This window comes from Euprymna scolopes, chromosome 37, assembly GCF_053919585.1.
Source record: "Euprymna scolopes isolate OS-2025 chromosome 37, ASM5391958v1, whole genome shotgun sequence".
NCBI lineage: Eukaryota > Metazoa > Mollusca > Cephalopoda > Sepiida > Sepiolidae > Euprymna > Euprymna scolopes.
The window spans coordinates 268,568-390,463 of record NC_136518.1 but is presented as its reverse complement, the minus strand read 5'-3'; the positions used below and the strand labels follow the sequence as shown (position 1 = coordinate 390,463).

The 121,896-nt window shown below is 34.5% G+C and overlaps 3 protein-coding genes across 7 annotated transcripts in view; 1 reads left to right on the top strand and 2 right to left on the bottom strand.

The window, feature by feature from the left end:
- Positions 1-8,745: 8,745 nt before the first annotated feature.
- On the bottom strand, positions 8,746-65,192 carry LOC145261022 (uncharacterized). Of its 3 annotated transcripts, none has more exons than XM_080119151.1 (4): positions 65,067-65,192; positions 62,679-62,992; positions 53,605-53,781; positions 8,746-9,040 (listed from the first exon to the last, which is right to left on the bottom strand). In XM_080119151.1, the coding sequence occupies exons 2-4, from the start codon at positions 62,731-62,733 to the stop codon at positions 8,790-8,792; spliced, it is 483 nt and encodes a 160-aa protein (XP_079975277.1). In that variant the 5' UTR covers positions 62,734-62,992; positions 65,067-65,192; the 3' UTR covers positions 8,746-8,789. The 3 variants fall into 3 exon arrangements, with proteins under 3 accessions (XP_079975277.1, XP_079975274.1, XP_079975275.1); XM_080119148.1 differs by lacking the exon at positions 8,746-9,040 and adding an exon at positions 21,643-22,290; XM_080119149.1 differs by lacking the exon at positions 8,746-9,040 and adding an exon at positions 44,997-47,672.
- Positions 65,193-75,652: 10,460 nt separating this feature from the next.
- On the top strand, positions 75,653-109,335 carry LOC145261019 (uncharacterized). Of its 2 annotated transcripts, none has more exons than XM_080119147.1 (3): positions 75,653-75,833; positions 86,503-86,679; positions 108,800-109,335. In XM_080119147.1, the coding sequence occupies exons 1-3, from the start codon at positions 75,779-75,781 to the stop codon at positions 109,054-109,056; spliced, it is 489 nt and encodes a 162-aa protein (XP_079975273.1). In that variant the 5' UTR covers positions 75,653-75,778; the 3' UTR covers positions 109,057-109,335. The 2 variants fall into 2 exon arrangements, with proteins under 2 accessions (XP_079975273.1, XP_079975272.1); XM_080119146.1 differs by lacking the exon at positions 108,800-109,335 and adding an exon at positions 99,480-99,861.
- A 6,398-nt stretch (positions 109,336-115,733) lies between these two features.
- LOC145261018 (uncharacterized) overlaps positions 115,734-121,896 on the bottom strand; it is a 174,720-nt gene continuing 168,557 nt past the window's right edge. For both annotated transcript variants that reach the window (XM_080119144.1, XM_080119145.1), the window contains 2 exons: positions 117,428-117,541; positions 115,734-116,372 (listed from right to left, as the gene is read on the bottom strand). In XM_080119144.1, the coding sequence (XP_079975270.1) occupies positions 116,243-116,372; positions 117,428-117,541 (244 nt within the window). In that variant the 3' untranslated portion in view covers positions 115,734-116,242. The remainder of the gene's footprint in view (positions 116,373-117,427; positions 117,542-121,896) is intronic.

The following is a 121,896-nucleotide window of genomic DNA, read 5'->3' as shown; positions in this document are numbered from 1 at the left end:
GGAGGGTATCCGTAGAAATGGTGAAGTCCGTTTTGCAATTAAAACATCCTTGGTTTATACTATGGAATTTCCTTCCAGTATCTGTGATTGCATCATGAAACTTCATGTTCCTCTCTCACATAACAGATTCATCATTATTCTTTTGGTCTATGCACCAACCCTTCAAGCGAATGAAGATGACATCTTGTGTTTCTATGAGTCTCTGCGCTCTGTTGCTGCATCTACACCAATTAATGAAAAACTTATTCTTGATGATTTCAATGCCCGTGTTGGGAAAGACTATGAGACCTGGAGTCCTCTTGGCCGCTATGGTATTGTAACCATGAATGCTAATGGCCTTAAGCTACTAGAGCTGTGTTCAGAATTTAATCTTGCTATCTGTAACACTTTTTTTCGCCATAAACTGAAGCACAAAGCTACTTGGATGCACCTACGTTCAAAGCATGGTCACCTAATTGACTTCATCATAACTCGAAAACACGACCTTCGAGATGAATATATTGTTGGTGTCATGTGCCATGCTATGACACCGATCAAAGTTGGTGAGAGGAAAGTTTAATTTACGAATCCGTAAGAAAGTTCATTATAGTGGTGTTAAGGTGCCTAGCCGTATTGATGTTGCCAAGTTAAAGTTGCCTGAAGTTCAAAAGAGTATGGCAGAAAAGCTCGATAATCTTGCATTTGATGGTACATTGGTGAATTTTAAGACTCATATTTATTCTGCTGGTGCTGAAGCTCTTGGTTTCAAGAGGGATAAGAACAAGAACTGGTTTGACGACAACAATCTTGAAATTAATCAGTTGCTGATGAATAAACAGACAATTTATGAATCTTTACTTCTTGAAGATCATTCTGATCATACAACTAATTTGCGACAATACAAAGATGTCAAAGCCACATTGCAACGTGAGCTAAGAAAAATGAAAAACCAATGGTGGATAAATATAACGGAGCAGATCCAAAAAGCGTTTGACACAAAAAATTCGAAGGAATTTTATGGACTCCTGCGCCAAGTATTTGGTCCTCCTACTTCTTCAATATCTCCCCTTATGTCGAATAATGGTTCTGTTGTCATTTAGGATCCAGAAAATATCTTGAAAAGATGGCAAGAGCACTTTATTGATGTGTTTCACAATCCCTCAGCAGTAGATGCTGATGCAATTGATAGCCTACCATAATGTGATATCATATTGAGAATGGATCGTTTGACTAATCTGGTTGAGGTTCAGTTGGCTATTGCACAAATCAGCAGTGGCAAGGTACCTGGTTTGGATGGTGTTTCAGTGGAACTTCTTAGGATTGGAGGTCTGAATATTGCTAATGCTATCCTTGGTTTTGTTGAGGAAATCTGGGAAGGTGCTCCTGTTTCACAGGATTGGATTGATGGTGTCTTGGTGACCCTGTTTAAAGGAAAGGGACAGAAAAATGTTTGTGACTACTACCGTGGGATTATGCTTTTGGAAGCTGCTGGGGAAGTTCTCGCACGACTTCTATTAAACAGGTTACTGGAGGATGTTTGTCCTAATGTTATTCCAGAGTCACAAAGTGGCTTTAGGTCTGACAGAGGAACTATAGATATGATTTTTTCAGCCCAGCAAGTCCAGGAGAAATGCATTGAACAACAGATACCACTTTATCAGGTGTTTATGGATCTAACCAAAGCATTTGACACCGTTAACAGGGATGCTCTCTGGTTAATCTTAGAGAAAGTAGGGTGTCCTCCAACCTTTGTTAGAATATTCAAGGAACTGCGCAGGGACATGAAAGCTTGAGTCTCGTTTAATGGAAAATTGTCTGATGAAATCCCAGTTGACAATGGTGTCAAACAAGGTGACATTCCTGTCCCTACTCTTTTCTCTATATATTTTGCTACTCTACTTGCTCATGCGTTTCGGGATTGCGATAGGGGTGTCATGTTAAAGTTTCGAACCACAGGTCACATTTTTAATCTTAGAAGATTTAATGTCAGAACCAAACTGCATCATGTCTTGGTCAAGGATTTACTGTATGAAGACGATGCGGGTTTTTTTGTCACACACTGAAACTGATATGCAGCATATAATGAATAGCTTTGCTGACTCCTGCACTGCCTTTGGTCTGAGGATCAGTCTGTCTAAAACAAAGATGATGTTCACTTCTGCACCGGGCCAGTCATATGTGGAGCCAAACATCATGGCCTGTGGTGCTAGACTGGGAGTAGTTGATTCATTTGTGTACCTTGGTAGTTCTTTGTCGAGGGATGGCTGTCGGAAATCCACAGGCGAATTCAGAATCTATCTGTAGCTTTTGGAAGGTTGGAGAAGAAAGTGTGGTCTGATCGTGGCATCACAGATAGGACTGAGATCTGTGTTTACAAGACATGTGTGCTAACCACACTGTTGTATTCATCGGAGACATGGACATTACATTAGCGGCACATAAAATGGCTTGAACGATTTTACCAAAAATGCTTGAGACGTATCTTAAACATCAAGTGGCAAGCACAAGTACCCGATACTGAAGTCCTTGTGAGAGCATGTTGCTCTAGTGTTAAGACTCTGGTGATCAGATCTCACATGCGTTGGGTGGGCTACTTGGCTCGAATGAAAAATTGTAGGCTGCCAAAACAAATTTTTTACGGGGAGCTGGAAAATGGCAAGAGCCCTCAACACAAGCCTAGGAAGAGGTTCAGGGACTCTACAAAGAATAATTTGAAAGTCTTACAAATCGACATCGCCACATGTGAAGAACTTACTCTGCAAAGGTCGAAGTGGCAAAAGCTTGTACGTGAAAGTTGTGATGCTCTAGAGAAAAGAAAGCAGGCCCACAGCAATCTGAAGCGAGAACTTCGCAAAGGTTTAATTGATAGTCTTAAACATGACACACAGAGCTGGAAATGCGACACTTGTGAACGAGTGCTTTTGTCAAAAGCTGGCTACGTCAACCACCTTAAATCGCACAAAACTCCTGTTCAGGTAAACTTTGCACCTATTAGTCCGAACCAAACGATCTGTTTAACATGCAGCAAAGTTTGCAAGTCTACTGCTGGTTTGAGAAGACATGTGATTGCTCATAGGAATTCCTTTAAACCTTCAGAGGAAGTCAACTCGATGGAAATTGCTCAATTTGTATGTCATATCTGCTTCAAGATGTGCAAATCTGCGTCAGGAGTGCAGAGTCATCTGAGATGGCATGGACGACAAGATTGGGAGAACTCAATGTGATGGCAAACATCTGGAAAGATGCAGCAATCATCATGTATATATTAGTGATGGAGTGATTCTAATATTTTTCCCGATTCCGATACAAATTGCAGATTTTGTTTAGAATTTCCAATTCCGGTAGAATTACCAATTTTGATTCCTTTTCTTTTAAAATATTTAAATACTAGCATGGGTGCCCGGCGTTGCCCGGGTGTTTGGAGGTGTGTGTTGAGCAAAAAAAAAAGTGGTAGTAGGAAGGCAGGCTCGAACCCGTACTGCGAAGGAGGAAAAGAATGCGAAAACATGTGACGTCCTTGCTGTTACGACCACCGCCAAACCGGAAGTAACGTAGGTTTAAATTAAGGCTAGACCATCAAAAAGAGGATGATTTTCGAAAATATCGGCGAAAAAAGCAACCCCTCCCTGTAGAAAAGTACCCAGTTGAGGGTGAAGAAATTAATGTTTTTAGCCAATTTTTCAGTATTTGTCGTCTGAAGGGCCGAGCTTCAAAACAATACTTGTGAAAATCCATCACCTCTGTCGAAACTTTTAGGCAGACAAGCAAACGTACATAGATTTATATATTTGTAGCTCAAATTTTCGACCCCAACCAATTAAAAAGCTTACCTTATTTCTGAATACCCTTTATGTAAAATTTTAAATGTTTAGACCAGATATTATCTTTAGTAATTTGGTAGAGACCGCAGAGGTCAATTTTTTTTAAACTTTGACCCCTATTATGACCCCTTAACATGTGTTGTTTTCAGCTCAAATCAAGTTGTTATTAAGTTAGATCCATGTCCAAGGAACCTATATCTAAAATTTCAAGTGTTTAGACCCCAAATTGTCGGAGGAGTTTGGTAGAGTTCTCAAAGGTCAAATCGTTGAACTTTGACCCCTTAACAGCCAAATTTCTAGCTGAAAACCGATTACAAAGATTTTCCCAAATCTCAGTACCCTGTATATCAAATTTCGAGTCTGCAGACTGAAAGTTGATGGAGTTATTGTGTAGGGAAATGTACACAGACAGACAGACACTTTCACTTTTATAAATATACTAGCTGTACCCTGCCACACATTGCTGTGGCTCAATTTGGTGTAATGGAAAATTCTAATAAAAAGAGAAAATGCATGTTTCTTATATTCTTAGTACAGCAATCCACTCCAAAAAGTAAAAAAAAATGGCGAAAATGAAAAAAAAAATGGTACTCTTGCAGAATTGGATCCGGATCCTCGGCAGTTACCATCAATCATGGCTTGGGCTGGACCAACATTCAGTGGATTAAGCCGAACGTTGCTAAAATGTTGAAACGCTAAATAGAGTTTTTTAGTTTTTTTTGTATTCAAAAATGTGAGTTTTTAATATTTGGGTGAGGTGGGGGTACTATACGCAGATTCGAAAAAGTTGTCCAAAAACGAATAAATGAATGCAAAGGTAAGGTAAATTACGTCTCTACCTAACTGGATAATTTTTTAGTGTTTTTATTTAATGTAATATGTTTAATCGGCTCGAAAAACTTAGTGTTTATCGATGTATTTGAAAAAGATGAATGGTCGCGGATTTGTTGAATACGTTAAGTTTGGAAAAATCAGTTAAAAACAAAAAAACTATACAAAACAGTGTCAGACACCCACTGATTATATGTTATCGTGACATAGGCTGATATATTCAGTGGGTTTCTGACAGTATTTTGTATAGTTTTTTAGTTTTAAATCATTTTCCGAAACTTAACATCATCAACAGTGTCCGCCATCATTTGTATTTTTCAAATACACTGATAAACACTGTTTTTCAAGCCGACTAAACGTTATAGTAAATAAAACGGGTTTGTATTACTAAACACAGAAACAAAAAAGTTGTCAAAAAATAAATATAACAAATAAATGTTATCAAAGGCAAAATAAGTTACTTTTCTACCGTACTGGATAAGATTTTAGTGTTTTTATTTAGTGTAAAATGTTTAATCAGTTCGAAAACATGTAGTGTTTATCGGTATATTTGAAAAATACAAATGGCGGCAGACTGTGTTGAACATATTAAGTTTGGGAAAATGAGTTAAAACTAAAAACCTATACAAAATACTGTCAGGAACTCACTCAATATATATTACCGTGACATAGGCAGACATGTATTCGGTGGTGTTTATCAGTATTTTGCATAGTTTTTTAGTTTTAACTCATTTTCCCAAACTTAACGTGTTTAACACAGAATCTGCCGCCATTTGTAATTTTCAAATATAGCAGTAAACGCTGTGTTTTTCAAGCCGAATAAGCATTTTACATTTAAAAACACTATAAAATTATCCATTTTGGTAATAAAGTAACATATCTTGCCTTTGATAATATTTGTTAAACATTTATTTTTTTACAACTTTTTCGAATCTATATGTACAGTAGCACAAACTCAATAAAAACACTAAAAATTATCTAATTAGGTAGAAAAGTAACTTATCTTGCCTTTGAAAATATTTACTTGTTATATATTTGTTTTTGTTGACAACTTTTTCAAGTCTTTTTGCAAGTACAAACCCGAAGGGGATATTTTTCTGTCTAATTTTATTTTTGGTACCACGCTTAAATTTAAATTTCACGATATCTTTTTTGGGGGGGGGGGGTATTTTTTTTACATTAGGTCCATCTACACAATTTTCAACTATGCTGAATAAGAAAATCACATTTAAAATTTGCAGAGGCAAGTAGTTTTCGAGATATAAAGATCTGTACTATGCACTATAATTCACTGGTGGCCATGAATAAACACTCCCAACCTCCCCATATTAAGAACGGCTTTTGGAATAAACAACACCCATGCCTAACCACGTGCTTTAACCTTTTACCTGTCTTTCGTCTGTTAAAAACGGGTTTTTCTCCCCATGTTAAGAGCAGCTTTCGGAATAAACACCCCCAACTTACCCATGTTAAAAATTGTGGAGGTGGACCTAATGTGAAAATTTACCTTTTGTTGTTTTAATAAATTGTTAGTCGTAAGCACAGAATAGTGACAAAACACCATCCCCTCCCCTTGGTAAGAATGGCTGAAAAAATAACGGTTTTCTTGGTAGAAACTTTTTCTGTATTTCACCTAACAATTTCTGGTGCTAATGCACTTACTGATCCACGCTATTTTTTAAATCGTATTTCCAAGTTTAATTAAAGTTTTATGATATGTTTTCTTATTCAATTGTAAGGAACAGGTACAAAACACCCTCCCCTCCCCATGTTAAGAATGGCTTTTTAAATAATAATATTATTTCAGTACGGATCACTCTCTGTATGAGTACCTAATATTTTTGTTTTATTTTTTATTTTTTCAGCCATTCTTACCATAGAGAGGGGATGGTGTTTTGTAACTATTCTGTGCTTTTAACTAACAATTTATTATTAAAAAAAGATATTGTGAAATTATAAAAAAATAAAAAGATATTGTGAAAGTTGAATTTAACTTGAAAAAAAAAGAAAAACAACATGAACGGTGTGTTCAACATTGTAGCCGGAGCTTATTTGGCAATAAGGTCACGTTAGTCGATTAATGGGTACTAATGCACTTACTGATCCGCGCTATTTTTTAAATCATATTTCCAAGTTTAATTAAAGTTTTATATGTTTTTTGGTATTTTTTGGATTAGTTCCCCCTCCACAATTTTCTTTTAAATGACGACTTTTCTAGGTTTTTGACTATGCTGAATATGGAAACTGCATTGAAATTTTGCAGAATAAGTAGTTATCCAGATATAAATAGTTGTTTCATGTATTGTATTTTTGGCGGCCATCTTTGTTATGCGCGTAGATTTGTTTATGATGCTCGCGCACGTGCGTAAAAAAATTGGCCGCCAGAGATTACAATGCGTTGTAAAACTTTTTATATCTCGATAATTACTTATTTCTGCAAAATTTCTGTATTCAGCATAGTCGAAAACCTATAAAAGTCGTCATTTAAAAGAAAATTGTGGAGGTGGACCTAATCTGAAAATTTACCGTTTTTTTATTCAATTGTAAGGTTACCGTACAGAAAGGTACGAAACACCCTCCCCTCCCCATGTTAAGAATGGCTTTTTAAATAATAACGTTATTATTTCAGCAGGGATCAATAAGTGCATGAGTACCCAATTTCTTTAATAAAGAAAAAGCATTCATATTTTCTTATATACGAGGGGCGTGCAATAAGTAATGCCCCTAACCCACTTCCAGTTGTCTGATCTAGCTGAAATTTTGCATGTTCAATGATTTATATCTTTACAGGTTATGTGGCAAATTACAGTTCTGAACTAATTGTGGTTTCTGTTTTACAGGTGTTTGAACTGAGTCAGGTGTGAAAAGGAGCCTGTTGAATGTCGAGCAATGATCCGGTTTTTGTATTTGAAAGGACGCACACCACAGGAGACTTCTGATGAAATGAAAGAAACTTATGGTGATAATGCCCCATCATATGACCTTGTAAATTGCTGGCATCGTGAATTTAAACATGGCCGGAAGTCTGTGGAAACAGCTCCCAGACATGGTCGCCTCCCTTCTACCATTGATGAGGCATCTGTCCATCAAGTTGAGGCTGCCATTTTGGAAGATCGGTGCATTACTATTCGCCAAATAGCCCAAGATGTCAAGATTAGTACAGGGTCTGTGGAAACTATCATTCATGACCATTTGCCTATACATAAGGTTTGTCAGATCGATTCCCAGGTTGCTCACACCATTCCAGAAGCGAGAACATGTCAAGTGCTCAAGGATGAATTTGGAGATGTGCCAAGAAAATGAAGCAAAGTTTTTCAAAAGACTGATTACACAATACGAAACCTGGGCCATCACTATGATCCAGAGACCAAAGCCCAGTCAATGCAGTGAAAGCACTTGGACTCACCACCGCCAAAGAAGGCAAGGGTGTAGCTCTCCGCTGACAAGGTCATGCTCACAGTCTTCTGGGACTAGGACGGAGTAGTGATGACAGATTTCCTGGCAAAGGTACCACAATTACAGGAGCTTATTATGCTTCATTTTTGAGGAAATTAAGGGAAGCTATCAAAATCAAGAGGCGGGGCAAGATCAGCAAAGGTACCCTCCTCCTGCAGGACAATGCCCCGGTCCGCAACTCGCATGTCGCCAGATCAGAAGCACAGGTGTGTGGTTAGGAAATCCAACCCCCATCCCCCCTACTCTCCTGACCTTGCACACTCTGACTTTCACGTCTTCTTTTTTTTTTGTGGGAAGGAGGTCGGATTATCGTAAATACCCATGTAATATGTGTATATGTTTTTTCAGAGATGTAAAAATACACCTGTGGGTAGGGGAGTCGAAGTTATTAGGTTTATTGATAGTTTAAAATTCATAAATAATTATTATTACATCGTTAGTACCGGTAAGAGAAAATTAAATCTTAAACAAACAAAAAACGAATCGATTTTGGCATCGAAAAATTGGTGCAATTTTTTCCTGATTCTGATAGCGATTCTGATACCCCCAAATGTTCTGATTTTTCCGATTCTGATTTCAATTAATCGTCCCGACACTAATATATATATATATATATATATATATATATATATATATATATAATCCAACTGTGATGAGCCTTTGTATTTTGGTGGATCAACTTTCCTTTCATTATGCAATGATTTATTTATCACAAAAAGTGGAAATCATCAACAAGACTAATAACATTGTGTGGCCAACATGGCTTAATGTCAAAGAAGAAGACGGGGCATTGCAAAAGGGCTCACTGCAGAAATGGGCACATGTAGCATTGTCTTTACTTGTGCACATTGTAACGTTTGTGCTGTTGTATAATAACGGACTGGGTATCGGTGCGTCCTTAACAAATGGGTTGCCACCATCACCACAGCCTCGGATGAGTACGACATATTTGCCTGCAAAAAAAGAAAAGGAAAAAAAGCAGACGAGTGTTATATAAAAGGCCGTACTTACAAGGAAAACAAACACAAAAATTCATATTTAAACAATATGTATTAATCATGAATAAGATCAGGAAGCAGTTTGATGAGAAAAGACGGCCGCAAAAACACAGAAATGACGCATTGATTTCCTGTTATGGCATCTTCCCATATCTGAAGGGATGCATATGTGAGAATTCAAAAACACAAACAGGAAACCGATAGAAGATATTCCTATCATGTTATGCATAATTAAGAGGCAGATTGAAATCAAGAAACGGTAAAGAGAGCCTGGACTTTGCAGGGTTGATTGGCTGGCATGTCCCCTCGTTTCTGCAGAGATGTTTAGTTTATGTGGCAAAGTCCAAACATAAATAGGAAACCGATAGAAAAAAAACTCCTTATCTCGCTATGGGCAATTAAGAGGCAGATTGAAATCAAAAAGCAATATCGTGAACAAGGAGAGTTTTGATCCTAATGATGAAATGACTAGTTGAATGAAGCTATCGAATAACCTAAAGAACATCTTCCACATCTAGAAAACGGTTCTTCTGGGTGACTCTGAATTTTTCGAGAATGAAGGTTGAAAGAATAGTCAGCAACCTTCACAGGTGGTAACCAGCAACAACAAGAAACCGCTTTTGTAGAAATCTTAGACAAAGGAACACATGCAGCAGTGATGAACCAAATTGTACTGACCAAGATTTGATGGACTGTAACTTTGATGCTCAATGATTTCAGCTTAACATTTATAAGAAATATGAACTGGAACAAATACATTGAAGACACTGCGAAGGTTGTTGCAAGGAAGCTGGGCTCCTTTATCGTGCTAGAAAATTACTCACACCTGAGAGTATCTCGTACCTTTACAAGGTCACCATTCGCCCACGCATGGAGTATTGCCATCACATCTTGGCTAGTGCATCTACCACTAGTCTTTCTCTCTTGGATAGAATCCAAAAAAGTCTTCACTCTAATAGGTCCTATTTTGTCAACTAGGCTCCAACCCCTGCTCCATCGTCACAATGTTGCATTTCTGTATCTGTTTTACAAGTATTTTAATGGAATGTGCTCTGATGAACTCGTTGCACTTGTGTCCCCTTGACGTACATATCCCTGACACACTCGCTCCTCAACAAAATCATACTCCTTCACTGTTGAGGTGCCTAAATTCCAGAAAGCTTCCTACTCTAATAGTTTCTTTCCACGAACAGCTAGACTTTGGAATTCCCTTCCTGCTACCTGCTTCCCTAATTGTACTGATATGCAGAAGTTCAAATATAAAGTAAACCAACATCTTGTTAATCTTTCTTAGGCATGATCCTAAATTAGTAGCCCCTTACATCCAAGTGGAGATATGCCTTGTTTGAGGTGAAGGTATGTAAAAAAAAAATTTAAAAAAAAAAAAAAGATATGCTGATGATTTTGTAGGGGGTCTATGGGTCCCCAAGGAAAGGTATTTGGCTGTAACATAGACAGGGTTGGAAGTGATAGGTTAGATGTGACCTTGATGCGAATGCTCGATTCAGTAGTTGCATGAAAAGATATGATGACGATTGAAATCAACTATTTTTTTTACTACAGGGTGGAACAATAAAATTGTCGCCATAGGAAAGACGACATGATTCCATTTCCGTTTGATGAAAACCAGTTTTCTTTTTTGTTGCAGACCATCTACTAGCTGGCCAGTTGTGTACAATTCTAAGAGCGATAGGAGCCGTCTATCATGTCTGAAAGTGACAAAATTTTCAATGAGCAAAATTAGAAATGTGCCACTGTACACTCTCTACCGATCAAAGTTATGAAAACAGGATTAGCACCCTCAAAATGCAAATTTGGACGGTTCAATACTTGAGCGCATGTCTAGGGTGACGAGTTTTCGGCCATTTTTATGGTCTTTGGTGTGGTTTTAAGTGAGGAACACATCATGCCACCTTACATCTTCAATTCCAGCTTGAAAGTCAACACCAAGTGTACCTGGATGTGCTGAATAGTGTAGTGATTCCCTGGTGCAATCAGGTGGCTGCTGGCAGACCTCGGGTGTAGCAGCAGGATCGGCGCAGGCCCACAAGTCCAAAGAAATCCAGCCTTGGATTTAGAAGGAGTGCTGAGACTTTGCACCCTTCTCTCACTGCACCCCTCCTCCTCTGACCTGAACCTGCTGAACCTTTTTTAGTCATATGTCAAGAATATCACCAACATGACTTCCCATAACACCAATGCCAGCCTTATTACCACCATCCGCCGAGTATTTGCCGAACTTTCACCAGTGCTTGTAGAAAAGGCATGGTCCTAGTTCCAGACCCGTATTAAAGTGGTGATTTTGGATAAAGGCAGCTACATTGGTAGATGTCAGCTCTACTACATAATTAAGTTACTTGAATTGATTTTTTAAATAAAAGTTTTAAAATAAAAATGTAGTGTTGTTTTCTTTAGGGCAACAATTTTACTGTCCCACTCTGTAATTCGTTACTACTTATTAATGCCAAAAGCCACTTGAGGATAAGAGTTAATGAGATTGATAGTTTATCAATTGAATAATGAATGCGTTAAAAATAATGAATTAACTTTTGTATGAGGACAGATTATAATATGTATATTTTTACATTCGATTTGAAGACAACCATGTTGCAGTCGGCAGGGAAATGACTCTGGGGTAATGTGTTCCACTACTGGGAAGGTCTTTGAAAGAAACTATGTTTATGGAAATTCCGTTTGATGTTTGGCATACAGGGACAGAAAGACAGTTCTTTACAGTTGTCTCAGTGTTGTGACGTCACCCTTGATGCCCAACGATGGATCCCATCTTGGCATAATAAGATTAGGAATTATAAATGAATATAGAATGTAAGGATGTGTAGATCTTGATCTGTGATGTGGATTCGTTAGGATAGATGCTTTTTCGGTGTTAACGTGATAAGTTTTCTTTATATTTAAAACGAACTGGTTTCGCTGGCTCACTTTCACTTCGTTATGTTATCTAATTGAAAGGGAGGGTCAAGAACTAATTTGATGCCCATCTTGGTCAAATAATCTGTAACAAGGATGAAGTATCTTTGGGACAAAATCTGCTGCATCTTCAGTTCCTTGCGGATATTTGTGTGTACAGATCCCACACCGACATCAAACTGTGCATTTATTGTCTCTATACACAGACGACGGTTCTTAATCATGAAATTCTTTATTTGGCCAATCAACTTTAGTGTTCTCACTTCCTTTCATCTCTCATCATCCCTCACAGACTCCCTGCCTTTCTTGAATCTCTTATGCCACTCAAAAACTGATGTTCGATTCATGTAAGATTGTCCAAAAGCAGTCTGAAGCATTCCATATATTTCTGTGGCATTTTTTTTCCAAGTTTAAAATGGAGTTTTATTGCAAATCATTCTTCTAAAGTGTCCTCACGTCCAGATTGCATTCTTGAAATTTACCAACTGTAACAATCAGGCTTTAGTAGGGTACATTCCAATTCGAGCAGTAGCTGTTCATTTAAACCTGAAATCATGAAATTAGTCAGGCATCTCATAAGATGTGTAGCAATAACATACCGAATTTTCAAGAATCTATGACAATTTTAAATGCCTATACAAAGAAGTCTAGAAACTTATTGAAGACACCTCGTAAATAAATGGATATTAAAATTTAGGTAATTTTTATAGAAATTTATTTATCTTTAAAATAAGTACACGATTTTTGTATGAATCCGGCTTCGTCCGCTTTTTTTCTTGCTAAATTTCTTATATGTTCTCGTTTTAGAAAAATGAATTTTACATTTGTTTGAAGTTGTAGGAAAATTATACTAAATTAGAAAACCTAAATGAATAATTTTGAATTTCAGTATCAGGTATTACATTTAGTAAACTTTTCTCTTTCTGACGCTTTCCTAATTATTAATACATTAAAATTTTTTTTTACTTATTTGCTACTTTTATTTCATTATTTTTTTTTTCATTCATTTTTATTAGATTCTTTCTTCATCGTATTTCATTCTGTTCTATTCTATATGCTCTCAGGTTTTAAGCAAGCTTCAATAGAGAGAGAACCACCACCACAACCTTTTCTCAATTCCTTCCAGCTTGCAGTCTATGGACAAGGAAACCTATACTAAGTATATACTTATTAATTATTTTATATAAATACAAGGTGGCTACCTCATCCACATTTCCTCTAGTTATTATATCATCATATTCCTATAAACTTGGGTTCTTTGTGTATTGATATTAATATTAAAAACCCTTTTTCTATTTATTCAAAAAGAAAATACAACTTTGTTACATATGGGTTGTGGAATTGCATTCATCTGCAAAAGATCTAGCTAATCAGCATATTCTTTTAAACATTCATTTTAATGAATTCCCTATTAGTTTTTTTCAGTTTTCTTATGGGATAATTTTCTTTAGTTAACTATTACGTGTAATTATATCCATGCAGATATTCTACATGATTTATACTTGTGTAATATTTGCGTACCTCTTTCTATATATATTTATGCATGCGTGTCTATATTTGCTTAAAAATTTTTACCTACCAAACTTCTCTGTCAGTTTTTGGTCTACTGACATGAATCTTAATATATAGGGTATTCAAACACATGCAAAACTTTATATTTGGGTTTTAGCCGGGGAAAATCGGTGCAAAATTGTGAAAATTAAAAAATGGAATTTGGCAGGTGAAGGTCGAACGATTTCATTACAAATATGCATGTGTAACATAATAGCTATTGGTTCATATTATAATTTTTAGCCATGTTGCAAACATGTCTTCATAGTTCAGGCATTAATGTCAAAGGAAAAAGTAAATCGTAAGCTAAACGTTTTGGTTTCGATTCTTCGTGGTGATGTATGAGTCATTTTTTTAAAAACATTTTAAATCATTACTATATATTGGGTTCAATATAATAAAATAATAAATACAAAATCTTCATTAATAAAAATGTCACATTTAAACGTTTTTTTTTATGACCGGACAATGCCGGGTGGCCTGCTAGTTCTATTATAGAAATGTGTTTAGTACTATACTTCGAGCCATAAATGGTGAAATGGTATCCTTCAATATTTTTTATTTTACCCCACAGTACACTCAAAATCTTTTTCAAGCAATTTTGAACTTGAAATTCCTCTACAATTTTTTAATTAATTTCAAATCTTCAGGATAATTCACGAAAATGTGAAGAGGATACTGAATGTGTGTATACCCAACCCTGACATAGAACCCAGGTGTGAGGTTACCCCTCTCAGTGAAATACACTCCTAGATCTTGTCGGATCATCCATATAGGAGGAAGCAAACGCTGATGTAAAACCTGTACGTAGATTTCCGAAGCTTTGGCATGAAATCACTGGGGCAGAAGCCTCTTTAGACCTAGACATTCAACTTTCAAAGAACTGGACACTCAAACAAACTATCCAGTTTGCCAACCTAAAATTACTTAACGAGTAGGTAGGTGCTGCCTATTGCCTTGCTCTTACTACCTTTTTCTATTAGTAAGGGCAGAAGTACCATCATAGGCATACCCCATGCATGGATTTGTTTCCTGTCAAGGAAAATGAACGTTATTCAACCATCTCTCTTTCTCTCTAACTGACCAAATTAAGGACGCTTGCTTACCACTAATTTTCACACAAATAGACTGGATTGCTCTTGTTTGACAGGTTGAGAGTACAGGTTAGACAGCTTGTTTGGCTGTTGTTTCCAACTGGTAGTGCAGGAGCCCTTACTCTTAGGTAGCCCTAAGAGCAGCTGCTCGATCAATAGTTGTATAATATTGGGATAAGTGTTGTGCCATTTCACACATGGAAACAGACTCTGTACTTATCTCTGCTAGGCTTTCCAGAGGCAACAATCCTATAGATAAAAACTCGACTAATAGTCTACTCGTGTGAGCATACTGACATCAAACAAGCACCTAATTTGCTCACGCAATTCTACATCATAATTGAATTAATTGCATGAAATAAGGAAATAACACCCCCCCCCCACAAAAAAAAATTAGATTAAACCAGGTATCCCTTGGACACAACAAATTCACTAATTCCCTTAAAGCTTCCATTCAAAAATATCTGAGGGCTTAGAACTAATCTAGATGTAGAATCATTTCTTTTACTCAACTCCCCGGATATCCTAGTACTAAATGAAACTAACCTACACTCCTCAATCATCTATAATTGCTTTGATGTAACTAGATACCTCCTATTCTTTTGTAAGGACTCTGACAGACATACAACGAATTTGGAGTCTACGTTTGTAACACCATCTCCTTGACTAAGCATAATCTAGAATCAAATGACCAAACATTCATGTGGTTTAGACTAACCTTGTAACACAGTGTTAATTACTTATATTTCCTCTGCTGTTCTCTTTTAATCTAAGACTGTATCCTACTTGATCGTGTTTGTGATAGTATAGTTGCAGAACTTTCTTTTGATACTACTGTCCAAATACATGTGTTTGGTAATTTTAATCTCCATTAGTTTAAATGAATCGGTTTCTCAAGCTATAGAGACATAGCTGGACAGCACATATAGTTTTTCTATGCCACGTTGCCTTTCACAAACTGTCATATTTCCGACCCACCTCCTAGATCGAGAGGACCAGCAAGCCTCACTTTTTAATCTATTCCTCACTACACTGCTCCAGGATTGTGATTGTGTGACGGATACCCATAGCCCACTCAAGAATGCTGATCAACTTGTAACATTAGTAAATATCACCCTTAACTCCTGAACCCAAACTTAAGTGCCATTGTTTAAAACGGCTATATACTTCAAAAAGGCTGATTGGGAATACATGGAACTCACATCAGAGATGCCTCATAGAGTAAAATATTTTCTCTTTCTCTACTGAACAGTGTGCAAATGAGACAACTGAATGGGTGAAAGCAGTCATTGTAGTATATTTTCCCATATGGAGAGTTTATGGAAAACTTCACTCTTCCGAATGGTTCACCCCAACATGTGCGTCTGCCATTGTGCAAAAGCAGAGATCGTTTCAACAATTGAGCCTCCTTAAATCAGCAAATAAGTAAAAAATTATAAAATCTGGAAATCATTGTAAAAGTGAAATAGCCGCAGCCAAGAAAAGGTATATCCAAATGACCAAAGAATGCAGAATTTAAGAAGTCATAATTTCTGGAACATTTATAATAGTGGGGTAAAAGATTGGCAATTAATAATTCCATCACTCGCCAACAACATGATGTCGTGGTTCACCTCTAACTTCACTTTAGACCACACAAAAAATAGCTTCCCATATTTTCCATTGCAGACAAAAACTATACATAATCATCTGATTGTCAACCCTTCCCATTTCCATGAGATCATAAAACTAAGAAAGGTGACCTGTTTTTTCTGTGGTTCGCCTCTAACTCCACTTGAGATCACATCAACTACTCTCTTGCATTTTCCATTGCAGACAAAAACAATACATGATTATTTGATCGTCAACTCTTCCCATTTCCATGATATCATAAAAAACCCTAAACACTTCCAAGATGTGTTGGCCTGATTTTATTCCTGCTATACTAATAAAGAATGCTCTGCTGAGTTAGCTCCAGTTCTCTCTAAACTCTACAACAAATGCCTAGCCAAGTCTTGTTTCCCTAATAGCTGAAAAATTGTGATACCAATATCCAAGAATTCTGGTGAAAGAACTGACTTATTCAATTATCGCTTCATCAATCTTTTCGCTCTCTTTGCTAAAATCTTTGAATTGTTAATCAATCTAGCGCTAGTCAACCACTTTGTAAATGCTAAACTTCTTTCTAACCGTCAGTATGGATAAAGGAAACCCATTTTATTGTTTAACAACAATCTATGAACGCATATACCATGCACTGGACAAAGCAAAGGAAATTGGGCGGTATCCCTCGATATTCCCAAGATTTTTGATAAGGTTTAGCATGAACGTCTACCATGAAAATTAAATCGTATAGTACACGGTGGAACGATAAAATTGTCACAATTTTCAACGAGCAAAATCGTAGATGCGCCGCTGTATAACTCATGTTCTCTACCCATCCAAGTTATGACAACTGGACCATTGCCAGCACCCTCAAAATGCAAATCCGGATGGTTTAAAGCTTGAGGGCACAGCTCAACAAAGTTTGCAGCCATGGTTATGGCCTTTGGTGTGATTTCAAGTGAGAGCCACATCATGCCACCTCACATCTTTAAAGTCAGCTTGAAAGTAAACACCAAAGTGTACTTGGATGTGTTGAAGAGTGTGGTGATTCCTTGATGCAATCAGGTAATTGCTGGCAGACTCTGAGTGTGGCAGCAGAACTCTGTGCTGGCCCACAAGTCCAAAAAACCCGCCTTGGCTTCAGAAGGAGTGCTATGACTGTGTACACTTCTTTAACTGCCCCCTCCTCCCCTGACCTGAACCTGTTGGACTGCTTCGTTTGGTCATACACCAAGAAAATCACCAACATGACTTCACACAACACCAAAGCTAATCTGATATCCGCCATCACCAAGCGTTCACCAAGCATTCGCAGAGCTCCCACCGGCACTTGTAGAAAAAGCATGTTCCCAGTTCCAGACCCTATCGAAGCGGTGATTGAGATAAAGGTGGCTATATCAAAAAGATGTCAGTTCTACTGCGTAATCAAGTTACCTGAATAGTTTTTTCAATAAAAGTTTCAAAATTAAGCTGTAGTGTTGCTTTCTTTAGGACAACAACTTTATTGTTCCACCCTGTATTACTAAACAAATACTAAATATAATCAGATTATTCTTGGACAAGAAAAAAAACATCCATGTTTTCTTCGCTGGCCATGCATCCAAACAACATAACCTTTATTATTCCTGATATTCATAAACAACATCCTTGATGAAATTGTATGGATATATTTGCTGATGACACCATGCTCTATTCCAATCATGTGGATAAAACAAAGGCACGTGCACCCAAGGCAATGTTTGAAACGTTAGCAAATAGCATCCAGTCTGTAGTGGAATGTGGATATAGACTGGGTAACAGTTAATGCTACTAAGACAAAGCTCCTTTCCTTTAGCAATTACAAATAACTCTTTCAACCACCAATTGCTATGGATAATAGCACGCTAGCGCAGAGTTCATTATTCAGACTCCTTGACCTAAAATTCACAGGAAACGTAAATTGGAACAAATACATAAAAGACATTGCCAAAGCTGCTGTAAATAAGGTATGCTCCTTCTACCCTATTAGAGACCTACTCACACACTATCCTATATCTTTGCAAAGCCACAATTCATTCATGCATGGAGTATTGCTGCCACATTTGGGCTGGTGCATCAACTACCAGTTTCTCTCAATTAGATAAGGTCTAAAAAAAAGTCTGCAATATAATAGGTCCTGCATTGTCAGCCAAGCTCTAACCCCTGACACATTGCTGAATTGTGGCACCCCTATGCTTTTTCTACAAGTACTTAAACAGAATGTGCTCCAACAAACTCATAGCACTGATACTTCCTCGGCATAAATACCTTGATTAACCTAACATGAAGCAAAATCCCATGCCTTCATTGATTTTTTACGTATAAATATTTTGGAATGGATTTTTTTATATAGTTTTGAGGACAGATTTATTTTATATATATAAATTTTTAGAGATGGATTTAAAAATTTTGGGGAATGGAATTTTTTTATGTAAATTTTTTGAGCGAGAGGGAAGGCAATGAAGTTTTCAATGAAGAGAATTAGAAGCCAAATTTATAGGGGCGTCATAAATAGGTAGCAGTGAAGCAAGATGTTTATTCACATTATATTTAAATTTCTGCATGTTAGTACAGCCAGGGAACAGGAAGAGGATTCCAAAGGCAAGCAGTTGAGGGGAGAAACTATTAGAGGAAAAGCTTTTCTGCCTTGGAACAAATACATAAAAGATATCGCCAAGTCTGCTGCAAAGAAGGTGAACTCCCTTTACATGGCTAAAATAATTCTCACATCTATCAGTATGCAATATCTCTAGAAAGTCCCCATTCACTTATGTAGAGAGTACATATTTATTCTTTCCACATATGGCCCAGTGTACCTAGCACTTGTTTCTCCCTCTTGCATGAGCCAAAATGAGAGCCTCTAATCTAATAAGTTCAACAATGTCTATCAAACTCCAGGCCCTGTCCCATCAGTGCAAAATTGTATCGTTGTGCTTATTTTACAATTATTTCAATGGAATTTGCTATGATGAACTTACTGCACTTGTACACCCCACCCAATGTAAATATCCCCAATCAACCAACAAAATTCCACCCTTTTATTTCACCAAGATGTTGGAAGATTTTCTATTCTCATAGCTTCTTTTCTCAAACTGCTTGCCTTTGAAATTTTCTTTCTGCTCCTTATCTCCCAACTGTACCAACATGTGAAAACATTATTTTGGATGTTTCCAAATAAATCTAGCCTCTAATAAGATTAGCCCCTTATGTATAAGATGCAATGTGTCTGTGAATAAGTTTTTTAAAAGAATAAAATAAAAAGTACCAATCATAAATTCAGAGTATTTTATTTACTTCTTCTCTACGAGGTTAGACATAAAGTCAGTTGTGGTTTGAAAAAGTCAGCACACTAGCATTAGTGTACTCTGGCTTACAAAAAAATGTTTGACCAGTCTTATCGACATTACCCAAATGGGATGTCTCAGGCGATGAGCAATAAACTAATCTTTTCTCATAGAGAAGATAAAGCTTGGGAAGGTAGGCCTCCTAGAACTAAACAGAACCATATCTCAGCCTGACAGCAACAAAACCACTGTTGGACTGATCATCAAGTACTTGTCCATGACTGGTACAAACACCTACGTTAGCTGTGCCAGGGGGAAAGTATTATAAAAATGGAATAGGATAGATCACCATTACACCATAATAATTAAATAACTGTAATTTATAAACTAATAATCTGATTCAGTTCAATTTTTGATCCGTGCTATTTGAAGGTTAGTACTTTATAAAAAAAATCCATAATTATTAGTGGCACTATGTCAGGCTCAGGACTTATTGAGTGATGTGTCATTTTCGAAATTACCAATTATCATTTTAATTGTTTATTAATGCATCTCTATTCATCAAGGCCAAAAATCACTCGAGGGTGGAAATTAGTGAGATGGATAATGAAGAATATTATAAAGGGGTTAAAAATGATGCATGAAATTAACAACAAGTCATTACTGATGAGAAAATGGTTTATGACAAGTAGAGGGTAGAACGATAAAGTTGTTGCTTTAAAGAAAATACTACAGTTTTATTTTAAATTTTTTATTGAAAAAATAAATACAGGTAACTTGATTATGTAGTAGAGCTGACATATATTCAATGTAGCCGCTTTCAGCCTCAATCATCGCCTTGATACTGATCCAGAACTGGGAACATGCGTTTTATATTATAAATCAGTAGAAAACAAAATTTATAACATATTTAATATTTTTTAGTGATCATGTTTTGAAAAATTCAATACAAACTATTTGTCCTTAATATCTTTCAGAAATTTCAATTTATTATTATATCCATAGCAAAGTAGATGTACAATTATACGAATCCTTTCGTCCACATAATAGTTCTTTATCAATACGATAAAGACAATATTTAATTGAATTGTTCAATAATCATAAACACACGACAAAACACACTCGAAATTTGTTTCAACTATGACAAACAAAATAAGCGGAGACAACAATGATCAAAAAATTTCAAGTTTAAGTTTAAGGATGGATTCAATTCTTTATGAGGTAAAACGCGTTTCAAAAATGTTTTCTGTTAGAATTTCCGGTACTTATGTAATATAAGGATCGTGTTATCGTCGAAATTGGCCAGATGATTTACGGAAAATGTCCGAAGGTTCCCGACAAAAGTTTTGTGATTTTTTTTTCGCTGGTACATATTTTTAATGAAAAATATATTATTTTTGTTAGTTCGAAGTTAATTCAATGAAAAAAAAATGAAAAATTAAAACAATTTAAATGAAAAATAATTGAAAAATGGAAACAATATCATTGAATAATTATTTGAAACTTTTAGAAAATTCAAATTCAAATTAAGAAAAAAAAACATTCATTGGAAAGTAAGTTTCATGAATAAATATTTATTTTTGAATAACAAACAACTGATAGCAAATAAAATGGTTTTTTATTCTTTCATTTGATTTTTTTTTCTTTTCTATTGTTTTTTTTTTTATTGTTCTGTTAAAATCAAGATTGATATTTAGATTTTTAAATAATAAACCATTGATGGCAAACAAATGTTTTCTTTATGATTTTTCGTATTAGGGTTAAGGCGTTGGCATTTTGGCACCTACTGGCATTTTCTGTAAATTATGCAGACGATTCCAACGATAGCATGATCCATATACTGCATAAGAACTGAAATACTCCAATAAAACAAAGTTTACATAATTAAAATTAAAAAATCAATCGCGACTATGGGCATATATTTTTTTCAGAATGACAAAATATGCCATAAATATAAAATAAAGGAAAATACAACATTAACAAGACTTTCAGAGTTAACTTCTCTTGGTTATATATATATATATATATATATATATATATATATATATATATATATATATATATATATATATATATATATATATATATATCCGTCCCGTTACAGGTATGTTAGTGAGTAAACTACTGCCAAGAGGAATCCATTTCAGATATGTAAGGGGATTGAGAAAACAAATTTATTCCAATCATGAAACGTTTTCGTTCTTTTTTTCTAAACCGATTTATACGTTTTTGATTTTTGTTGTTGTTGTTGTTGTTGTTGTTTATCTTTTCAGTTTGAAACCTTTTTTGTTTTTTCTTTCTTTTTTTATTCCACCGATTCAGACATTAATTTGTATGAATATGAACGTTAGGGCGAACACTGGCGAAGGTTAATGTTTTATTTTTAGTCATCTTTTTCATACTTATGTACATTAGTAATTAAAGAAAAAACTTATTATTTTTTTGTTAATTTAATTCATTGCCTGTTATCATTTTATTATGGGTAAAAGATATACATCTAGCCAGACGAGAAACAAAATGGCGGACGCAGATCTTTTCAAACTTCCGGTGTCCGCTGAGCTCGGTAGATAGTTACACATGTCGCTAGCATTGCACAGAGACGCACACACCATCGTGTTGTCGACATATGAACAAATCGTAACGTTGGTCCTGCCGTTGAGATGCCTCATCTTGGAAAAGCCGGGAGTTGTTGTCTTGAAGGAAAACTCCCCGTCTCCGCATTCACGAATAATAGCCTTGACTTGCCCTACAGTGAAGACAAAAGACAGTCTGGCGTGAATACATAGCAATACTCGTAGAATACTCGCCCTAGGATGGATATAAGAAATAAATATAGCATTAACTTTTAATTTTAATGTTTTTCTTTTTTTAGAGGGTATAGTACGGTCTTCGGTAGCAGGTCCTGAATGGTAAAGTTTACAAAAAAAACATAATGTGCCTACGTTACTCATCCCGTTATCTAAAAGACATATTCAGCAATTTATAATGTTAAGTGTAATACTTTAGGATTTTACCAAGCATAGACATATTATTGACGCTTATGCACGCGTAACAATCATTTTAAAAATTTTATTATTTCATATAAATAACATTTGATGTAGAGCAATTCTTTTCGCTATTAAATTTTTGTAAATAACTTATTTTAAAAGGTTTTGGAGTGGGTGCAAGTTTGGGTGGGTGCGCCCTTTAAATGGTAAAGTTTATAAAAAAAAATAATATGTCCATATTACTCACCGAATTACTGAGAACATATTATATGTATTGGAACATATTCATAATGAACGGTTCATAAAAAAAATCAAATAAGAAATTAAACTAATATATATAGTCATCCACATATAGTGCTGTTTCGTTGTATCACAAGTTACCAGTGCGGCTAGACTACCACCTTTCCCTAGCCGAGGATTGAACCTAGAACCATCGCGTTGATAATCGGCAGTTCTACCCATCGACCTATGGGAGCGGGGGTTGGGAAAGGCCTCAACAGATGTCTATTTAAAACAAACATTCGTCCACCATTTTTTATAGTGCTCAAGCCGCTTGTCTTTTTATTTACAAACAGCGAACCTCGCATTTACAGCCAATTAAGTAGCAGGTAAGATTATTTATGACAGTGCTCTACCCAAAGAGCGGGGCTTAAAATATATGTAGTCATCTATATACAGTACTGTTTCGTTGTATCACAACTCATCAGTGCGGCTAGGCTGACACCTTTATTTAGCCGAGGATTGAACCTAGAACCATTGCGTTGATAGTCGGCAGTTCAACAAATGTCTATTTCAAACAAACATTCGTCAACCATTTTTATAGTGCTCCAGCCGATTGTCTTTTTATTTAATATATATATATATATATATATATATATATATATATATATATATATATATATATATATATATATATATATATATATATATATATATATATAGCAAAAATGGTAATTAGTAAAAACCTGAAGAGAGTGCTCAATACTATTGCAGAGCAAATATGCGTTTTATTTTTTTATTACCGTTTTATCTGTTTAGTTACACATGTTTCGGTTGCCAGACCATATCTACGATCCAGCAGCTTAGTCAGACCTTATAGAAATGGCTATTATTATTTGGAAGAACGATTTTAGAGGAAATACGAGAAAAAGAAAAAAAAGGGGGTCGAGAGAAAATAAAGGGGAAGGGGCGGAAATCGACAATAGTTAAGTTTTGAAGTTTAAAATACATTAGATTGTAGTGTGTGGGGGAGGGTTTAGCAAATTCAGTTGGGCGTGGGTGGAGATATAGTGATATAGGGAGGGGGAGGGGGAGAGAGGGAGCTAAAAGGAAGGGGTAAGGAGAAGAGGGGGGAGGAATTTCAATTTTGGGTTTTAAGATTTGTCTGTTTGTAGTTGTTTCGCTAGACATTGGTGTATATGAAATAGATGAGAGAGAGAGAGATGGATAGATAGAGAGAGAGGAAGGATTTGTGTACACTAGAGTGGATGAAACGTGGAATATTCAGTGTAGCTTAATCGCCATATATATTTTATAACTTACTAACTAGCTCTACCTACGTATTGAGCACTTTTGCAGTAAATACTTAAAGTTTACGCATAAATTTATACTTTCATATATTAATTTTATGTGAGTAAACGAAGTAGTTATATATATATATATATATATATATATATATATATAACTACTTCATTTACTCACATAAACCTAATATACGAAAGTATAGATTTATGCGTAAACTTTAAGTATTTGCTTCAAAAGTGCTCAATACGTAGGTAGAGCTAGTTAGTAATTTATAAAATATATATGGCGATTAAGCTACACTGAATATTCTGCGTTTCATCCACTATAGGATTCGTCAGGCTTATGCACGAATTCTGTGGTTGCTTTTTGTTTTTATATATGTTGAGGATTTCTAGTTAGCCAATCAGCTTTCTAGTATCCACCGCACCCCTTCCTATCAGCCAATGGGCATGCATTTTATCAAACAAAGGATCTGTTTTAGAACTAGGTTAGTGGTTTAAGGTAGACGTTTTCCTTCCTTTTATATATATATATATATATATATATATATATATATATATATATGAATATACCTATGTGTACACACACATGCACATATATATATATACATATATATATATACATATATGTGTGATCGTTTATGTATATTCATGTTTATTTAATTTATTTATTTGTTTGTTTTCTATTGTTATTGTTAGTTTTAAAGCTATTTTGTATCGCTATCCTAGAGTAAGTTTTATTTTGTGAACACAGTTGTTTGCTATTTCTCGTCTACAGTTTAGTAGATTTTGAGGTTCTTTAAAGTACAGGATAGCAAATTTTTCATGAAGGCATAATTTACATGGGTCGTCTAAATGTCTGTCTCATTATTTTCCATTCGACTATCGGCGAATGTTCGCTTTCTTTGAGTTCCCAGTATTTATTCGCTAGTGTTGTTTTTATACAGTGTTTTTTTTATTTTTGAATGTACTTTTGTGGTCATAGTATCGAGTTTTGAAATCTAAGGAAGTCATGCCTATGTAATATTTCTTGTTATTCGGGTTTTCTTTCGCAAATATTGCTGCTTGATAAACTACGCTTTTTGTTAGGCATTTATTTTGGACTGGGCAAAGTGTGCGGTGTCTACAATTGCATTTATCTTGTTCGTTATTAGTATTTTTATTTATGGTATGGTTGTTCTTGTCCGGGGTTGGTTTGTTATTATTATTATTATTATTATTATTATTATTATTATTATTATTATTATTATTATTATTATTATTATTGTTATTATTATTATTATTTAATAATATTTATTTTATATTTTTATTTATTTAATAATAATAATTATTATTATTATTATTATTATTATTATTATTATTATTATTATTATTATTATTATTATTTCTGCTAGTGTTGGTTTTATTTCTGTCATGGTGTCTACTTTTTTTATTGTTTATTTTGTTGTTGTTTACATTGTTTTCATTTAGTATTTTGTTATTATGTGCTTTAATTATCATCTCTAAATTTTCGCAACAACTGTAAGATAACTTCAAGGTATTTTTATTGAAGATTTTGTGTAAGGGGTTGGTTGCTGGAAAGTGTTTTTCAATAAGATCTAGAAATTTCTTGCCAAGTTTTGTTTTTAACATTTGATTGTATGGGGCCGTATACCAAATTATAGTTCTTTTTCTTCTATTTTTAATTTTATTATAGTTGTTGGTGTTTTGTTGCTTATATTTGATATCGATATTTTTGTATCCACTATTTTTTAGGGCTGTTTCGTAGATATTGGTTGACCTGTTAAATGCATTTTCATCGCTTGAGTTATCACCGAGTCTGCTTACGATCGAGTTAGGAATGTGTTTTATAATTGATGGTGGGTGGTTGGACTTAGGGTTTACGTAAATTGGAGTAGCATTATCTTTTAAGTATGGTTCATATGTGTTTTTATCTAAGTTTAATGTGACGTCCAGGAAGTTTGTTATTTTTATGTTAGCTGATACGTCCGCTTTTAGGCATAATTTTTTCATTTCTTTGTGTATGATTTTCTTAAAGTGTTCTCCCTTGACTTTGTTGGAGTTTTTTATTATAGCTAGTCCGTCATCTCTATATAGGCCGATATCCGTAGTATCGAATATGCTTGTGAGGGTATATAGAATGAATAATCTCACAAGATCTGATGCCTCTGCAGAGTCTCTGGCACCCATCGCCAAATCGAACGAATTTTTCATTTTAGTTTTTATCCATTGGTTATTGTTATTTATTAGGACTGATTTTCTACATTTTTAATGATGTTGATTTCTTCTGAGGATATATCAGTGTATGCCTCGGCAAATTCTAGGGCAATGTTAAAAAGTTCTTCGGATATCGAGGGATAAAAGTCTATGATGTCAAACTGTATGAACGTACATTTATCTTTGTTTTCTATATTTTTAAACCAGGTGATTGCTTCGGTAGTATTTGCCCACTGGTTTAGTTCTAGGTCCTGTTTGATTTGTTTGTTTACTCTAGAAAGTATAGTTTTGCTAATTCTACCTATTTCTGGTTTAGTTGGGTTTATCAGGCGGCTGCTGGGATTATTATTAAAGTCCCATTTGTGGTCTTTAAGCAGAATGTATGACTCTCTAGGTTTCAATTTGCCAACTTTATCGCTAATTTTTAGTTTATCGGTAATTTGTTTACTTTCAGTATTTATTATATCTATGTAGTCGCATTCGTTTGTGTCTAGTTTTTTGTAGTTTTTTGTAATGTTTTCTGTGATTAGTTTGTTATATTCTTGCTTATCTATTTTATAAAAGTTTCTGGTTTTATCTGCTTTTACAAAGATTTTATTAGAGTTGTTTATGTTTCTAACGATTTTGTGTAGTTTCCGTTGGAAATTGTTAGGTTGATTGTGGAATTCTAGGCTTTTAATTACGTTTAAAAGGTCATTTTCAAAGTTTATCAAAAGGTCTACTGTTTTCGCATTTTAAGGGTTTTAAAACCATAGGATTCTTTTTTGTTTACGTTTTCATTTTTAAGGAAGCAATTTGCTCGCCATCGCATTCGATGTTTTTTGGATTAATTTAATAATATAGTTATGCTTGCTAGGAGCTAAGTATAAAGTATTAATCGCCATATATATTTTATAAATTACTAACTAGCTCTACCTACGTATTGAGCACTTTTGAAGTAAATACTTAAAGTTTACGCATAAATCTATACTTTCGTATATTAGAGTTATGTGAGTAAATGAAGTAGTTAAACTTAGCTCCTAAAACAGTCGAGCACTCTCAAAGGAATTTATTTCACCACATTAAAAATAGATATGGAAAGAGTTAATTTCGAAACATCGCTAAAAAACATCCCCACACCCAGCTTTCCAAATTTTACTGTTGGAATGGTGTTTTTGACTGGTATTCAGTAGCTTTTTTTCTTCAAACCTTTGGTGTTTTTGGAGTGCCAAACAAGTCAGTTTTGGTCTTATTTAACCAAAGCACGTTATGCCAAAACCCTAGAGGCATTTACAAAATCAAGCCTAGTACGAACATGCTTTGGCTTAAGAAGGGGAGTTTTCCTTGCTGATCTAGAGAAGATATCTTTAAGGTGAAGGGTTCTACTGATTGTGCCCTTGTTAACTTTAATTTCACTGTTTTCTAAGTCCTTCTGCAGCTCTCCAAGAGTAATTCTAGGCGAATTCATAACCTTCCTTGTTAATAACCTTTCAGCACGTTTGGTTATTTTTCGAGGACGACCTGATCTGGCCAACGGAAGGGTTGATTTGTGAAACTTCCAGTGCCGAATTATTGTTCACACAGAATTTAATGGCACTATCAACTATTTGGATATTGTTCTGTATTCCAATCCACTTTGATGAAGACTTACAATTCGTTTTTGAGCTCTTGACCAATCTGTTTATTTTTTCCCATGATGTGGTTGCTTACAATACGGGTATTAGATAAAGAATGACGCAATACTTTTACTAATTGTTTACTTCGATGTCTATTTATTGTGGGGCTCAATTGGGTCCAAAAGAACGACACGGCAAAACACGTAGTAGGTGGTTTACAAGTGTATTAAGGAAAAGTACAAGGATATAGAGAAAGATAAAGAGAATAGTAGTAGTTGCAGGTATCAGTAAGATCTTGCTCCCCAAGGTACAATATCCGTGGAGATCTCGCTCCACCGTACCAGTCTTAGGGGCTAATTATATAGGATCTGGACGAGTCCATTATCGGTTGAGATCCAGTCTTACAACACTATTACATATTCCTGAACATTCTAGAAGATTCTAAGCATTTTACCATGATAAACCGTCATAAAATTATCGAGAAATCTAATGAATTGTGTTGCAAACTTTTGCTGTGCTAATTATTGAGTTTTCTCTTCGCATTGTGTTAAATTGTTATCTTTTTATTTTTTCCTACTGTTCCTATCTTAGCTTCAATACATTTTCTATGTTTATAAAAGTTTCATTACCATTTAGACGCTAGAAATACAAAAACTGACAGTTTCAAATGTGTATTGTAAACTTTTGCGGGGAACTGTGAATATATATATATATATATATATATATATATATATATATATATATATATATATATATATATATATATATATATATTCTTAAGTTGAACATACTAGTAAGTGAAATAGCAAACTGCCCTAGCATATAAATGCAATGCTGGTTGTGAAAAGAAATGGAGCTTCCGGCATTTTACAATGTTTATCGGTGCATTTTCACCTACCTACTTAGGTCAGCCAAATGGCGTGGTGGTTAAAAGCGCCTTTCTTTAGCTGAGGATTGAACCTAGAACCATCGCGTTGATAGTCGGCAGTTCAACAAATATCTATTTCAAACAAACATTCGTCGCTACTTTTATAGTACTCACACCGCTTGTCTTTTTATTTACAATATATATATATATATATATATATATATATATATATATATATATATATATATACTAGCAAAAGTACCCGTCGTTGACTGGGTTCAAAAACAGCCTACAGAAAATGGACTCTGATTTATGAAAGTATGATAGGTTATGAAAAGAAAGGGTTGTAAAGAGATAGCTTCGAATTTGGGGTATCAAAACCAAAACAAAATATGATGAAAGTAAAAATATAATAGATAAACCCCATAATTTATTATACCATACCTGTTCACACTGAAACACTTATCACAATACTCTGTGGATCTATATTAAAAAACCTTTTTAAACTTTGTGACATATTTCCATTCTATGGAGATCAGGCGTGAACGAACACCCCATAATTTTATCATACAATATTTCTTCAAACTGAAACATAATTATCAAAGGATACTTACGCAGATAGATATGAAAAGTCTTTATTAAAGTTTGTGCCTATTTCCATTCTATGGAAGCCAGGCGCGAACTCAGACCCCACAATTTTATTATACCATCCCTATTTAAGTTAAAACATACTTATCAAAGTATTATTATGTACATCTATATCCAAAAACACTTGTAAACGTTTATTTTTTATTTTTAAATTTTTTATTTCCATACTTTGTGGACCAGGCACGTACGCCTACCCCATAATTTTAATGAATCATCATTATGCCAGATCGAACATACCCATTCCTGTGTCTCGATACATCTTCTATCATTATATGTGATCAGTTTTCTATAATATTCAACCATATAGGAGCCTATTCTTGACCAGACACACACACAGACGTTCATCTTTTTATTATAGATATATAAATGCAATTCTGTTTGTGTAAAGGAATAGCGCTTCCGGCATTTTATAATGTTTATCCCTGCATTTTCATCTACCTACTTAGGGCAGCCAAATGGCATAGGGATTAAAAGCACCAACTGTCTTTGGGTGGTACAGTTTCGATCCCAACTTGAGGCAGTTGCTTGTCTAGTCACACTGAAGAGTTATGATACAGCAAAACAGTTCTTACATGACGGTGAATGAGGGTTCAGTAAATAATTTCAACAATTCCTAATTTCTGTGACACTGCATTTCGCTTTCAATCCAACAAGTGTCATGCACATCTTGCAGATGCATATACTTTGCTGATTCAAAATGTCATCTTAAGTGGACAGGCTAAGCAAACATGGTTTCATGCTTTGAACTCATAATGATACATACAGTCATTGGTGAAGTTTTCTGATACCTTGCTTTCAAATTTGCACGAAGGGCAAAGGTGATCTTCAGAAAACAGATTTTCCTCCATTTGCTGCGATCTCTTGCAGTATTCTTCCAGGAGCTCAAAACAATGTCACAAAGCTTCAGATGGCTTTTTAGCATGTCCTTGTAACGCAAAAGAGGTCGCCTTATTTGGCGAAAAGAATTTGTCATTTTTTTTTTTTGTTTTTTACAAAGAAATCACCACTTATCAAGGCTCTGAGGCCACACGAGGATAGGGTTAAATAGTGTACATTAGTCAAAGGGACAATATCATAGTAATCGTTAAAAGTGTAAATTTGGTAAATTGGATTATTTAAGGTAAATGACTTATAAAGAACTTGTTTACGTTGGACTTGAAGACGGCCATATTTTAGTCACCTGGAAAGCAGTCAAACCGAAGAGAGCTCCACAGGTGTGCAGTTCTAAGAAAGAAGCTCTGTTTTTGGAATCCACGTTTAGGTCTAGGCACAGCTATTTTGAAATTCTTAAGTCATCCATTCTTACAAGATGAGTAGACTTACACATGTGTATCTTAATCAAAAATAATTTGATACCAATGACCTCACACCTCTCCAATAACTCACTATTTCAACCACTTCCTGCCATTTAACATTGCAAATATAACTTATACATCTCATATGAAAAGCATTGAGCTAATTGATGTGCTTGCAACACAGTTTTTGCGTTTTGGCACTATACAGAAAAGTAGATAGAACCGATTAGTAGATCGTTATTTCTACTTTCAGAGACATATCCTGGCTGTTCCAGAGTCTGTGTCGCAACATACCAAATGCTTCACTAGTTTTATCGATTCTGTTTTCAATATTTTCAAATTTTACATCATCAGACACAAAAGTATGAAGGGATATACTGTTTTCAAAGCCCTACCATCAACATACACCACTGGTTGTAAAAAGGGTGAAAGGTTTGGTTTCAGCTCGTGAATTAGTTCAGTCTTCGTTATGCAAAGGTCTTACATGCATCAGAGAAGCTGTTGAGGATGTTTTGCATGTCATCAAAACTGTTGAGGATGTTTTGCACAGTCATCAGCAAAAAGATCAAGAACAGTCCGCAAAAAAGTCTGTTTTGGTCTTAAACCGTTACTGGCTAAATACCGCCCCCCCCCCCGCCGCTTGATCGATACTCAACATTTACACCTCATGAGGTAGCTTTTAAGGGTGTTTCAAGTATCCCTGATAAGAAAAGAGCAAACAGGATCGAAGTAAGGACACATCCTTGCTTCATGCACAAACCGATTTGCTGTATCACAACTCTTCATTTGACACTTCGAATGGTTCACTTCGTTCGCAGTCAAACCACACTTATGCCACCATTCTTCGGTGTAATAAGGCAGCCACATCCAATATCTTGTCTGGAACATCGAGTTTTCTCAAAACAGTTAACAGAACATTCCTGGGGGTGGTATCGAATGCCTGAGTGAGATCAACAAAGATAACAAACACGTCGTTATTCTGTTCCCTTGTTTTTATTTGTAGTTGCTATAAGCTGAAGATCATATCCACAATGCCTCTTCCAGACTAGAAATCACATTGAGGTTTTGGGAGCACATAAATTGAATCCTTGAGTCTGTTTAAGAGTTAGAATCTTACCAGGAACCGATAAGAGATTCCTTTATGGTTATCAACGTCTTCATAGATGTTCAAATTTTGTTCTTTTCACTCATCGTTTTCAATCTTGAATGTTATCTAACCGTAGACAGCAAATCACTTCACTTTTGTTGGAGAATAATTCTACTTCTCTCTGCCTACCGACACTGACGAGAACAGACGCGGTCCCAGCCAATCCGGCAAAGAAGAGGACAGTGGGCACAGGTGACTTTTAGTCAGCCTCTCAGTATATATAAATGGTATCTCTGCTTCCAATTCATATTTTCTTTATCTCTTGTACACACCCATTTGATTCTGTCTCTTTATTCGCGTGATTCTTAATCAACAAGCGAGGAACAGGAACCAACATCGGAAGCATTGACGAAACCTGGCTTACCACGAAGATGCAAGTGTGTATGATGTTATACAGCTGCGACGGTAATGACTATATATATATATATATATATATATATATATATATATATATATATATATATATATATATACTAGCAGATGTTCTCGGGATTACTCAGGATTAAACGTCACATTAAATTCTTTTTTAAAAAATTAAGTAAAAAAACAGAGAGAAACTGCAACATGTACATACGAGCATTATGTTTTTTTCTAAACAGTTCACTTCTGTAAGTAAAAAGAAAAAACACTTGAGCTGAGATCGAAACCAAAACCTAAAGACAGTGAGTCATGTACGATCACCATTAGGCCAACTTGACAAGATCTTTAAACAGTGTATTCAAACTTACTTATTATTAACATAAGTAGTCTGGCACGTGACTATTAACGTATGCGCATTGGCGAAAGAGTTGACAAGCAAAAAACTCTGATGACTCCCCCCCCCACGTACCAATTTGTCAATTTTTACCCCTAACCAACCCTTTTTTTCCGGATGAAAACCGATTAAAAAGTTTTCCACATGTCTGAACATACTATATACCAAATTTCAAGTCTGTAGATCAAATATTCATTGAGTATGTAGGCTGAAAAGTGTCTTCACACACACAAACACATTCTCACTTTTATCATTCAAACCCTACCGTGTTTGAATATATATGCTTAAGTGGTTGTTTTAGTCATTTAGAACTGCTTTAAAGCTTTACCACTCACTTATTTTTCGATCAAATTTCAAACAATTATTACAGTTTATAAATCACCTTCTCATAGCTATATTGTGAAAAAAACAATTTTTTTCAATTTTCGTCCAGTAAAACAAAAATTATGATGGATTTACTAGTGTCAAAATTGTAAAAAAAAACACGTAAGGAGGTGAGAGACGTTTTTAATGACTGGTTTCCATAGCAACCACGTCGCTTCAGCGACTACTGTTGCTACCAATTCACGAGAAGTAACAAGTGAAACAGACAGAATGAAAGAATGAAAGGGAGATAATTGGGATGATTTTATTGAAAGCAAACGAGTGCTGCATAGTGTTATTACATATGTGTATGTTATGTTTGTGGGACAAAAAAATAAAACTGAAATTAAACAAAGATAAAGTGAATTTATTGGAAGCTTGGAAAAATCATGGATTACAATAGAAAAATGCGAGCATGAAAAGTAATATGATTAAGCTTAAACATGGAAAAGTAAAGAACTAGTTGTTAAAACTAGAAAAGAAAAGAACAACATATTCTAGTAAAAATGTTAATAAATTTATAACTTAAAATATTACAACATTAAGAATTTTATTTTTTAATTATATTTATAACATTATAATCAATTCTTAATGCTGTAATATTTTCCATGTTTAAGCTTAACCTTATTACTTTTCATGTCCACGTTTTTCTATTGTAATAGATATATACATATATAAATTTGGAACCGGTGTTTATCTAAAAAAAAAAAAAGAAGTTCCCTATTATATTTTAGGCAGGATCATTTCAACTATTTTTTTATAATAAGAAAATGAAATTGTTTTATACTTAGAATTAATTTTTAATTTAATGTTCCAAATATTTTAGCAAATAATCAAATCAAATTTTTCTTATAATTAGAATCCAGCAAAGATGGATGCAGCGAGCACAGGTGACTTTTAGTCAGCTTTTCAATATATATAAATGGTATCACTCCGTCCGCATCTTCTTAATCTCTGGTATAAAGCCATTTGATACTGTCTCTTTATTCACGTGGTTCTCAATCAACAAGCAAAGAACAGGACCCAACAGTGACGTGCAGAGAACATTTTTAGGGCAAATGCTCACCATATAAAATTGATCATACAAATAATAAAAATCACTCATCTCAAAAGAATTCCAAATTAATAAAAAAAAAATACCATTCGGTACGAACCCAACAATGGAAGAACAAATAAAAATGTGGATTTATAAAGACCAAAAAATCCAACCTTGACTGCCCCTTCGGGGCCCGTGGTGCAGTGAATAGAGATGCAGAATATCTACGGTTCCGGGTGAGCATTGTCTGAAAATAGTGGTTTCAATCCCACTCAAAGCCGGACAGAGGATTAGTTAGCCAAACCGTAGTGAGACGACAACAACTATGGAAGGCAGTAATCGCCTTGGATGCAGTTGGAAGATTCAACATTCTTATCCCGTTGCGGTTAACCACCTGACGAAGGCCAGAGGAATAATTGGCCGAAATGTCGTGAAACAATAACTAGAAGATGAGGATAATAGTCCACAAATAATGAAATAAAATAAATTATACAAATTACTCATCTCAATAAGAATTCCAAATTAATTCAATAATATTTTTAGGGCAGTTGCTCAAGTGAAAAAAAACGGCAAAAATATAGTAATGGTGGGGCACAGACCTATAATAGATTCCTCTGGAATGGGCACTTTTAAAACAGGAATAAAAGGGGTAGATGTATGGGCACTCGTAGAACCTCTCCACCCCTTGCTCTGCACGTGCTTGGGAACTAACAATACGAGCGTTGATGAAACTTGGCTTACAGCAAAGGTTAATAGATGTATGATGTTATGCAGCTGTAAGGGTATAGAACATCTCATAATATTCTTTATTATTCATTTTTATTATTTTCAGTAACTTTCGGCCTTGATAATGTTAACATTTCATAGGTTGTACATTTAATACAGAAATCCTATTGGCAATTTTCTATGAGCAGTTTTCATTTAAGCAAACACTGTTAAAAATAACAGAAATTCCCTGCTTAATTATACCCTATTTTGTTTTTTTTTTAATTTTCTCATGATCTTTTATGTATGAAACAAAACTAAAATTAATATAAGTTCCATACGTATCACGAACGTTTTCGATTCTTCATCAGGTGAAAAGCAAATAAACAAAAAATCTGGAGAAAAAGTAGCTGTAGACGCTGAGATAATGTTTTTGCACTGTTCAAAGAAAAACGTTAACAAATTAACGTCAGGGTTATGAGTACCGTTATAGAAGCGTTAATTTAATTTGAATAAAATAAAATACGCATCAGATGCGCTTGAAAGCCAAATTACAATGCAATATTACGAAAATAAACAACATTTTTACTTGCTTTCTTCTTTTTTTTTTAATCAATTTTCACCAACAAGGCACAATGCTACTTTGAAGTAGGGGGTTACTATCGGGGACATAATTTGCAGGGGCATTATGAAGGGAGATGAGTAGCAAGATGTTTGTTCACATTACATTTGAACTTCTGCATATCAGTACAGTTGAGAAAGCAAAATCCCGGAAGGGAGTTCTAAAGACCCGCAGTTCTGGGAAAGAAACTATTGGAGTAAAAGGCTTTCTTACACCTAGGGATCTCTACTGTAAAGGGGTGAGACTTGGTTGCTTGTCGGGTTTGTCGGGGGTAGTCACGTCGAGGAGGTACAAGTGCTTGTAGTTCGTCAGAGCATTCACCATTAAAGTATTTGTAGAGCAGGCAGAGGGATGCTACATTTCGTCGATGGGACAGAGGCTGAAGCCTAGATGACAGTTCAGGACCTATCAGGTTGGCGACTCTCTTTTGAACCCTTTTGAGTGAGAGACAAGCAGCAGATGCAGCAGATGCATCAGCCCAAATGTGAAAACAGTACTCCATACTTGGGCGAATGGTGGCCTTATAGAGGTACAGGATATTTTCAGGCATAAGTAATTTTCTAGCACGGTAGAGGGAGCTCACCTTCTTTGCAGCAGCCTTGGCAATGCTCTCAATGTGTCTATTCCAGTTCATGTTCCCTGTAAATGTTAGGCTGAGGAGTTTAAAAGAAGTACTTTCAGGTAATGTGTTCTTGGCCATTGCTATTGGTGGTAGAAAAGGTTTCTTGTAGTTATTGAAGGAAACAAGCTTAGTCTTGGCAGCATTGAATGTGACCATCCATTTTTGTCCCCATTCCACTCCAGATTGGAGGTCATCCTCTAGTGTTTCTGCCATGTCCTTAGATATGTGTTCATTTGTTTTCCCCTCATGCCTGTTATAGAGAGTGGTGTCATCGGCAAATATACTCATCTCCAAAACAATTTTATCAGGGAGGTCATTTATGAATATCAGGAATAATAAAGGTTCAAGGATAGACCCCTGAGGCACTCCTGCATTTATATCATATTGTTTAGATGTATGACCGTCGAGGACAACTTTGATTTTTCTTTTACTTAAGAAGGATTTAATTACATTATGTATTCTTCCAGTGATATCATATGATCTAATTTTCCTTAGAAGACCATTGTGCCATACCCTGTCAAAAGCCTGGAGAAAGAAACAGAATTCACAACCCTGACGTTAATCTCACGTAGCCAACGCACCGTTCCGACATTTCAAAATGCAACTGCTGAGAGACAACGTGCGTATCTTTACTAACTGACTTTTCTTTCTCCAACTTTACAACATAGCAAGAAAGAAGAAGGAAAAAAAGAAAGAAAAAGATGTACAAAATACTGAGGATGGAGTTTTACTCTGAAATATATTTAAATTATAAATTTCAAACAAGTAAAATATTTGTTTATTTTCGTAATATTGGGTTATAATTTGGCTTTTAAGTGCACCTGGTGCGTATTTTATCGTATTCCAATTAAATTCATGCTTCTATTCACAAACTTGAAGTTAAGCTCGTGTAACCAACGCACCATTCCGACATTTCAAAATATAAATGCTTAGAGACAGCGCGTGGATCTTTACTAACTTTTTTTCTCCAACTTTACAACATGCCAAGGAAGAAGAAGAAAAGAAAGAAAATAAAAGATATACAAAATATTGAGAATGGAGTTTGACTCCGAAACATATTTAAATTATAGGTATGCTACAACACAGTAGCGAAAGAAAAGCAGAGACTTAAAACGCGTGACCGTGACTGGCATGGAGCACACATATTGACACAGGAGGAAAAAAAACATGAACGATGTAGGTTAGTGGAAAATATAAGTAATAAAAAAATAAATTGAGTGTTTAGGACTGTCAAAGATAGATAATCAAAAAATAAGATCCAATGCGTTGTTTGGAAAAGTACCATGAATAAATGCCTTTTATTTCAACTAAAAAAGCTGAGTGGAATTTCCATTTTTTTGTTCCTTGGTGACTGCCTCCGCTTGCAACGTGTTGAACTCATTAATATATTACGGAAAATTAGTCGGAACCAATAGAAAAGCTGTACAACGGTACAAAAATGACTGATGTCAATGTGATGTTAAGAACAGATATCACATTTTGAGTTATTTTTTTTATTCAGTGGAAATGTATAAAACAAAATATTAGGCACAAGGCCACTAAAAATTGGGGAGGAGGTGTCTATGGGCATCCTCGTCACTGTGCCTTTGGATGGTCTATGCTAATCCTAGCTAGAGTTTCCATTCACCATAATGCCGCAAACATGCGGGGTCACGCAATCAAACCGTATTTTTAAAATAAAATATAAAATATATAAATATATATGTGTATATATATATATATATATATATATATATATATATATATATATGTGTAAAAACAAAATTTTATTAAAAAATGTCGTTTATTTATTATTTACCCTTTAATTTCAGTCAAAAGGCCGTGAAATGATAAATATGTTTTCATGACGACGGATTTTTAAATGATTGAAAATAAAACTGATTTAATCGAAACTCTATTGTATGATTTTTCAAGGGAGGTAAGTATTGTATTATCGGTTCTGTTGTCATAAGACCGTCCTCTCTGGAATTACCTCCCTTTTTTTTAAATGGGTGGGGCTAATCTGTTTAGATATTACATCCTACTTTTGGAGAGAGATAGTGTAGTGTCTGTTCTGTTGCCAAGAGCTCATCTTCCCAGAGATTACCTTCTTCTTTTAGGAAGGGGGTAGTATAATATCATTTCTGTTGTCACAATGTGATACTCACCGGCATTATCTTCTTCCATGGCAGGATCCTCTCAAGTATTATTTCCTCTTTTTGGATGGAGAGTATCTATTTTATATTATTTTATTTTTAGAAATCTTTGAGACGGAGGCTTCAGAATTTGAGTATTCAGGGTTTTTTTTTTTTTTTTGCAGACTATTATCCTCATCTTCATGGTTGTTCTTCCACCACATTTCGGTCAATTCATACTATAGCCTTCTTCAGGTGATTAACTCTGATAGGTTAGGAATGCTGAGTCTTGTAACTGTATCCCCAGTAATTACTGCCTTCCATAGTTGTTGTTGTCTCATCACGTTTTGGCCAACTAATCCTCTGCTTTGAGCTTTTTTTTTACATGGTAGTCAGCCACTCGGGGATAAGGGTTATTGCATGTACAGTAATCAATGGGATAATATCGTAGTAATTGTTAGTAATGGAGATTTGATAAAGTGTCTTACTAAAGGGGCGGTTTATCAGGAATTTGTTTATGTTGTACTTGAAGACATCCAAGTTGTAGTTAGGTAGGAAACATGCAAACGGAAGAGAGTTCCACAGGCATACACTTCTAAGAAAGGAGCTTTGTTCATGGAATCTACGTTTTGAGTTAGGCACAGATAAAGAGTGGGGAAAATTACTGACAGTGGTTTCAGCTAGACTGGTGTTTATCGTGAAAGATTGGCGAGGGGGGATTAGAGATTGGAGCTCAGACGAGCACTTCCCATAGAAATAACGATAAAACAATGACAGGTTTTCAACGTCCTTTTCGTGGGAGAGAGGTTGCAGGGAAGAGAAAAGGACATCCCCCGCTAGGCTACGAAGTCTATTTTGTAGGTAGGATAGAATGTTTTTAGCAGCTCCTGCCCAGATATGGCAGCAGTACTCCTTCCTTGGATGTACTTGGCTTTTATATAGATAGAGAATTGCATCAGCAGTGAAATGTCTTCTGGAGTGGTAGAAGGATCCTGCTATTTTTCCAGCAACCTTGGCAACTGACTTGATGTACGTGTTCCATTTCAGGTCAGGAGTAAAGGTCAAGCCCAGAAGCTTATCAAAACATGGAGCCTCCCCAAGACAAGAGCTAGCCATTTCAATTGATGCCAGATGGGGATCAGAGCGTTGATTATGTAAACGTAGAAGCTTGGTTTTAAATGCATTAAAGGTAACCAGCCACCTCTTCCCCCACTGTACCATGCACTTAAGATCAGAGGAGAGAGAATCAGAGAGAACTTTGTCATTTACAGCCTTTGATGTATTGCCATAGATGGTCGTGTCCTCAGCATAGATGTCAATGAATGATTTAAGTATGTGGCTTGGGAGATCATTGATGTAGATCAGGAAGAGAATTGAGCCCAGGATGGACCCCTGAGGGATTCCAGCATTAATACCGCGGGCCTCTGATTTCATCAACCACTACTCTTATGAGCCTATCAGAGAGAAATGATTTAATGATTGAGAAAACATTTCCAGATATACCGTAGCTGAAAATCTTGTGAAGTAGGCCTTTATGCCATACCTTATCAAAGGCCTTTGATATGTCAAGAGCAATTGCCCTAGAAAGGAAGCCTTTGTTGAGTGATTGACTAATCCATTTAGATATAACCCTTAGCACATCTGCTGTAGATCTTGCAGAACGGAAACCATATTGCATGTCACTCAGGAGATTATTTCTGCTGAGGTGGTTGACTACTTCTTTATTTTATATGGATTCCAGCAACTTTCTCATGACACACAGGAGACTTATTGGTCTGTACTTAGAGGGAGATGACTTATCACCTGAGTTCTTAAATACAGGACATACTGATGAGTTTTTCCAGGGTGTTGGGAAGCACTTCTCCTTAAGGCAACGCTTAAACAGTTTTGTAAGTATGGGGACAAGTTCTGGTTTAAGCTTTTTCAACACTATAATTGGAATGCCAGTTGCTTTACTGGAATCAAGGTTCTTGATTAGCTTGGCGACCTCAGGCACAGATATTTGTATGTTGCATAGCGTGTTGTCTGTTATAGGAGGAAATATGGGAAGTTGATGGCCTTGGTCGCATAGGGTAGAATTAGCTTCAAAGTTCTTGGCAAATAGTTTGGCCTTGTCTGATGCTGACAAGATGACCTCAGGTCCATTGATAATGGTTACGATAGAACGCATGCTTCTGTTCAGGATCCTGTTTGCTATTTACCAAAACTGGTGGGAACCAAGCCACTGCTCAGCTACTTTGGACATAACGGACTGAGCATATAGCTTACTTGCATTTTTTATTACTCTTTTACAGTGGTTGCTGGCAATCTTGAAAGCAGCTTTAGTCTCAGTGCATCCATTACGTTGGTAGCTATGGAAAAAGTGATTTCTGTGCGCGATGGCAGCAGCACATTCAGGAGAGAACCATGGCTGGCTGTTAGGTTTTTGTTGGAATTTTTTGGATGGTATGAATCGGTCTATGCCTACAATTAAACATTCGGTCAGGTCTGATACTATAGAGGACACATCTTTTTTAAGCATGGGATGCAAAGGTAGATCAGATATAAATGTACGGAAGCTATCTCAGTCAGCCATGGAGTATCGATATACAGGTACGGTGGAGAGGTATGTCTGAAGACTTATTACAATATTACATATAATTTTTATCTTAACTGATACAACGGAGTGGTTGGAAGATCCCAGAGGAGATAGAACAGAACATGATCATAGATCAGGGGAAGTTGTGAGAAAAAGGTCTAGAAGGTTTGCATATTGACTGGTAGTATCGGGCACACGGGTGGGTTCGTGAACAATCTGAGTGAGGTCATAGGAAATGGCAAAATCATGACAGAACCTCCTCTCATCATCTGCCTTGTTCGAGTGGGTTAGCCATTCCACGTTGTGGACATTGAAGTCACCACAAATGTGAATGTTAGCCGAAGGATGAGCAGATAGGATGTGATCAATTTTCTCAGATATATTCTTAAAGATAGTAACTCTGCTGTTGTGGGGGCAATAGAGGCTAGGATTGAAACCGCTATCTTTGGACAATGCTCACCTGGAACCGTAGAGACTGAATGCCTCTGTCCACTGTGTCACAGTTCCTGAAGCTTTCAAAATGAATACTCAGTATCTATTAGTGATAGGATGATCCAAAATTTCTGATTCTGATACAATTACCAATTCTGATTCCGATTCTTTCTGATACAATTACCAATTCTGATTCCGATTCTTTATAAATCTCTAAATATTTAAATGTAAAATTGTTATTTTTTCTTGATTGCTGTAAAAACGCATACTAAATGGGCAGATATTTTCCTAAACGTAAAATTACACTTGCGGAAGGGGTGATCTATAATTTTCAGCTTTACTGGTAGTTTAAAATCAATAAATATTTATTATTTTATCATTATTACCAGCGGTGAAAGATTTGACTTTAAACAAAATCAAATAAAAAGAAAATTAAAAGAATTGTTTTGCCATCAAAAAATAGACATAAATTTTTCTGATTCCGATACCCACAGAAGTTCCGATTTTTCTGATTCCCGATTTCGATTCTGATTAATCGTCCCAGCACTGGTATCTATTCTGTTATCATGATACCATACTACCAGGCATAACCTCATCTTTTGAGGGTCGGTGTAGCATATGTTCATTCATTATTATGCCATCCTTCTAGGAATTACAACTTTCTTTTCTCCTCTAATGTTTACCATCGTCTTTGGGAGAAGTGTAGTATATTTCCATTTGTCATGATACATTCCTCTCCTTTTTGGGATGCAAGGGAGTACAGCATATGTTCGGTCCGAGTGATACCATTCTCTCATGATTTTCTTTCTCCTTTTGGAGTAGGTACTTACTATTTTTCTGTTGTTATATCATTTTCCCGGACATTAACTCCTCTTTGGGGGGTAGGCGGTAATATTAGTTATTTATGATAATATCCTCTCAGACATTGGGTCCTTCTTTGGGGGTCACTGTAGTATATTTTGACCCACGATAATACAATCTGTTCAAGCAAAAAGAATATGCGGCTAGGGTGGGTGGGGGTCATATATTTACTAGTTTATAATAAAAAAGAAAATGGAAATTTTTATATTTACATTTTAAACCTGAAAGAGACAAGTTACGGGCAAAATAAAATTATTGTCTTACATATATTGAGGGGTTTTTTTTTTCTACTCACATTCACTCCTAACAAGACATGTCGCCAATTGGACGTAAGGGACTATTATTTAGGACCATGCCTAAGAAAAGTTAACAAGATGGTTTACATTACATTTAAACTTCTGCATATCAGTATAGCCAGGGAAGCAGGTAGCAGGAAGGGAATTCCAAAGTCTAGCTGTTCGAGGGAAGAAGCTATTAGAGTAGAAAGCTTTCTGGCATTTAGGGACCTCAACAGTGAAGGGGTGTGATTTTGTTGCGAAGCAGGTTTGTTGGAGATATGCACATCGATGGGGCACAAGTGCAACGAGTTCATCAGAGCACATTCCACCAAAATATTTGTAAAACAGGCACAGAGAAGCAACATTGCGTTGATGGAACAGGGATTGGAGTTTATTTGACAAAGTTGGACCTATTAGATTGAAGATTCGTTTTTGGACCCTATCCAAGAGAAAGAGCCTAGTGGTATATGTACTAGCCCAGATGTGGCAACAATGCATAGGGGAATGGTGGCCTTGGATACTCTTAGGTGTGAGTAGTCTTCTAGTTCAATAGTGGGAACCCATCTTTCTTGCAGCAGCCTTCACAATGTCCTCAATGTATTTGTTCCGGTTTATATTGCCCATGTGTGTGTTTTTTGTACTCTTTAAAATTTTCTCTCTCTTCTTCTCTCTTTTTGTCAACTTTTAATTTATATATTTAGATATTCTATTAATTTCACTTTTATGAATCTTTTTAATTGTCTCTAATCACTACATACGGTACAATCATGTTGATACATTGGTTCTCGCCAGATCATCAAGGTTACGCAACAATGACGCAGGCCAACTGGGAAGGCTAGGCACTGTATGTACTGCGCCAAGTTGTAGAAATTCCAGGTTGGTATCTGGAGGCATGTTTAACTTACGGGGGGGGGAGGGATACATCCCCAAATCAAGACGAAAAGCAATGGGAAACTACTATCTTTACTTGTCTTCACGAGATTACCATGGTTCTACAATTTGGACAGCTGGAGTCACCGATGCTATTAAAACAGCAGGACCGCTACATGTATGCATGCTATTAACTTCAGGCTATTTTACCACCTGATATTGAAGTAAATTAAACATAAGAGATCTCGTAACTCTGTTGGTATAAAAAGATGGCGTCCAATTGAGTAAAAGAATCTAAAGCTTATTTGAAACTGATATTCATGATATTTCTAACTATGCGAGTGTTGTTGTTGTTGTTGTTGTTTTTTGTTTTTTTTGTTTTTTTTTATTCTGATGATTTTGGACACGATTTTTGAACTTCTGAAGGTTAAGGATAAACAAAATGTCCAACTGTAAAAACCCAATTTAAAGTCAATTAAAAGTTTCATATATAATTAAACTATAATAAAATAAAACATATCATAAAGTAAAAATAATGCATAAAATATATAAATAACTTTGGTAAACAACAAATTTGATGTGTGCGTTTTTTTTAATTGATTTAGGATGAATCTTATGCAAGAAATCACATTGGTTTTGCTCAATCAAAGATTTGATCTATAACTTTTATGTTTTTGTTCACATGTATGCATGTGTGAAGCCTTTTCGAATAAGTTGGTGGAGGTAAAATGTCATATCAAATAATTGTTTTCATTGGAAATGATTATTTTAATGACAAGATTATGCTGAAAAGAGATCAGTTTGAAATCATAAAACCTCGAAATCTTCCACAAATTGATGCTTGGAATCACACGAAGAAGGATTGGCGCCTACAGGAGGAATTGGTGTCTTGTAAAGGAAGAAATGTCATCAACGACCCTCTGATGGACAGGCAGAATATTCTTCCCATTGCTGCACATCAAGTTCGGCTTAAGCAGTTCACCAAGGGTGATGACTGCTTAGTGCTTCACTTACTTGTGCTAGGCTTTTCCAGGATTGACCATGGAGAAGTTGAAAGTTGGCATCTTTGACGGTTCTTAGATCCGGCAGCTGATCAGAGATCCTAAGTTCAACAACTCAATGAATGAAGTGGAATCGAAAGTGTAGAAGTCACTTGTTCTGGTAGTGAAGAACTTTCTTAGCAACAATAAGGCCAGAAACCATGCAAAACTTGTCAACAACATGCTGCTTGCTTTCATAAACCTGAGCTGCAGCATGCTACTAGATACACTGCCCATTTTCACATGTGCATCAGTTTCCTGAGAACTTGGGTTCAATGAGTGATGAGCAGGGTGAGAGATTTCATCAGGACCTGAAAGAAATGGAGACCAGGTATCAGGGTCACTGTACACAGTCATAATGGATGACTACTGTTGGAATCTGAAGAGAGGTCTCTCTGACACTAAGCATTTCAGGAGTTCAAAGAAACGGGAATTCAAAGAAATGGAAGTTCAAGCCTGTGAGTTTGAACAATGTGTACTTACCTTTATCAATGCCCACAATTCAGTTGACAGTAGTCAATGTTTCTATCAGGTTATTAATATATATATTGTTAACAAAATAGTTTTTGTTTCTTAAAAACATATTTAGGATATGTGTTGACAAAAATCAGCTGATAATGTCACAAAAATGTAATTGATTTTGTTACAAGATCTGAGTTTATTTTTCGAATCAACTGGGCACAAAAAAACTGATTTGATGGAGAGAAACGGATACCATTTTCTGATTCAGTAGTGCAAAAAATAAAATCAGTTGTAGAAATCTAGACAACATTCAAAAGGCAAAATATTGTTGCCCAGTGTAATTAAAGCGACGATAAGTTGTGTCATGGATTCGTTCAAACTCTAAATAACAAAACCTTTTTTTTCTTGGACAAAGACAAACAACACGGGTAAAGAGAACATTTTATTAATATAAATATGTTAGTAAAAATTGAATTTGGTGCAAAAGATTAAATCCGATATCAGGAGCGTTTTTGTTCTTGTTTTTAAGGTGGTGTTTAGTTAACACTGCTGAGGAGCTATGAGATAAAATATCATTTTGTTTTTAAATCCACGAAACCGTTTTTCATGGTAAACAACTGATGCTTCCTACGATAATATTAAGACTAGCGTAAATTCTAATAAAGTGATTGCAAGTGAAGACTGTCTGAATGGATAGTACATAACATTTATGTTTTTCCTCGGGATAAATGTAATCAAGGTAAGTTGTTTACTTTGTGTTTTTTGTTTTTGTTTTTGTTCTTGTTTTTTGCTGCATTATAATATTTATTTTCTGGAAGTGAACTTTGGATTTCTTAAGAACACATGGTTGAAATATCCAGAATTACCTTCGTCTATAAGTGAAACTGTCCGGCAGGGGGTAATGATTTTTGGATTTAGAAAAATGAACAGTAAAATGAATGAAATCTTGGTTACAGCAATTCAGCTTAATATTGTCGATCTTTATATGCTCCATTATTAAATTTTTAGCAATAATTGAGCTTTTACCTGGAAAGGGTTGATATATAAAAAAAATTAAAAGGCATATGCACAAATATTTTCACACACACACACACACACACACACACACACACACACACACACACACACACACACACACACACACACTCACACACACACACACACACACACACACACATATATAATTTCATTTATCCGCAAAAAATGTTACAAGGATATGTAATATTTTATATTACCTTGTCCCTCTATGCTGACATGATTTTCAGTCCCTGCTGTTTTAGGGGTCACGTGAGGTAGCTTATAAAAACAGTCGCATAAATGTGCGCTGTCTCTTTATTCACCCATTTTTTTTTTTTTAATTCCAGCAGCAGGACACTGCTGAAGGTCGGTGACACAAACTTAAGACAGCAGTCAGAGAAAACCAGTCCACTTTCTACCGTCACCAACTTGTGACAAGTCCTAGACGACAGTTACAAGTTAGCTATCATTTATCTCCAACTCCAGTTTGGATTGCAACTAAGTTCAACATGAAAAGAGCCAGAGTTGAAGGACGCACACATACAACCCGTTACTAGAACTTTCCTCCTCAGATAACTTCTCACAAAGCACGTTTTTTGCGAATCTTCTTTTTTGTACAATTAACTTTTTCTTGTATCATATCCATTTGTAACTCAGTAAAATTGCTTATAAAATTATACACACTCGCCATATTCCTTTTCGCAAACCAACCATTGCCATATTTCTGTTTCAGAGCTTATCCTCGAGTTGTTACCGCATTCTCACATGTGAGAATTGAACTGTTTTACAGGGTAAAATGAATCCCAATAACAAAAAAAAACGCATCCTCACTTTTTCCTGCATTTATCTACTGAACGACCAAGTGGGGCTTTCCAAGAAAAATTTCGGCAGTCAATGAATTCTTTTACTTTATTAACTCCTTCGTTTGATATTTTTAATTTTTGGTAACCATACACCCAACGGTGTGGGTCACTTAAATAAATATATATCGTTATTGTTTATAAAAGCGTTTTGTTTTCCTTTCGTTTGACGATCCTTTTTGTTACAAAATATTATAAGAGTTAGTCTTATAAGTCCATGCATAGAGTAACTTCTATGCGGGTGTTGTATGAATTAAACGAGGAAACAGCAAAATGATATCAAGGTCTAACATAAAAGCATAGCTGGGCCTAACATAGACCCCATGCAAAAAGCTTTCAAAGGAAAATTTAAAAAAAAACAGTATTTATTTTGTCAGCATTCTTAATTATACATAAGGGTACTGATTAACATATTCAATGAATTTAGCAAGTGAATAAACAGTGAATTAATATACCAGGTCTAATATAAACAACAGTATGGTTGAACCTAGTATAGACTACATGAGTAAGCCTTCGAAGCAGAATTTAAAAATTGCTAAATCAACGTATATCTTGCCAGCATTTAAAATTAATTCACAACATAAGGATAGTAGTCCACGTGCTGATTGTACTTAGAAAGTGGCTAAATAGCGATTAATATATAAGGTCTAATGTAACATAGATCCATGCAAAAAAGCTTTCAAAGCAACATTTTAAAAAGTTAGTATTCATTTTGCCAGCATTTTGAATTAATTCGCAGCAACATTAGGAGAACGGCCAACGCATTGACTATATCTAACAATTAGCAGCAAAGTAATATTAAAGTCTAACATAAAGCATAGCCGAAACTTACATAGACCCCACTTACAAGCTCCCAAAGCAGCGTTTAAGAAATGTTAAAACAATTTTTATCCTGCCAACGTTTTGAATTAATTCCCCGCAGCATAAATATAATAGTCAGTATACTGACTGAATCTAGCCAGCAACTAAACATTGACGTAGTATATAATGTTTAATGTTAAAAGCATAATCGGCCCTAATATAGACCTTGTGGAAGATCCTCTGACAAAATCTTGCGGCCCATTACACATGTCTTCTTGACAGAGTGAAACGCATACTGTGAGTTGGTAGAAGGAGCAAATCGTCACATTCGACAAAGGGTTGAGAAATTTCATCTTATTGAACGGCACGTTTTCCTTGGAGAACGAGAAAGATGAGCCGTCGTTGCAGTCTCGCATGATGGTACGGATAGCACCTGATTCGGTAGAGAGGAAAAATGCGACGTTAAAACAGAATAAAAAGTTAACTGATGGATCAATGTGGATGTGGTTGCGCAAAGGAAACTTCAAAAGAAAAATAGGGTGACTTATTATAGTGACCAATAGCAACAAGGATAAAGTCAATAAATAAATAAATAAATAAGTCCCCCCACACGCACACAAAAAGCGATGACACCAGCATTTGTTGATTCCACACAAAATAGTCATAAAGAGTAAAGGGAAATTAAAAAAATCAAGAAAAGAGAGCACTAACCAGACCTACACTAGAAGGGTTCGGGGAGTTAATGGGACTTGGGAGTGGGGGCCTATTGTCACACAGATCCCAGAGAAGACTAATGATTGTTGCCGATGAGCAATCAATGGTATATAGCTGTTGTGATAACGCAAAGTCATTTGCAATGGTTATCGAAAGAGGTGAAAAGTACTGGACATCTGAGAAGGCCCGCTGTTACTCAGACTCCAAGGAAAACCCCACGCTATTATCGGAGAGCAAACACAGATAGTGATCTGTGTACGAACTCCTAGTGAGTTTATAATAACAAGAACAAAAACAATAAGAACAAGAAAATAAAAATGATAAAATGATAATAAATAATAACAAATAATCCTCCTTTAAAATCTCAAGGAACTATTATAAATTAGTAAATAGAGAAAGTACCTGGCTTTTGGGCTAAGATCACAGTGTATTATCTGTTCTGATGCTACACTTACGTTAATTAATGGAGAGGAAACCCTCTATATTAAGGCAATTTTTATTTTTGCCTACTTCCAGAGTGCCCTTTCTTGGGGAGCTAGTTTTCTCCCACATTAAAAACGACCTTGTGTCACATTTTGCTTTCGTGGGGAAATTAATACTAATAGAGAATTTACTGATATGAAGACAAATGTGTGTTTTTAACAATAAATTGTCATAAAAATGACCACCCGGTGAGTGGTTTTCTTCCATTATTTTTTCCTGTTAAAAAGCTTCGTTTTGATTTTGACTTTAGTTCATTTAGAGTCGTCTTTTGTAGGTTGTTTATGTATTTCTGCGTCAGAAAAAGTCGGTTTAGACTGGCTCAAAAGTTGTACCAGTACCGTATTTTCATCACTAAATGCACAGATTATTATTTTTTTTTTTTTTTTCATTTTCACCCAAAACAAGGCATAGTGCCACTTTGATGTACGGGGCTACTACCTGGGACATAATTAGCAGGGATATTATGTAGGGAGTTGAGCAGCAAGATGTCTGTTTACATTTTGTTTGAACTTCTGCATGTCAGTACAGTTGGAAAAGCAGAATCTCGCAAGGAAATTCCAAAGTCTAGGGAAGAAACTATTAGAGTAGAAGGCTTTCTGGAATCTAGGGATTTCTACTGTGTAGGGGTGAGATTTTGCTGCTTGATGAGTTTGTTGGTGATATTTACGTCGAGGGAGCACAAGGGCTTGAAGTCAGTTGGAGCACCATCCATTAAAATATTTGTAAAACAAGTAGAAGGATGCAACATATACGCCATAAGATACTAATTTTTCGCAATATTACTTTTGTATGTTTCGAATTTTTTAGGGAAAGATTGATAATTTATATTGCTTGAATTATACGGCAAGACGCGCCTGAAAAAAAAACGTAGGTTACATTGGTCGAAACGTTGTTTAACATCTAAGATAAGAACAGTAGTTCAAATGATTTAAATGATATCGATTACGTGTTTATTTAAAACAATATCTAAACACGCAAATATGAAAATAAAAAGGAAGACAATTTTATTTTTACTTAATTTTCTAATTTATTTTGGAGCTCCGTCGAGACATGTTAACGTCAAAACGTAGGTTGATCCGTGTAGGCTCCACATAATGTTTATATAATTCTATTTATAAAAGTTCTACTCGTGTATTAAACGTTTATGCAAAAAATATTGTTTTTAGTTCACGTTATCAATATACTTGAACTTAACTAATGAATTAATTATAATACACACACACACAATATATATATATATATATATATATATATAGTTTTGACAAGCTTCTGGGCTTGACCATTACTCCTGATCTTAAATGGAACACGTATATCAAATCTGTTGCCAAGGCCGCTGGAAAAATGGTGGGATCTTTCTATCGATCCAGTAGATATCTCACTGCTGATGCTATTCTCTATCTATATAAGAGCCAGGTACGTCCAAGGATGGAATACTGTTGCCACATCTGGGCAGGAGCTGCTAGAAAGGACTTGTCCTGCCTTGATAGAGTTCAAAATAGACTTCGTAGCCTCGTAGGAGATGTCCTTTTCTCCTCCTTACAACCTCTATCTCACAGAAGAGATGTTGCGAGTTTGTCTCTGATGTATCGTTATTTTCATGGAAAGTGTTCAACTGAGCTTCAATCTATGGTCCCCCCTCGCCAAACTTTCACAAGAAACACTCGTCTAGCTGTAAACACTATCAATAATTTCCCCCACTCTTTATCTGTGCCTAAACCTAAACATAGATTCCATGAACAAAGCTTCTTTCTTAGAACTGCACGCCTGTGGAATTGTCTTCCGTTTTCCTGCTTTCCGGCTGACTACAATATGGTTGTGTTCAAGTCTAAGGTAAATAAGTTCTTGATGAGCCGTTCCATATAAGTTATTAAATTTACCAAATTTTCATTACTAATGATTACTATATTGACCAACTTCTACTGTACACTCTTTAACCCTTATCCTTGAGTGGCCTCTGGGCCTTGATAATGTGGTGATGCCTTTGTAAAAAAAAAAAAAAAAAAAAAATATATATATATATATATATATATATATATATATATATATATATATATGATTTCGAGCTACATTCAACATTCAAATGAATGCTTAGACGATACTTACGATTTTCAAAAGGCGAACCATTGGAAGATACATCTGCCTTGCTTAAAAAATGCTAGGTTTATTTATGGTGTCTTTTATAATAAAAAAAAACACCCAATATTTTTTGCTGATGAGGAGACTTTGTTTCAAAAAAACTATATGTTAAAATTATTGTCCATGACTTAATGTCTATTGCAATAAAAAAACATCGTTTCCGAAACGATCGTGCAATTTATTGGCTTTGTGGTGTTCCTTCTTATGAAACAGATTTTTAATTTTTAATTTTAATTTGAATTATAAATTATCAATCACCTTACCAAATATATATTAACTATTAATTATTTTATTAATTAATAATTATTTTATTAAATTTAATTTAAATAAAATAAAAAAGTAAAAAAAAAAAAAAAACGTCCTAAAAATTTGGGCGAAGAAAAATGTAAACAAATGGCAAATAACTCCTTTCTTAACGCTCAGGGAGCGAAATAAAAAAGAAAAGAAATTAATCGCTAAAAAAAATAAATAAAAAAATAAAAAATTCAACAATCTTTTATATATATATATATATATATATATATATATATATATATATACATATATATATATATATACATATATATATATATATATATATATATATATATATATATATATATATATATATATAAATGAAGACTGTAAATTAAAATTTACAAGTAAATTTATTGTTCGCCCGAATACTCCAAAACAATTTTTTTTTAAATCCTTATTCCGCAGAGTTTCAAAGAATGTCATTCTTCTCTTCAGAGGAAAGAAAGATATTAGCAAATTATTATTATAGTTGAGCTAAAATTTGCTGGTCATGCCAGTTTATGAAACAGCAGTTTATGATGGTTAGTCATAAACTGCAAAAAAAAGTGTTCATGTCAGTTAAAACGTAAAAATAGGGGGGAAAAAACAGGTATAGAAGGTCCAGAGTGCATGATGGCTTACGATGGTAAATCCAAAAAAGCAAAGAAATTTTTTTTTATAAAAACAAATAGCTAGAAATTCAAAATCAGCGTAATGTGTGAGTTGTAGAGTGAAATCAATCCGATTAGAAAATTAATTACAGAACGAGAAACAATCAATAGTGTCTCGATCTGCAACTACTTTTCCAATCGAATTGTTTTTCACTCTACCAATAGACGTGTAGACGTCATCTATTTTTAATAATTTCAGTCGCAATCTTTATTTGCAAATCATTTCAGCGTGGAAAGATTAATTTAGTGAATTATCAACAGTTAATATTTTTTACTCTTTTTTGCCCCCCAAATAAGGCAGATTAGCATGTGGAAATAAGGAGGGGGCTACTATTTGGGATGGTGCTTAGCAAGTTAGCAGGGAACTGTGGGGAGTTGAGCAACAAGATGTCTATTCACATTATATTTAAACTTCTGCATGTTAGTACAGTCAGAGAAGCAGGAAACGGGGAAGGGATTCCAAAGTTTAACAGTTCAAAGGAAGAAACTATTAGAGTAGAAGATTTTCTAGCATTTAGGGACTTCTACAATGAAGGGGTAGGATTTTGCTGTTAGCGGAAACATGTACATCGAGAGATACAAGTGCAATGAGCATATCAGAGTACATTTCGTTTAAGTACTTGTAAAACTAGGGATGCAATATTGTGGTGATTGGATATGATTGGGGCTTGGTTGAGAATTTGATAATGCAAGATCTATTAGATTGGAGACTATTTTTGGGGCCCTTCTAAGAGGCAAACACTAGTGATGAATGCATCAGCCCACGTGGCAATAATACTCCATGCATGCGTGAATGGTGGCTTTATAGAGATACAGGATACTCTCACGTGTGAGTAATTTTCTAGCATGGTAGAAGAAACCCATTTTCTGTTATTAATAATGTAATTAAAAAATAGTTTATTTCAATGCTCCTGTTTATTTGCTTCCTAACGAGGGCAACATCTATTTTGTCTTTGTTTTGTTTTCTTGTTGGCTTTCTTTCTTTTTCCTTTTTTTTTTTTTTTTTTTTTTTTTTTTGTTAAACTGTGTATACGCTATATTGGAAGACCCTATACGTATGCAGCATTTTGAGATATTATTCGATTCCTACAGGGTTTCCACTTCATCAGCAGAATCAGTTGGTTACATCAATGTCACAGCTAAAGTTTCCATCTTTCTTTCTTACCTGGTAGCTGCAATTATGCACAACATAAAAAGAAAAACTCCAACGACATTGTTGTTCAAATGATTCGTATCCCTTTCTGTTTTGTTTATTCATTCTCTCACAACAGTGTACATACAATCGCCCATTCCGTAGGGAGAGTAAACAGAACTGGAGTTTCAAAAAATTAGCTTATTTGACAAGAAGAAAGATTTTACTCTCTGCTTCCCTACATGTCATTTCGAACATCCGCCTATGATTCAACTTCCTGTACACGTATCTTTCATTCTATTTTTACGTCTAATTGGAAGTATCCATTTTCAATCTGTCTCTAATATTGCTACATGTATATGTGTGAAATATTAGTATGTGGGATAGCGGATATGCATGGGATCAACCTAGTAAAAAATCAGAACACAGGCATGTCAATAAAACAGAACAGTTATTTCAGTCGATTCATACAATCTTAACAAATGATTATGGTCGTACGAATTGGCTGAAATATTTTTTTATTGGTTCTGCTTTAGTGATATGTTGGCATCCTTATTTTTACTTCACTTTTACCATGGTTATCAACATATATGTGTGTGTGTATGTGTGCCTATGGTTCTTTGCTAACCATTGCCTCAATACAAATTATGAGAGGTGACGGTGGCTAAATGGTTAACAATACAAACTGAAAATCTGGACATATAAACTTCAAATCTAGTTCATTCTATAAACACTTTCATTTAAAGATATCAGAGAAGCCAATGTCAAAATTAGAATCATCTGATTTATACGAAATGAATGAATACTAATTATATTTATGCGTGCATGCGTGTATGTTTCTATGAGTTCAAGCTTCTTTACTAACCATTGCCTTAATACAAATATATTCGTGTGTGTGTGTGTGTGTGTGTGTGTGTGTGTGTGTGTGTGTGTGTGTGTGTGTGCTTACTTACCATTGGCGCGATGTGTTTCTATGGAGCAGTAAGAATGTGTCAGGTTGGCGTAAGCTGAGCAGTTGACGGCGAATTTCGAGTGAACACCTTTTTTCAGTTCTGCAACATCTGATTCACATTCCGAGAATGCTTTCGTGCTGGCACAGTTGTAACACATTAGCCCGACCACGCCAGTTGCTGTACAAAAAAATAATGAAGAAAATACAAACGTACATTCTATGAAAGAATAAAATATAGCTTTAAAGGGGCAAAGGTAGAGGAGACGACGAAAATTAAACTAAAATAAATTATTTCACTAAAGTTAATTTGAGTGAGTGAAATAGGATTAAATCGACGAAGCACGGAAGAAAATTAAGATTATGGAAAAATAAGATTACAGTGATATAAATTTGTGTGCACGTGTGTGTGTGTGTGTGTGTGTGTGTGTGTGTGTGTGTGTGTTGAATTCAAAATAATCCATAGTTTCAAATCTGTAATTAAAAACAAAGTTGCCAATTTAAGGTTCGCCGCCTCTAAAAGAAAAAAAAAACACCCTGCATTTTCTAAAATTAGAATTGAAGGCCAAACTAATTTTTAAAAGTCCAAATTCGCGAAAATTTACCTTTAAAAGACTAATCTGGCAACCCTGGACAAGCATATGAGAATAACGTTATAATAATATATTATCATTGTTGTAATGTCATAGTTAGGGATTCAGTGTGCAAGTAGGATTTGGCGCAGGGAAGGGGGTTATTTAATTAAGGGTGATGTTTTCTGATGTTTCTGTCGAGTTCTAAGAGTTCAAGCCAGGAAATCCGAGTGAATCAGTATGACAAAAGGTATCTTGCATAATTAGAAGCGAACCACAAAAATTTAAGTAACTGAGCTTTGATGTATATCCCAAAAAGAAGTAAAATAGTTACAAAATGAGACTAAGCTCTAATTAGTAGAAAAACCACGGAAAAGAAAGGATCAGGACCCATCGGACGAGAAGTCATCGAGTTGGTAAAGAGATAAAATTGGACCTCTGTTGTCACGGCATAAGGATGGCTGGATTAAAACAGCTCATCATCATAGGAGTTCTATTCTACACCCAAAGGAATATGCCAGGAAAATCGAATGGAGATTCTGGTCTAAAAATAATTAGGGAGTTAGTTGGAAAAGGGCTGACTAAAAAGTATTTTATGATGGTGTCTGATATTTCTTAATCAAGTGGGTTGAAAGGGTTTAAACATTTGTTCAGGTATAGATAAAACATAAAGAAAAAAAATGTAATGGCATTCAAAAATTCGTACATGTTTTGAAAAATGAGAAGGAAAGGTCTGTTATATACGGGAGGGGGCAGATCCCAGTAATTATATAAACAAAGTATAGAAGTTTGAAAATAATATTTATTAAAGGAAAAGGCTAGAATTGAACCCAGTAATAAAAAGTTAAAAGTGAACACATATTGCTATTTAGATACGATTTTAGGAATGTGGAGCAATTGTCCATTGTGTTGAGAAATAACTAAATATATTAATTATGTTAGAGTTAGGTGAATGAACAATTCAATTTAGGAACTTTCTTTGTGTTGTAAAAGCGTGTAGAGACATGAGTAATATATAGAATCTACGTGAAGACTCTCACATGGCTGAAGCACGTTTTGACGTCACAAAGAAAGGTAATTTACAATATATTTAGAGAGTCAATTCAGTCAGAGTCAAGGTCGAGAATTAGTTCAGAGTGGAGAGACAGCAGTGGAGTTAGCTGAAACCCTTTTGGAAGCGACCAGAAAGGGAAACAAGAAAATGTAACTCTGAAAGGCAATTGAATTCCTGATCATCAATCACCCAGCTAGGAGAATGAATCTCATCATGTATTTTGTAAACCTTTGTCTTCGTTGTTATCTTTAAACCTGAAAGGTAATGTGTTTTTGTGATAATCTTTGAAAACGAACTTTGTATGAAACACTCCTCCAAAATGCTAACTGTCTGTCCCCACCATCATAAGTAATGTATTTCCCTCTGTGTTAAAAGAACTGTCTATTACACACATCTCCTCACATTTACATCCCTTCTACTATTAATAAGATAAAGTCCCCCAAGAATCGTCACCACAATCGTCGTCGTCGTGTACTCAGTATTATAAATGTCGCTATCAGTCCTCGTTCTGTGTACTTCGTTCTGTGTGTCCCGATGTGCACACCCCACTACACAACATATGTAGCACAATATTACTTTCTGAGTATTTATTAATACTTAATAATTTATCTCATTTGGATCAGTTCTATATTTAAAATACAATAGACACTCTTTTCAAAGAAATATTAATAAACTCATATTTGCTCCATGTTATTGGGGGTTTTTTCTGTCCGAACACTATTTTTGTGCTATCTATAAAAAAATATCAGCCTTTTCAAAACATATTTGTTGATTAAATGTATTTCTCATTCCGTGGAATTTCCACCGGCCCTGCTAGTTTTAAATAATAGCTGATGATAATAAAGAAAGAAAAAAAATAATCACTTATACAAATATAATTTTATGAGCAAAGCAGGGATAAATCTTAATAACTAATAAGAAAAAATGAATTAAAAAATTCTTATTTATTATGTTTTTGTGACTAAAATATAAATTAATTTATGTTCACACTGATGCTTTATTTAAAGATTTAAAAAAGAAAGATCGGATTAGGTTATTTTTTTAAGTAAAACTTATCACGTATATCTTTTATTATTTACTAGCAGAACTCGTGTCCCGGCGTTTCCTGATGGATATATAACACAAAGGCAGAACAGTTATAGTGTCATCCCGAAAACAAAATAACCTTTTATCATTTAGTGCATTATCGTATGTGAGTCACGTAAATTACTGATTATGGATAAACATCTAAAAATATTTACACAGATAGATGGCGACGGTTGGCTCAAGAAAATTGCGGACACTTATGGCAGTAGCCAAAATGAAAGCATCTATCTTTCACTATCTTACATTGTCTCGCAGTAGCAGTTAGTGGAATCTACTGGCTGTCATTGTTTCCGCGGGTGATTACTGGCGATTAGTGTTGTTTTAGGGCAATTGCTTGCCTTTAGAACAGTCATTGTCGGTGTATGGCGGTCAGTATCGACCACTCTCATTCAGTGGTAGGCACTGTCATCCAGTCGTGGTTATAATTGTTATCTGCGAGAACTGATGGATAGTGATGGTTACTGTCAGTTGGTGATACTAGTGGGCACGTTTAGTTATTGCTGTATTGGGGCCGTTAATTTTGGGCACTGGCTGTCTTAACAACTGTTTATTCAGTTGTGAAATAGTTGTGAATGACGGCCATGACCTAGGTAGTGCTACAATGATGTAGTTGTTATATTGCAACATGTGTTTTGTAAGTATGTAGAATAGACCGTGCTATATTTTACATATTATGTTAAAGTAAAGTAATACTGTATAAGATAGGTATTGTTTACTTAATTGTTAGGTGCGTTCCATGTTAAGACTTGGTCAATAAATAATAATAGTATTTCAGCAGGGTCCGTATTCTGTATAAGTAGTAATGTGTAAAATGGCAAGAACCTGAGAGCTGTCCGGCATGTTTATGCATGCACAATTTGTAAAATTATGTTCTCTAAAGAAATATTATTTATATTTGTCTTTTGGAAATTATTCTTAATACCCCCAACGACAATCTGCGTAAGCTATGGCGTCTGTCCAAAACCTTGTATATAGTATATTATACATGTACGTATCTGGAAATTCGAAATGAATATTGACGCATTTAAACTGTCGAATCGAAAGTTATACTTGCGAAAAGCACTTTATTCAATCGAAAGCGTATCCCTTAAACATCCTGTAAGAAATTGTTTATAAGCGTTATTTAGGAAAAGAAGTAGCAGCAGCAGAAGAAGAAGAATGAAAGAAAGAAACAAAGAAAGAACTGGCATTAAAACATGGAAAGCCATAGTTATACCAGCGAAAAAAAAACAAAAAAAATAGCGTTTTTGTTTATGTACGGACTGCGAATAATGAGTGAATCTACATAAAGCGAATTGAAATTTAATATTAAAATTCTGTCAATAAATAGTAACGTTTGTATTTCAGCACGTTAGTATTTCTGCACGATCCGTACTCTGCATAAGTACCCATGCGTAAAATGGTAAGAGCCTGAAGGCGATCTGGCATGTCTATTTATGCACAATTTGTAAGAGTATATGTTATCTAAACAAAACTATTTGTTTTTTTATATTTCGATTATGTTCTGTGAATGACAGTAGAAACCTACACAAACTATGGTGCTAATCCGAAAACCTTGCATATAGTACGTTATCCATGTACGTATCTGAAGGGTGAAAATGAATATTGACATCTTTAAACTGTCGAATGTAAAAATATACTTGCAAAAAACTCTTTATTCAATCAAAAGCGTGTCGCTTAAAAATCCCGTAAGAAGAAGAAGAAGAAGAAGAAGAAGAAGAAGAAGAAGAAGAAGAAGAAGAAGAAGAAGAAGAAGAAGAAGAAGAAGAAGAAGAAGAAGAAATAAAGAAAAAAGAAGGAAATGGCGGATAAAAGAAATAGAAAGTCCCAGAGCTGCAGGTCATATAGAAAACAACGTCTTTGTTTATTTACTATCAGTGAAGAGTAGGGGAAGAATATAACGTTGTAGACGAAAAAGACGACCAAGGAAACTGCGAAGAAAACTATTAAGACGATGAATAAAACAAAGAAGGTGACGAATAAAACGAAAAAGAATAAGATTTTGATAATCAGTGTCGCATTGCTGTTCGATCGATGCCATCTTGTTTATTGTTTAAACGTTTGAAAAAACACCGTAAACCGATATTCCCTTATTCAGAGAAACGCAAGCGTACATTCAATGTGATTAGACGGGCTTGGCCGGACTTTACCTAGGGAGATTTCATTATTTTACGAAATGAAAACGAAAAAGCTAATGTAAAATGTATCTATCTCAGAAACAAACACTTACGGTTATCTAGTAAAACTTGCGACGAAACCAGAGAATTTCCCGGTTACGATTTAGAGAGTGGAAGGAGCAAAAAGTTAGGGAGAAAAATTGTGCTACCATTTGATGTAGTTTGAATTGCGACGCTCCTAGGAATAAGATTTTATTATAACGGATGAATGCGACTGCAAATATGTGCAAAACCTACGATGACGTAAAATAATGGCTAGTAGTTTGATCATAATGATTTTATATATGGCGCCCGCTTTTGCTAAGTTATGTTTTTGTTTCTGTATGAGAATAATTTATCCTGTTTTATTATATGTAGAATGTAGAAGAAGAAAGAAGAAGAAGAAGAGAAGATTACTTTTTTATCTAAAACTCGAGTATTTGTTCTTTAAGTTAAAAAGAGCAGCTCTATGGATATGTTTCGTGGATCTCAAAGGGAGAGAGGTAAAACCAGATTCGCTGATCACTGCTGGGGAGGCTAAGGATAAAATCGTTGTCGATGTTCTTTTGTGTATGTCAAACAAAGATGTTGTTCACTGGTGAGGGATCGCACAAAACCAATGTCAAGCGATCAACAGCGAACTTATAATGCACAAGATGATGTGATTGAGGATAGAGAGAGATAGCGTGAGAGAGTGGGCGATAGCGTGAGAGAGTTAGGAAGATTAGTGACATTACTACGATTAGTTGATGAAGAAGTATGATTTAACTTGCTTATTGTTTTATTTTGAGGGTAATTTTTGGTGCTTGTGCAATATAATGGAATTTTAAACAAATGCATTTCGAGTAAAAACATTATTAGGTACTTACGTGTCATGTCGAAATTAGTATAAATTCCAAAAATTACGAAAAATGCTCCAGTAGAAAAATAATAAAAAGTCAAAAATAGAATTTATTGAATTATCAAATAATATCTTGTTTTAATATGGAAGCATTGTGCGACAAATTCAGTATGCCAAATCGACTTATTTCCCTTGTTTTTTTTTTTTTAATCCGCTATTGAAAAAAAAAAAAAAGAAAATGTACAATAACTAATGTCTATAGTTTGGAGGGAAAATAGATCTAGCACATCGACTGAATCATATTTTGTGTAAGTTTTAGAATTTATACTAATTTCGACATGACATGTGAGTACCTAATAGTGCTTGTATCGTAAATGCATGTGTTCGAAATTTCATTATACTGCTCAAGTACCTAAAATTTACCTCGATTAGTTGTTTAGATTTTCACAATAAGATTTATCTCGAGTATGTTAAGAGTAGAAAACACTTGTTATTGATAAAAAGAAAAGGTGATTGTCATAAATTTCCAACAGAAAAGGGACGAGAAAAAAAGAAATAATAAACAAATAACTTACCAAAAAACAATAAAAGTTACTTTTCTACCTATTTTTGTACATTTAAAACAAGCATTATAAATCTTTTTTTTTTTTTTCATTTATATTTATTTTTCTCTTTAAATACGATGTTCTTAGACAATAACAAACATCGATTTTAAAAATAAATAAAAAAAATAAAAATTTAAAAAGCGGGAGGATTAATCAGAATCGGAAAAATCGAAAAATTTGAGGGTATCGGAATCTGTGTCGAAATCGGAAAAAATTGATGCCTATTTTCCGATGCCAAAACGATTCTATTAATTCTCTTTTTTATTTGGTTTTGTTTAAAGTAAAATCTTCCATTGCTGGTAATAATGATAAAATAATAAATATTTTTTAGTTTTAAAACCACTAGTGAAGCTAAAATCGATAGATCATCCCCCACAACTGTATTTTGACGTTTAAGAAAATATCTGTATGTGTTTTTACGAAAATCGGTGAAAATAACAATCGTATAGTTAAATAATTAGAGATTTATAAAGAATCGGAATCGGAAGCACGGAATCAGTGACACTATCGGAATCGGGAAAAATATTAGAATCGTCCCATCACTAATACATACCCATGACGAAACGAAAAAGTCATATTTCAAAAATTACGCAAATTGATCCCGTAGTTTTATTTTTATCAAGAAAATTAGCATGTCAGCCCGGCTTTGCTCGGGCCCTATGTACTGTTCATAACTTTATGTGCATATATATATATATATATATATATATATATATATATATATATATATATATATATACATATTAAAAAAGTTTGACTCATATCTAGGTAACCTACATCTCAAATTTCAAATGTTTAGCCCCAAAAATTGGCGGAGGAGTTTGGTAAAGTCTGCAAAGGTCAACTCTTTCAACTTTGGCCTCTTGGCAGCCAAATTTTCACCCCAAACTGATTAAATAGCTTGTTGAATACCCTTTATGTAAAATTTAAAATGTTTAGACCCAAAATTGTTTGATTAGTTTGCTAGAGACCGCAAAGGTAAAATCTTTTGAACTTAGACCCCTTGGAAGCCAAATTTTCGGCTAAAAACTGATCAAAAAGCTTGCCCTACGTCTGAATACACTTTTATGTAAAATTTAAAATGTTTAGGCCAAAAATTGGCTGAGTAATTTGGTAGAAACCGCAGAGGAAAAATTTTATAAACTTTGACCCCAATTTTGACCCCTTAACATTTATTGTTTTAGGCTCAAAACAAATTAAAAAGTTGGATCCATGTCCAAGTAACCTACATCTCAAATTTAGTGTTTAAGTAACCTATATTTCAAATTTAGTGTTTAAGTGTTTAGATCCAAAATTGGCGGAGGAGTTTGGTAGAGTTCTCAAAGGTCAAATCGTTGAACTTTGACCTCTTGACAACCAAATTTCTGGTCGAAAACCGATTAAAAAGATTTTCCCAAATCTGAATACCCCTTACGTCAAATCTCGAGTCTGTAGACTAAAAATTGACAGAGTAGTTTGGTAGGGAAATGTACACACACAGACACATACACAGACATACACACACAGATAGACAATTTCACTTTTATAAATATATAGATAATTTTAAACGATTAATGATAATTCGTAGGCATTACAAGGCTGATCTCACAAGTTTGAATTATTGTTAAATTGTCTCCTTTTGTTTCTTCAAGATGGCGACGCAAGACCGTTTCTACTTGCTTCCTCATAAACTTTGATTTTTTTATTTAAAAATGAAACTACTTGATCAATGGTGTTATTTGGGTTATTCGGACTACTTTTTTATTTTCACAACGTTTCGATACATGTAAGTGTACTTTATTCAACTAGGGAATCTTTTGTCTAATTCGGAAATTTGCACGGAATTTCGAACGGAACCCTTTATTTAATCTACGGAGGTAGCATGTCCTTGTTCCGTCAGTCATGACTGGATAGAAATTCTAAGTAATTGGCAATTATATTTTGAGTGTCGCTCGCACTAGGGACTGAACCTTCAACCCCCAGAAGAGTGTAACCTACAACTGAATTTACCAAGTACTATATTCACTACGCCCTTTTAAAATTCAGAAACATACTTGATCAATTTACGTGCTTTTTGGAATATGAAAATTTCGTTCTGTCACGGGTACGTATATCATACAAATATATATTTTTTTTAATATAGGGGGAATTCTGGACAAGAACCAATGTACATGTTCCAAGTGCCATAAAATATACTTTTCTGTCTAATTGGAAGAAAAAAACGATGAAAAGAAAAAATATCAGACTTCGGTTGTTTCCGGACATTTCAAGCAGCCATTTTTAATTTTGTATGCAATCAGACATTAGAGAAAAACTTAATGTAAATGCAAACACTTTAAAATACTTTTAAAAACCAAGAAGTAGACACCTAAGCAGAAAAGTAACTTTTATTGACATTGGTAAAAGTTATTGGTACTTATACAGAATACGGACCGTGTTAAAATAATAACGGCATTATTTAGAAATGATTTTTAACCTGGGGAGATGGAGGCGTTTTGTAACTATTCTGTACTTTCACCTAACAATTTAATAAACAAAAGATGCCGTAAAAATTGAATTTGACTTGAAAACTGTCTCTTAATAAAAAGAACAAAAAAAAAAAAAAAAAAAGCACGATCCGTATTCTGTATAAGTCCACAGTTAGTTATAGCCTATTTGTTTGCTTTACACACCTTTTCCTTCCTTTTGAAATTCTTGACAATCGACAAAATAAATTACTTACTACTCTCCCGGGCAATGTTGGGTATCCTTACTTGTAAACACATAAAAACAAATAATTACTTACCAAATAAGTAAATACAAAACCAAAACAATATGGCGGGCGGTGTCGTTTTTATCATGGCGAAGCTTTCAGTTTGAACGATAGAAAGACCAGAAACTTGTCATCTGGATGACGTCACTGTTCGTTATTCCCTGGTTACCAAACGCCGACGGCAAAATTTTGTGTATTCAAAGTTCATGTTCTGAAATGACATTTCACTCGTACTCCGGCTTATCTCACCTCTGTTCGGTTTCGTTATCAACCAGCCAGGTTAATGCACTTCCTGCTTATCTACGATTGCTTTTGAGTTCTCCAGTTTTTATAAAATGATTGGTGTTCTAGAAAAAGAAAGAACAGGGAACAAAAGAAAAGGTAGAACCTAAGATAAATTGAACATTTTGGGCTGTAAATAACTCATTGATAAAAACAATGTGTTATCGTGTTATTTGAATTGTCCGGACTACTGTTCTCATCTTAAGTATTATTCTCACAAGATTTCGGCTAATATAACCTCCGATCTTCTTCAGGTGTGCTTTGTCAAACTTGGGTTTAAATAAAGGGATTATTCAGAATTTTGGCAAAGATTTCGGAGTTCTATGAGATACTCCCGAAGAAGATTACATCGGCCGAAACTTTGTGAGAATAACATTCAATATAAGAAATCAATACTCTGAATATCCCAAATATAAATTATCAATCCTCATCTAAAATACTCAGCAACAATGTAGATCGTGTTTTATGATAGGGTTGTGGTTACTGAATTGTGAAGCGATTCAAATGAACACTAAACAGCAAATGGCTCTAATTTTTTCTTCTCTAATCCGTTTGGATTCGCTTTTCTCTTTACTTTCCAAAACAAGTAAGTTTTCACTGGAACCTGTCAACTCAAAATATTTTCAGCCTATGAAAATCGTTTTAAAACCCCAAAGTAACAAGTCTATATGAAAGTAATAATTTTAGATATAAAAATGTTTTGATATAAAATTTTGTTTTTCTCGATTTTTCATTTACAACAGTCTGTTCATTTTTAGTTAGCACTTGCTAACTAGTAACCTTTTTATTTTACAGTGTATAATTTATTTCTATTTTATTATGCAAGCAGGCTTGTATATATATCCTTCATTTTCTTTCTTTGCTATAAAGCATAACTTTTATACGTAATTTATATTAAATGTTGACGTTGTTCTTAGCAATACCCAAAGACAGTATCATCGTCCAAAATGGTCCTACCAAGGCCAGGGCCCATGTCATAGGGTGTTATCTATTGTGTAGCGTTAATATGTGTTTTGGGGTTAAGTATAGTTTGTTACTTGGGTATGACTGCTATGGTATAGCTCCTGGGTGAGCTAAAGGACACATTAGTGTCAAAAGATTCTCGGCGCTTACATAGTATTAGGCACAGATGAAAACCGCAGTTCCAAATGAATTAACGAGAAAACTCTTTGATATACTTATGTATCATGCAAAAATTAGTATTCTAACAAAAGGATTAAGAAAAAGTTGCAGGTAATATCTTCTATCTACTATTAAAAAGTTACTTTGTGTGTGTGCATGTGTCTGTGTAAAAGAGAGAGAGGGTTCCCTATGGACTCGAAAACGGCTAGATCGATTTTATGAAATTTCACACAAAGGCAATTTATGTGCCTGGCAGTGGTCTTAGATAGGTTTTGCATCGGAATGTCTTCGATAAGGATCGATAATTGAAATAATCCGACAAAAGAAGGAACGGGCGATTTTAATCAATTTGAAAAGTTTTATTATTGCACAAGCAGAAAGGCCCAACATATAAAATCAATAGTAGTTTTTTATATGACAGGGACGTGTTCGAAATAAATGTTTCTGTTTAAAGCATAATTGAACCATGATACTTGACTTTTTCATTTAAAACTTTAATTGAAGCCCTTATATATAAAATAATTTTATAAAATCAACAGTAAGTTCTCTACAGTGCAATGTATGCTACAATGTATTGTGAACTAAGTCGCGATGGGTCCCCAACTAGAGCAGGCAATCAATCGATTTGATTGAAAAATGGGCAACTCCACTGATTCCGATGATAATAACATATGGGAGTGTGAAATATTCATTGATCATCATTCAATCCCAGGAAATGTCGGGTCTACCTGTTAGTTTTAATTTAAAAAAAAAAAAAAATCATGTTTCATATTTTGCCGATCCCATATTGATAAGAGCGGAAATCCAGTAAAGCAGGGAGAGGTAAGTCAGTATGCCATTTATGCAAGTAACAATGAATGGCGGATCAGCAAAATGCAATAAAACATCTTGTTTGGGAGGAATATAAGTAAAAAAAAAAAAAAAAAAGACAATAAAAAGTAACTTCATATGAAACAACATGTCACGCGTTTATTTACCGACTTGATTCTGTTATTGCTCGATTCTTCATGTACTTACAGGAGGCGCCACGTAAAGGTTGCCGACATCTATAAAAGAAAGTGATGCTATCGAATCAGCATGATTCGAACTTAGCACACTCGGAGTGCCAGTGCCCAACGTTATCTCCTTCACCTCTGCCACCTTGAAAACAATGAAAAGCAAAAATTATTATACATAAAAGGAAAAGTAAGAAAACAAATGATGTGAATAAATGATGTGCAACGCAATAGCAAAGCAAATGGCTCGAATTGGTTATCCTCTTTCATTTCCTAGTTTGTTTCGACTTTCTAAATGTAACGTAGTCACTGGCTCCGTCATTAAATGACCAAGCCAGTAAATGTACGCATATTGACGACTCACGTGCTGAGTTAATGTCGCATCAGTATTTAAGCCGTGGCGTGAGAATGAAATGCATATATAGGTATTAAGATCGAAAGAAAAAGACAAAGGAGAAGAAAAGGGAAGAGACGCGTGACCGAGTTGTTTTTTTTTTTTTTTTTTTTCAACATTTTCCCTGGGTGAAAGCGAAATGACTAGCTACAACATGTGAATTTGGGTTGACTACTACAGAGAAAAAAAGACCCATGACGATTGGGAAGGTACACTTGACAAGCACGTGAGTCTCCTCCTACTACCCCTTCGAAGCGAGCCGGCGACCTGTGGGCCCTAGAAGGAATTACAGCAAAAACAAAGGACTGCTATCTGACAGGAAAGAGAAAGGAAGAGAGAGAGAGAGAGAGAGAGAGAGAGAGAGAGAGAGAGTATATTGTGTCGTGTTGTAAGTACGTGTGGACGATTTCTGTAGAAACGAATGAAATAAATAAATTTTCTTTCACCTAAAAAGCCCATGTCAAAGTTTTATTTTCTCTGCGAGTCACTAAATACAACGTTTGGTACATTTTAAAAGTAAATCTAGTAAGGTTTAACAGGAACGTGTAACCCTTCATCGTGAAGAAACTGGTTAGGACTCCTATTTATCTGGAAATCTCGGCTCGTGTCGTCTAGTCTTCCCTAAGGGTTGTTACATTGAATCCTGTATGCTGAAAGCGAACATCGAAGCCGCAGGCAGGAAGAAGAACAAACTCGTGTAACTAGTCTACAGAGTTAATTTTCACAAACTTATGTGCAAATATCATTCAGTTCTTAGTAAGTTTTTTCAAAGTCTCAAATCTCTTCACAGACAGCGACAGACGGGTAGGGGAGGGGAAGGGCGACGTTTTGGGGTCCTTTCGTATACGACCGACTGGTGAAGTCTCTATGTCTTTAGCTTTTAACTGTTTGTTTTGTAGGAGTTTCTAACTTTGCGTCGGCCTACTACAAAGGTCGTTCCAAAAGTAAAGCCTCCTATTTATTTAATCAATAAGTTGAAGAGCTACTAAGATGGGAGTGTTTCCATTATAACGAGCGATCTTCTGTGCTTCAGAATTTATTTTTCTATATAGTCACCACCATTCTCAACGCACTTTTGCCAGGAATTCAATAGCATATCTCTTCTGACACATGTCTATGACGAGAATTGCTTGTTTAGAGTCTCACATCGTCAATCTCTGCAACAGAGAGATGAAACTTTTAGGTCATGAATGCATAATTATAACAATGCAATTTGCAATCCCGTCTGATCCATTCGGGCGGAATAAAAAATAGGAGGCATTACTTCTGGAACATTCCTTGATTTTTATATACAGTTGCTACTTTCGGGAATTGATAAATAGCAAACCATTACTTGTCTATTTTGTGGTTCATCTCTTTCTCTGGGTTGACTTTTGTTTGCTGTATTGGTCATTTATACCTACTTGAATTTCATCTGTGATGTTTTGCCATCTGAAATAGACTGACCAACATTTGTAAGATTATTAATAAATCAATTATTTAAAACAGAGTTTCCCAAACTTAAGGACACCATGGAGCCCCTGAGTAGGGTAAAGGTTTTTCACGGAGCACTAACAAGAAAATTTCCAAAATAAATATGAAAAAGATTAATTTCAATGTGAATGTTACCAATGTTTGTCTATCACTGTGCATCACTCATTTCATTACATAAAAAGTAAGCGTAAGAAATTAAGCACTAATCATCTTTCTGTTTCTCCTAAGTTCATTCTCTTTAATAAAACCTTGAAAATTTCAGCGAACGTCTCCCTTATGTTTTTCTTACATGAGAAGTTTTATTCGTCTGAGTTTGACAGATGACGACTCATGAAACGCAGCGAAGAGAAACAGTGTCATACAAGGCAATAATGACCAGCATGTAATCACCCGCATGTACGTATAAAAGATTTTATTTATTTATCTATTTATTTATTTATTTTTATCGCTCATATGCAAAAACATTACATTTCGTTTAAGACGTCAAGCTGACGTCTTAAACTTTGACTAAGGAAAATGCGAGAAAAAACGTTGAACAGAAGTGGCTCACATACAAAGTGCTTGTAGTTGTGAAATTTTTTAAAGGCGACAGTAGATAAGTGGTTAACGACACAGATTGGCAACTTTGGGTGTGCCAAGTTCGAATCCAGTTCGCTCCAGAGAAACACATTCAATAAGGATATTGACAACATTCACGTGGTTCGTTCTGTATGTACCCAATGACTTTCTAAACAGAATTCTTACTATAAAGATATCATCGAAACCAATGCCAACAATAGAACCATCTGATTCATACGAAATGAATGAATAAATTAGTAAAAATTAAAAACGCACACAAAAATATCAAAAGTTCGAATTTTATTAACAATTTTCCAAAACACAATAATGTCAACTTACAAAAATTCGAATCTCAAATTGTATTAGAATTAGCAGGCTGCCCGACATTTCCTGGTCATAAAATATGCTTAAATATGATATTTTGATTAATGCAGAAAAAAATGACTCGTATGCCACCACCGAAAATCGAAACCAAAGCATTTAACTTACGATTTACTTTTTCCTTTGACGTTAATGCCTGAACTATGAAGACATGTTTGCTGTAAGGCTAAGAATTAAAACATGAACCAATAGCTATTATGTTACGCATGCATATTCGTAATGCTGTCGTTCGACCTTCGCCTGGCAAATTCCATTTCTTTAATTTTCACACTTTTGCACCGATTTCCCCCGGCTAAAATCCAAATATAAAGTTTTGCATGGGTTCGAATACCTATATTTCAAGTTTTCTGTCTGTAGACCAAAAACTGACAGAGGAATTTGATAGGCAAATCTTTTTAAACAAATATATATACGCATACATAAATATATATAGAAAGAGGTTTGTGTTTATCATAAGCTTTTTACGTAAAGTATAAATACTTCATCAAGTATCAAGTATAAATAATGCAGAATATCTGCATGAATATAATTACACATAATAGTTAACTAAGGATGATCATCCAATAAGAAAACAAAAAAAACTAATAGGGAATTAATAAAAATGAATGTTTAAAAGAATATGCAAATTAGCTTGATCTTTTGCTAGTGAATGAGATTCCACAACCCATATATAGCAAAGTTCAATTTTCTTTTAAAATAAATAGAAAAAAGGGTTTTTAATATGAATATCAACACCAAAAAATAATAACTTTATAGGAGTATAGATAGATTCTCCAAAACATGCATCTTGACAATCTAGTAACTTGACACAAGCGACAACCTTTTTCTCTTTTTATCTCGCTAAAAGCTCGGTGTGGTCCCAACTCAACATGTCAACTTATTTCCTCTGAGTCGACAGGAAAGTTCCTCCACTTTTTCATTCAACAAAAATTTTCCCATTTCAAACAAATGCTTATTAGGATAAGTGAACTCTCGTCATCGCATAAAAATAACAAGATTCTATCTTGTAAGCAGAATTCTCTGGGTTCAATCCCTGACAGACAACACAAGGCGCAATCCTCACTTTTTCCTCGTAGAACCGCGTGTTTACGGCTACTGTTTTCTGATTAGATAATCTATTAATCACTCCATGTGGAAAGATAAATTTGTGCAAAGAAAATAGATCGTAAACATATAACGGCTATACGTGAACATGTTGTATGGAATCAACTGGATTCGAACTTAGCACACCCAGGTCGTCAGCTCATATCGTTATCCATCACCACTACTTGCTGTTAAGATAATGTTTTAATTTCTATTTATAAAATGATTGCATGTACAATTTCATTTTTTTAATTTAACGAAAATTGCCAAGAAGTTTTAAACTAGTTAAAATAACGTATTGTTCGACAACTGAAATGCTTCTAAATTCCTTTCAAATTTCGAGTGGACCATGAAGTGATCACTTCAATTTATAAGAGATTAAAATGACTGGCTTGTTTACAAAGAAATTGAAATGCATTCTGGTTGGTTTAATTTCGTAATTAAATTATATTTTTTAATAGGATTTTATAAAATTTTATTTTATGATATTGCATTTTTATTTTCAATAAATATTCGATTAATAGTAAATAAAAATTAGTAAGCTGCAAAATGTTAGGTAGAAGCGTGAAACACACACACAAACACAGGAAATTTGGTCATATATTTTTTTAATACGAAAAACTAGAAGACTATCCGTCCCAGGATGAATAAAATCAATTCCTCAAATAGAATGATCTGGTGCCAGTTTTATATCTCCTGACAAAATCAAGATACAATGATACTAAACCTTATATTTAGAATTTTTATAATGTGTATCAAAATATGTATAATTTAAGCTTTAAGCTCAAGGGGTCTTAAGAAAATTTTGAAATGCAGGGAACTTGATTAGTTAGTGTCTAATGACTGAGGATCCGATTCAATACAAACTTTGAATTTTCAAATGAGAGTTTGTACTCATATTATGCTCGCTAAAAAATAATTTTTTTTAATACAAAAAAAATAAATTTGGTGAATATTTATTAATTTATGTGTAATACATATTGTTAAAATTTCACAAAACCCGGAGGTATCTGAATTTTCACAAAGCGTTTCCATTTCATCTTTGCGGTTTTTTTTGGGGGGGGGTTGTATAAAGCTAAAGTAAACTGAATATAGTCCACATTACCCCCACTTACGCCTAGCACTTGCATTCCAAAATTAATAATCATCGGTTTATTAATTTAGGAGTGAATTATATAAATATTATATAGCTTTTGGAAAAAGACTTTGTGTTATTAAAACTTATATTCGAAATATAAGTGTGTGTGTGTGTGTGTGTGTGTGTGTGTGTGTGTGTGTGTGTGTGTGTGTGTGTGTGTGTGTGAGAGAGAGAGAGAGAGAGGGGGGGAGTATGTTTATATAAATTAAATTTGTATAGAACACCTTGATTCACGCAGGAATCGCATTTCAATTACAAAAGGCAAGCTCAATATTTAACATTTAATAGAACATAGATATATTTATTCTAAGATTTATTATATCATTTTAGAATAATTTATACCCAGGTCTAATCGATGTAATCCTCTATCTATATAAGAGCCAGTTACGCCCTAAAATGGAGCACTGCTGCCACATCTGGGCAGAGACTGCTCGGCGCGCCCTATCCAGCCATAATAGAGTTAAAAACCAGCTTCGAATCCTAGTTGGTAATGCTCGTATCTCTTCCCATCAATCTCTTTTCCACAGAAGAGACGTTGCAAAGCTGCCCCTGCTCTATCTTTATTGTCATAACGAATGTTCGACTGAACTCGAATCTAGGGTTGCTTTTTTCTAAACTTTCACAAAAAAACACTCTACTAACTACAACCACTATATACGATTTCTTCCACTCTCTATCTGTACCTAAGTCTAAACGTAGATTCCATGACCAAAGCTTCTTTCCCGGAACTGACCGCCGGTGGAACAGTGTTCCTTTGGCCTGCTTCCGGGTTGACTACAACATGGCAGCCTTCAAATCCAATGTAAACAAGTTCTTGTTTAGCTGTCTACATAAATAATCAAATTCTGCTCAATTTACACCATTAACGATTACTAAACTACCACCTTACATTCATTAACCCTTATCCTCGAGTGGTCTTCAGACCTTGATAAGTGGTGACTCCTAAGTGAACAAATAAAATGTTATCGGATCATGATAATTTTTAAAAATCTGTGTAGCAAACAAAAATCCAGGTGTCACCATATATTAAAAATATATTATTTTAGATTTGGATAAGTTAATATATTTGATATCCGAGCAACGCGGGTAAATCAACGAGTTAAAAAGATAAAATGACTTACGTTTAGTTAGGATGATATAACATGTTTAGATGGGACGATAGAACATGTTTAGTCGGGATGACATCCGAGGCGAATCGCGACGAAGGATCGAAGTTGGAACACTGATTTTTCCCCCGAATATTAGTAACAAACTGCGATGTATCAATAGAATGCTGGGTCCTGCAAATTAAACTTTGCTTACAGATGCAAACATTTCAATTAAGACCAACGCAAGCAAAGCGGCCATGAATCATAAAAATAAAAATTTAAAAAAGACAAAAAGAATATCCCATCAACTCCACCAAAGAAGCCTGGATCACTTAGGAACTCAAAGATTCTAAACAGGTGCGTTGTGTTGTTTCCTTTTAAGAATTAAGTGTGGGGGATATTTGCACCGATATTAAACAAGTTTTCCTTTTATTTGACTTTAAATTGATAGTTTGTTTTTACTTGTATGTTTTACAGCATATACAATATTAACCTTTATGATGTTTGCTAAAATGTATCTAGTATATAAAATTAAGTCAGTTGATATTAATAGCCTTGAATCTGACAAATCGATATTTGATTCTATCTAGCCAGTGAAGTATAGGAATTATCAAGCTTTGTTATGCACAACCAACCAATGATATGAAATTCAAATCACTTTCATCGATTGCATATTCTCTCCAGAAATTATCAATCTTTTAATTATGTATGAATGAGCCACCGTTTATCAAGGCTCATGGGCCCCTCGAAGATCAGAGTTAACGAGTTTCTTAAAAGCATAGTGAAACGACAAGGTGAGAATTGGTAACAATGATTGAAACTGGTCTGAATTAGATTACTTAAGAGGGCAGCTCAACAAAAATTTGTTTACATTGGACTTGAAAACGACCATCTTATAGCCAGTTGAGAAGCACTTTTTTTTCTCGTGGAAGTTCCATTTAGTTTTAGGTATACAGAAGAAAGCAAAATTATTTACAGTTGTTGTAGTTAGACGAGTTCTTGATGTAAATGTTTTATGAATGAGACATAGATTGGAGCTCAGTCGAGCACATATCATGAAAATAACGACAGAACAGAGAGAGACTAGTAATCTTCCTTCTGTGATAGAGAGGCTATATGAAAGAGAAAAGGTCATCTATATTTCGTAGTTATTTTGTACTCTGTTAAAAGAGAGGCTGCTCTGAATAGCACGTCTCCAGATGTGGTAACAGTATTCCATCTCAGGACATATTTGACTCTTATACAGGTGTAATATTGCGTCAGTAGTGAGATATCATTCTGAAGCAGTATTATGGGCAAAGCATATTTCCAGTGACGTTAGCAACAGATTTGATGGAAATCTTCCATTTTAGGTATAGAGTGAAGGTCAGTCCTAGAAGCTTATCAAAGTAGTGGGCTTCTTTAAGGAGAGGGGCATTCGTTTCAATTAGAGTAAATTAATGATCCGGGTGCTATATTTTTACAACAAAAAATATGCAATTCCAATGGGTTTCATAGATAACATATTGTATCCAGACAATAATTCTTTCTGGAGCAAATAGACTTTAAAAGCACCAGTGTCAGCTAACATAAGACTATTTCGATTTCGGAAAAATTGCAAAAGAATTCACACATTTTTATTATTTTCGATCTACTTAATGACAAGCGATATGGATTTTGTCCTTCAAGATCAACAGTTGGCGTGCTGACTGTAATATTGCCTAGGATCAGTAAATCTTTCGATAATGGTTTTGTTTCTAGACTGATAGCACTTGATATATCAAATACCTTTGATAAAGTTTGGTATAAAAGATTGTTTTACAAACTTGATAATTTTAAAATATCTGGAAACGTCCTCTCAAACATCAAATCATTTTTTCCTGATAGATCTATAAAAGTAGTTTTTGATGGGCAGAAATCAAAAGCGGATAGTATCAATGTCGACATGCCTCGAGGATTCATTATGCTCTTAATCCTCTTCCTGATATGAATGATTTCCCTAATTATATTCTGAGATCTTTCTTTGACATCTGCACAGACGACTCAACTGTCTATAGCAGCTCTACCAAGAACACTTGTGATCAAAATCTTTCCTATTCTTTCTTTTCCTACCTGGAACACGTAGTATAATGGGGGAAATGGTGATTTGTTATTTTTAATACCTCTAAAACCAAACTTCCCTCTTTTCGCCAATAACGATTAGATCCTCATTTTGCCCTGATCAAAATGAATGTCCCTATTCTTGAGGAAGGCCCTGCTTTGATCAGTCCCGAGGATTGACCTTCACTTTAGACCTGAAATGGAACACTTATATCAAACCTATTACTAACATCGCTGGAAAAAAGGCTAGATCATTCTATCATTCCAGAAATACCTCATTCCTAATGCAGCCCTCTACATGTTAGGGTCAGATACGTTTTAAGAAAGAATATATATATATATATATATATATATATCTATATATCTATAAAAACAGAGATGTGTGTGCCACAGACGATTTCTGATTGGTTAATCCAATAATCACATCTCCTAAAAAACTATGGTTCGTAGGCTCTTAATCTTACCATAAAATATTATGGCTTTATTTATTGTCCATCTTGGAAGGGTTTAATTTTTTTCTAACTTGTTTATTTACAAATTAAAAAAATACGAATCTTACACAATCTTACAATCCAACCTACGACATCCACAGCCGCCATTCTGCTAGCCGCAGACACGTACACAACACGAAAACAATGTTTTGAAAATCTAGCAAAAATTAATTTTCCTGAAATTTTTCAATATTTAAAAATAAATTATGCCGGCTGATAAAATTTTTAAACTTTTTTTAAAGCTAGAAAGATAAAATTTAAAAATACTTATTTTTATGTAAAACGCGCGTTCCCTCGTGGTCTTTTCATTTCGGGTTTGTATTACTGTACACATAGATTCGAAAAAGGTGTCAAAAAACAAATATATAACAAATAAATGTTATCAAAGGCAAGATAAGTTACTTTTCTACCAAACTTCGTGTTTTTATTCAATGTAACACATTTATTCAGCTCGAAAAACGGGTGTGTATTACTGTACACATAGATTCGAAGAAGTTGATAAGATACGAAACAAAACACGCGCACACACGCACACACACTCACGTCCACTACCGTCCTTGGCTACGTCACGTTGTTATGGCAACAGGATAAATACACAGTAAATTTGATTTTCTTCATTTCTACGCAAATATTACGCAATCTATATCTATCTATCTATCTATATCTATCTATCTATCTTCTATCTATCTATCTATATCTATATCTTCTATCTATATCTATATCTATCTATCTATCTATCTATCTATATCTATCTTCTATATCTATCTATCTATCTTCTATATCTATCTATCTATCTATCTATCTATATCTATCTATCTATCTTCTATCTATCTATATCTATATCTTCTATCTATATCTATATCTATCTATCTATCTATATCTATCTTCTATATCTATCTATCTATCTATCTATCTTGTATATCTATCTATCTATCTATCTATCTATCTATATCTATCTATCTATCTTCTATCTATCTTCTATATATCTATAAAAAACAGCATTAACCTCAAAACACCTGGGCAACGCCGGGCACCGATTGCTAGTATATATATATATATATATATATATATATATATATATATATATAGAGAGAGAGAGAGAGAGAGAGAGAGAGAGAGAGAGATTTACACCCCCTCCGCACCGAACAGTAGTTGCATTTTTTTGTATTTTTCTGGGGAGGAGTGCAAAGTTAAGGAAGGTATTGCCAAAAACACACAAACGAATGACATTAAAGCAACGTTGTCAGTTTCACTCCATTAAGTTGTCTTTCTACGCTCGACACGTCTTTACTTAGCATCTGAAGAGATAGAGACGACCAGGGGATCCTGATGGCGACTCTTCCTGAATATTCACCAGAGCCTTTTTAGTCAGATAGCCGACACTTCGACGTTGTTACTTCCTCTAACATGACGAAGAAGGGTTGGACTTTAGAAGGGTGATTCTGTTGTTGACATTGATTTCCAGATTTTTTTTTCTTGTTCATCTTGGAGAGGGACACGTGAAGGTTGCCAACATCGATAAGTGAAAGTGATGCTACGGAACCGACTGAATTTGAACATGCCACGCGCAGGTTGTTAATTCGTGTTGTTATCTACCCAACAAATTTTGATAAGGTCATCAATATCGGAATTTTATCAGTAATTCTTTCAGCCAATCAAAATTACCGATTTTAACAGCAATGGCGGGTCACCGCGCAAACATTCCCCGCCTATCCCATGGTACAAATATTGACGGGGGTGAAGGTCGATTCCTGGTGATACATCTCCGCAAGTACATGAGTAGCAATATTTTATCACATTTTATTTGCTACGAGGGAGAATTAAAAAAAATAATAATAATAATTTTTCTAAGTCTCGTTCTGTTATCGTGACATGCGGTCACAGTTCAATTTCGCGAGATTTTCCCATCGCATTTGGTGAACTTAATCCAAACACGTACGACACTAATAGTCGCCTTCCTTTTCAATAAAACTGGTTGATAAGCGTCGGGAAAAAGGAGTGATTGATGTCGCCTACTGTAAACAAACTTTGAACCCTTCGACCGACGACATGACGCCGACGCAACCGGCATATTTGATGAGAGTCGTGTTGTTTTTACTCTTAGGTAAGAATAATATTTGGATTTTTACACACAAAAAATACGGTAATTTTACAGAATTACTGTTGTGTCCAATGCATAGCTTTTTTTTTTTTCGATAACCCTAAATCTGAGTGGCAAGTTACCCTCGAAGGAAACATTTCTATTCAAGTTGTTGCTCCAAAAATAGCTTCCAAATTTATCGACTAGTTTTTTTCAAACAACGATAGAGTAAATTAATCCTCTGCATTAATTTGTTTGTTTTTCGGGTACTCCTTGGGTGTTGAGTTCCATGGCGACCAGCAGAAAAATTTAATCGTCGCTCCCTTAGTCCACTCTCCCTGACGCATGCGAACGTAACATTTTTTATTTACTGACGTTGCCGTAGTAACTAAACAATTATTTGTCACTTTTACAAACATTTATTTATTTTGAAAAAAAGTTTTACTCTTTATGAATATTAAAAGAAAAAAAGTTACTAAACATTTATTAATAATTTCTCACTTTTACAAACATTTGTTTTTAAATTTCTTTTTAAATGACGACTTTTATTGACTTTTTTTTTAATAGTATTTGCGGATGGATATGCTGACAACAAATATCAGTTAAATTTTGCAAATATTCCCCGCCCAAATGGTGTTTATTCCGAAATCCGTTGTTAACATGGGGAGGTTGAGGGTGTTTATTCTGAACGCCGTTCTTAACATTTGTGGAGGTGGACCATGTAAAAATAAATAAACCATTTACTAATAATTTCTCACTTTTACAAATATTTTTAATTTACATGCGCGGATGAACAACATTGTTGAATGGTACGAAAACAAAACGTTTTTGTAATAAACTTCAGGTTTGTTTTACTATACACATAGATTCGAAAAAGATGTTAAACAAAAATATAGCAAATTACATGTTATGAAAGGCAAGATAAGTTACTTTTCTACCAAATTGGATAAGTTTTTTTTGTTTTTCTTTAATGTAAAACGTTTATTCAGTTCGAAAAACGAGTAATGTTGAACGCTGAAAAAGATGACCGCGATGTCTTTGAAGACTCGATAATCAATTCAAAATAAGAAATAAAACAAAATGGTGATAGAAAGCCACCCAATAAATGTCAGGATAATATTTCTTTCCTACTTTTATAAACAATTTATTTATTTACTTACGTTGGTTTATTTAATCAATGTTATTTTCGCACCATTCAAAATTTTTTAATTATAAAATAAAAATAGGTTAAAAAGAAAAGTAACTAAACAATTTTTTGATAATATTTTTATTACAATATTTATTAACAAACAAAATTGAAAAAAATAAAATGATGTAAAAATATTTCACACGATATGCCACTCTGTTACATTAGGTCCACCTCCACAAATGTTAAGAACGGCGTTCAGAATAAACACCCTCAACCTCCCCATGTTAACAACGGATTTCGGAATAAACACCATTTGGGGGAGGGGAAATATTTGCAAAATTTAACTGATATTTGTTGTCAGCATATCCATCCGCAAATACTATTAAAAAAAGTTGATAAAAGTCGTCATTTAAAAAGAAATTTAAAAACAAATGTTTGTAAAAGTGAGAAATTATTAATAAATGTTTAGTAACTTTTTTTCTTTTAATATTCATAAAGAGTAAAACTCTGTTTTCAAAATAAATAAATAAATGTTTGTAAAAGTGATAAATAATCGTTTAGTTACTACGGCAACGTCAGTAAATAAAAAATGTTACGTTCGCATGCGTCAGGGAGGGGGGCTAAGGGAGTGACGATTAAATTTTTCTGCTGGTCGCCATGGAACTCAACGCTCAAGGAGTACCGTTTTTCGATTTATTTTATTTCAAATATCATCTTCAGGCATTCGCCGTCGTATAAAAGACAATTCCTCCAATGTCTTGTACTGGATATGCCTATTATGATGTTTAATTTGTAATATATTTCAATTTAATTTGTAATAAACACGGTTTGATTTTATTTCTTACAAAACCAAATGTACCCTACCGCTAACCCTATGCCCGGATGGCAGCAAATTAATATTTATTTGCAAAATAATCTGCAAAAGCCATTGACGTTGTTACTCCCCCCAACGCTAAAAAATTAGACAAAACTAGTCTTTAAAATTTGGCAGCCATTGTTTTAATTAACCGCTTCTTCAATATTATCAAAAATCCTCCCTTAACGTTACCACTAACCCTAAGTCCGAATAGTAAGCAACTTTACGTACACACACACACACACAAAAAAAAAAAACTTCGGTGCTTATACACTTATGTTACCGTGCTATTTTTTTTTTTTTTTTTTTTTACACCTCCACAATTTTCTTTAAAATTACCGTGCTAATGCACTTACTGATCTGCGCTATTTTTTAAATCGTATTTCCAAGTTTAATTAAAGTTTAACTTTTTTTTTATTCAATTGTAAGGTACAGAATAGGTACAAAACACTCTCCCCTCCCATGTTAAGAATGGCTTTTTAAATGTTATTATTTCAGCACGGATCAATAAGTGCATGAGTACCAAAATTACTATTACTATAAGTTTTCGACTATGCTGAATACGAAAATCGCATTGGAATTTTGCAGGGACAAGTGGTTATCGAGATATAAAAAAAACTGTATTTTGTAATATTGTATTCTTTGGCGGCCATGTTTTTGCGCGCGCACCATAAACAAATCTACTTCTCTACGACTGACAGCGGAAACAAAACATGGCCGCCAAAGAATACAATGCATAATACAGTTTTTTTTTTTATATCTCGATAACTATTTGTCTCTGCAAAATTGCAATGCGATTTTCATATTCAGCGTAGTCGAAAACCTCCAAAAGTCGTTATTTTAAAGAAAATTGTGGAGGTGGACCGAATGTAAAATTAGTTTATTACTAATTGTCTGAGGCACTCTTGCTGGAGAATGCAGACAGAGTTGCTCGTGCATTCTTTGTTGTGAGTATGAATGCATTTCCTCTTCTGCACTGGCTTTGCAATATTCATTTTTCAACCTGCTGTTACATCTTTATGCTGTGGTTGGATACGAATGAAATGGTTTAGATAGTCTGTTATATGGCATATCAACCCTTTCGGGTAATTATTTGCTGTCAAAGCACAATTTTTGTAAACAATGCATCAAACACGAGGTGCTTGTTTTTACCCAATATACTGACACAGAAAGTCCCAGACTCTGGAATCATTTCTCAGCCAAACAATAATGTATATTCTATCCCCCACCGTCAGATTTCAGTCGACTTTTTTTTTAAGTTAATTATCTTTGCCATATCTTTGCACTTGTTACGAAAGATAAATCAGTTCAAGAGTGAGTTTGTTGTTGTCAAGCTGATGTGTAGTTCCTCTTAGTCTTAGAAAGCTGCTTTCAGGACTGCCAGCAACCACTGTAAAAGAGTAATAAAAAATGCAAGAGAGCTATATGCTCAGTCCGTTAAATCCAAAGTAGCTGAGCAGCGGCTTGGTTCCCACCAGTTTTGGCAAATAGCAAACAGGATCCTGAACAGAAGCGTGCGTTCTATCCCAACTATCATCAATGGACCTGAAGTCATCTCGCCAGCATCAGACAAGGCCAAACTATTTGCCATGAACTTTGCAGCTGATTCTACCCTATGCGACCAAGTCCATGAACTTCCTGTATTTCCTCCTATAACAGACAACACGCTATGCAGCATACAAGTATCTGTGCGTGAGGTCGCCAAGCTAATCAAGAACCTTGATTCCAGTAAAGCAACTGGCATTCCAATTATAGTATTGAAAAAGCTTCAACCAGAACTTGCCCTCATACTTACAAAACTGTTGCCTTAAGGGGAAGTGCTTCCCAACACCCTGAAAAACCTCATCAGTATGCTCTATATTTAAGAATTCAGGTGATAAGTCATCTCCCTCTCAATAAGGTATGGCATAAGGGCGTACTTCACAAGATTTCCAGCTAGGGTATAACTGGAAATGTTTTCTCAATCATTAAATCATTTCTCCCTGATAGGCTCATAAAAGTAGTGGTTGATGGGCAGAAGTCGGAGACCCACGGTATTAATGCTGGAGTCCTTCAGGGGTCAATCCTGGGCCCAACTCTCCTCTAAATGATCTCTCACATACTTAAATCATTCGTTGACATCTATGCTGATGACACGACCATCTATGGCAATACATCTAAGGCCGTAAATGACAAAGTTCTCTCTGATTCTCTCTCCTCTGATTTTGAGCGCGTGGTACAGTGGTGGCTGGTTACGTTTAATGCATCTAAAACCAAGCTCCTATCTTTACATCATCAATTGAAATGGATCGCTCTCATCTAGGGGAAGCTCCATGTTTTGATAAGCTTCTGGGCTTGACCTTTACTCCTGACCTGAAATGGAACACGTACATCAAGTCAGTTGCCAAGGTCGCTGGAAAAATGGTAGGATCCTTCTACCGCTCCAGAAGATATCTCACTGCTGATGCAATTCTCTATCTGTATAAAAGCCAAGTACGTCCAAGGATGGAGTACTGCTGCCACATCTGGGCAGGAGCTGCTAAAAACAGCCTATCCTGCCTTGACAGAATACAAAATAGGCTGAGTGAGGGATGCCCTCTTGTCTTCCCACAGGAGAGACGTTGCGAGTCTGTTTTTGTTTTATCATAACTTCCATGGCAAGTGCTCGTCTAAGCTCTAATCTCTGGTCCCCCCTTGCCAATCCTTCATGATAAACATCCGTCTAGTTGTCAAAAATTTTCCCCACTCTTTATCTGTGCCAAAACCAAAACGTAGATTCCATGAACAAAGCTTCTTTCTTAGAAGTGCACGCCTGTGGAACTTTGTTCCGTTTGCTTGTTTCCCACCGTACTACAACCTGGATGTCTTCAAGTGCAACATAAACAAATTTCTGATGAACCGCCTCATTAAGTAAGACACTTTATCAAATCTCCAATACTAACGATTACTACGGTACTATCCATTTGATTACTGTACACACAATAACCCTTATCCCTGACTGGCTTCCAGGCGTTGATAAGTGGTGACTACCTTGTAAAAAAAAGTCTGTTCTCTCAGGCTTTAATTACTCCCTGAAAAGGATTTAGTTTACTAGCAATCACTTGAGATGTAGATAGAGAATTGCATCAGCAGTGAGATATCTTCTGGAGCGGTAGAAGGATCCTACCATTTTTCCAGGGAACACAGACAGGGTTGTGTAAACAGGATTTTTTTTTTTTAACCGAGTGATCATCACTTATCAAAATCATTAACTCAAAATAAGGGTTAAAGCGATTGTCGATTGAACCGGAAACTATGCATGAGATGGTAAAGAAGACTAAGAGGAATTGGATTAACCAAGGGGATGGAAAAATGTGTTAATTCACATTTGTCTTTAAGACAGCTAAGTTTTTGTTGATTGGGAAACAGACTTATGGTATCCTATTGCAGTGGTGGGATTAGGAAAGACACTTTGTTCATGGAAATTATGTTTGATTTTTTTAGCAAAGACAGACAGAAAAGAAAGTTCTCTGCTGTGGTGAGGAAAGACTAGTTCTTAACATAAATGTTTTACAGACAACATAGTGTATCCGGTGTTAGCGATCTAGGTCCGAATGTGCTTGTCATTTATAAGTTGGGAAACCCATGCTTAGAAATGCTGGTCAGTTATTTTTAATCATGTAAGAAAAAATTTATCTATGCTCCTACATGAGCCCAACAATATTTTTCGGACACTTTAGTATTCGACTTTACGAGTTCCATAGAGTGGCGAAATTCCTTCAATAGAATAGCATAAACATATAAAGACAATACATGTAATAAAAATGGAAGAAAATCGATTAGGTAAGGAAAAGTATTAAATTTTCATTTTTTATAAAAGTAGTGGATTTTCACTCCTCAACTACGTGCTTACAATCTCAAAAGTTTTTGGCACTAGTAACCACCTTGAAGTACTTTTTTCAAAGTGTCCAAAAAATATTGTCGGTCCCCCTGTATAATTTTTTTTTTTTTTTTGTGTGTATTGATATTAATTTTAAAAACTCTTTTTTTTTTCTATTTATTTAAAAAGAAAATAAAACTTATGTTTTGTTTTCGTGGAATTGCATTCATTTGCAAAAAGATTTAGTTAATTTGCATAGTCTTTTAAACATTCATTTTAATTAATTCCCTATTAGTTTTTCAGTTTTCTTATGGGATGATCATCTTTAGTTAACTATTACATGTAATTATATTCATGCAGATATTCTACATGATTTATACTTGCATAATATTTGCATAAAACGATTATAGTAAACACAAACCTCTTTCTATATATATTTATGTATGCATATATATGTGTTTAAAAAATTTTGCCTATCAAACTCCTCTGTCAGTTTTTGGTCTACAGACATGAAACTTAATATATAGGGTATTCAAACTCATTTAGCCAGGAAAATCAGAACAAAAGTGAAAATTAAAGAAATGGAATCTGCCAGGTGAAGGTCAACCAACCGCATTACGAATATGCATGCGTAACGTAATAGCTATTGGTTTGTTTTAATTTTTAGCCTTGCAGAAAACCTGTCTTCATAGGCCAGGTATTAACGTCAAAGGAAAAAGTGAATCCCAGGATTAATGTTTTGGTTTCAATCCTCGGTGGTGGTAATACGAGTTTTTTTTTTTTTTTTTTTTTTAAACTTTTTAAATCACTACTATATATTGGCTCCACTATAATAATAAATACGAAATCTACATTAATCAAAATATCATATTTAAGCATATTTTATGCCCTGGCAATGCCGGGCGACCTGCTAATAAAAGATAGTTTTGGCGTTATGAGCGAGAATGTCTGCGCTTTTTTACTTAGGATTTCTGCAACTGCTATCTAGTTGGCTGGACCATGACCAAAAGGGCAAGAAAGTCATTCTTAATAGGGTGGAAAGAGGGGCTTACATATTATCTAAGCGGAAGATGATCATCAACCAGAAGGGACTATATCTTGTTTGTCACTGTCGTCCTGTCTTTGGGGCAGAAACCGGAAGTCAGAAAGAACAAACAATCTTGATTGATGCAATTCAAAAATCTGTTACAAAGTAGAATGAATACTAGTCTTCACATGATGGCAATGAGTCTACTACATGTATAATACACACACACACACACACACACACACAAAGTAGAAGTTACTTTTATTGTTACATACCCAAGAGATTTGTCTACTCTTTGACCCTCATTTAACCCTTTATTTAATAATGTACGACAGCAAACTACAGGAAGGGATCTCTTCATACTTTATCAGAAGCTTAGTCGTTATGGTATTTTGGATGCCTTACATGCTCGGCATTTCAGGTGGTTTGTCCATGTACAGTGCACCACTTCTGGCATCAACTCCATAACATGCACGGATACCTCAGGCAAGAGTGTGTGTGGAAGACCAAAGAAAGGTTGATTTGAGTGCATATGAAGTGATTTAACTGGTATTAACTCTATTGATTGGACTGCATAGAGAGTAGGTGTGAGACCTTGCCTGTTGTTGACCACCCACGAGTTCAGGACACTCATAGCACCTTAAATACCAAAACCAGATGATGATGATATCAACTGGCTACCATTCTGGTGTCTGTAACAAAATGGGTTGGTTATGTGTGTGTGTGTGTGTGTGTGTGTGTTTATATATATATATATGAGAGAGAGGTAGAAGTCATAGAAGACTACCACAATACAAAAATAGAAATACATCAGTGTTGAAAAGGACTAAAACAAAAGGATTTTTTCATACATTCTAAAAAAAACAAAAAAAACTATAAAATGATAAATAACATTCATTGCTATATATATATATATATATATATATATATATATATATATATATATATATATATATATATATATATATGTTTTGACAAAAGAAAAACCGAATAAATTTATGAAATGATCAACGTTTTGTCCCTATTGCAGAGGACATCTTCAGGATATTAAAAGGAAAAATGCAAAAAAAAAAAAAAAAAAAAAAGAAAACGATCATAACCATACAAAAATGAAAAGGAAACAGTGTTAGAATCCTACCCATATCGGGAAGGAAACTATGTATGTGTATGGCTATATGGTTATATATAACATTACTCAACAATTATTTTTTTATTTTTTTATTTTGCTATATTGTCTGAAAAAAATAATTGATTCTGGGTAACTTCAAGATGCTGAATTCAAAAGTAGATTTTGCCTAATCTAGTCCAGGTTTCTTGCTCATTTTTTTTTTTTTTTTTTTTTTCGTGTATTGGCTTATTGTAGAATTCTTGATTTATTTAATAGGACTATATGACATGTAACAGCGCATATAAGCAAGTCAGCAGCAGCTGTAGGATAGCTGGTTAGCGAAAATATTAGCAACGGAAGGCATTAAAGCATATATAAATATTCAAACATTAAACTGAAAATGCTTGAATAACTCTGACGTGTTATGTTTTTTGATAAATTTATGTTGGTGGAAAACAAAATATAAATTGACGATTTAGTAAAAATATTCTGTTTGGCATATTTTGAAGAGATGCATGGAGATCAGGAGAAATCATGGACACTTCACATAGAATGTCTATTGCAAAGAGGGATTAAGACAGTGGACGAAGGGTTTATGAAAAGGTTTAATATTTGGTAAATCAATGGTTTGGAAGGACCAGTAAAAACTTGGTGATGTCCGTTTCTTTTGTTGTACCAATTTGAAATCTATAGACACAATAGTTAAGAAATAAAATTTAAAAAATGGGATTTTTATGTATCAGCTATAATAAATTATGAGTAATTTTTACTGTTGGAAGGTATAAGCTTATACCACTGTAAATAACAAATAGTAGCTTTTTTTTCCAAGAACTGCAAAATTGCGGAACTCTCTTCCTCCTCACTGTTTTCCTTCTACCTACAACCTTGGTCTTTTCAAGATTAAAGTCAATAGGCATCTCCTGTTTTTGCACTAATCATTTTTTTTTGTTTTTGTTAACTCTTTACATCAAATGACTTCATGCATTCTCTGGAGTGATTTCCATAAAAAAAAAAAATTATACGTGTTTGTTTGTTTTTTTTTCATGGCTTTTCTTATCACATTTCATGATTGTCCATCGATTGTCTCGTTTGTTTAACTAAGATGAATAAAGCGCTTTCCCTGCAGAAAAGACGCAAGGAGACGTTTGCTGAGTTTCATAAATGGTTTTATTTGGAGTGAATGAATTTAGGAGAGAGACTAATGTTATCTTAGCTAGTTATTTATTTCTTAAGCTTTACTTGTTAATTAAATGAAATGAGTGACGTGTACGGATATACATCAGTTTTCTACATCATTGGTGGTTGCTCATTTGCATGACTTCCACAGACAGACTCATTTAACATGATGTCATTCTTCATCAACTTGGTTTTGTCTGCAGCTTTTGATCTCTATCCCCCTGCCTCAACTTTACATCATCCATCTTTCATTTAACCCTGAAAACGAACATATTTTAAGATTAGGGTTGTGACAATAGAATATTCTTTTCATTCTTTTGATTCTCGGATATATGTCCGACACAGTTAGACATACTTAATCAACAGAGAACCACATCCGTCTATATAAAATCATATAAGATATTAATGGATATATACTCAAGGGGCAAAACAATGGAAAGAATGTTGTTGTCACAGCCCTAGTTATCATGCATTCGGTGACCCTTGTCAAAATTTGCACTACTTGGTCGCTAATGACATAAGGGCCCTTAATATGTAGCACTACTAGATACAAAGAAATGGCTTGATTCTACATCTTTAATTTGAGAAAATAAAAAATTTATACATTTCAAATTTCATGAAAAAATAATAAGTTAAATAATTCCATTTCCGGTACAACAAAAACTTGAGAAAAAAATTGAATTATATTACTGGATTCATCATATTGAAATTATCCCAAATCACTTATCAGTATTATGATGATGATGGTGGTGGTGGTGTGTTTACTTTACCGGATGTTAAAAAATAAACAATGCAGTAATTAAGTTTTTGTTTTTAGAATATAATTGTTACTAATTTCTTGAAGATTGATAATTCGTATAATTTGGATTATTGGGACGACTGTTCTCATCTTGAATGTTATGTTCACAACATTTCAGATGTATATTCTTACTGATAACTATACACCACTACATATTATTACTAATATATATACATATGTATTATCTAACAGTTTCCATATTGTATTAAATTCTATACTCCGTCTAAAAGAAACTAAAATAGGTTTAAGGCTTTTAAAGTTAATACTAGAATTGTCCACCAGGATCCATAGCTTAGTGGATAAGCTATTTGGTAAAATTCAGTTGTAAGTAACTCTTCTGGAGGTAAAAGATTCAATCCTTAGTGCGGACAGCACTCAAAATACAATTGCAAATTACTTCTACTCAATCATGGCTGACAGAATGAAAGCATGCTACCCCTATGGATAAATAAACAGTTCCATTCAAAAATCTTTTAAGATTCCCAAATTTGACAGAAATATTCCAGAGGCTGACAAGATATATCTGAAAACGGTGGGGGGGGGGGTTACATCGACTAAAACGTGAAAATAACACTCAAGATGAGAAATCATCGAAATAATAGAATATAATTGTTATTAAGACATAATTATTTATAATACTAATAAGAATATTAATAAAGAAAAATTAGAACGATACTCAAGTAATTTATATTATAATTGCAAGTTGTTTAATACAAAATTAATATCGGAATTAATGCACTTTTTCCTCTTTTTTCCTCAGTTGCACCAGTGACGAGTTTGATGTGCTACAGTTGTCAGAGCAGTCGACCATTTTCTGATTGTGAGTCGAATGTAAGAGAATTCCGGAAAGGTGCCAATTCCAAATTTGCTGTCAACTGTTCCGGATACAGCAATATGCAACATGACTTTTGCGCCATTGAGACTTACATGCAAAATGGTGAGTACTAGTCACACTGTGGGGAAAAATTGTAGTGTGTATGAAAATGATTTGCCTAAGAAACTCTTATGTCTGTGTTTTGTAAAGTTCAGTTACTTAACAATAGAAAAAGCAAAACGGCAATGCACAGCTGATTTTATACTCAATAGTTATGCAAATTAGGTAAATTCTCACCATTCATATGCAAGTTAGATCTTAGGCTGCATAAAAGCAAACAATTTAAAGAATGAGACAGTTAGGTTGAAAAAGGTTAATTGTGCAAATGTGCTACATTGAAGTGCAACTGATTATTTGCTTGAGGCAACACTAAGAATGCAAAAGGGGACAAATAAGAAAACTGCAGTTGTTTATGGCTGAAGAAAAAAATTATCTTGCAATTTTAGCATTTAGAATCCTGCAAATGTCAAGCCTGAAGTTGGCAACATCTTATGTCTGCTTTTCATTTTGTCTGGTACAAAAAGTTGATATCGGTCATGGCGTATGCTATCAAATTACTTATGCATTCAAGCAATGTCTTCCTCTGTTTACTTTGCTTCCTAGTGCCTGGGGTGTTATGGAATTGATCAAGAAGAGATCAGACTACAGCTATGAACCAGAAGGTTAAAGAATACCCTCCCCCTGCTGAGAACAAGAGTGAAACAATCAAATGCTATGATCAGATCGTACTACAAAATTGACTCCAACATCTGCGAATGTAGAGAGGAGAGTTGTACAATACAGCATTGCCTTGTATGCACTCTACTGCACAACCGGTGCAGCTTGAAAGATCTTGCAGAATACAACAATGATAGGACTGCATAAAAAAACTGAAACTCTTGTGTGAGCACATGTTTCAAAGATACGCAAAGAAGAATTGTTAATGTCGGTATTGTCCAGATTTATTTTCATTCATCATATTTCTTATTTTCATTTAACTTATTGTATTATGTTCATCACATTTAAGGTGCATGAAGAACTAATCTTTAATGTATTTCTTTTCTGTTGCATAATTTGTGCAGTGTATTTATTATCCTGCACACTTGTTAGATATTTATGTTATCAGAATTGACAATATGGGACGGGGGTGAACCAAATCGGATGCAGAAAACAATATGAGGAGAAGGACCATATGATGCAACACTGCCTTGTCTGCCCTTTACTGCACAACTGGTGCAATTTGAAAGATCTTTCAGCATGCAATAAATAATGCAATGGATTGCATAAACAAGTGTGAAACTCTCCTATGATCATATTGCTTCAAATGTTAAGGAGGGTTATCGGGAGATCAACGAACAATAAGTCAATCCCAGTGTTACGAAGCTGTATCCAGGCAAACAAAAAGAACACAATGGGAAATCCTGGGGTTTAGAATGACCTATATCCATGAGGTCAATCGGTCATGGGTCAGACGAAAATCACCAAAAGTGCAATAAACAAGCTGGTGAGAAAAAGTTCAACAGGGTGAAGGGATACAAATGAAAAGAGCAGAGAGAAAGGAAAACGAAGAGAGATATGAATAAATACAGCTTGACACAAAGTTCTGCGATCCACCCTCGCCTAACCTTCCACCGCCGATGACGATAGTTAACTCTGTTACTTTAAAAGTGTAAATAAGCAATTCTGTATTATAAACGGTGTCTCATATTCTTTTTAAACAAAATAGCTGTCCATTTTATACAGCCTAGACGATCACAAGCCAGACATATATGTAATACAAAGACCTGCAAAGAAGAATAATGGAATTGATGCAAGAGGCTGCACAGTCTGCATGCCCAAACTACATTAGATGCTGAGAATGTGAGGCATGCAGAATCCTATCAGTACCAAGTTTTTGATGAAACGTGGTGGAAGGATCTTTTCCTCCTGTTTGTTGCCACACATCCTTGTGCTGAAGCCGTTACAGATCAGAAGCATTTGGGGCTACGTCTTGCTGTCATTGATGCTTGCATTATTTGAGTTAGTTTAAGTATATAAGATGCTACAAATGTCCTAGAGTTTGATCTCATGTCTGCTCTTCATGCAATTTGATACAAAGGGTTGATATAAGTTTTGTTGCATGCAGGCAAATCATTTCTTATTCACTCAAACCAGGTTTTCCTTTGTCTTCTATGCTTACTAGTGCCTGAAATATCCAGATTTGATGCAAGAGGTGGTACACTATACATGGCCAAACCACTTAAGATTCAGAGAACATAAGGCATTCATAATCCCACAAATACCAAGCTTGTTAAGAAGCACAGTTGAATGGGTTCTTTCTGCCCATTTGCTGCCATACATCCACCTGATTATTGCACAATTATTGGTTTGAAGCTGCTGCAAATCAGAAGCATTTGAAGCTCATATCTCACTGTCATGGGCGTTTGCATAATTTTAGTCAATATGTAAAATTTTTCCCATTTGACAAAAAGCACATGAAAAAGTTTAGAGGTCATATCAGCGAAAACCTTATGCAAATAACATTCGATATTAGTCCAAATAATACAAATTATCAATCGTCATCTCGAAGACTTCCAAACATAATAATTATATATATAAAATATGAAAAGTATCTGTCTGATTTTCACATTCTATACATTTGTAGAAAAGCGTTTTGTCTAAAGGTAAATTAATGAAAAATTCTTAATTTATATTTTCCATAAACTTTATTTCACAACTTACTCGACCAACAAATGAAAGAGGTTACGAAAATAGTTGACGTTGAATGTTATGGAAGAGTACCAGGCATTTGTGAATTGAATTGTCATGCTGCACATCTGTTCAGATTAACATCTTAAGTCAAACTACTTTTAGAAGTTTAGAAAAACTGAATGTAGTTCAACAAAAGTATTTTTTTTTTCATTCATATTGACTGCAAACAAGGCACTTTGCCATTGAGACATAAAAAGCTACAATGAATTAGCGTGCTCCTGTAGGCATTGTCTAAGTATGGAGTTGAATAACTAGATGATTGCTTACATTACATTTAAATATCTGCATGTTAGGACAATCGGGAAACAGTAAATGTAGAGAGAAGGTTCAAAGTTTAGCAGTTTTAGGCTAAAAACTGTTAGGTTTTCCAATATCTGGACATGTCTACGGTGAAAAGGTCAAATTTATCTGCCTGTCAAGTTAGTCAGGGGTAGGGAGGGTTTACTTTAAGAGAGTACTACTAGGGGCGGGCCCTAATGCCCCTGAACCACTTCCAATAGCAGTAGAGCAACGAAGCTTGGCACAGTTATTAGTCTTTCTCTACATAGGAACCACCCAGAGTTATGCATTTCTCCCATCGTTTGATGCAGTTCTGGAGACAGTTTTTTTAGAACACCCCAGGTTGGTCCTCCAACCATGATGTGACTTCAGAAATAAAGGCTGCATCATCTAGGAAACGCTTTCCTTTCAAAAACAACTTCAGGGCTGGGAAGAGGTGAAAGTCAGAGGGTGCAAGGTCAGGAGAATAGGGAGGATGAGAGAGGATTTCATAACCACACGCCCGTGCTTCTGATCTGGTGGCATGCGAGTTGTGGACCGGAGCGTTGTCCTGCAGGAGGGGAGGGTACCTTTGCTGATCTTGCCCCGCCTCTTGATTTTGATAGCTTTCCTTAATTTCCTCAAAAGTGAAGCATAATAGGTTCCTGTAATTGTTGTATCCTTTGCCAGGAAATCTGTCATCACTACTCCGTCCTAGTCCCAGAAGACTGTGAGCATGCCCTTGCCAGCGGAGGGCTACACCCTTGCCATGTTTGGAGGTGGTGAGTCTAAGTGCTTCCACTGCATTGACTGAGCTTTGGTCTCTGGATCATAGTGATGGACCCAGGCTTCATCCTGTGTAATCAGTCTTTTGAAAAACTTTGACTCATCTTCTTGGCACATCTCCAAATTCATCCTCGAGCCCTTGACGTGTTCTCGCTTCTAGAATGGTGTGAGCAACATGGGAATCCATCTGGCAGACACCTTATGCATATGCAAATAGTCATGAATGATAGTTTCCACAGACCTGTACTAATCTTGACATCTTGGGCTATTTGGCGCATAGTAATGCGCCGATCTTCCAAAATGGCAGCCTCAACTTGATGGACAGATGCCTCATCAATAGCAGAAGGGGGGCAACCAGATCTGGGAGCTGTTTGCACAGACTTCCGGCCATGTTTGATTTCACGATGCCAGCGTTTTACAAGATCATATGATAGGACATTATCACCATAACTTTCTTTCATTTCATCAAAAGTTTCCTGTGGTGTGCGTCCTTTCAAATACAAAAACCGGATCACTGCTCGACATTCAACAGGCTCCATTTCACACCTGACTCAATTCAAACACCTATAAAACAGAAACCACAATTAGTTCAGAGCTGTAATTTGCCACATAACCCGTAGAGATATAAATCATTGCACATGCAAAATTTTAGCTAGATCAGCTAACTGGAAGTGGGTCAGAGACATTACTTATTGCACGCCCCTCGTAATGTTACAAGTTGTCAGAGCCCATCACATTAAAGTACTTGCAAAACAAGTACAGAAATGCTACATTGCGGTGATGGAATAGAGGTTGGAGTTTGGTTGACTGTATAGGACTTATATTGGAGACTCTTTTGCAGCTGTCTCATAGAGACTGGATGTTTATGCACCAACCCATATGTGGCAACAATACTACATGCATTGATGAATGATTGCTTTATAGAGATATAAAATATGATGAAGCATGTCTGAGTAGATATAGATAAAATATGATGAAGCATATCTGAGTAGATTTATGCAACCTACTTTCTTTGTAGAAGCTTTGGAAATATCTATGTATTTATTTCAATTCATGTTACCTGTGAATGTTAGATCAAGGAATTTTTATGATGAACTATCAACTAGACTATTATTATTCATAGCAATCAGAGGCTGGATAAGTTCTTTGTAAATGTTTAAGGAAAGGAGCTTTGTCTTAGTAGCATTAAATGTTATCCTCAATTTACGTTGAAATAGATGGCTCTCATCTAGGGGAAGCTCCATGTTTTGATAAGCTTCTGGGCTTGACCTTTACTCCTGATGGAACACGTACATCAAGTCAGTTGCCAAGGTTGCTGGAAAAATGGTAGGATCCTTCTACCGTTCCAGAACATATCTCACTGCTGATGCAATTCTCTATCTATATAAAAGCCAAGTACATCCAAGGATGGAGTACTGCTGCCATATTTTGGCAGGAGCTGCTAAAAACAGCCTATTCTGCCTTGACAGAGTACAAAATAGACTTGGCGGCTTAGTGGAGATGCCCTTTTCTCTTCCCTGCAATCTCTCTCCCTCAGAAGAGACGTTGCGAGCCTGTCTTTGTTTTATCGTTATTTCCATGGCAAGTGCTCGTCTAAGCTTCAATCTCTGGTCCCCCCTCACCAATCTTTCACGATAAACACCCGTTTAGCTGAAACCATTGCCAAAAATTTTCCCCACTCTTTATCTGTGCCAAAACCAAAATGTAGATTCCATGAACAAAGCTTCTTTCTTAGAAGTGCACACCTATGGAACTCTGTTCCGTTTGCCTGTTTCCCACCTGACTATAACCTGGATGTCTTCAAGGCCAACATAAACAAATTCCTGATGAACCACTCCCTTAAGTAAGACACTTTATCAAATCTCCAATACTCACGATAACTACGATACTATCTCCTTTATTACTTTACATGCAATAATCTTTATCCCTGAGTGGTTTCCAGGCCTTTATAAGTGTTTTTTTTTTTTTTACAAAGGTAGTCTTTGTAAAAAAAATAAATAAATAAATAAAGTCTCCATTTTACTACAGACTGGAAGTTATTTTCTATAGTTACACCTATTGCTTTGGATATGTATGCATGTCTTTTCCCTTACGTGTTTGAAATAGTGTGATGTCCACAGCAAATATACTCATCTCTGACACAATTTAATCAGGGAGTTCATTTAGAAATATCAGGAGTAATAAAGGTCCAATGATTGACTCCTGAGGAACATTCACATTAATGTCATATTGTTTGGATGTATGACCATCGAGAACAACCTGGATTTTTCTCTTCTCCAAAAAGGATCTGATTCGTCTAGTATACTTTAATTTTCATGGAAAGACCGTCATACCCGGCCTTTTCAAAGGCTTTGGTTATATCGAGATCTATTGCCCTAGCTTCCCCTGCCTTGTCTATCTCATGAAATGAGTTTTTATTAGACATTCGATTAATCACTCTTCATAGAAACATCATTTAACATAGAAGTTTCTCTCTTTCCACCATCAATGCTCTGACCCCCATCTACGCCAATCGAAATGAATGGTTCTCGTCTTAGGAAAACGTTATGTTTTGACAAGCTTTTGGGTTCGACCTTCACCCCTGAAATGGAGCACATACATCAAATCCATTGCCCATGAAAATGTCGCCAGAAAAATAGTTGGATCATTTTACCACTCCAGTAAATATCTCAGGATAAGAGTCGAGTACATCTTAGAATGGAACACTGTTGCCACATTAAGGCAGGAGCTGCTGGTAGCCACCTATCCTGCCTTGACAGAGTTCAAAACCGGCTTCAAAACCTGTGGGTGATGTCCTTTTCTTATCCCTGCAATCTTTTTCCCACAGAAGAGACGTTACCAGCCTGTCTCTACTCTATCATTATTATCATGACTGCTTCAATCTATGCCCTCCCTCTTGTCAAGCATTCACAGAAAACACTCGTCTGTCTACAACCACTATTAACAATTTCCCCTACTTTCTATTTGTACTTAAATTTAAATGTGAATTCCACGAACAAAGCTTCTTTCGTGGAACTTTGCTTCCCCTTTTTTGGCAACATGTAACTTTATTCATCGACTTAGTCTCTGTGGGTGATGGCATTGATCCCAATGCTTTTCTTACAAACATGATGCTTTCTTTTGTAGAATTTGTCGTCTCAGTTTCTGATATCACTTCTTCATTGAAAATAAATCTCTTGGAACATCATTTTGAGGTTTTCAAGCTGCCAGTAATCACTGAAAGTCAAATCTTGAGAATAGGGTGTTTGCAAAAGCAATTTGAAGTGCAGTTTTTGTCATTTTTCATCATTGCAATCCACTTAAGACATAGTACATTGTTTTGGTGGAAGGTTAGATTTTTCATTGTTGGGGGAGGGGTATTTCTTCCTTAAAACGCACCAATAATGCTATATAATTTTTCCTATTGATGGTTTTTCTTTTCTTAAGGTACCTATTTACTATGCCTCCCCACGGGACAGAGTTAGACACCAGGGTCGTTTTTTAACGTGGAGAAAAGGTACAAAAATAAAAATTGTCTCAGTCGTGAAGGATCTCTCCTCCACCGAAAGAGAACAAGAAAACGAAGTGCAGCATCTGAAGAACAAATACTACACTTTGATCTTGAATCTAAAAAATTATCTTGCACAATCCAAAATATATAGATTGAAACCTTGCTCGCTGATGTTTGCATCTTTGGTCACTTTGGACGGCTTTCACCTGCTGCCATTCACTCAACTGACTGCTGATTTGAATATGAAGTGTTGTATCCCTGTTTAATTCATTGTCATATATTGATGCAAAAAAATCTTTTTGGTTACACTGAAACAGTTACAAACAATGCTCTGAATTGTTGAAGCATTATTATTTTTGATCAACTGTGAGCTAATATAACACGCACTTTGAACACAGTTTATCATTGGCCCAAAATAATGACTACACTGCCTTCTGATATCTTTTTTGCTATCCAATATAACCTTAGTTTATAATTGGCCCAAAAAATGTATAGAAATTTTTGTTTTCTGGGCCAACTGCCAAATTTCAGTAACCTGAGTGTTCAACAACATTTATGTCTGTATGACTACATTTAAAGTGAGCACACCGCCTCTTAATTATTAATTCTTATGAAATAGAGTCCGAATATCACTTATCAAACTATTGTTTGCTGGAGCAGTACTTCTTCCCATCAGGTAGCAATACTTTATCAACACCACTAGCCTGTATCTACCACTAGTCTCTCCCTTTTGGATAGGGTTCGAAAAAGTCTTCAATCCAATAGATCCCACTTTGTTAACTAAGTTCCATCCCCTGTCTCATCGCTGCAATGTTGCATCTCTGTGCCTGTTTTACAAGTATTTTAATGGAATCTGCTCTGATGAACTCATTGCACTTGTGCCCCATCGATGTACATATCCCCGACAAACCTGCTTGGCAACAAAATCACACCCCTTCACTGTTGAGATCCCCAAATGCCAGAAAGCTTTCTGCTCTAATAGTTTCTCCCTTCAAACATCTAGACTTTGGAATTCCACACTCTCTTTCCTCACATTTGCAGACATATCTCTTGTATTGATCTCTTGTATTGATCTCTTGTATTGATCTCTTGTATTGATCTCTTGTATTGATCTCTTGTATTGATCTCTTGTATTGATCTCTTGTATTGACCTCTTATATTGATCTCTTGTATTGACCTCTTGTATTGACCTCTTATATTGATCTCTTGTATTGATCTCTTGTATTGACCTCTTGTATTGATCTCTTGTATTGATCTCTTGTATTGATCTCTTGTATTGACCTCTTATATTGATCTCTTATATTGACCTATTATATTGATCTCTTGTATTGACCTCTTGTATTGACCTCTTGTATTGATCTCTTGTATTGACCTCTTGTATTGATCTCTTGTATTGATCTCTTATATTGATCTCACACAACCTTTTCTTACACTTTAGTTTCTTTTACTCGCACACCTATCTCCTATATTGATTTATATATTTTTTATGCTGACAAAGAAAATTAATAAAACAAGAAATATGGCACAAGGCTAATCAAAAAAATTGGGGGGGGGGTTCATCCTCATCACTGTACCTTTGAGTTAGTTGTTATTCACCATAATATCACAAACACACCAGGGGTCGTCTTAAGACTGACAAATCAAACCGTGTTCATATATATATATATATATATATATATATATATATATATATATATATATATATATATGGAATAAATGACAAAATGTATATTCCAAACTTTATGATGTTGACCATTTTATAATTTATTCCTTTAAATCAATCGATGTATACAACTCTTGACAGTATCTGTTTCATAGCACAAAATCAATCACTTAATCATTATATCAATTAGTGAATCTACTATGCCCTTAACTCATCAGAAGAAATAGTAACAATCAATCCGTCAAAAGGAATTGAAATGTGATTTGACATGATTAAAATCCGAAAATTGGAAGATAAACAAGGCCTATACATATTTAAGTGCAACTATTATTGCTAATTTTCAAAATTATAAAAAAAATCTGAATTTTGTGTGTATGTCTTTTTTTCTTTTTTTTTTTTTTTCTTTTTTTTAACTCTCATTCACCTCCAACATATACATATATATATATAGAGAGAATGTTATAGATAAGGTCTATTAAGAGTAAGGAGTATTGCAGTTATGAAAAGCTCAATAGGTGTTGTTACCTAGAGCTATACATATAGAAGAGGTGAGGGATTAATAATTGTGAAATAAAGTTTACACAGGGGGAAACATAACAAAATCCAAGTTTTTCATTTACGATCGTTTCAGAAATGATATTCTTTTATTTATTCGTTATTTACAAATAAAGCATCGAGAAATAATTAAAATATTTCTGGATATCGTCTCTTCATCAGCATAAAAGGTTGGGGGGGCAGCAAAATTTTTTAACAAGCTTAATGAAGTTAATTTTGTTGTTGAATCTGCTCGGTCCAGAATGAGAGGACTCTCGTACAGATTTCCATTATAATTTCTGGCTTTAAACCAGCAAGAACCATGGATTTGTATTGGTCCGAAGGTTGAAGGTCAATCCAGATGATATCAAGTGTTCCAGAGAAACTACTTTCACAAGCAGGACATGTATAGGACTTGAATTCCCTTGAACTATCTTCACAAAAGATATGAGACCGTGATGTCACCCAAGCATATTTACTTAAGCTTTTTCTGTATTTCTTAAAACTACATATCAAATCGCCAGAAAAGGGAAATTGCTTTGAGATCAAGAAAATGGGAACGATTGTACAGGAAAAACTGGGATTTTGTTGTTTTCTCCTGTGTAAACTTGATAATTTCACAATTATTAATTCCTCACCTTTTATATTAATATATATATATATAATTTTGTCATCCACATACAGTAGTTTCGTTGTACTACAACCGTCATTGACAGTCGGCAGCTCTCACCATCGAACCACAAATCAGTGCCGTAAATATTTCTCCTTGAGTGTGTATTAAATCCACACCCGCCTATCGCAACAGGGCTCTAACCATCAGCTTGTTTACAAATTAATAGTGGGCTTCGGCTTCACTAGGTGTATCAGAATTTTTGTAGGAATTTTTGACACCCCTAACACGAAACTGCAAATAAAATATAAAAATCTCGTAATTTCTCTGTTAAAAGTGGATTATTTATTTTCTTTATGGATTATACTTCCAAAATAAACTATTAAAGTTGTTTTAAAAGTAATAGAAATATATATATTTTTTTTAAAACAGTAATGAATTTTACTAACTCAATATTTTTCAATTTTTAAACTTTAAAAATCTATCAAAATTTTTCTATTGATTCTATTTTTACGATATTTTCAGGGTCAATGTGAAATTTTATGTTCTTTTCAATAAACCGAATATAATATTTTAGACAAACGTTTTTTTTTTTTAATTCACGCCCCCCACCATTTTCAAGGTTTTATTAAAAAGTAAATAATTAATTTACTCACCGAAAAGTAAATAATTAATTTACTCACAAATTGAAGAGAAAAGGTCAATAAATAATATATTCAAATTTAAAACAAGTAGTGTTTTTTAGAATTTTACCTGTAAAGTTTGAAGTTTAAAACCTTTTTTTTTAAACCACGTTATTTGTTTTTTCTTTTTTAATGGAACCTTGGTCCTTGCTCCTTTAATTGAAAAAAAAATTAGGGCTTGAATTACATTTTTCGAGGAGTTATAAGCTTGGAAAGACAGGGGGTCGAATAATTCATGCCTCCCATTTTGAAATGTCTATTAAAAAGTAAATAATTGATTTATGTACCAAAGTCTTGTATATCACAAATTGAAGAGAAAAGGTCAATAAATAATATATTCAAATTTAAAACAAAACAAAAAAAAGAACGTTTTTTTAGAAATTTACCTGTAAAGTCCGAAGTTTAAAACCTTTTTTAAAAAAAACACGTTGTTTTTTTTGTTTTTTTAATGAAACCTTGATCCTTGCTCCTTTAATTGAAAAAAAATTAGGGCTTGAATTACATTTTTCGAGAAGTTATAAGCTTGGAAAGATGGGGTGGAATTATTCACTATTTTCACGAAATTTCTGATACGCCTAGGGCTTCATTTAATAGCTTTCATACGTGTTGGGTGAAAATATATTTACAAAGTGCCCAACCCAAAGAGGGGGGCTTTGACTGCCATCCACATACAGTACTGTTTTTTTGTGTGTGTGTGTGTGTGTGTGTGTGTGTGTGTGTGTGTGTGTGTGTGTGTAAAAATAGAATTTGATCGAAATGAATTTTTAAAACGTAAAATTTCATATCACCTCTATTGATCTTTTTTCACTCTTTTCTTGTACTTGAAGACATATCTTATATTGCTTTCACACAACCTTTTCTCACGCTGTATTTTTATTTATTTATTTTTTTTTTTTTTTGCACTCTTCACACTTTCTTTCCTGAAACTGACTTTTCTTACATTTGCAGACATATTTCACACAGCCGTTTCTCAAACTCTCTTTTCTCACAGATGTATTTTTATATTGATTTTAGCCTGTCTCCACACGTCAAAACTGCATTATAAAACTATTTAATATATCCAACATTAATACATTACATATGATATAAAATCGCCTGTTTTACCTTCTTCATCATAGGTCTGCTTATAACCATTATTCAGAGCAGGGGTAACTTTCTCTTCATCAGCCTTATACGCCCATATATGATTTGATGAGTATTAACAAAACCTATACATCCATATACACTTCTGGGAGTAATATAAATTCTCTCAACACAATCAATATATCTATAAAAGTGTGTGTGTGTGTGTGTGTGTGTGTGTGTGTATGTGTGAGGACACTTAACTTATATGCTCAACGAATATTTGATCTACAAACTTGAAATTTGATGTATAGGATATTCAGTGATGTGAAAAACTTTAATCGGTTTTTATCTGGAAAAAAGGGCTGCTAAGGAGTCAAAATTGAAAAATTGGTACTTGGGATCATGCGATTTTTATCTTTTTGTCAACTGTTTCATGACTGCGCATGCGCGAGTTTTTTCACGTTATGTTAAGAGTAAGTAGGTTTTAAAACATTTTTTAAAAAGTGTCAAGCTGGATTATCATACTTGACACTGTCTTTAGGTTTTGGTTTCGATTCTCAGCTCGAGTATTTCTTTTTTTTACTTACAAGAAGTGAAAAAATGTTTAGAAAAAAAAACAATGCTCACATGCACATGTCTTAGTTTCTTTCCATTTTTTATTTTTTTATTTTTAAGGAATTTAACGTTACGTTTAATACCGGGCAACGCCGGGTACATTTTCTAGTATCAAATAAAACAGTGAAAGTTTCTTGTAAAGAAACATATCAAATAAGGCGGAGAGAGTTGGCTGTTAGTTTGAGTAGCTTCGGAGGAGAACTTTTGTTATTATCTCTGTCAACATTCATGTTCTTTCTGAATCAGTTGTTGTGAACTGCCTTTTCTTGCACATCATTTTCTCACACCTGCAGACATATCATCTTTATTGATCTACTGCCCTTACTCTGCAAAACTGACACTCCCTAAACAAGCCATAAAACTAGCTAACATATCCAACATTAATATATTACATGCCATATAAATCGCCTGTTTTTTTCTTCTTCGCAGGCGAGGTTATAGCCATGATTCGAGACTGTAACGATGGCAAATTTTCATTTACCGAGGACAACTACCCCTACATCAAAATGAAACACGTCAATGGGCTTTCTAACATATCTGTGTGTACCTATGTGCAGGGTCAGGTGACCTGTGCCTCCCTCTGTAACACAGATATGTGTAATGGACCGTCCACTGCGACCTGGTTGCATGGCTCAACGCACTGGATACTTTTGTTTCTATGGTGTCTTATCAGTTGGTTGCTTCTCATCTAAGTGATATTCAGGATGTTGCACGATTTTCTACATTTTACTGTTGGAATGTGGAACTTTGAACAGCATGAAAAAATATATATACAAACGAATTGCATACGCTTTTTCCCAATAAAGCTTCGCCACATGCTTCGAAACAGAATTTTCACTCAAAGAGTGGTTGTTCAATTGTATCAACATGTGTATGGAGTAGCAGGTTATGCTGAAGTGTAATGAACCTTGATTTTTTTTAACATAATTCATTCTGAAACGCTGTTATAAACCCAATTTTCCTATTAAAAATAAGTTAAGAAGGATTTAGTTCGCAAGCACCAGATGAATATTTTTATGTTTCTGAATTTTTGAGATGAGGATTTGGATTATTTGGATTATTCAGTGTTGAGTGTTATTCGCACAAGGTTTCTGCCAATGTAACCTCGGACTTTCTTGATTTATCTTGCCAAACTTGAAAATCTGTGCAAAATCATGCAAATACCCATGGCCTATCGGATAAAGTACTCTCGGTGCAAGTGATACTAGGAATATAACTTCAGACTTCTACCCAGTCATGGCTGATGGAATGAAAGCATGTTACTTTCATGAATTAATAAAGGGGTTCATTCCAAAGTTGATGCAGATTCCCAAGTTTAACAGAAAACTTAATTCAACAAGGAACATTTGAAGAAGGTCAGCCGAAACGTTGTGAAAATAAAAAAAAGTAGTTTGAATAATCCAAATAATACAGAATGTTTTAATTTTTAAGTATACAGTTACTTCAAAAAATTCTTTTTTTTTTTTTTTTTTTTTTTTTTAATCCAAGAATGGTAACTGTGCACAACTGTTAACATTTTTATCAATCAGTATGTCAGTCTGATTCAGAATTCAAAATTTTTATAGAAACCCCAGGCATTTCTGGTTTGAATTTTTAGTTTAAAATATGAATTCTTATAACTCCATGACGTTTATAAACTAAAAACAATTATCAAGGCTGCATTATTTTTCCTTTTTTTTTTCAGGGAGGTTTCACTATCCTTCCACACAGTGCCTTATATTTCCAAATTTTCATTCATCTGGTACTGACCTAGCTCGACATTGCTTAACTTGATGATCTAATAAGAATTGGTGTGTCAAAGTGATTATCAGAGCCTTTATTTTTCACCAAATAATATAAATGAAAAATTCACATATACTGAAAAGAACACACACACACACACACACACACACACAAGCTATGAAAGTGTTCCCAACCTGGGGTCATATGTATAATAATAAAATTAATATTCTTTTCATGTTTCTTTTCAATCTGTAAATTTAACAATAAAAATGCTACTTCTAATTTATTTTCTAATTAACAATTGTCATGGCTTATAACACCCTTCCAAAGAGTTCAATGTTTAAATTCTTTAGTCTGATATTCTTAGGCAAAATGAAATTACATAAGTACATAGATGTTGTGGTGCTGTTGTAAAGAAAGTAAGCTCCCTTGACCAGGTTAGAAAACACCTTTCACCTTCCTATATCTCTACAAAGCCACTATTAGTCCATATATGGAGTACTGCTGCCATATTTGGGTTGGTGCAAAAAGCATTAGCCTTTCTTACTTGGACTTGATACAAAAAAGGATTTCTAGCCTAATAAGTCCCCTTTTGTCTGTCAAGCTCCAGCCTCTGTCATATCACCACAGTTACATGCGTGTGCTTGTTTTCATGAAGTGTGCTCTGATGAACTTATTACTCTTATATCTCCAACTCACCAGACTAACTGCTAAATCCCATCTCTACTATAAAGAAGTCTTAGGTCCTGGAAGATTTTCTGTTTTTATAGCTTTTGTTCTCAAACCACTTCCTTTGCCTCTGTTTCCCTGACAATATAAACACGCATAGGTTGAAATGTAATGTAAACAAATATGTTGCTGTTCAAACCCAAACTTAGGTTACCCCATCGTAAATCTGGTACTTACCACAGTAGTTTCTTATGCTTCAATGGCAATATGTAATGTTTGTGATGATTTAAGTTTGTTTTATTTTTTTTTTTTTTTTAATAGCATGATTAACCGGTGGCCCAACTGACGTCTATATGTAGGTGCATACAAAAACATTTAAAATTTGAGCATCACGTGTCGTACATTGATCAATGATCAATGTATGAAATCTATTCTGAATATGATTGGGCGTATCCATTAGCAGGTTCAACTGAAGCACTTGCTAAAGACATTTAGTTACATAGAAACACTTTCTGGTTGTACTATTAGTATTCTTTAAAGAAATCTTTAGGTTATACTAAAGTACTCGCGAAAGGCATCTACAAGGCTGTATTTATTCTTTTTCAAGACCATACATACAGCACTTGGTATTTCCAAATTGTAACCCATCTGATACTGGTTAGGCTCAATGTAGCTTAATTTCGATCTAATAATTAATAATTATTGAAGCCTTCATTTTTTTTTTTTTTTTTTTTTTTAAATAAATCTCAATCAAATAGTCGCATATAACCAAGAATAATGGTCAGACTAACACAAAATATACCATTTATGTGTTCCCTATCTGGGACAATATGTATCATAATAAAGTATCCTTTAGAGGTTTTCATTCAACCTGACCTGGTGTTATCAGATTAGACTTTGTGGCCTAAAATGCATCAACCATTGATATTGCTTTTTCTTTTTTTTTTTTTTTCCATTTGCAAAACTCAATCATGTTTTGCAAAGTCAAAAGCTAAAACAATATTCCACTACAGAACAACCAAACCGTGAGTAAATATTTGAAGATATAAAGAATTGAAGCATAAAAATTTTCACCAAAATGATTGGATTCAGAATTAAATAACCTGGAAGGTGTTAATGTGCTGTAAAAGAAAACAATTATTCAACCTGTAAGAAATGTTATTTCACACTTGAGCATCACTGGTTAATCATTATGTATAGTCTTTTACTAAAGGTATCTAAAATAAGTAGTGCCCCATTGAATGATATTTTAATCTTGACAGACCAACGTATAGATCAATACACTGATCAAGTTTCTTATAACGATGCAAAACACATCAAATTTTCCAAGTTAGGTCTAAGGAGGAATGCATCTCCTAAATCTATATTATTTCTCCTACATGCTATAACATTAAATCCCAGGGAAATCTTGAACACTTTAATGACTGTTTCAGATAATTTTTAAATAATCCAATGTTGGACATTGGCATTCCAATTGTCATAAATTTTAGAATACGAGAGGTGTGCAATAAATAATGCCCCTGACCCACTTCCAGTTGTCTGATCTAGCTGAAATTTTGCATGTGCAATGATTTATATCTCTACGGGTTATATGGCAAATTACAGCTCTGAACTAATTGTGGTTTCTGCTTTACAGAGCCTTTATTTTTCGATCTGAGAACTACAGAACTGAGTCAGGTGTGAAAATGGAATGTTGAGCAATGATGCGTTTTCTGTATTTGAAAGGACGCATACCACAGGAGACTTTTGATGAAATGAAAGAAACTTATGGTGATAATGCCCCATCATATGACCTTGTAAAACGCTGGCATAGTGAATTCAAACATGGCCGGAAGTCTGTGGAAACAGCTCCCAGACCTGGTCGCCCCCCCCCCTTCTGCCATTGATGAGGCATCTGTCTATAACGTTGAGGCTGCCATTTTGGAAGATCGGCGCATTACTATTCGCCAAATAGCCCAAGATGTCAAGATTAGTACAGGGTCTGTGGAAACTATCATTCATGACCATATGCATAAGGTGTCTGCCAGATGGATTCCCAGGTTGCTCACACTATTCCAGAAGTGAGAACACATCGAGTGCTTGAGGATGAATTTGATGTGCCAAGAAGATAAGTCAAAGTTTTTCAAAAGACTGATTACACAGAATGAAGCCTGGGTCCATCACTATGATCCAGAGATCAAAGCCCAGTCAATGCAGTGGAAGCACTTAGACTCACCACCTCCAAAGAAGGCAAGGGTGCAGCCCTCCACTGGCAAGGTCATGCTCACAGTCTTCTGGGACCAGGACGGAGTAGTGATGACAGATTTCCTGGCAAAGGGTAGCACAATTACAGGAACCTATTATGCTTCACTTTTGAGGAAATTAAGGAAAGCTATCAAAATCAGGAGGCAGGGCAAGATCAGCAAAGGTACCCTCCTCCTGGAGGACAACGCTCCGGTCCACAACTCGCATGTCGTCAGAAGCACAGGCGTGTGGTTATGAAATCCTGCCCCATTCTCCCTACTCTCCTGACCTTGCACTCTCTGACTTTCACCTCTTCCCAGCCATGAAGTTGTTTTTGAAAGGAAAGCGTTTCCTAGATGATGCAGCCTTGATTTCTGAAGTCACGTTGTGGTTGGAGGACCAACCTGAAGTGTTCTACAAAAACGGTCTCCAGAGCTGCATCAAACGATGGGAGAAATGCATGACTCTGGGTGGTTCCTATGTAGAGAAAGACTAATAACTGTGTCAAGTTTCGTTGCTCTGCTGCTATGGGAATGGGTCAGGGGCATTATTTATTGCACGTCCCTCGTATCTGTCCAATTTGATAACAACTTTTAAAAATATTATTTACTTTACATAACGTAACTTTGGATTATTTCATTTAGTATTCTCATTTTAAATGTTATATTCACATCTCTCTCTCTCTCTCTCTGTCTCTCTCTCTCTCTCTGTCCCTCTCTCTTTCATATATATATATATATATATATATATATATATATATATACGCACGCACTAGTATATTTGGGTAACATTTTTTTCTCTTATGCATGTTTCGTTGAACAGCAAGGATAATTCCTTTCTGTTTTTTTTTGCAATTCGTTTCTTTTGTTTTTTCTTTTGTTTTTTTTTTTTGCAGACTAATGTTCAACAGAATGGTCCGCACAAACCAGAAATAAATCATTTGAAAACAATCACAGCGTTAACTTTAACAAAGCTAATACAAAAATAAAATAAAGATGTTAAAACAATAAAAAAAAAAAAATAGTACTCATGCAGAGAATTTTTAGGAAATCCATTTCTTAACATGTGGAGAACAGGGTGTTTTTCTAACTAGTCTGTACTTTCACCTAACAATTTAATAAACAATACAAAACAAGTGATTTATGTCACAAGCATTGAAGAAGGACAACTGAATTTTTTTTTCTGTTAGGTGTTATGGTTGTCTTCACCGCCTGAGTTACAATGTATGAGAGTTATTCTAAATAATATTCGACATTACGAACTTTATAATGTACAAATAATATATTGTGTAGAAATTTGTTTACATACAAATATACATACATACATGAATGTATATAAATATATGTATGTACGTACATTCATGTATATACATACACGCACATATGTACATGCATGCATGCATGGATGTATGTAAATACATACGAACATGTCTCTCCATACATACATAGTGATAAGTACATGTACATACTGATACATACATATACGTACATACACGTAGGTATATGTGTATAAATGTATGTATATATACATATATGTACATACATGCAGAATATGTACATACATGCATGTATATACATACGTACATGTATATACGTATGTACATACATGTATGCATTTATATACATGCATGTACATGTAAGTACGTACATACATGTGTGCATGTATATACGTGCGTAGATGTACGTACGTACGTACATACATACATGTATGTACGTCCATGTATGTACATACATACATACATATATATATATATATAGGTACGTGTATGTATATGTCTTTTTTACAAGGTAGTCACCACTTATCAAGGCCCAGAAGCCACTCGGAGATAAGGGTTATTGCGTGTACAGTAATTAATGGGGTAGTATCGTAGTAATCATTAATATTGGATATTTGATAAAGTGTCTTAAGGGGGCGGTTCATCAGGAATTTGTTTATGTTGGACTTGAAGACGTCCAAGTTATAGTCAGATGGAAAACAGGCAAACGGAACAGAGTTCCACAGGCGTGCACTTTTAAGACAGATGTTTTGTTCATCGAATCTACGTTTTGGTTTTGGCACAGATAAAGAGTGGGGAAAATTTTTGACAGAGGTTTCAGCTAGACGGGTGTTTATCGTGAAAGATTGGTGAGGGGGGGCGGGACCAGAGATTAGAGCTCAGACGAGCACTTGCCATGGAAGTATAAATCAAACAAAGACAGGCTCGCAACGTCTCTCCTGTGGGAGAGAGGTTGCAGGGAAGAGAGAAGGGCATCCCCTACTAAGCCACAAAGTCTATTTTGTACTCTGTCAAGGCAGGATAGGCTGTTTTTAGCAGCTCCTGCCCAGATGTGGTAGCAGTACTCCATCCTTGGACGTACTTGGCTTTTATATAGATAGAGAATTGCATCAGCAGTGAGATATCTTCTGGAGCGGTAGAAGGATCCTACCATTTTTCCAGCGACCTTGGCAACTGACTTGATGTACATGTTCCATTTCAGGTCAGGAGTAAAGGTCAAGCCCAGAAGCTGATCAAAACATGGAGCTTCGCCTAGACAAGAGCCATCCATTTCAATTGATGTCAGATGGGGGATCAGAGCATTAATGATGTAAAGATAGGAGCTTGGTTTTAGATGCATTAAACATAACCAGCCACCTCTTCCCCCAGTGTACCATGCGCTCAAGATCAGAGGAGAGAGATTCAGAGAAAACTTTGTTATTTATGGCCTTTGATGTGTTGCCATAGATGTCTATACATATTTACATCTATGTACGTACGTGTGTACATGTATGTACATGCATGCACAAACATACATGCAGGTATATATATGTATATATAAACATACATGTATGTGCATTTGTATACATATGTATAGGTATGTGTATATGCGTGTATATATACATATGCACGCATGTTTGTATACATATATACTAGCAGGGAACCTGGCATTGCTCGGTTGTAAAATATGTGTAAATATATTTTTATTAATGCAGATTTTGTATTTTTTTTATATTGGACCTAACATAGCAATGATTTTAAAAGTTAAAAAAAAAAAAATAACATTAACTTGTGCGCCATCACTGAGAATCGAAACCAATATGTTGAGCTGACTACTTTTTTTTCCTCTGTCTATGACGATTGAGCTACAAAGACGTTAGTTGCAAGGCTTTAAATTCAAATATGAACTTATAGCTTTTACGTCATGCATGCATACTCATAATGCCGTTGTTCGACCTTTAACGGGTAAATTTCATTTTTTCTTTATTTTCACACTTTTGTACTGATTTTTCCAGGCTAAAACCTAAATATAAATTTTCGCATGTATTCAAATCTTATATATGAAGGTTCAAGTCTATAGACCAAAATCTGTAGAAGTTTGGTAGGTAAAATTTTTTAAACAAAAATATATACGTATACATGAATATATATGGAAAGAGTTTTGTGTTTATTATAAACTTTTTACGCAAATATAAATCATGTAGAATATTTGCATGAATATAATTACATGTAATAGTTAACTGAAGTTGATCATCCCACAAGAAAACTGAAAAAACTAATAGGGAATTAGTTAAAATTAGTGTTTAAAAGAATATACAAATTAGCTAGATCTTTTGCAAGTCAATTCAATTCCATGATCCATATATAAGAAAGTTGTATTTTCTTTTTAAATAAATAGAAAATAGGGTTTTTAATATGAATATCAATACACAAAAAACCCAGATTCATAGGAGTATAGATATGGGCGTGTATATATATATATATATATATATGTGTGAGTGTATTACATACATCTTTTTCTTTTATATTGTTAAAGTTTTATTTTTGCTAAAAGAATTTAAAATATATATATATATATGTGTGTAATAAAATTTTAAAATATTAAAAATGTTTAGTCTAAAAAAACAATGACACGAGATAGACCCCCAGTACCATGTGATAGAAGGAGACGAAAATTTGGATTAAACAAAAATCTTTTACTTCCTCCTATCTGTGTTGCATTGTGAATCTTTTGCTAGAGGAAAAAAAAGGAAGAAAATAGACAAAACAAGAAAGAAAACAGAAAATTTACATCCAAATGAGAAGTTTATAGCGATTTTAGCAGAAATCAAGGTCACTGGAAAAATGGTGGGATCGTTCTACCAGTCCAGTAAATATCTAACTGCTGATGCAATTCTCTACCTATATAAAAGCCAGGTACGCCCAAGGATGGAATATTGCTGCCACATCTGGGCAGGAGCTGCTAGAAAGATCTTATCCTGCCTTGACAGAGTTCAAAATAGACTTCCTAGCCTAGTGGGGGATGCCCTTTTCTCTTCCCTGCAATCTCTTTCCCACAGAAGAGACATTACGAGCCTGTCTCTACTTTCTCATTATTTCTATGGAAAGTGCTCGTTTGAGCTCCAATTTATGGTCCCTCTCGCCAAAATTTCACAAAAAACACTTGTCTAGCTGAAACAACTATCAATAATTTCCTCCACTCTTTATCTGTGCCTAAACCTAAACGTAGATTTCATGAACAAAGCTTCTTAGAAACTGCACGCCTGTGGAATTCTCAGTTTTCCTGCTGACTACCATTTGGTCATCTTCAAGTCCAACGTAAACAAGTTCTTGTTGAATTCTCCCCTTAAGTAATCCAATTTACCAAATTTCTACTACTAACGATTACTATGATTTCCCATTGACTACTGTACACTTATCAACCCTTATCCTCAAGATTTAAGTGAAAACAAAATGGTATTTTGCTTTTAATAAATTGCATAAAAGTGGAAATTAGGTAAGAAGCAGAAAATTTGTCCCTGAAATATGTACATACAGTAGTCTGAATAAAATAGCAAAAAATGTTTCATTAATAAAATTTAAAATACTTACATATTAAGCATATTCCTTAAATTTGAATTGATTTCGATTACTTGAAGTGGGAGAGGCTGAAATTGCAGAAAGTTAAAAACCAACCACTAAACGTATAACTAAACTCTGAGTTTTATTAATTTTTTGTGCTAAGGAGTCCCCAATTATCAAGTCGTGGATAAGGTGTAATGAGATTGATTGAATTATGAAGAATATGATGAGAGTATTATAACTGATGAATAAAGTCTGAACCAATATTTTGCTGCCCAACTCCCCACTACTATCATTTTTTTTATTTTGTTTTTGACAGGAAATGCCAATGTAATATTGAGGGAATGTAATGACAAGACCTTCTCATTCTCTCGTTTCCAACCTCCCTACCGCAAGTTCAAGTACCTGAACCCCAATAATAACACCACCATGTGCACTGTGGTTGGATCAATGGCTGTCTGCGTTACACTTTGTTCAACAGACATGTGCAACGGACCATCTAGTGCTCCGTCATCTTTCAGGATCAGCTTTTCATTTCTCATCTATTTGCTCATGATATATATCACTTTCCTCTGAACTGACCTCTTTGCCAAGCAATTTGTTCTCCTGTTAAACCCTCTCTAATCTCAAACTTCATTACCAAGTATTTAAAAACAAAATATAAGCACAAAGCAGAGATTAGCCGGTGATAAAGAAATAGAAACACTTAGAGATTATATTCCAAAAAGATTTTGGCAACATATACGATTCTACTGATTGAGAAGAAATCTGAAAGTAAGATTTAATCATATATATCTAAAGAAAAAACAAATTGTTGATTTCTTTTTTCTGATTAAAACCTTTCTTCAATTCAAATATTATTTGCTTAATTCTTTTACTTGATAATATAAACTTCATAAATTCAGAGTGCAAATTTATCACAAAACTTTCTTAGTTATCTTATTTTTGTTTCAAAATTGTAATTTCTCCATTTTTAAGTTACCGAACACGAGGAAAAATATGCATGAACTAAGGGAGGTAACTCTGTCACTTTCGTGAAACGACAAAGAATTTTGTCTGTTGCTAAAAATAAAGTTTTAAAATTGTTCTTTTAAATCAAAATATATTCATAATATATTCTTTGCTATTGCAGCTCATATGATAACTAAGAAAAAAAAATAGTTTATATACTACTGACACTACCCCCTGTGAAAATTTACTGCTAGAGCCATCTAGCTTTAAAAACTCCAAAAAGAGGTTAGTTCATACAAAATCAGGCAGGCAAATTCTCTGCTATTAAGGATGAGTTGTTCTCTGTCTAAAATATGGTCCTAGGTCAACCTTTGCCCACTCACTTATTAAGAGGTTAGTTTATTGCTAATCGCCTGAGGTTCCCCTTATGCATAATTCTGACAGGACTGTTCAGTTAGTGCTCTTTCTCTTGGGCACTGGTTACAAATCCAACTTTGTGCCCAATCTTCCTGCTACGAAAGAGAGATAAATAATTCAAACAGCCAATCTGTAAAGGGTAGATAATTCAATTGACATCTTTGTTATTCAATTTGACTTTTTACAATCTGGTATACTTCCAAATTGTTATAACCTTGTTTAAATTATCTATAAGAAACAGTTAAGAAATGGTATTTCCTTTTATTAAACCTTGGAGAGATTTTATTTTCATAGAAATCGCTCGAGACAAGGCATTAAACCACTTGGTGTAAGGAGCTAACAAGAACGAAAGATAATTATTACAAAGGAGATGCCTTTTGGCCTTAATCTTGAAAAGACCAAGGCTGTAAGTAGAATGAAAAACAGTGAGCAGGAAGAGAATTCCACAATCTTCCAGTTCTTGGAAAGAAGCTACTGGAATAGAAAGTTGTCTTACAATTAGCAAATTGATGGAGACCGCTAGACAAACAAATCAAATGAATAAAAGATGAAAGAATAGATCAGACAATTCTTAGGAACACATGCCATAACAGTATTTGTAGAAAAGACAGACCTGCAACATATCTGTAAGAGAGAGGTTGCAGAGAAGAAGAAAAGGTGTGTCCAATCAAATTACAGATATGTTTCTGCAATTTATAAAATGGAACACAGAATTACCAGCCCGAATATGACAACAATACTCCATACATCTCTGATAGTAGAGATGGAGAATAGGCTTGGGTGTGATAGAGAGAAGCAATTTTACAAGAAGCAGAAAGAGCAATAAATCTAATATATAAACCCAAGAAAGACTTGATAAGAAAAAAAAAACAAGAAGTTTTAGAGTTGATTTCTCATCGAGAGCAGAATCATCCATAAGAATCTCAGGAAAAAAAGTGACAGGCTTGTGATTGAAAGACAATAGCTGTCTTAACAGGATTAAACAAAACAAGCCATTTCTTACCTCAATCCATAACTCAACCCAGATCCACTTCATATTTCAACTGATTTGAGAAAGATGAGCAAGAAGCAATACCAGAATAAAGGGTGGTATCTTAATATTTTCTGCAAGTTCATTTATATAAAGAAACGGTTAATGAATCACTATTTATCAAAATCAAAAGCTACTTAAGGTTACTGAGATGGATGGATATGTCAGAACTTCCTGTCACACTTCAAAATCAAGTAGAGTTTGCATACTAATGACACAAATCTCCTATGAAAATTGACTGCCAAAGCCATCAAGCTTTATAATCAGCCAATTTGCAAAGAGGAGATAATTCAATTAATTAATTTGATTGATTTTTTTTTTTTTTTTTTTTTTTGTGAAACCACTTGGGAGGACGTGATAAAGATAGGCTTGAGAGAAAGAAGGATAAATAAAAAAACCTAGCCATACATAGGTTAGTTTTGAAGTCAATTTCTTAAAGCTGTCCAACACATGCCAGCATGGAGAATGAATATTAAACTAAGTATGATGATATAACGGAGAATTTTTTTTTTTTTTTTTTTAAGAGAATTTAGTAAAATAAACAGATGAAAAATATATCAAATGTAAAAAATACATTTAGAAGTTGAATTTTTCAAGTTTTTAAAAACAAAAACAAGACGAAAATATTTAAACCTTTGTATTTCCATGGAAACCAGGTTTTATTCAATAATTTTTGTTATAATATACAATTAAAAAGAAATAAAAGAAAAAAAAGTGATTTTTAAATTATTTTCGTTCATATTTTTATGCCTAGGAAACAGAAAAATAAATATTATTTTAAATTAACCTAAACTTTTTTATAAATTAGAAAAACTAAATTCATTTTAAAATAGTTTCTCCATTGTATGGAGAGAAATGAACAAAATGTGAAGAGATTTTTTTTTTATTATTTAGAAAAAATATTTTCCCTTAAAACATTTTTAAAAGGAAATTTACAACAAAACTTCCCCCTAAAAAAAAAAAATTTTTTTAAAGTTTAAACCAAAACAAATGAAAATAAATCAAATTTGATTCCCACTTAAATATAAAAACATTTTCGCTTGCTCAACCAAAAAATAAAGAAACAGACATAAAATCTATAAAACATAAACCCCATTGTTTTTAGTTTTCTTTTTATAAACAGTATTAGTATTTCGACTACCATTTTCATCTCCTGTTATCAGAAGGTTTTGACAAATGTAACCTCCAACTTTCTTCAGGTGCATCTTGTCAAATATGAGAATCTCTACCAAATGAAACCTTTTATTTAATTGACAGGAGGTAGGAGTCTTCAGTAATTCATAATTTTATCTTTAAAGGTTCAATCCTCAGTACAGACAATTATGAATTATTTAAAACTTCTATCAAGTCATGATTAATGAAATGAGAGCAAACTACCCCACTGGATGAAATAAAAGGTTCCTGTCAACATTCAACACATATTTCCAAGTTCAACAAGATATACTTGAAGAAGGTCAGAGGTCACATCAGTCAAAATGTTATGAGAACAACATTCAAGACGAGAACAGTAATTTGGATCCAAATTATTAATCCTTGCCTCAAAATTTCCAAAACCAACTATTTTACTTTTAAATAATTTTTTTTTTTATTTTAAATTCTTAAAGCAATATACATTTTTAGTAAAAATTTTTTTTTTCAAAATAAGTTTCTCAGAAATACTTTCTAAAGCAAGCCTATGTATATAGAATTGTCTCTGTGGCATCTTTCTCCCTAATACTTCTAGGTTATGCACACACATTATATATCTATATAATTCAGAAATAATGGTCTAAAAGCAAAACATGATAACAACAATGGATAGGTAACTAATGTAGCTAACTCTTATAATGTTAGAGAAAGCATATGAATTACAACCAGTCATTCAGAATACTGCAAATATATAATCAGATCTCTAGAAGAGGAATTAGATATAGAGCTAAACATAATTAATAAATCAATACACGCTCATTTACATATGTTCCAAGAAATCAAAGCGATAACAACTTGTTTTGATTTCTAGAAACATATGTAAATGACCTTGTATTAATTTTGTTTACCATTTTTAAAAAATTATATATGTATGTATGAGAGAGACAAAGTGGGTGGGAGTCCATAAGTAACTATATACTTATTCATCAAATTTGACCCCTAGCCATTTTTTTTCTCCTATGAGTCTTCCAGAAAACAAAATTTATTCAGTAAATTCCTATAGCATCATTGAACAAATCTGAACTGACATTGCTACAGTGCCATTCGAGCTGTACGTTAAAGTATGTCGCTCAGTCAGTGAAAGGTTAGTAATATGGGAGCTTCAATAAACATGTTTTATGTTGCAGAAAAAAACATAAATGTCTTAACAATGAGTAAATTTCTATATTGCAATTGCATGAGAGTATTTAGGATAGCTGATCATGTCTCATGCATACCATAAATCTTTGACATGTGGCTAAAAGTGCCATACTCTCAGGTGGTGGGCTAAATCTCATGAAATTACCTGCTGTCTTGTAGGATTTTTCTGTGCAATGGCAATGGCTACACTCACCACTTACAACTGTGGTTGGTGATAGGAAATGTACCCAACTGTGAAAACATTCTTCATCTAAAAATTATAGATCGGAACAATTATGGAACCTATAATAAAAGCTTCGATGGTGTTATGACTGGAAGCGGGCTGACAAAATCGTCATCCATCAAATCCAGCAGAACATATTTAGATTGGCATTTTCTAAATATTGGAAGAAATGAGCCAAAGGAGTCATGGAAATCGAATCTTGCAGAAAATTGATTTTTTGCTGCTTTTTTTTTTTTTTCAGGAGATTAGAATAAAGAACCAGTTATCATCATGTTTTATCAAACTCGTTCTGTTTTTTTTGTAAATTAGATGATACAGTTTACCATAGCTGAATCTACTGGAAACGAATTTTGTTTAAAATGGCTGGAGGAAATTTGAACTAAAAATGGCTTATTTTTCAGCGAAACTGAATTTTTGATAAAATCTGTATGTTTTTTTTTTTTTATGCCCCCCCAACCTCAGTTTTATCCAAGCATTTATAAAATGAATGCTAGCTATATCATCTGACATATAACTTAATCCCTACATCACTTTGCAAATGGATGAATTTTCTTAGGCCTGTATAAAGCAGAAGCTCAAATAAGTATGCACTATTTCTTCAGAGCCAAGGGGAGTTGGTGCAGCTTCATATTTTATTAAAGGAGCTTTCTTGTTCTCTCCATTCTTTGCTGTGATGAAGCAACTAAATGAGAGAGCAATTTGGGAAAGAAAAAAATATAAGCAGATATGATGTCCTCCATCGTTCAAGCCATTTTTCTTGTTCAACTCTGCATGTGAAAAATATCATTAGAATTTTTTTTTTTCAACTATTTTTTATTACAATTGATAGTAGAAATGGAATGAGACAAAAAATGTTGCGCCTCCCCCTTTTTTAAGAGGCAAAATGGATAAACGTTACTATTGGCAATATAAATTATTTGAAAGGGAATACTGTTGGGAAATTAGTAAAAAATTTATTTTGCTTGACCTACTACTATTTGCATTAAGAAACATTAATATTTAATTAAAACAAAAAATATATAAACAGGTAAATGTTACTATTGGCCACATATAAACCTTAAACATAACCATGTTATTTCTTCCAAAAGTAAATGTTAACACATTATTACTTAATGCAAACGTAAACAAAAATTCAATCATATTCAACCATTAATTTGGCATAACACACTCTTAAGTCAAGGAGCTATAACTCTTGCCCGTTTCTAACAGGCTAAAATGTCTAGTATATATATGTAAAATAAATAACTTTTACTAAACAATAACATTTATTTTTCTATTAACCTGTATGCTTTTAACGTTCTGAAACTATTTCAATGTTTTTTACTTCAAAATGAAATTTTGTCCAAAGCTTCCATGGAAAAATTAAACCTGGCTTCATACATTTTCCATTAGGTTTGAAAAAGAGCTTGGAACAGCATTTAATTTTGAAATAAAAGATTTAAAAACAGTTTCAGAATGTTTAAAGTATAAAGATCAGTAGAGAATTAAATTTTATTGCATTTGTTATTTGATATATATTTTGTTTTAGATTTCTCAGTTGTCAGCTAAACTGCATGATTATCTAAAAAAATATATATATACTCTAATACAAATGTAACACATGTTGGTAATTAATATAATTTATGTTGCTAATAGTAATGTTTATCAGCAAAAGTTGAAGCGTCTCCTTTTTTCATAAAAGGAGCGTTGAGGGGGAGCCAACTCTAACTTTGGATGCAAAAGTAAAAATAGAAGCAGCTCCCAAATATAAAAGCAGATAAATACCTAAATTAAACTTTGGGTATATCAACAAATTTTTTTGACTGAGGCAGGTTGCATGCATGTTGATGCCGAAAAGGGTTAATATTGTAATAGATTAGTTCTGTTCCTAAAAATTTGCTGAGATTTTAGCATTGAGTTGAAAAACTGGAATGGGTTAAAAAAGCCACAATAACAATGATTAGAAAAACTCCAAAACAGACAATTTAAATATTTTTAACAAAAAGTCCAGTTTCTATTTATTTTTTAATAAATATTAAAAGTCCAAATTAATGCCTTTTTTTTTTTTAATTAAAAAATAAAAATTTAAATTATGAAACTTATCTGCTAGTGGATGACAGGGAAAACAGGGTTCATGCCTTTTAAAGAAAGTTTTCATTTAATAAAAATTAACTAATATAATAATTAATATCTACTTAAAAATTTGGCCTCAAAGTTTTGATACCATTTCTGTTAGTTTTTAGAATTCAGATTCACAGAAGAAAAAAAAAAGAAATTATTTGATAAAAGACAATTCTTCATTGCATTAAATAGACATAAAGGAGGTGGAAGAGGTATTTTTTTAATACACTTCAGTCAATATAATATTTGCAAAGTGGCAGGGACAACAGGGTTCATGCCTTTAAAGAAAGTGTTTTGTAAGTTCGAGTAGACCTATTTTCAGTCAAAAGATGAAATCCCAAAATGATTCCAAATGTTTCTCCTTGAAATTTTAGGTTTCCGTAAAGTTGTTGATTTTTTTTTTTTTTTTAAATGGTGGTAGCGCCAAGTTCCAATTGGAACAAATTTTCATAAAATAATTAAAAAACAAAAACGAAGGGAGATCACCCATGCATTCCTTGCAGAACTTTCAAAGTCAAAACCAATTTGACATCTTTCTCTCGCTGTCTTTCAACATCACAAACGCTGTAGAGGATGCACAGATGTTTGTCTACAGAACAAAAACTGATAAAAGTCCATCTTTAGAAAAATAATTCATAGAAAAATGCATGAAAAAATTAAAGATGTCTCTGATTATTATCATCATCATTATTTTTTAAAAATTATGGAGATTTTTAAATGTCTAAAATGTTGCTATTTTCTCCACTCTGAACAGAAATGGCTGTGGTCAGAGTGTTGCATGATGTGGTGTTTGTCACCGTTTGGACGACTTGTTGTAATTCGACAACTTGGGCCTCAACATCCCTGGAAATAAAAACAAAAAGAAACATAATTCAGATTTTTTTTTATTGAGTTCAACAAATTATTATGCAGACAAAAAAAAATCTTAGTTTGATAAACACGAGTGAATAATAGTTAAAGTATGTCTGTTCTAATGCTAAACTTAGTTGATGTTGTCCTCAATCAGTGAACAAATCCCTCTAAACTGAGGCAATTTTTATTATTTTTCCAATTTCCAAGATTTAAATAAACTCATTCTGAGATTTTCATCAATATTTTTCACTTGTCATTTTTTTTTCCCTTATTCACTCATGTTATTTTTATCTAAGTTCGTTATTTGGTTCTATAAATTTTTAATTTTCATTAGTAGCTTAAAATAAATTTGTCATTTTATCAGCAATAAAATATTAATTAATTTTTAATATAAATTTTTGTCATATCATCAGCAATAAAATATTAATTGTAAGCAAATTATAAAATAAAATAACATTTAAGAACCATTTTCAGAATCAGAATTCAGGCTCAAATTTTGCCGATTCTGATACCCTTAAACGTTTTGATTTTTTTTTTATTCTCAATTCCGATTAATTATCCAAATACTAGTTAATATTATTAAGTATCAGTTATATTATTGCTTTCAATACAAACTATAATGTATAATATAAAACCTTATTTCATAAAAAGTATATTCTGTGTGAACTTTCTATGAATTAAAGTTATTTTTATTGTATATTTTAAACCTTTTACAACACATTTTGTGACATTATTTTTAAATACCTGCTAAAATTTAAAAACAATAGTTTCTAAGTAAAGCCCTGATTCAAAAAAAATAAAAACACAGATTGCTTTAAAATACTCAGATTTGCATTTAACAACTCGGGAGTGGCAACCCTATATACAGCTGTTAACGTTTCATCAGATGGTATACAATGTTTCCTATTTTGTTTTGGGATAATGTGCTTGCTTTTTTTTTTCTATTATTAAATGATAATTTGAAGAGCATATATTTGCGTCTATTTTAAATTTTTATTTTTTATTCTAAGAAAGTTCTTAGGTTAACTGAGGTGATGATGACTTACCTCCAACTTTCTCCGGAATTTTGTATTGTGGTCGAATGTGCATCAATTTGGTCCTGCAGGCCAGAAATTTGTGCACGCAAACTACTTAGACACGACTGTAAGTCATCCAGTGGTCTGAAAGGAAATTGAAAAAGGAAAAAAAATAATTAAAAAAACATAGTTGTTTTTTTTTTTTAATCTGAATAATGGTGAGAGAAGTCACAAAGTTTGTAACTTAAATCCGACCCTGGTCATCATTCATCATCAAAGTTCATTAAAAAGCAGTAATTTTTATTTTAAAAAAGAAATACTACCTTTTTTAACAATCAAATCATTTTTTTATATTTAATGAAATTATTTTAGATGGCTATAAAGTATTTATTTATCTATGTATATCTACAAACTAGGGATTGCATTATCGTCAGCATATTCTGACCAGATTATGTAAACTGATAGAAGGTGCCGAATGAAAACTTTGAAATTTCTTTTTCATAAAAAATACTAGTCAATTTTTAAGAAAGTGACAAACAAAGACTTTGTTTTGTTTTTTTTTTTACTGAAAATGATGGTTAATGTTTAAATGTTGGCAATCAGTTCAAAATTAAGGAAAAAACAATTATATAGACGTTTGCAAAAATATACATATTATTTTGCAAAACTTTCAAACAATATTGCAAAACTATTCATGCAAAAAAATGAAGAGAACTGTGATCACGGATGAAATAGGGAGTGAAATATATAAATCAATTTGTATAATATTTTCTTTCTATTCGAAATTTTAAGAATAAATATTGAATTTCAAATTTGGCAAAATACACAACTAATAATATTACACATTTAAATACTTTTGAAAGTTTGGTCTGTATTTTGATGAACAAACTCTAAAACATCATAAGCAAATACGTTTTTAAAAATAAAATTAAAGTAATTATATATGTTCACAGCACAATATTTTCGTTTGTTCGTGCAAACAATTTTGCAATATCATACAAAAGTTTTGTAGTATCCTTCGAGTATTTTTGCAAACATCTATAATTGAAAACAGTCATCATATATGGTAATTTCAATGAAAATAGATACTTGTGCAGTTTAGTGTATAAATAACATTATTTACAAAGTCATTTTAACATGGGCAGTAGGAGGCTTTTTAATTATTCTGTACTTTCACCTAACAATTAAAAAACAAAAAAATATACTGTTTGCTAATTGTTGGCTTCTGTGATTTCATTGACTAAGTGTTTCAGCACCTTCTGATGGTTACATAACCTGCTCAGAATACACTGATTATAATACAATCCTTATTCTGCATTGATCTAAATCTTTTCATATCCATTAGTTATTTGTGTTCTTTTAATTACTTTCATTTATATTTCCAGTCAGAAAGAAAAGATCAGAATATCTAGACTAGCTATTTCGAGAGATATCATCATCCAATGAGAAACCTACATGTTAATGAGACAAAACAGCCATTTTTATTGAGTAAGACGACAGGCAATCAATGGGAATAGAAGAAATTTCTCATACAACATTATATTTATATTGGTGAGAAGTGGAGAGATACAATTTCAGAAACTATGTTTTTCATAAGAATGTTTTTTTTTTAATAATTTTCAAATATAAAGAAATTCATCATTTTTAACACAATTTAAACTTTATATATATATATATAAAATCAGGATAAAATATACAATATCATAAAATGAAATCCCATGGAGACAAGATGTATCAAAAAGAAAAACACAAATGCATTATTTGGATTATTTGGACTACTGTTCTCATCTTGAGTGTTATTTTCACAACATTTCGATCGAGTTCTTGGAAAGAAACTCCATTTGATTTTTAGATGCAGAGGAAGAAGGGATAGTTCTTTGCAGTGTTGGTAAGAAGATGAGTTCTTAAGTGAAAGAGTATCAAAAGTTTTTGACAAATTATTTTTTAAAAATTCAAAACAATTATACAAAGTTCAAGTGTTCAAATTTTAAATTTTCTGAATTTTCTAAAAATAGTAACCTCATCCACTTCCACCATAAGTCATGACGTGCTAGTGTTGACTGATTATTTATTTAGCTTCTCTCTAGGAGGTTAGAAATGATAAGTGTAACGAGCAGACCTTGGTCGCGATCTTCTGTTAAAAAGTTCATATAGGAAAACCGTTTTAAGGACGCCAGGTCTCTTTGATGTTTATGAGAATGGTCATGATGAACACATAAATAAAAACAATACATGCCCTTAAAACGGTTTTCCTATACAAACTTTTTAACAGAAGATTGCAACCAAGGTCTGCTCATTGTACGTATTGTTTCTGTTTTTATTTATGTGTTAATTTATTAATAGCAGGCTGAAAATTATTTCATCAACAGAAGTAGTAAGGTGCCTCCTTCCCTCCGCTAGACTGTGGGAGATCCTTGAGCAAGGTCTAGTACCCAATTTATTCCCCAATCAGGGTTATGTGTAGCCAATCTCCACCTGTCCGTGTTAAAAATAATTTTGTTAATTGGGGTTCTGGCTATGGGCAAGCAGTCAGTGCCCTAAAAAGTAACTGACACCCTGCTGCCTTGTGGTCTAGGTTCCTGACAGAAACCATGGAGGATCAGCACTGCATAGTACCAGCATCATGGCACACCAGTATGTGGACACGCCCTGGTGATGGTGAAATGCTGACCCATCTATGGGCTAAATAGTAACAACACATCGGCAGGACACTATAGCTAACCAACGAACCAGTTGCAGCTCTCATCCGTACCACTTGGATGCTCTGAGGGTGGTCAAAATAGTGGACTGGGGCTTGTGCACCCCTCTTCCACTTACACTTTCTTTTTGCACAGGTATCTTCTTCATGACTCACATCCAAGACCTGTGGGTATGGGGTAATGAGAGATGGGGGCAGGCTCCGGATAAAGCTGGAAGCCTCTAATTTGTGTCTTGCATGTTAGGCAGCCCTGGCAAGATGGTTGCTCAGAGTTTGGGACCAGAACAGCATCTCTTATGGTCCTATCAGGGTGACTGAGCAGCCATATTCAAAAACTGTACTGCTCACCTCAAAATGGAGGACGGGCCTGGAAAAGATGGCCTAAACACTGCCTGCCCAACATTTCCTTGGTGGACAACCGCATCCACCAGGACATCTCACTTCAAAACATAAAGAACAGCAAACAGCAACCTCTGACAGTCGCTACCTGGAATGTAAGAACTTTTTCTAGACTCTGTTACAGAAAATCACCCTCGTCGCACCGCCCTAGTTGGCATAGAACTTGCCCACTACAGCATTGACATTGCTGCCCTTAGTGAGACAAGATTTGTTGGTGAGGGGTTACTTGAGGAGGTCAGCAAGGGTTACACCTTTTTCTGGAAAGGTCTCCCAGAGGATGCCTGTTGCATTCACGGTGTCGGTTTTGCCACCTGGTCATCTCTGCTTCGCCATCTACCTGAGGCATCAACTGCCATCAATGAACGTCTCATGACCCTACAGCTTCCACTGACCAGATCCTATGCTCCCACGCTTGACTCAGAGGAGGACGTGAAGGACCGTTTCTATGAAACCTCACGGCTACCATCAGGAACACTCCAAGCAGTGATAAGATCATTCTGCTGAACGATTTTAACGATAGAGTTGACAAAAACCATGAGATATGACAAAGAGTCATTAGATGAAATGAAGTCGGAAATGTAAACAGAAATGGTCTTCGATTTCAGTCGTTCTGTACAGAGCTGGGTCTCACCATTACCAACACCATCTTTCAGCTACGTCACATGTACAAGACATCCTGGATGCACCCAAGGTCCAAACACTGGCATCTTATCGATTTTGTGATCGTCAGACAATGTAATCTGTGTGACATGCTCTTGACCCATGCCATGCGTGGTGCTGAATGCTCCACTAATCACCGTCTGATTCGCTCATTTCCGGCTAAACATATATCCACCTGCCAATTGGTAAAAGCCAAAACAGAAACTCAACCTGTCTTCTCTACAGGATCCGGCAATTTCAGCCAAATTGGGTGATGTCATCGCCCTCCCTGCCCCGGCTGCTGTCTCAGCAGTGACCACTACTACCCTCACAGCAGATTGGCAAAAAATCTCAACCGCTCTTCATGGTGCCTCAGAATCCATCCTTGGCTGCTCTGAGAGGTGACACAAGGACTGGTTTGACAACTGTGCAGGGGTAATCGATTCCCTCATACACTAGAAAAATGCAGCTCATGATGCCCTTCTTAAAATCCAGAGCGTTTCTCCTCCCTCTCTCCATGCCATGGTGTAGCGAGAATTGCGGATGGAAAATGAATGGTGGCTGAAGAAAGCTAGGGAGATCCAAAGCCGTGCAGACCTTGGCGACACCCATGGTTTCTATGAGGCAATAAAGATGATCCATGGTTAAAAGCAACGCTCCATGCACCATGTGAGGATGGTGCTCTCATCAAAGAGAAGAGCAGTATCCTGGAAAAATGGGCTGACCATCAGCAGGAGCTGCTTAATAAGATCAATGTCACTGA

Bases quoted from the DNA above. Each gene is read 5' to 3' on its own strand.
- LOC145261022 (XM_080119148.1), bottom strand. From the start codon at position 62,733: ATGATAAAAACGACACCGCCCGCCATATTGTTTTGGTTTTGTATTTAC. The intron at 53,782-62,678 runs GTAAGTAATTAT...TTTTTTGTACAG, and splicing joins GTTTTGTATTTACTTATTTG to CAACTGGCGTGGTCGGGCTA. The intron at 22,291-53,604 runs GTAAGTAAGCAC...TCTTCACTGTAG, and splicing joins AGAAACACATCGCGCCAATG to GGCAAGTCAAGGCTATTATT.
- LOC145261019 (XM_080119146.1), top strand. From the start codon at position 75,779: ATGACGCCGACGCAACCGGCATATTTGATGAGAGTCGTGTTGTTTTTA. The intron at 75,834-86,502 runs GTAAGAATAATA...TTTTTTCCTCAG, and splicing joins CGTGTTGTTTTTACTCTTAG to TTGCACCAGTGACGAGTTTG. The intron at 86,680-99,479 runs GTGAGTACTAGT...TCTTCTTCGCAG, and splicing joins TGAGACTTACATGCAAAATG to GCGAGGTTATAGCCATGATT.